The 144,179-nt window shown below is 33.0% G+C and overlaps 9 protein-coding genes across 14 annotated transcripts; 4 read left to right on the top strand and 5 right to left on the bottom strand.

Moving 5' to 3' along the window:
- Positions 1-18,317: 18,317 nt before the first annotated feature.
- Positions 18,318-20,432, top strand: LOC108194498 (protein ASYMMETRIC LEAVES 2). Of its 2 annotated transcripts, XM_017361463.2 has the most exons (3): positions 18,318-18,508; positions 19,002-19,108; positions 19,444-20,432. In XM_017361463.2, the coding sequence occupies exon 3, from the start codon at positions 19,517-19,519 to the stop codon at positions 20,156-20,158; it is 642 nt and encodes a 213-aa protein (XP_017216952.1). In that variant the 5' UTR covers positions 18,318-18,508; positions 19,002-19,108; positions 19,444-19,516; the 3' UTR covers positions 20,159-20,432. The 2 variants fall into 2 exon arrangements, with proteins under 2 accessions (XP_017216952.1, XP_063936947.1); XM_064080877.1 differs by lacking the exon at positions 18,318-18,508 and having other exon boundaries at positions 18,515-19,108.
- Positions 20,433-22,229: 1,797 nt separating this feature from the next.
- LOC108194480 (beta-hexosaminidase 3) lies at positions 22,230-32,468 on the bottom strand. Of its 2 annotated transcripts, none has more exons than XM_017361427.2 (15): positions 32,328-32,468; positions 30,998-31,330; positions 30,542-30,616; positions 28,903-28,938; positions 28,702-28,813; positions 28,331-28,401; positions 27,096-27,226; positions 26,956-27,021; positions 25,983-26,083; positions 25,837-25,896; positions 24,879-24,912; positions 24,324-24,422; positions 24,192-24,251; positions 23,543-23,793; positions 22,230-22,781 (listed from the first exon to the last, which is right to left on the bottom strand). In XM_017361427.2, exons 2-15 carry the CDS (start codon positions 31,319-31,321, stop codon positions 22,615-22,617), a joined length of 1,587 nt encoding a protein of 528 aa, XP_017216916.1. In that variant the 5' UTR covers positions 31,322-31,330; positions 32,328-32,468; the 3' UTR covers positions 22,230-22,614. The 2 variants fall into 2 exon arrangements, with proteins under 2 accessions (XP_017216916.1, XP_063937614.1); XM_064081544.1 differs by lacking the exon at positions 32,328-32,468 and adding an exon at positions 32,020-32,042.
- A 5,799-nt stretch (positions 32,469-38,267) lies between these two features.
- LOC108194504 (protein VERNALIZATION 3) lies at positions 38,268-41,166 on the bottom strand. Its single transcript, XM_017361470.2, has 4 exons — positions 40,878-41,166; positions 40,663-40,724; positions 40,182-40,222; positions 38,268-38,752 (listed from the first exon to the last, which is right to left on the bottom strand). The coding sequence occupies exons 1-4, from the start codon at positions 41,076-41,078 to the stop codon at positions 38,529-38,531; spliced, it is 528 nt and encodes a 175-aa protein (XP_017216959.1). The 5' UTR covers positions 41,079-41,166; the 3' UTR covers positions 38,268-38,528.
- Positions 41,167-55,958: 14,792 nt separating this feature from the next.
- LOC108194495 (uncharacterized) lies at positions 55,959-62,136 on the bottom strand. Of its 2 annotated transcripts, XM_064081732.1 has the most exons (4): positions 61,517-62,136; positions 59,944-60,391; positions 57,377-57,447; positions 55,959-56,315 (listed from the first exon to the last, which is right to left on the bottom strand). In XM_064081732.1, the coding sequence occupies exons 1-2, from the start codon at positions 62,080-62,082 to the stop codon at positions 60,103-60,105; spliced, it is 855 nt and encodes a 284-aa protein (XP_063937802.1). In that variant the 5' UTR covers positions 62,083-62,136; the 3' UTR covers positions 55,959-56,315; positions 57,377-57,447; positions 59,944-60,102. The 2 variants fall into 2 exon arrangements, with proteins under 2 accessions (XP_063937802.1, XP_017216945.1); XM_017361456.2 differs by lacking the exon at positions 55,959-56,315 and having other exon boundaries at positions 56,836-57,447.
- A 7,336-nt stretch (positions 62,137-69,472) lies between these two features.
- LOC108194475 (probable E3 ubiquitin-protein ligase ARI8) lies at positions 69,473-87,535 on the top strand. Its single transcript, XM_017361421.2, has 15 exons — positions 69,473-69,891; positions 71,955-72,079; positions 72,366-72,468; positions 72,580-72,670; positions 73,419-73,591; positions 74,074-74,178; positions 75,831-75,919; positions 81,026-81,133; positions 81,724-81,814; positions 81,909-81,998; positions 85,065-85,112; positions 85,634-85,705; positions 85,952-86,051; positions 86,125-86,251; positions 86,811-87,535. Exons 1-15 carry the CDS (start codon positions 69,733-69,735, stop codon positions 87,079-87,081), a joined length of 1,752 nt encoding a protein of 583 aa, XP_017216910.1. The 5' UTR covers positions 69,473-69,732; the 3' UTR covers positions 87,082-87,535.
- A 4,265-nt stretch (positions 87,536-91,800) lies between these two features.
- On the top strand, positions 91,801-92,620 carry LOC108194556 (uncharacterized). The gene is made up of 2 exons (XM_017361516.1): positions 91,801-92,213; positions 92,323-92,620. The coding sequence occupies exons 1-2, from the start codon at positions 91,801-91,803 to the stop codon at positions 92,618-92,620; spliced, it is 711 nt and encodes a 236-aa protein (XP_017217005.1).
- Positions 92,621-94,207: 1,587 nt separating this feature from the next.
- LOC108194472 (AP2-like ethylene-responsive transcription factor AIL7) lies at positions 94,208-98,365 on the bottom strand. Its single transcript, XM_017361419.2, has 9 exons — positions 97,930-98,365; positions 97,228-97,801; positions 97,068-97,150; positions 96,919-96,927; positions 96,674-96,762; positions 96,459-96,532; positions 96,297-96,347; positions 95,830-95,906; positions 94,208-95,414 (listed from the first exon to the last, which is right to left on the bottom strand). Exons 1-9 carry the CDS (start codon positions 98,144-98,146, stop codon positions 94,570-94,572), a joined length of 2,019 nt encoding a protein of 672 aa, XP_017216908.1. The 5' UTR covers positions 98,147-98,365; the 3' UTR covers positions 94,208-94,569.
- A 15,608-nt stretch (positions 98,366-113,973) lies between these two features.
- LOC108194483 (phospholipase A(1) LCAT3) lies at positions 113,974-127,185 on the bottom strand. Its single transcript, XM_017361434.2, has 11 exons — positions 126,839-127,185; positions 123,781-123,872; positions 122,468-122,595; positions 122,173-122,308; positions 122,032-122,083; positions 120,425-120,525; positions 119,289-119,465; positions 117,968-118,125; positions 116,483-116,537; positions 116,131-116,184; positions 113,974-114,317 (listed from the first exon to the last, which is right to left on the bottom strand). The coding sequence occupies exons 1-11, from the start codon at positions 127,050-127,052 to the stop codon at positions 114,156-114,158; spliced, it is 1,329 nt and encodes a 442-aa protein (XP_017216923.1). The 5' UTR covers positions 127,053-127,185; the 3' UTR covers positions 113,974-114,155.
- A 12,467-nt stretch (positions 127,186-139,652) lies between these two features.
- LOC108194496 (uncharacterized) lies at positions 139,653-142,791 on the top strand. Of its 3 annotated transcripts, XM_017361458.2 has the most exons (7): positions 139,653-139,777; positions 139,858-139,932; positions 140,370-140,459; positions 141,393-141,491; positions 141,945-142,017; positions 142,091-142,331; positions 142,428-142,791. In XM_017361458.2, exons 1-7 carry the CDS (start codon positions 139,746-139,748, stop codon positions 142,571-142,573), a joined length of 756 nt encoding a protein of 251 aa, XP_017216947.1. In that variant the 5' UTR covers positions 139,653-139,745; the 3' UTR covers positions 142,574-142,791. The 3 variants fall into 3 exon arrangements, with proteins under 3 accessions (XP_017216947.1, XP_017216948.1, XP_063936942.1); XM_017361459.2 differs by lacking the exon at positions 140,370-140,459; XM_064080872.1 differs by lacking the exons at positions 139,653-139,777; positions 139,858-139,932; positions 140,370-140,459 and adding an exon at positions 140,466-141,116.
- The last annotated feature ends 1,388 nt before the right edge of the window (positions 142,792-144,179 follow it).

The following is a 144,179-nucleotide window of genomic DNA, read 5'->3' as shown; positions in this document are numbered from 1 at the left end:
GGAAAGAGATTGGGGAAGAGACACACACAAGAAGAGAGAAACAAATTATATTTTCAGTTCAGATCAAATAGACCGAATAGTCCAAATTATATATAATATAAATTATATATATATATATATATATATATATATATATATGAGATATATATATCTCATATATATGTTAATATTATAATATTTAATTTATAAATTTAATTAGGTGAAGTGGTGATGATTAATTACTATTAATTTTTTAAAAATATTTCATGAATTTTAGTTTTATTTATAATATAATTTGTAATTTTTAGAGAATTTTTGATTATTTTGGTCCGGACCGAACCGTTCGGTTTGGTTCGGTCCATATTAAAATTTCAGTTTCGTTCCGGGAAGAAATGAAATTTCGATTTTTGGTCTATTCGATTGGGACCGGTTTTGGATCGAACGGACCAAAAGCTCATCCCTAGTCGCAATAATATTAGAAAAGTAATCGACTATAGCCATATTCAACCAAAATCATTCAAAATTATAAATGAGACCATTGACACGAGTCAAATTTAATTATAAATTGGGTTGAATCTCAAAATGCTCACTCAACTGAAGGCCTGATATCAATTGCCTCACTCTAGTTATCGGCATCTTAAGTGTACCACTCTAGTAACCAGTAATGACATTGACGTTAAATATTTATGTTGATCTAGCGGGACCGTCTTGACTTTAACGTTTAGGCTACGTGGAGACACGTGTATGCCACTTGGAAGATGATATTGCAGACATGTAAGCGGATCGATTTTGTTAAAAGCCCCAAACAAAAATAAAGCCGTTGTTTTAATTTTAGGGGAAGTATAGACAGGAGAGAAGTTGAATTTGGGGGGAGAAGGTGGGCGAAATTTTAGGGCACGACTGAATTCGATTAAAAGCTTTTAATTGTCGTGGAGATTATGCATTCCGTACATCGTCTTCGACTTCTATTTCCAGATATGAACCCTAATTCGACTGCATAAATGTTGTTAATTGTAGATTCATGTGTTGGTTGTGTTTATGATGTAGATGGTATGTGTATAATTGTATATGTTTTTTGAATTGACAGTATGTCTACTACTTTATATCTCTACCACCACGGTGATTTCAGTCCTCCTCCAAATGTGAAGTATATGGGTGGTAAAGTTGAAGTGATCCATGATTTCGATAGTGATACTTTAAGTTTTCGTGATTTAGAAGAATTTGCTAAGAAGTATGACTATGATGAGAATGCACTAGTATGTTTTTAGTGTGATGGTCATAGCTTTAAGCAGGGCACAAGGGTAGTTTATGATGCCATATCAGTTAGGGACTTGGTTGCATCGTGTAAGCCATATGGAAAAATTGAATTGTATGTTGATCATTTTGATTTGGATGAACTTGTTGATGTTCCACCCTCACCAAAGGAAAAAAAATGATACCACAATGCACAGAACACAAAAGCTAGGGGCTGAGATAGAAATAGAGGAACGGGGGCATAGTAGTGAGGGGGAGTATAGTGAAGACACGGATGATACTGAGTATAAAAAGGATACAGAGAGTGAGGATTCTGATGACCCAGATATTTCTGATGATAATGTGAGTGATGAAGAATATCATGTTATAAAGAAGAATGCAAATAAATTCAAAGGAAACATGTGCAATTCTATGATTGACTCTAATAGGACTGTTAGACTGCAGATGAAGGACAGATTCACCTTCGAAAATACCCCAGATGATCCCATAGAGCTTTAAATTAGTCAGCACTATTATTCTACTTATGTTGCTTTTGCTAAAGACTGCTTATGTTGCTACTTATTTTGCTGTTATTATGGTACTTAGTAATGGTACTCTGTCGAAGACATTAAAATCTGTTTAAGCAATGACATCTTTTGTTTTACATTAACTGTGTTATTTATAGTTATTTCTATGTATTCTTGTTGCAATTTCAGGAAAATAAGCATCTAATTTCATTTAAAAAAACATACATATATAGGCCACATCAGTGTTGCACATTCACTCCATCTAACAACCATATTTCTACCACATTTACTACCATGCAACTACTTAGAAACAATCAACACTGCAATCAATACAACAACTACAAACACACACAATTTCATCTGCCTTTTCATCCTATTTTTCTCAGCTTCCAATTTCATCCTTACTTCGATCAACAAATTCCTCTCAACCTTCAAAAGCTTCTTCTTCTCCATACTTTCAGCAAGATATTCTTCCACAACTTTAAGCTTCTCTTCAAGATAAATTCTCCTATGATTTAAGTGAGTAATGACATCCAAAGATCTGGGGCAAAATTCTTCTCCAAACCACTCGAAATAATGGCATCCATTGTCCTCCTACATCGAAATCCATAATTACTAACATCTTATATTTAACTCTATTTCTAAATTAAATTTTACAACCATACCTTTGGAGTGGCACAAGTGTAGAACCGTGTTCCCGGATTTTTCAATGTCCAGAAGGTAAAAAGTCGAGCTCTTCTTCCACAAAAGCAACTCTTACGCTCTTCCTTCTTTACTGAGTCAATCGATGAAAAGCTACCAGTTTTACCTATGGGCTTTGATTTGTTGCCATGTATAGAAGATATAGATGAGAGGAATTAGAGATGAAGAACCCTAACTCTAGTTATATATCAATTACATATGTAACCGTTGTATCAGACACGTCAGTGTCTTTTCCACCATGTCAAAGTCAATACAGCCACGTAATATCTTCCGTTAGGTCAACATAAATATTTAACGTCGCTGTCATTACTAGTTACTAGAGTGGTACACTTGAGACGCCGATAACTAGAGTGAGGCAATTGATACCAGGCCTTCAGTTGAGTGAGCATTTTGAGATTTAACCCATTATAAATTTAACTATTAGAAAAACAATCAAATTTTTATACATATATATGACTTTTGACATAACATTCAAATTTTTAATTATGACTGGTTAGCTAGTCAAATTTAAATATAAAAGCGAAAATTTTGAGTTTTAGTGAAAATTTAGCGAGAAATTTGAATTTGACAAAAAAATTAAAGACGGAAAGTTAAGGGTAAATATAACCGATTGAAGTCAAATGAGACAACAAGATTTAAAGAATCATATTTAAGTATTTAACAGGTCATATTTCGATTTGTTTTTGACAAACATGGCTTATAACCATAAAGAAATGTATCTATTCTAAGAAATTCTTCGGGATGAGTCAGGGTTGAAACCAAGACATTGGACGACGGATGATAAGTTCTTAACCTACTTAAGCTATCCAACGGTGCTCATTTAAGAAGTCATATTTAAGCGGTCACATTTAATCAATTAAACGTACATGATCAAAAATACTAAATTCCACTAAATGACAATTTCTTGTTAAATTTAGCTAAATTGAATCGAATTTTTCTCGTCAAATTCACTTGTTTCTCTAGCAGTGAACAAGCGATCATAATTCGTTAAAATATTAGCTAAACATATAATATTATTATATTTATCGGACTTTTAAAGAAATGTATTAGATATCATATTAAAATAATATAATGTATTTATAATAATTTTTGTTAACAATATTATATTCACTGAAATTATTATAAAGAAAACATATTAATTATATATGATGACAAATAATATAACATTATAATAAATATTTGTGAAAGTTGGACTAATATAATTAATATCTAACAATTTTGATTTATAATATATGTTATTTACTTTTATGGAGAGTTTTAGAGAGCATAATATATACACTTACATTTTGATTAAGGAAAAAACATACTCCCTCCGTCCTAGCAGGTTCTATATGTTTATTTTCTACACGTATTTCGAAACTTCTATAACACATAGTTTCACATATAATAATTTTTAAATATTTTTTAAAGTAAAACTTTAAATATCAAAATTTAATTCAGAACAAAATTTTCAAAAAAATATTATAAATTATACTTTAAATTAACAAGTCTAGAAAAATGTTTCAAATAAAGACAGTGCATAAAATTTTTTGAGAGAAATATAATAAATTATAATTTATACAAGTTTTAAAAAACCTATGAAAAAATAATTTATAGAATATAATGATACAACACGTCAAGATAAAACTTGAACCAACGTTGGATCGAACTGCTGAGCAGAAAAGGATAAAAACCAGAGACAATAATGACTTGAAGTTTTAAAGAAGCCATCAGAATGGACTATCCTATGACATCACTTAATTCGATAACGGTTGTTTCTACTATTTGAGGGGGAAAATAGGTTCCAGCTTACGCTGCCAATTATAGTTGCAACTAATTATTATTACTATTATCATTAAAAATCTTTGTGACAAGAAGAGGCCAAGATCAGATATAAAAGAAAAAAATTGTTTAAAAAAATATTTTGGTGAAACAGACGTTATAACACTCATATTTTAAAACAATTACTCCCTCCGTCCATTATGTCCTACTCAATTCTATACATTTCAAAACTTTTCCACAATAGTCAAGTTTTATAATATAAAAACTCCACCCACCCACTACTTTCAACTACTTTTCCAAATCTATCAATTATATATCGATGGGTCCAACTAATTTACCCACTTTTCTTTCTCTTTCTTCCAACATTACATTACTTTATACATTTTTCTTAATCTCCGTGCCCAATCTATATGTATACAATTCCAAGGGACGGAGGGAGTATTTGGTAAACACCAATTTATGATTCAAATTTAATGCACTGTGTGTGGCTAATAAATCTGAATCTGGTTGCAACTGAGTTATTGCGGAGGCGGCTAAGGTAAGGGACCAAAACAAAGCGAAGGAGTGTACATATATATTTGGACTTAATGCAAAGCCAGAGTATACGGAGCAAGCCACCTTCTTGGCCTAATTCTATCTTTTTCTTTTTTCTATCTTCTCTAAAATCTGTACCATATAATCAAAATCGTTTTAAATTGCAAAATATTTCAAGATTGCAAAGTTGTACAAAGTGTAAGTATATATATGTAACAACCATCTACCTTTACCTACTCTGTCGTGTTTGTCTGCCTTTTGTTTCTTTATTATATTCTGTCAAATCTCATATGCATGAGCAATCTTTTGATTCTTCAATGTTTAGCTTGTGTCTTTTACTTTAGGTTTTTACTTTTCTCTTTTTCTTTGTGTCATGATTTTAATTTAAGGGGGTAGAATTTGTATAGAAACGTCCAAATACACGTAATTTGCAGTTGTTATCATAATGATGCAGTTTTTCAAACTTTTTCTTGCATGTGCATTATATTTACATATTTTATATGACAAACCATGGGCGGAGGAATTCATCCCAAATTTTCATTGAAGTCTTAAAATTCACATATATTCGGCGAATAAAAACTAATTTAAATTATTAAACATATTATCGTTCAAATGATGTTCCACAAATATCATTATCATATTGAAAATTATCTCATGTATTATATAAGAAGAATAGTGTAAAATATATTATTTATAAAATATGTTTAGTTTGTAGAACATACATTCATGTTGAATAACGTAAATAGTACTCGTAAATCTATGAGATATAGTTTTATTGAACTGATGATATTTGTGAAACATGTTTTGCTAAATAATATGTTTTATAAGATAATTTATTTTTTAAAATATAAATAGACTCTGAGGACTCCAACAAAATTGGGACTCCATTAGAACTTGACTCTCTACTTGTATATGGTTCCATAAATATCCCAGCGTGAAAAGTTTTACGAGGAAAATACTATAATATTTTAAAAAAATGTAAAAATGCAACATTCCAAATAAAAATCACAAAAGATTATATTTTTAAATTTTTTCCGCAAAAATACAGTGGTTGCATTTGCAACCATATATGCAACTCGCTCTGTCCCATTTAATTCTATACGTTTTTTTAACTGCTCGACACGCATTTCAATGCTCTTAAGAAATATAGTTCTGTAACTTATTTTTGAAATTTTCTTTTTCTGCATAAAAATATAACATCCAAACTTAGATTCAGAAAAAAAAAATTAAAAATTAAGTGCACAACTACACTTTGCAGGAGCATTAAAGTCCGTGCTGCATCTCCGTCTCCCAATGTATACTACTCAGGGGGACGGAGGGAGTAGCAACTTTGAAAATTTATTTGTGATTAATATGTGACTTTCATTCTTTTTATATATTTTAAATCAAATAAAAGGAGTTTTTTGTAAATACAGCATGATTGTTATTATAAATTTTGAAACTAATTTTATACATCCTAATCTATGTTATAAATAGCATAAAATCATTAAATCACCAGTATATTTTTTTTTATCTTCACCTAAATTAGATTTAAAGTTTTGATGATAATAGTGTACAATAAGCTCCTCTAACCTTTCTTTCACTTGTGTTGAACAACTGCAATGTATATCATCTAAATTTGTGAAGGCATCATAACAACTTTTCAATTATTGAAAGGATGTAAAATTCATCACTCAAAATTATTAATAGAAAAATCGACTAATATGAAAGTCAAACTCACGTACAAAACAGTTTGGTACTGTTTGGTCTAAAAGTCTAATATATATATCGACCATCTAATTAATTAGGTATGATATATTTTGGACAAATTTTTAGATTTGTTGCTATGGATATTTTATTTATATAGACTAGTAATAGTTTTAAGGCCCATTATTAACATTTTTGTTCTAACTCTCAAACAGAAGAATCTATTATGAAAACCATTATTAATAGAAGTAGAACATGTCAATTGTCAAATTTGTCACGAGTATATTTATTGCGTTACATTTTCGCATCACACTGCATTTACCATGACTAGCTTATAGACTGAGGTGATGTGGAAAGCCGAATATCCAGAAGGCAAGTAAATGATCCGCGTATTATACCGTGAATTAATCGACAAATAGACTGGGAGGTGGATCCCTCATTCCCATCGTGGAGTACTCCCTCCGTTTCTTATTACTTTTCTCATTTGCCTTGGACACGTTTGCCAATGCACACTTTCTATCGTTAATATCTTTAGTTTTATATTAATATTAAATATAAAAAAATTATCGTATTAAAATACTCATAGATACGAATCCAACAAGATCACTCATGACTATATTTGATCTTATAGATTTGGCGCAAATTAATCATTTGTATCATGTTATGAACAATCCCGACATCTCAAATGAGCAACGTAAAAAGAAACGGAGGGAGTATGATATTAAGCATGCACGAGCAGTTCATGTTAATTATTGCGAATTAGTTCCCACCGATAAGTACATATATATTTTTTGTTTTATAAGAGTTTAAACGAGTTCGATTATTTATAATTCGTACACTGATTCCAGTTATTTCAGAAATCGAAATAAATGAAATGTATTTTCAATGTTCAGATTTGGACTCGATGGAACACGAATAGCAAGAAAATGCACGTTAATCATGTGTTGTAATGACTCCACGCTGTATATATATTACATGGAAGTATTTCATTCGGCCGCGTAGGGCTAAAATTAAACAAATTATTTATATTTTTTACTTTGGAAAAAAAAAAAAAATGTTTGATAAATGATAAATATGTTATGCGACTGTCTAGTTTCATTTAAAATGAGTATTTATTATTTGTTATTTATCGGTGAGAAGTAATTACTTTATAAATAAAAATAATTTTCAATTTTGGTTTTGAATAGCTTTAGATATTTATAATTTCTTATGTATAATAATTTTCTTGAGAGTGGTATAAAAGTAATTGATATAATAATAATTTGTTTTAAAATATCTTTTAGATTTTTGTAAAGTCAACTTTTTTAAAATAAGTAAATCATTAAAAAAGGTTTGGATTTCCAAATTATCACACTAAAAAGCCGAAACTTGATTTGAGTATATAAAAAATATTAAATTTTGAAACTCATCTCTTATCTATTATAATATAAATTTTCAGATATTCAAACTATAAAAAGATAATGAATATGTTTTTGGACAGTTTGTGTTAATCATATTTTATATAATCACATAAAGCAACTCAATCGTCTGAATTCACATGACAAAATTAAAATTTTATCACACTGCTCCTCAGCATGACAGCATGCAATATTCGAGCCGCCAGTTTATTAAGTACTACTCACTCCCTAATAGTTTATGTGTATTTGGGCAGGTTAAGAAATATCAATTAATTTTTAATGTATAAAAGTGGTTTGGGCAGGTAGGTTAAGAAATATCTATTAATTTTTAATGTATAAAAAGGACAGGGAAAAGTTGGATACTAATGAGACTCATTTTGGTAAGTTTTTTTTTTTTTTTTGCCACACATTTTGATAAGTTTTAAAATATAAAAAAAATTTGATAATACATAGAGTAATAATCTGAGGGGAGGGGCCAGCGGAGAGTATTTAACAGATTTGGAAGACGTACAATCTGTTGTTCTACTAAACTGAGATTCAGACAGCTGAGCTGCGAAGACTGGCTAAAAGTCTGGTTCATCTGGTTTATAAGCAGATAAGGTTACCATATAAAATAATTAAATAATGACTTATTATTTTAATCACCGTCTTATTACATTATTGCACATTTTATAATCGTCTGCACAACGAATTGCTTACAAAAATTTGGGAGAACTGTTATAACGAGAAAATCATCGAAATCAATTGAATTATATATATAAGATTGTGTTTGATAACACATATTTTATCTTAAAATCTGTCTTTCAAATGATATGATTTGAGTTTGTCATTTCATATTCTCTATTTTATATTAACATTTAAAATTTTATAATTTCAAATGAAATTCAAGTCAGACAATTCTTTATATATCTAATAATATAATTTGATCAAATCCATGAATTTAAATAAAATCTAAATATTTAAACAGATCATAATGAAAATTACAATGAGTGACTATGAAGGAAGCTTCTGTCTCTGTAAAAGAATTTCGAGCTGTTATCCTGAGAATTATTTCTTGAGTAATTTTTTCCGAGATTTTTCTTTAGAAAAGTTTATTGAAATATATTTTTGTTATTTTTCTCAAAATTTATTTTTTCCAAAGAAATTGTATCCCCGGAAAATTTTCCTCTTGAGAATTTTTTTCTAAGATTCTACTTAAGAATTTTGTTACTGAAAAAATTTTCCAAGATATTTTTCCTCAAGAATCAAAAATACTATATAAAAAATTCTTTTTCCTGTTTTTGCGGAAAACTGTCATGAATTTCAATATCAAATCCTATCAAAAAAAAATATTTTATGCTATAGCACAAAATATATAAATATCAAAAATATTAAACAGTGTTAATTATCAATACTATTCTTCGAGCACCTTCTTTTTTTTTTAAAAGAAACACCAATTTTCTAGAAACACTCTAACATACCCTAAAACTATTTGTTTACTATTTTATAGAGGCTTATCAACAACGGCATATAATTCAGGGGAAACCGAAAACTATGACAAGTTTATTACAAGTTTATTAGTCGTACAAAGTTAGGTATCACCCTTCGTTTACTTTCTATAAATTAAAGGGGGCTTATTTTAGTAACGGAACCCCTTAGAAACTAGTTTTTTAATCACTTATAATAATTTTCACCTACTTATGTTTCTAAAATTGCCGAGAAATTAATTAAATAGGTCCAGTGAAGTAAGAACCGAGCACGGCAATGATCTTGATTGATAAATACATATTGATAAATTAAAGTATTTGTTATACAATCATGACTATACTCCATCTACTTCTATGATGTTCTATATAAATATAAACATCTGACCTAAATAATATGAATTTGTTGAAAATAATCCGATTCGTTCAATATTAAATTTATATAAATTGTTATGATTATTTCCTAATATATTTTAAAGCTGTTCCATCAATTCCAAATTAAACTCGTTCACCAGTATTTAGATTTTTGTATATTTAAACTGCCGATGTTTTTTTTTTTTGACAAAATGCAAATTCATTCCATTAAATTAAAACAACTGACAATGCAATCAGGTTGATAAACAATAAAACGAGCTAAACAAATAGCCGCATTGTTTTCAGACTGTTTAACACATGAATCTAAGGATTCTTGAAACTGAAAATGAATACAAAGGTTTCTCGAGTAATCCAGCATACATCAATCCCGAAAATGGTAGCTTCACAATTGACCTTCACAATAGTTCTATGACTCAGTTGTAATAACTAAGCAATAAGGAAAAGAGTCCTCGAATAATGAACAACTATAATTTGTGAAAGGTAAGCACATGCGACCGCCACCGTTCCAAGCATACCCCAGCTACCTACATACCGATAGCCAGCTATAGACATGCCGAAAGTATTAATCATTCTCATTGATAACACAGAAAGACATAACAACGCAGAATCACGTACTAAATCAACACACGCCAAAAGGCGAGAAGAGAAAACACAATCGGACTTTTGATTTCAAAAGATCTGATTTATTTAGAAAACAATCAAGCCCAAGGTCAAATCCGAAACAGATCCGAGAATAAAACTCGATTGGAATATTCGAGATTTAAGCAATACTCGATTTTATTGAAAAACAAAAAATTGGTAAATAGTGAAAAAGATGAGAGAGCCAAAAAAAATTGGTAGATGAAGAGGATGAAGGTGAAGAATGGAGAAGTCACGATTAGTTTTGAGAGTAGATTCTCAAAACCCTAATTTAAAAGGAGGTGAAGATAAACGGCCGATGTTAATATATTGGAACTCGCAATTTCTAACATTTCTAAATCGAATACAAATGAAGAAGAAACAATTACTACCTAACAACTTGTGAAGAACCAGAGGAGAGAATATAAACATCAAGGATATATAAAAAAAAGATACATGTTTCGGGTAAACTTATTGTATTAAAATAAATATTTGTGTGAGAGTGAAAAATTTTGGGTACGGTCATGGTTACTACCATTTTCCCACTCATTTGTTTATGATTTTTTTTAAACGGCTTGACACGTATTTTAAAATTCATGTAAAGTTTCACAATTTTTTTCCAAATTATTTTGTTATATATAAAAATTTAACATTTAATTTTTATTCAAAAAACAATCCAAATAATATATCAAACTACAATTTATCAAAATATTAAAATACGTGCAGAGCTCCCGTCCCCCAATTGAGGGGGACGGAAGGAGTATTTAAGTATCTAGAGGGAGTTTAACGTATTTTATTTATAATTATATTTTCTTATTTTGTAAAAAAAAAACAATGCACTATGAGTTTTTGTAATTTTAGAGATTTTAACTAAAATTTATATATAGGTTTATTTCTTTATCTATCTTCATATTTAATTATGATATCGATGTTGACCGAGATTTAACAACATTTATGTTTATTCTATAATCGTAAGTGAAGTCTATCTTAAGATGATAATTGATATACGAAACTCGGTACTCTTCTAGCCCAACAGCAAACTGCTCGTGAAGACAAAATTTAGGCAGGCCTCGGAGAAGCCTGCTAGTATTGATCAGATTTTTTATACACCTTACGCGGATACAGGGAGCAAGTTGTAAATGTAAACTTTCAGTTTTCGGAAATTATACACAAACTATTTTATTAGCTTATAAATATATAAAGAAAGACATTTTGAATTCCTCTGCTCTTTGTTTTTGGAGTATTTCATCGGAAACGATGCTGAGTGTTTTTTATTTATATTAGACACTGAGGCTGTTTGGCTGAACTTAATATAAGCCCAAGAAGTGAAATAGAAGTGAGAAGCAAGTTAAGTCTTATAATTGATTAAAGTGTTTGGGAAATAAGTAGAAGTCGTGAGACAAAAGTTAACATTCTTAACTTTTTATAAATGTTTCTTGACTTTTCACAAACGGTACAAATAAGTAAATTTAACTTATAGATCCAGAAACTGGGCTTAAAAGTCCAACCAAACACCCCCATTATATTTAGCTATCTCCAGCCAAGTTCAAAATCAAAAGTATTATAGGCCCAGAGTAATCATCAGAGGAATAATAGCATTATGGATCCGAGATTTTTGTCATTTATTCGCAACGGTCAAGTGATAATAATATATACCAGGCCTTTTGACTTTTAAATTAAATAATTAGCATTGTAGCCCATGCGAGGCACGGGCATGTTCTCATAAGCGTGGATGAATGTTGCTATTCTTGTTATTGTCCGACAATGCCAATAACAGAGAATTAAGATTTTGGATCTTTGTTGTTGTAGTGCGGTATAAACATCTTTTATTTTTTGAGCATGCATTAACCGTGAGTTAGGAATAGTTGTCCTTAAAATAATGTAAACGAAGTATCACAATGATAATCCTCTAGCTAGCAGTGGATTATAACCTTGAAATTTAACTGGTTGTGCCGTATTTATTTGATTCACCTTTGATAGTGAAGTATGTTGTGGGTAATTTAGAGCCCCTTTTTATTGAATATTTATATCTTGATTAATTGTTGTTGAATATTGGCTATTTCGGTCGGGAATTCGCCTAAGAATTTAATTTACTTATAAATATGGTGTTCCACTTCCAGTGGAGTATCATACTGATACTCCTCTACCTATGGAGTATCACCCTGATACGTAACCGGTTGTGACGTATCACCATGATAATCCTCTTATAATAAAAATTTTGTGGATAATTAGGGTCCTTTTAGGTAGAGGTGTAAATGAGCCGAGCCGAGCCGAACTCTAGAGTGCTCGTGTATCGTTTGTTAAAAAATTAGCGAACTTGGATCGAGCCAAAAATATTGTTTGAGGTACGACTCATTAAGGAAAAACTCTATTCACGAACGGCTCGCGAATGGCTCACGAACATGTCTCACAAGCTATCTCACAAGCTTTTATTCACGAACCGCTCATTAACTTACGCTCACGAACATGTCTCACGAATTTTTGCTCACCAACCGCTCATTAATTTTGTTCATGAGTTTGTTTAATAAACTTTGCTAACGAGCTAGCTTATGCTTATAAATTTATTTACAAGCTTGTTTTGTTCACGGGCCGAGTTCACGAGCTAGTTCACGAACTAAGCTCACGAGCCAAGTTCACAAACTCATAATTCGAACTTGTTTGCGAACTATCGAATCGAACTCTACTGTGCTCAAGTTCAGCTCGTTTATAAAATGAACCTTAAAATTATGCTCAAGATCGACTCGTTTATGAATCGAACCGAGCTCGCACCGAGCATTTTTCAAACCGAACACCGAGCGGTTATCGAGCTTATCAACTCATTTACAGCCCTACTTTTAGGGCAAAGTATCACAATGATATTCCTCTATCAGTGAGGTATTATCTTGATATTCAACCGGTTGTGACGTATCATCCTGATACTTCTCCGATATTGGAGTATCTTGTGGGTAGTTAAGGCGCTTTCTAATTGAATATATTTTAATTACATATTGTTGAAAATTGACAATTCGGTGGGGAATTCGCCCAAAAGTTTAATTAAGTTTATAAATATATTGCTCTACTCCCGGTGGAAATTATACTGATATCCTTTATCCGTGGAGTATCATCCCGATACTCGACTGGTTATGACATATCATCATGTTAATCCTCTTATAATCAAAAATTTTGTGGGTATTTAGAGCCATCCTTACTGAATATACGTATTTTGATTAAATGTTGTTTGGACACGGGCATGCTAGGTTTTGAAGGCCCCATCTTACTAAATATAAATATTTTGGTCAAATATTGTTGAAAACTGAGTATTTTGGTCAGGCATTCACCCAAAAATTTAATTAAGTTTTTGCAAATATATAAGCTGCTCCATTTCGAGTGGAATGTCACACTGAGGGCATCTCCAACCGTGATCCAAAAATCCAAATTTAGGGCAGTTCTTCCCCAAACCACTCCAACCGTGGACTAAAAAGTGATCCAAATTTGGATCAGTGAATAGTACTGGTCCAAATTTGGATCACTAATATTCACTGATCCAAATCTTTTTAACATTAAAATATTATTACTTTTATTATTTGTTGATTTTTTTTTAAGTTATTAAAGATAGATTAATTAAGATTAGAAAATAATTAAAACAACGATTAATTATAAATTAAAATTTCAAAAGATATATTATTTGAAGATACATAAAATTTCAACAATTTATCAATCGTTACAGAAAAATCAAAGATAAATATTGCCCATCTTAAATTTTGAAATGCACTAATTGAGCATTTGTGGGAAAATTATACTAATTCTGAGAATTAGTATTTTAATGCTTTTAATTTATTTTTATGTACCGTTTTAACGTTTTCAAATTATTTTGTAATATTTTATTTTTGTCTAGTCGTTAATTGTATTATTATAATTAATAATGAAATTAGTTAATCATTTTTTAAAATATTTAAAATCAAGGTGTATGAATATTATAAGGATGAATGAATTTGGATCACATGGTTGGAATAGGATTTGGATCCCGCCCTAAATTTGGATCATTTGGTGATCCAAATTTGGATCCATAGTTGGAGTTGGCCTGATACCCCTCTACCATTAGACTACCATCTTGATATTCAAGTAGTTGGACGTATCACCATGATAATCCTCTTACAGGCAAATATTTTGTGAATATTTAGGATTCTCCTACTAAATATTTTGTGAATATTTAGAATTCTCCTACTATATATTATAGTTTGTTAAAATAGAATATATCAGTTCAATATGGTAATAAATAATGTGTAATCTTCCTACAGATTTTTTACAGACCTGTAGAGGTTCGACAAATGTAGCCAACCATTAAAGGTTGGCTAAAATTATAGACAACAAATTCATGTGGTTGGAGTTGTGATTTTTTCAACAGGTTGACTAAATTTTTTTATATTTGGAATGACGACTCACCTTTTCGCTAAAAATTTTGTATGGTTGGAGATGCTCTTACATGTCCAATTTAGCCAATAATTATAACCAACTACATTGGAGATGCTCTTACACCATATTTATAGTTGCTAATCCAACAGAAACTCGTTAAATCCGAATCTTCCAAAGATACGCTCCGTCCCCATTTACATGTTTCTTTTATTTTTCGAGAAGTCAAATTGATTATTTTTTGACCAATTATTAAAATATATTTATTTAATTATTTTAGGAAATACAAAATTACATATTAAAATCGATTAGATTTATTTTTCGATAATATTTTGTTTAATTTTTTGTGAATTATATAATATATATAAATATCAGTCCAGTCAATTTGACTAGTCAAAAATAAAAAAGGAACATATATATTGGCATGGAGGCGTATATAACAACACCATCTAGATACGTCTGCTGTTCGTAAAGAAACAGTATTGTCTAAGGGATTTATATTAAAATTATCGTCACCTAGAATTTGTGTAAAAGTCCGATGCTTCTCAAACCTAGCTAGATCAGGCAAGAAGTGCTGGAAGTCCAAATATTTACTCAAAGCTCATTTTTAAGTCGGATTAAATACTGCATTTTTTTTTTTTTGAAATATGGTTTTTAACTTTTTAAATAGAAGGTATATTTTTTAATTTTGAAACCAAAGATGACCTTTTCTTAACCGCTATGCAGTTCCTCTTTAGATAAATTATCCATTCACTCGATTAATCCAAATTTTAATATTTTAAAATAGTATTGCATATGGGAGATTTAGAAACAAGTGAAAGTAGGTCAAAGATATCTGGAAGCAAATAGTTTTTGAAAATTGAAAGGCGTATAATAAATAACATGCAACTACTTTTGTTTTGAAGCATTTAAGTGCATGTAGGCATATGTACTATTGTATCCATACATGGTGGTAGGGTGCAAGAGGGTATTAGCTAGAGACAGTGTTAAACGGATGAAAGGACTCACAAAAAGCAAACAATTGGGATTACCTGATCATACTTACTACTAGAGGAGAAACACTTAGGATATGTCATGTCAATATTACTAGACATCTCCTTTTACAATTTATAATTATTTTAAGACACTCTCGCATGCATGTATAGAGAACTAAGAAGTACCCTCACACAAAGGTCTTTCTTTCTCAGCGTCTCCCCAGCCTCCGCTCTTGCCCTGGGCGATTTCCCCCCGCCCATCCCCTATAAAACAATAATATTTGAATCTCTCTCTCCCTCTCTCTCTCTCTCCCCCTCTCCCTCTCCCTCTCTCTCTCTCTCCCCCCCTCTCCCCCTCTCCCCCTCTCCCTCTCTCTCTCTCTCTCTCTCTCTCTCTCTCTCTCTCCCCCTCTCCCTCTCCCTCTCCCTCTCCCTCTCTCTCTCTCTCTCTCCCCCCCTCTCCCCCTCTCCCTCTCTCTCTCTCTCTCCCTCTCTCTCTCTCTCTCATTATATATATATGGGGCATGTATATATGCCTGTGTAATGAATATGCATGCCAGAAAGTTGCAGTACTTAGGCAGGGGCTTGGGGTCACCATCTTTTTATGCTTATTCCTTCTGTGTGTTAAATTATTCTTATATATCAGCATTAAGTAATCTTCCCTTGTGAGGTGGAAAATGTAAAGATTGCCCAACCCCATTTGCATGATACCCCTGTTTATGACACCAGAGATATTCTCGGTTTTATACACCGAGCAATATAAATGCTAAGTTTCACTGATTTGCATAGCAAACAAGCTTCTCATTTTGTACGGTGAAATTACTTTTACCTTAAATTTCATTTTTATTATGTCCTCAACCGATTTACTTAAAAATGCACAACAAAATAATTTAATTAAATATATCTATAAGACTATATATCTGCAAGATATACAATGCAAAGTTGGTAAAAAGAATCATACCAGTTCGATTAACGGAGCTAATTATTAATTTATAGTTTGTACGAGGAATCAACCGGAGCTAATTATTAATTTGCTTAATTACATGTAATTATGTAAAAAAAAAAGTGTTAGGACGTGGTAAAGTGCTAGTAAGGGCTCATTGGCTCACACATTCTTTTGTCATTTTTCTTGGTGTGTTGGATGCATGTAATAAGTTCTAATTTTTATAAAACAGATGAAAATTAAGTTACTCAAATTTTTTGAATACCAAAAATATACAATATTAATCTTCATGAAATCTAAATATATCATTTATTGTATTCAACTTCAATTAGTCTCTGCACCTTTATTTCCTCCGAGATTCAGCAGTGTTGCTTGTCCGAGAACTAGAGGTAAAGGCTGGAGAATACCTTTTGCAGATTATCAGGAATCTTAGTTGCTTCACATAATTTATCCATGGATTCTTGTTCGTAAGTTTGGGAGTTACTATGAAACATAGTCTTAAAGCGTTGAGCTGAAATTCACATCATTAAAATAAATTATATTTCCTCGATCCCATTCTGTACGGTTTGTCATTACCCTCTTATAAAGTATATTTTTATAATTCATTTTAAAAAAATTTCTGAATAAAAATTTAAATATTACATCTCTAATTAAAAGAAAAAAGTTCTAAAATAATTTATAAAAGTTTTAAATGTTTTCATCCTGTTTCGAGTGGCATCGATGACACAGTTAGCTAGTTCTACTTGTACATAGCAAATAGATTTCGAACATGATAATAAAGGATCAAATCTTTTTGTACAAACAAATGGAAATGTTGTGTAATAACGTAGCCTCATGTCATGTATGTAACTAACATACACTCAAAAGTATGTATGTACGTATCGTTGAAATGAAGTAAAAAGGAAAAGGATGGAACAGATCAGAACATACAGACAGAATTGACAGTACATACAGAGGGGTAGGGTTTGCAAGCTTAATTCCTTCTGTCTCTCTCTTTCTTGGTAGGTGAATATCAATTAATTCCCAAACAAAGAAGATATATTCATTAATAAGCTTGATACTATTTTTCCATCTCATCAATCGTTTATATTCACTATTTGCACATATTTTGATATTTTTATAAAATTTAATTTCATAATATTTTTATAATAAATATTTAGACGTCAAACTTTTATATAAAGGAAAAAATTAAAAAAATATTACTCCTTCCGTCCCTCTCATTTCTTATCAAATGGGTTGGGCACGGAGGTTAAGAAATATGTATAAAGTAGTGAAAAAGAGAAATAAAAGTGGGTGAAGTGGTGGGACCCATTGATTTTTAATGTATAAAAAAAGATAGTTGAGTAAAAGTAGTGTGAAAAGGAAAGAAAAGTGGAGAAGTAGTGGGACCCATTGACTATTTTTGGTAAGTTTTGAAATGTAAAAAATTGGATGAGACACCCAAAAAGGAAAGTGTAAAGAAATGGAAGGGACGGAGGGAGTATGAAACTATAAGAGTCTCAAAATACGTGTCAAAAAATAACGTAACACCAGACTGAGGGAATATAAATTTATTTTAATTTACAAATAGAAATGAATAATTTTAGCTAAAATCAAGACAGTGATCAGTCCATATCATTGCATGTGCATTCAAGGCATACACAAAAAGAATAAAAAGAAAATAAATAAAAAATGAGGGTTTGACTGAAAAGATCGAGGAAGCCTAGCTAGCCTCTCCCAAACTCCCAAGAAAGAATCGAAGAATTTGAGACTTCTATTCCTATTCTATTCTTATTCTATTCTCTTCTCTCTTATTCAGCCACCTCCTGTTAAATATATTACTACTATTATCTTTCTTTAACATTTTATTACATGTGTGAGTATATAGATATGAGTTCATCCCAAGAACTCCCAGCCTTTTCTTAAAAGTCTCACTCGATCCTAACAGGTAAACCAAGTTATCTATCTCTCTTTCTCTCCTTTTTCTTCAGAGACTCTTATTGGAAATAGCGAAACAAGGACCTCTTTTCTTCCTTTCACGAGATCCGATCTTCAAACTCCATCTTTTTCTTCTCTCTTTTTGCCCCCATCATATGGCTATTCTATGAAACCCTACTACATCTACAGCTAGACAGATCTCTCATATAAATCTTTCCACAGAGGGAGAGAGATACGAGAGAGAGGGAGAGAGAGAGACATAGGGAGAGAGAGAGGGACGAGAGAGAAGGAGAGAGATACGAGAGAGATAGGGAGAGAGAGACGAGAGAGAGGGAGAGAGATACAAGAGAGAGGGAGAGAGAGAGACAAGAGAGAGGGAGAGAGAGATGTGGAGAGGGAGAGAGCTGCAGTTTAATGAACTTTTGCTTTGTCTAAACTTTTGTTCTTCATAGTTGTTTGATATGTTTCTACTTACATCACCTCTCTCTTTTCTTTTTTCACAGATCTTTTAAGTTAAGGCTACAAAGACGAAATATTGCCTTGTATCTCATTCCTTCTGTTTTCTGGGTGCAATAAAGCCGGATCTTCCTAGGTACTGCAATTATAAAAGGTGAAATCTTTTTTCCCTTCCTGTCGCTTTAAATACATTTACACAAAATTTTTGAAGCTTTGAATTTAGAGCCATTTTGCTGAATCTCATTAAGCTATGCTTGTTATCACTCGGTAAATATATGTATTTTTGCAAAACGAGAAGTTTAAACAAAAATTAAAATAACATGAATAGTAAGCAGATGAAACATTATACTTCGATTGTACTCCTTCAACTACTACAAATCACAATCGTTAAAAGACCTTGTCTATATGATATTGACAGATGTGACAGATGTAGTGATTTTTATACCTGTATTAATTCCTCCGAATTTTCTTGTTAATCTTTTAATGCAGGAGCCCTTTCATAACCAACCAAAGGAATAATATTCTAAAAACAAGCTAGCTGGTTATTAAGGTACCGGAAAAGATGGCCTCTGCCTCGAATTCCCCTTGTGCAGCATGCAAATTTCTTCGTCGGAAATGTCAACCCGAGTGCGTTTTTGCACCGTACTTCCCACCAGACCAGCCTCAAAAATTTGCAAGTGTGCACAAAGTATTCGGAGCCAGCAATGTCACAAAGCTTCTCAACGAACTGCACCCCCATCAACGCGAAGATGCTGTGAACTCCCTGGCTTATCAGGCAGACATGCGGATCCGTGACCCGGTCTACGGCTGCGTTGGCGTCATCTCCCTCCTCCAGCACCAACTCCGTCAGCTCCAGATGGACCTCAGCTGTGCCAAGTCCGAGCTCTCCAAGTACCAGAACCATCACATTGGAGGCGTCGGGGTCGGGGTCGGTGGGGGGAGTATTACTAGTCATAGCCTCATAGCTGCCGCGGCTGCTGCAGCCGCGGCAACTAGTCATCAGAATCTGGGGATCAATCTGATAGGGAACGGGGGAACAGGTTCCCCCGTCCCCTACCATCACCACCAGTTCTTTCCTCACCAGCAACAGGTGATCAGGACATTCGACGGAACCACCATGAGCTATGATGCTAGTAATCTCCTCGGAATGGGACCCATGAGTCAGTTTCCTCAACCTAGGGTTGCTGGTGGAGATGAGAGGTGAAACTTTGATTAATTAATTAATTAATTAATTATCATATCATGCATCATGCATGCCTAGCTCCAAAATTACTTATATACAGATCTGTATTAATTAATTAGTTATCTATCTAATTAGGTTTATATATCAGAATTCTGTTCTTACTCATGATCGAACATAGTGAAATTAATTAATGAGTCCTTAATTTTATTATTAATATTTGTATTGCCTTCTACAGTTTGCGATGAGTTAAAGTATCACTGTTGGCATTTCTTGCTACAGTTAATTTGTTGGTTCACTGTTCTATTGCGGCATAGTATATATATGTGCACGTTAATCGTCTTTTAATTCCTAAGTATTTAATAAATAAATAGTAGAAGTTAACAATGCAATGACTTGACAGAGCTAGGCTCACAGCTTTTGTGTGTCTTCTTAATGGCTTTCCATTTTAAAGCGTGGATATACAATTAATTAGCTTGTTGGAAAAGACGCATAGCTAGGCTAGCCAAGTAAACGGGTTCGTATATGATTGTCGCAACTGTTGTTTCTGCTGCAAGGTTACCTTTCTGTTTAGCTTAGTGAATAACTGTTAAATGTAGTAATTATTTTCAAAAAAAAACAACTGTTAAATGTAATAATAAATGCCGTATTTTATATATTATTATCATTTTAATGGCAAGAGAAAAATTTGAATTGTTGGTGATATTTATTCGGACGATTAATACTATGTTTGAGTTGTTCCATGCTTCTCTTCCGAATGTTATAAAAGTTTTATGTTTTTTTTAAAGTTCTCATCATTCTCTTGTAAAAATAGAAATTTTCACAAAGAAATATATAAGATATATCTTTGGAAAGTAGCATTTTGTGTGTGTACACATCTGTGTGTTGGGTTTGTGAGTGTACATAATAATAGTCATTTAGCCTACCTACGGATTTTGGATACGTTTTATCAACAAAAAGATCTACCTTGAAAATATCATGTGTTGGATTAATATTTTCTATATCCTTAGAAATTTGACTAGATAAATATATGGAACACGAAACTCATTTTAAGGTTATAATTTATTTATCCACAAGATTTGAAATAATTTTGAATTATAGTGAGTATCGTATTCAACTCCTTATTATATGATTCTTCGGGATCTCACAAAAATAAAAGCAAAAAAAAAAAAATCAGTATAATTTAGTGATTTGTGTTGCAAAAATTGATGAAAGCATCTAGATTTGTTCTTGTTGTCGATTCTGGTGCTGCTTGTTGTGGAGGGATAATGGAGATAGAGATGGAAGTGGTGGACAGGAGGTAGAGGTGGTGGTTGAGATGATGAGGGTGGAGGTGGGGATGAAGTACGCCAAGGCTATTAGGTTTCGAGGATTAGAAATGCATGATGCATAAAAAAAATAATTTGAGTACGAGTTTAATCGGATACTAAAATATATTCCTTCCTGCCCCTGGAGTATATAATGAGGGGTAAGAGATGGAGATTTAAAAAAAGTATAATTTATTGAGAGAATGTAAGAAATAATTAAATTAGTGGACCAATTAATATATAATGTGTAGAGTGAGTGTTGTGATAAAAAATAATGAATGTAGTTAAATTTTTATAATATAAAGCAACAATGAAAATCGTAATAACTACAGAAGTTGCAGTCAATAGAGTAGGGATTATCAACGACTACCAAAACTTTACTATTTTAAAAATGTATATAATTTAGTGGAATATCCCAAAAAAAAAATTATATAAAAATGAATGGGATAGAGAATATTATAGAATTTTAGTAAAAATGTGGTTTCGATATGGATTTTAAATATTCATTCCGGATGTTGATTATAACCTGACCAAGTCTGATCGAATTCTAAAAAATAATTGTGCTAATTTGGACTCTTATTAAATTAATGTTTTAATCTTTCAGGTAATTTGCATTTCTTTTTAACTAATTAATTAATTACATGTCTATTTAATGTAATCTAATCTAATCATGTCAAACAAATATACATACTTACATTAAATTGTTTACTTTTAATCATTTGAGTCGTTGATATGTAAAGATTTTGTGTGTATAAATTAGTTTTTCTTTACAATATCAAAAACATATATAAATAAATAAACTTATTATATTAATAAAATCTTATAAGAACTTTAATCGGACGGACCAGCTTTTAAAAAATCTGTATAAGACAGGAGTTTTGCCGAGCCTGGCACGTTGAAGGTCCCGGTCGAGGCCGGACTTTTTCCGGTTATCTCAGGCCGTCCAGGCTTTTTTGCATCTCTGTTTTGGATATGTGAGTATGCTCTAATGGCTACAGAAAGATAAAAATGTTTAAGCAACTGGACATGCAAAGAAAACATGTTGTCCAACATCTAACTTTTACTCTGTAAAAACCAAGAAAAATGAGCTGCTGCATTACGGTACCACTGGATTTCATCAACATTTCCATTTCTATTATTATTAGTAAACTCGGTCGTCATCAATTCATCGGACTATTGTTGGTAACAGGAGCCTGGACCTGATGGGACATTCCGTCCATACCCATTTACTGGTGAAGCTGCAACACCTCTTTGATTTAAAAGACACCTAAAGTGCGATAATCTTGGATATACATCTTGCGAATCTTTAGCCAGCTGATTGGACGATGTCCACAACCTCTCTTCAATGGACAAAAATGAACAAAAAATGTCAAATGATTGTAGTATATAATCCTCCTGCATTTCATTGTAAAAATTCCTAAACTACAGCAATTAACAAATTAAGAATGTAAGAATACGGACCACATAATCTTATAAATATGATTTTCTATTCTTTAAGGAAGCCTACTGGTCTTATTAATATGATCAGTTTATGCTTACTATGTGCTAAACACCAAGGAAGCCGACTGGATTTGAAAAATTACTTCAAAGGCAAACAGGATCGTTCGGTTACTGAAGTACTTGCGTTTGATACTTGGACACTTGTATGGATGTCTTTGGATACCGGAATACTTGAACAGTCCTATTTTTAAATGTTTCTTTTCGAAAATCAGACTCAAAATGGTGGTACGTTATTTGACCAAAGGGGTGTTAAGTAACTTATTTCACAATAACCATGGGACATTATGAGACAGTAATCAGTATCTATGCAAGAGATTACATACTTAGCTTACTTGCACCAAGTGACATACTAAGTCTGTTGCCTTTGGTAGTTCATTTAGTACAAATACACAATAAACTTTTGCACTACATGATTTATCAAGATTTAAGGGCAACAGAAAACTATAGTCAATATCTGACATCTCTGTTTCCTGACAAATATGTACATCACTTGATTGTTTCTTTATCCAAGATCATTGTTTTACGAAATACATTACGAAGACAGGATATATATTTTTAGTTTTCAATGTTGTAGATTCATCAGAGGAATGCGAAAGAGTACCTGCAGCTGCTGCGGCACGTGGCCATATTGTTTGTTCAATATCCGAGGCATCAATGTGCTCACCCCACATACATACTTCACCACCAATAACCAATTTCTGTTTTGCAGGGCTGGTAATGTTTGTGAGTGGTTCATACATGTAGAAATCTTGCCATGTGCTATCCAAATGGTCCAAATACCACTTGCCTTGATTACTTACAATGCACCTCAACCCAGCTGCAACCACTCGCTCAGCAACACCTCCCCCTAGCCTGACATTAAAGTGAAAATTAGTGAAATAATGGGGCTTTGTAAGAAGCAAATTGGCATAACAGTGGTCATCCACACTCTAGGATTTGTTAAGGTTCTTATTTGCTTTCATTTCATTTAATTGCAGAACAACCATTTTTAGTCTACTAATAAAATATACAGGAGATAATCAATTTGATCAAAGTAAAACTCAATTGAGATGATAACAGAGATATTGACCGCTGTAAGTTTCTCCATTAAATATTTTATGCAAGATTTTTACGAAAAAAGCAAACAAATAACTCATTTATCTTAAATATGCAGCACCAGAATACATGTTTTTGATTGAAGAAAAAGAATTGGCAACTAATTGATTGATTTCTATTGGCATATACAGAAGTAGGAAATTTGCAGAAAATACCAGTTATGGACTACAGTTTTGCGGTCCAATTTATTGCCGAAGTGATTAAAGGTCTCCTCCCTGCAATAGGTAGTAATTTAATCAAGATTCATATCCATACAATAGGGAAATTTAGTTTAGCATGATATATACCAGTTGACAACTTCATATCCAAGCGACATGGCAATTTTCTGTGCTCGCAAGACAAAATACTCATAAGCGTCAGTGCCATTCATATTTTTTTTCTTTAACCTGTAAAACAGAGCATATATTTCATTAAATATTACATAGTTATCGTATTAGGCACTAATATAAACATAAATGACTGACATGACTTGATCATAGAGATCATCAGGCGGGAATTAGTGTTTACTCTAAGGACTTCGCCTTGAATAGCAAGAAAATGCTGTTTCAGATTTGTTGACTGCAAGATTCCTGGTAACTTAACAAAATATTTCTAGCAGTACTGGTTACTGAGATGTGCGGAGAGGCAGAATCAGGATTGTCATGGTGAATGATACAACATAATGCAGTTCTAAATCTACATAGGAAACATACTGTTTGCATCTTGATTGTATTCTTGAAAGGAAAACTAAAATGAGGTATACAAAATTTATATATCTGATCTATGCATTCCATCAGAACTACTATGTCAATCTACGTTTTACTTGCTATGAACAGAGAAAGCTGGGGTTTCAAGATAATTACCATTCGCTTACATGAGGTGTTTTTTCCCAGCAAGCTGAAAATTTAAACCCAATGAATCTATTGGTTATTCATCATTATAAAGAATAAAATATATACTATGCAAATCTGTAAAAATTGTGCAGATATGGTTAAAAATGCTTATTGATGATGACTATAAAGATGTTGACAGAGTCTATCACAACATTTTGCCATGGAATATGAAAGTGCACCAAGTCCAACGGTATATGATTTGGATACAAATTTTCAATTTCTTTTCTTCCAATACATGTTTAAATGCGAGATAGAAGATTACATCATGAATTTGTCTAGAGTATTACTTCCAATTACTCGATCATATGTAGCTAGAAGACTTAATATGAAGATGTGAATTTGATGAGAGTGTAAAGCTAAAACAAAAGGCTTATTCAGTTATGTAATGTTGTATAGAAGTATACATGCAGTTTACAGTATTTTCAGAAATAAACTTTTCTAGCTTTTTCTCTTCCTTAGCAAAATGTAGCAAGCTTTGGCAATTAAATATAGAGGGACGAAGGTGTGACTAGATAGACTTGGTTGCAGTGAAACTTATGCTTGATTTATGTGTTTAGTTATGTCATCCTATTATTGTCACTGCAATGAAAAATATTTGGTTGCTGAACAATGCAGGACATTAAAGAGCCCAATCAAAATTCAGAGTCTGTATAATATCAGATATAAGAAACATAGAAGACGGAAACTAGTGTTACTTTGAGACATCATACTAAAGACAATATATAATGCTACTATTCCAGTTCACTGATACTAAGCAATAGGATTTTGAATTCAAGATTCTATAAAGCATTATTAGTTTATCACACACCAAAGAGAGAAAAAGAATTTAATACTGCACATATTCTATGATGAATATCGGTAAAAAGCTTAAAAGCAAGGTATATGCATCAACTGTCAAATCCATTAAATGAACAGAAGGAGAACTCACTCGTATCGACTTCATCGCCTCCCAAGTGAACGAATTTATATTTGAAGATTTTACTGAAATCTGAAATTTGTGTAAATATTAAACGCTCTTACATTGACATTACAAAGTCAAAGGCAACAGTTTCGAGATGAAAGCTACCAACTTACCAGAGAGAACCCCCTCTATTAACTTAAAGGTAAATTCATTGCTGACATCAAGTGGCTCCATACATTTGTCTGATGGCCATAATGAAGGATAACCAACCCCCCTAAATACACCATTAGACAGTAGTCATCATAACAAGCAATTAGAAAAATCTGTAGTAAGTAAATTTTCATTGGTGGAAATTGAGAGATACAATGACATTTTACCAAACACTATGTTCTACTTCATTCAGTAGTGGTGCACGAAGTTGATTCACACATTTTGGTTATAAATAAGAAAATTACATTAAATATAGCAGTCGGCAGAACATACTCGGGAAATAACAACAAATAGCTAAATCAGTATCATATATACCAGTCTCAACTGAAAGATCAAAACTTATATATATAAAATTATTCAAAAATTTATAGGCAACTCCAGAGAGAAGAGACTAAGATGTAGTTTATTGGTTAGTCCTACCAATAAACTACATCTTTAGATACTACCCGAAAAGCCATCGAAAGATCAGAATTGGAATAAAATTTTAGGTATATAACCAAACATTTCTCTTTCAAAAATATAGAATGATTCAAGATTGCAACTAATAATCTCTATAAGCTTATGAAACCTATATTCACAATAAAATAATATTTTAACCGACATATACTAATTTTGACAGTCGCACAACCACAGTATACGTTTTGTCAGATATAAGCACATTTCATCTAGTTTAGCTAACTTTATGAGTGTTTTTCCGTTAAATGTTAATTCCAAATACTATATTTCAGGGTCAAGGCAAACATACCTAAAACAAATACAGACATGAAATTACTACAAGTAGCAGTTTCGGAGGTGTAACAATACAAGTGAGATGACGTAATGCAGGTATACATAATGCACTTCACTACAGAATAAAATGTTGTTTTCAATCAAAAATTCCTGAAAACAGATAATAGCGGAGTCAAGTATAATGTGAAATGTGTTCAGACTGCCTACCAGGATTGTGCGTGCCCTGGAATATCAAGCTCAGACAGTACGTTAATTCCTTGTCTTTGAGCATATCTGCAAATATTGACAAATATTTAGACATGCGTTGTAGAATCCAATTGCACTCTGAAGATGTAATACTGACTTGCCTCACAATCTCAGCAGCGTCAGCCATTGTATATCGTTCTTCAAGAGAATAAGCACCATTCCATAATTTTGGGTATGAAGGTATCTCTAAAGGGAATGACTGTGTATCTACAATGTGCCAATGTAACACATTCTGCATAATTACAAAATGATTTTTGTTCAGCATATAAATTCTTATATCAAAATTAAAATATTCACACACACACACACACATAAGAACATAGCAAGGACATCATGGGACATTTCAAAGAACCCAAGTGTACGATTAAAGAATTCTAATCCATGCATTCACGTCTGCTTGAAACACCTATCACTAGAATTTTTGGTGACCTCATATCAACTTGCCCACAGCGGAAGAACAATTTGATAAATTTGGGTAAGAATACGGCCCAGACATAGTGGTGGCATTTCCTTCATTTCCACTTGCCCATTTTTTCTCTTAAGGAATGTGATAAGACTTGTAAGATAGAGTGTACATGTTAGTCCTCTAGGATATTTATGTATGAAGTTCAGAAGAACTGAGATACAGGCTACAGCAAAAAATTAGACTGAAAATCAAACTGTCGTATGACAGCCCAGCTACAGCACAAATTTAGACTGCAAAACCTACATATCTGGTGTTATTATACAGAGTATGACTAATTTATCTTAGTTCTGGCCATAGCTGAAGGAAGAACACATTGGATACGGAACGAATAGTGAACAGAGAGAACATATTGGAGACATCCTAACCAGAACGGATAATACTGAGCTGATTCATGGTTTTTGTTTTTAATGATTAGCAATCAAGATGGCTGGTGGCATGTGTTTTGTCATTAGTAGCACTGTGGCACACAAATGTACTTCGTTTTATCTATAAAAAAGATCTAATTTTTGATTAACCTATGTAGCATGAGCTGTTATTATAGGAGGAAAGCCTAATTGGATCGTACATAATCTTAAGAGTTACAGCATTCGTATGAAAGTATTGTTTCTCACTGCAGAGTTTAGTGAAATAATTCAAAGGAAATGTTTAATGCTACATTACGCCATCTGAGGCTCCACTCCTTAATCCATGTTGGAAGAATTTTTGTGTTGAGTTTTGTTGCAAAAATGTACCATAACAGAGTTTCGAAATTATTCAGACAAGGACAGGAGACAGATTCCTATGCTTATGTAATAAATTATATTTGAGTAGATGTTTGCCCTTGCCATAAAAAATATGTTAGAAATGTAAGGCAATGTTTAAGTTACTCACCAGCTTTGCATAAGCCATTGAATCAATAACCTTCTTTATCACTGGCAATGACAAATAGTGGCGAGATGTATCTGCAGCATTTTGCCAGCAGTTGGGACAAACTTATTAGTTTCTCAACTCAACAGGACAACTTCCAATTAAAAAACAATTGCATATCTTAACATATTAATGAAGCATTACTTATTCACGAGTGTTGTCCAGGATGTTGGCTAGAGGCTAATTTACAAATGAACTACAATGCATGCAATAATATCAAAGTATGACGGTTCATTTAGCAAAAATAAAAGACTTGTGGCGGGTCACACCAATATTGCACAACCCAAAACACATTCAAATCTTTTGTAGTGAGGATAATTAAAGAATCAGCTCACCAATTAGCAAGCCTCTATAAGAGAACCTAGGTTGATCAGATATAGTCCAGGGAACCTGACGAACTTCGATTGCTCTTGTGCTAATGTTAAAATTGCACAATTGGCTGAATGTCTGAAACAAAATTTTACAATGTCCGAGCTTTATAAAATTGAACAAATAGAAAATAAAGTAATAGGGTTTCATCAGGAAGAACTGATAACCTGCAAGCCATGCAGTGCCCCATAAATTGTCTGTGCCTACATAAAATGTCAAAGCTTATCGATAAGCATAACAAAATAGTAAACATATCAGAATAGAAGTTAACACTTATGTCTGGAAGCATTTCTTTTAACTATATTCAATTCTAGTAAATTTATTTGCAGCATGCTTGATTTGACCTTTAAAGACATATGAATAATTAACTCTACTAAAAGAAAGATTGAGCATTTACATCCATGATACGGAGCAACTATTTAACTACAAAGCTACTGATAAAGAAATTGGAAGTCACTTCAGACATGTTAGATTACAAACAAAAAGAAATATTATTAGTTTAGCATCTATATCGCTCCATAAGATTACACATGGCATATAACTTGTTTGCAGAGTTGTAGTAACACTTTCTTTTTCCATGGTCCTTTACATTAAACAAAGGATTACACCTAATGAAATTTGCAAGGTAATGCTAGGGTCTTTAAGTAGCACATGGAATTAGTTTGGCTAGGTAGAAAACAAAGTAGGCCATGTTTAAGCATGACCACGTTAATGCCATTCATATATGACACTCCTTATCAGCGGCCCCTATAATTATTTCTTTTCAAATCATCAAATTTCAAATTTCTGTCCTGGCAATCTTTGTCACATTCACAAACATCTTTAAGAAATAAAAATATTGGTAACTCATCATTGATCGGGTAAAAAGATTACAAAGGTACAAAATAAATAGAACATACGTAAATGATTGTGTATTAAGTTACAAACACTACTTTGTTTACATTTTTCTTTTGATATAAATAAAAGCAATTAAACTTTTAGTTACTCCTCTTAATCCCTTTGATAGTACTATGAACTGTTATAATCCTCCTGAATACACAAACTTGCTCAAGTACTATATAACTTTTAATGAAATACAATTGTACATGGAAGACTCTTAGGCAGACATGAATTGTTTTGAAATCAGAATCATGGTGATGATTTATGACAAAAAAAAAAAAAAAAAGGAATCATGGTCATGATATCAAATCTGACACGTGAAGAAAGTATATGTTAAGAATTACATAGCCTCCAACTAAAAAACAATACAGAAGTCAGCAAACAAGTTCTCTCCCAAATTTATTTATCCTTGTACTCTGAATCCCCTAAAGGATCCCTAAGCCAGATAGAGGAAGAGCAAATAATAGTTTATATTGATAATCAGAACAATGACTATATGTAATATAAAACTCTAAGATGACTCTCTAAGCTCTTATATCAGTATAATGTAATAACATATTGGTGAATGGCCATCTACTTTGGAACAGATAAATATAACTATTATTGTTAATACTTACATTGCGGAACATACTTAAAGTTATTTTGGCAGGGATGTGCATTAGATTGCTGTCACAAAAAACATTTCTCTCCGGAGAAAATAGATTTTACAATTATAAAATATCTTATATACATATATATAAGTATATACAAGTCATGGTGGTAAAGCTAGAATCTCACTCTTTTCCTAGTCATTCAGTCGAATTGACTGCATGGACCAACAAAGACAGGACAAGTATGCAACAAAGAATGTGCTGCATACTGGGAAACAATATATACAACACCTGCACAGAGTAGACTTTTACTCGCAAATATAGAAGTTCAACCAACCTTAAGAAGTGCATATGCTGCCTTTCCTTGCATAGGGACATCTAAGTTGTAAGATTCGTCAACACCATATTGTAACTGCATCACAAGGAATTCAATAACAATGGAGAAAGATACAATATATTATTTAAAAAATAATACACAAGCAGTCGAGCAGTGAAGCACATAAACATGAATATGATTCTCTTGTAGAAAGCAAAAAAATTGTATTACTGATAGTAATACAAATATACTTACTTGGTATATTTTTCTGGACTCATGTATACTTAAAACAGATAAGAAAAAGATCTATCACATATGATATCAGGAACAACAGAAAAGAAAAAATATATATGTAAAAGAGTATGTAATACTCATATACATTGACCAAATGAGTGTTTACAAGCATAATATAGAAGCTGGGGATATAATATATAATAATAGTTTATAAGAAGTCGGACAAGTGATATAAAGAAATACCTCATCACTTGGCGAAGCAACAATAACATGAATTCCTTGTAAAATTGCGGATGAACTAGATCCAGGATAATTATAATCTATAACATGGGCTCCTTTGATGATGTCAACTAACTTTGTAAATCCATCCTTCAGAATTCCTGAGGCATCAGCATATTTACTTTGATATGTCCTTAGCTTAAAATCTTTCGCAATATAAAGAGTGTTGTATCCATGGGACACCGAACTTGGCATGGGCCATATGTTCAAGTTCTTTACATCAGCATATACCACAATTACATGAATGAGTATTCCAAGTAGCAAACTGGTCACTGTTATCTTCCCCATCAAAACAATCTACAAAATTTTGAAACAGGGAGCTACAAGTTAGACAGCTAAGACTAAGAAACTCTTGGTAATTTATCTGATGGAGAATGCCCCTTTTATGTGCAGGGTAGTAAATAAGGTTTTCGATCAGATTAAAGTAATAATGTGACATCAATCAGATTCTCACAGTAGAATCCTGTAATCAACAAGGTCACATTTATATATAATTTTTCCTAAAGATTTCCTCAATAAATGTGCAGATATGTTTCCTCCAAAGTTATCTTACTGTGGAATTAATGAAAAGATATTCTTGCATTTCTAAGGTAATCAAGGCATTACTTCCCCAATGCAGATAAGTTTTCTCTAAAGTTCTCATTACTAATTGCAATTGAAGCTGAGATTCTATTTATTTCGCAAAAACAAAAAAGTTAGAATTTTTTTGCATATCCAGGAATTACTTCGGAAATCGTGATTCTCGAATATCAAGTAATTTTAGCCATTCTCAGCAAGTAGTTGCAAAATCATAAAGTAAGTAGCATAACAAGAACAGCAAACTTGACCATTTGCAAACAACCATTACCAAACAGAACCACCAAGAGAAAAGTAGACAAGGACACAGAGCATTGCAGTCATAAAAATCAATCCAAAATCACATGCATTACAGTAAGTACTAATCAATGAATGAAATTTAAGCATTTTCTTTAAACTAAAGGTAACACCTTTAATCAAAAATTAAATCCATTCCTTCCCCTTTTTTTTTTTGCTAAATATTCCTTCCCTTTCCATTGCAAAAGGACAAATATCCTATCTTTACAAAGATTACCACTTCATCTTTATATACTCTTCTTCAATTTCACATTGAAACTTCAAAGGATCACTATACCAATTAAAATCTTTATCTGCAATTCCAAATGGACAAAGCTTTGTTTCTGCTAAGCCCATGTGAAAATGTGTGCACATGTATGTGTGAACATAAAAACCAACAGAAAAGAAGAAAAATAAAAACATGGGAAGTCCAGGTTGATACCTTGAGGTATGAAGAAACTGGAATGTGAATAAGCCCCTGCAGAATATCTGAAAACAAGGCACCTTTTTAAGTGAAGTAGGTAGAACCACCTACAAAAAGTAGAACATTTATGGCGAAGAAAAAGATGGGGTGTATCTCATATGCAGATTTGTTTGTTTGCCAAATAAAAAATTATTAAATTTTATCATGATAAAGTATGGTGATATTACTTGTAAATTGTATGCATTTCAACTATGGTTGTTTGTTTATGCTTTGTTGCAAAACGTGGGATAAAATAAAACCTCCCAATTTAACTATAGGAATGATGGCCATAGATAGTCCCGCCATTATTGATGCACCACAAAAAGACACTCTCTTCAAGTGGAGGAGGAGCAACTTGTTCATTTTAAGCCAGTTACAATTATATTACAGATTCACATTTATACTTATTCTCCTTCTCTTATTATCTCTCCTAGATTTTTTCTCCCATTAGTTCGGCATTAAAACTTTTTATTATTATATTCCCTCGCTCCATGCTTTATACTCCTCCGGCCCAATGAATTATATACATTGGGATCGGACACGGAGACCAAGAAAAAAAAGTAAGAAATGATTAAAGTTAGGTGGAAAGTGGGTAAAGTGGTGGGACCTACATATTTTTTAATAATAGATACCGTATGAGATAGTGGAGTAAAGTAGTGGGTGTAATAGCGTTTCTATTATTATATAATGGAGATAGTGGGAGAATGTAGTGGGTGTAGTAGTATTTTATATTATAAAAAGTTGCTATTTTGGAAATTATAGAAATGATGAGACATCCCAAAAAGAAAACGGTATAGAATTGATTGGGACGGAGGGAGTATCTGTTAATCATCACTTGCAGTTTTATCCGACCAGGTAGATACCCGACAACCAATTGGATCTGCTTGAATTCGATGTTTTGGATCTAGATCTTAATTTTATATCCAAAAAAGTTTGGATCTCGATATAAATCTGGATCTCAGATATTCTGAATCGAGACCCACCCCGAAATCCAAAACCCGATAAAAATCCGATACAAAATATTATATATAAATCTATGATAAATGTAATATATATATATATATATATATATATATATATATATATATATATGCGAATTTTCTATGGTGTGCCCATGGGCACACATTAGTCCCTAACTCCCATAAAAATACTAGCTTTTGATTGGTGGATAGATAATAAATGTTGATGGCCCCCCTGCATTTACACCAATTTCACCAATCAAATGAAGCCATTTTCATGAGAGTTGGTGCTTATTGTGTGCCCTTGGGCACACATTAGAAAGACCGATATATATATATATATATATATAGTCATACTCTAGTACAAACACTATATACAAACTTAAATCCGAACCAATGCTTTTTAAAAGTATGAGGGGTTATGGGCCCCGAATATGGACCCTGAGGTTTGCCTTGGCAAGGCCTAAATGGGGCCTAGTAAACGTGGGTGGACCCTAGTGGGAAGGGGTAAATTATTGGCTCTTGAGCTTGTCTGGAGCTCTCTAAGTCCTGTCCGGAGCCTTAGTGATGTTTTAGTGGGCCTGAGATGGATTGAGTGGGGTCGGGAGTGGGGGTCGGGTTGGTGATGACGTCTAGGGATGGGTGATGACATATATGATATATGCCTAGTTTCTCTTGGTTCGTATTTAAGATTCGCATTTAGTGGTTTGTATTTGATCAGTAGCCTATATATATAGGGATAAGATCAAATAAAAAAAATTTAAGTTACAAACTTCTTTTTTTGAATTTTTTTATTCTCCCATCGTGTTAATCCTTAGTTATAGGAAGTATCCATGTTGAAAATTCTTGAAAAAAACATCACAATTTTTAAAAATAACGCATAAATAAATCGTGCATTCAACACATTTATAACTGGGGTTCAATATCGGGTGAAAAACACTAATTATCGTTGTGTTGAATATATCTATAAAGATGCTTAAACTATACCTCTGGGGTGTGGGTAGGGTCTGGAAACATAAATATTAGTTATATAATACGTTTAACTTAGTTCTTAAATTGAAAAATTAGTTTATGTACTTTTACAACACAATTTTAATCGATGTTCAACTAAATATTTTAAAAAAACGTAACTCAAATTATATATGTGTTGAACGCATAAAATTTATAAGTTTGTACCATATATATATATATATATATATATATATATATATATATATAATATTATGAATTATTAGGTATGTATATTAACATTTTACTTAATTTTATATGTGTCATACAACTTTACATCCATTTCATCATTATTGTATTTTTCTTAATTATTGTGCATTTAATAATCAAAATATAATAAATATATAAACGATATATTGAATGTTTATAAATAATTAAATTAGCATATTTAACATGTTTCTTATACGAAATGTAACATGTGAAGTCCTTTTATATTCTTAAATTTTAACAAAATTAATCATCACATTTTTTAGAAATATATAATTTTTAATTTTTATTTTTTTAAGTATTCGAATTAAACTCGAGTCAGATCCGAAATTCGAAAATACTCGACGGATTTGATTTGGATCTTCATTTTAGATACCCGGACCCGAACCGAACCGAAATATAGTGAATTGGGTCTGAATCTCAAAAACCAACCCGATCCGACCCATTATCATCACTAATGATCAATTGATTACTCAAATTTATATATATAATATATGTAAAAATATATTAACAAATTATATCATTATAAGATATGTATTATCTTTTTTAAAGTATAATTTTTTAGTTTTACAAAATAATAAATATATTATTTTAATCTTTGATCAAAAATTAGGTTAATTATTGAAAATCAAAAATGGAAAACAAAAAAGAAATAGAAGAAATATTACCTAAAGCAGTATTGGGCGACAGGATTTGAACCGTATAATCTATATATTCACACTTGCAAGTTTCTCAAATTATTCTAAAAATAAATATAACACACACACACACACATAGGCTCATGATCTTTTAAAATAAAAACTAGAAACCAATACAAGTTAGTGATATTCTCAGTACAATTTAGTGATATTCCCTTTAGGATTTAGTGATCTGTGTTGTAGGAATTAGTAAAAACTTGCAGAAACTGCCCATAATCTCTAGATATGTTCCAGAAACTGCTCAGAATCTCCAGATCCGTTCACGTTTTCGATTCAGATGGTGGTGATGGTGGTGGAGGTGAAGGTGGAGATGGCGGAAGGATGATTGTAGCGGAGGTCTGGGCGGCTTGAATTAGGGGGTTGGAGTGTTACCGGAATAGTGGCGGCTTCGCCGAGTTTTGAAGTTGAGCCGAGGTGGAGAAAGAAGCATGAACGGGACGGAAGGAGGTTGAAGCAGCGACCAAGATGGGGCTGGTGAAGATGGAGGTGGAGATTGTGTTGTTAGAGAAATAATGGAGGTGGTGGATGTTATGGAGGGGGCGGGCGGCATAGGTGGTGGTGGTGGTTGGTGAAGATGGAGGTGGGGGTTGGTGAAGATGGAGGTGGAGATGTGGTTGTTTAAGAATTTAGTGGTATTTGCTTAAGGATTTAGTGATATTCTAGCTTGGTTTTTAGTTTCTAGAATAAGGAGGTTTCTATTGGAGTAAGACTCTCTCTCTCTCTCTCTCTCTCTATATATATATATATATATATATATATATATATATTATATAGACACACACACACACACACACACACTCCTTCCGTCCCATTTTATGTGACCTCATTTCCTTTTTGGGACATCCCAAAAAGTATGAACCTATCATACTTACTATTTTTGAACACTACTTTTCACTATTACACCCACTACCTCTCTATTTTATACTCTTTTTTATTAAACAAACACTATTACACCCACTATTTTCTTCCACTATCTATTAAAATACTGATAGGTCCCACCACTTTACCCACTTTTCAACTAAACTTACTCTCTTTCACTACTTTTTTCTTAATCTCCGTGAAAGTCAAACAAGGTCACTTAATATGGGACGGAGGGAGTATATAATATATATATGGTCGCGCTCAAGAGAGAAACCATCCTTAAAATAGATTCCTCCACTCACCTTATGCATCATTTTGTGTGAAACCTATTTCCCCATTAGGCATCTCCATAATCAGGGCCAAGTCTACTTTGGTTATGCTCAACCTTTCAGGCTATAACTCCCTTCTCATGTTCTCATTAGTTACATTTCTTTCACCTCCATGATCTGTCATTTCTTCCCAGACAAGGGTTTCATTACCAGCAAGATGCTCCTTTGATGTCTGACTATTATCGTGGAGCTCCACAATATGGGTATGATCGAAATGTTCCATCTCTGCAGTGTAAACTTTCTAAAACGACCATCTATACGCCTTCATTGATTCCTTCTAGTATGGGCACTTCTTGATGTGAGATAATCATTCTCATCCATCCTTGACTCTATGGTGAACAGCCTAACCCTAATTCCCTGCAAATATAACGAAGTGTATCCTACAACTCAGAGTTACTAACAATGACTAGAGGGCAACTTCCAGAAGCAAGGTAGGGGCCAAGGACATAGTCCTTCATGGAATCCTCCTTCCGAGAGTATCTTCCGTCTTCGTACAAACTATCATCGCAATGATTCGTCTTCTTTCCCTCCCAAGAATCAGATCTTGTTAAACCCTCTTTCTAGCGCCAATTTGTTGATGAAAAAATTTTGTAATCAACAAAGATAAGGTTCGTTGTCAGAATAAAGATCTATCGCGTTGGTTAATTGACGAAAAATCTGCCGAAATATGGTGGTTGCATGTTTATGGGTGGTTGAGATTAAAGGGATCGTGGGTTGCTTTCTTACTTTCAACTTTCGATCCCTTCAATGTGCCTACATACCTTGTTTTTATAGGGATCAACAGTACTACGTAGTTCTTGGAGACCAAAAAATCTAAATCTATTAAAATTAGGTCTCCAATCCTAGTACGTCATTGATATGGCATGATCTCTGACTGTCGGAGGTAACACTAATCGATACTGAGTGTATCTCGTAAGGAGGCTCGTGGTATAATGGCGGTCATCCCCTAATATGCATAGACGAGTCCTAACCCCCGGCCCCGTCCTCAACCCCTCCCCTACTCCGGCTCTGGTTCCGGTGAGGTAACGTACCAGATTACACGATAAGGTCTCCTTCTCAGACTACCAGGGTACATGAGCATCCTAATCTTTCAATGACGATAACCAACCAGAATGCGTGATCAAAATATCCGATTATTTTTAAATTACCCCGAGAGATCTTCAATGAATGATATGATTACCTCAAACCCAAACTCCGCACAAGGATAACCCGTCAAAATCAGGATTGATAATTGTATATCATAACTGGGTGGACTTCAAAAGCCATGATCTTTGGATAACCTCAAAGAGACCTTAATTTCGTCCTTAAACTTTATTTCAAGACCACAGTTCCATACATCACCTACGTTACATTCTTCAGGGGCCGCGCCTTTCATACATCTCATTTACATATACGTAATAGGAAGGCTCTTCCTTTTCCTATTTACTCTCTTCACTTATGTAAAGTCAAGCCCATTTGCCAAAGATCCGACCCACTAGTCTACGTACATTTATGCCTATAGCAAATAGTTAAAATTAAAATTCATACGACCATGACATGGAATTACGTTCCAATGTTCAATGAAAGATGAAAGCTTTTCACTCAGTTGGCAAACCGGCCCCAACATCTCCATCACTTCCGCACTTTTCTGCTTGAATATTTTTTTTATATATTAAAAATCAATGAGTCAGACCACTTTACCCACTTTTCCTTCACTTTCCTACTACTTTATATATACTTTTTAACCTCCGTGCGCAAATCATATGTAAACAAAGAATGGAATAATATTTGTATGCATACATTCTAATTTGTGACAACAATAACAAAATATGAAGGGCAGAGCTCTTCAATCTTAAAATTATCCCACAAATACTAAACTTAGTGTAACCATATTGATTAAAAGGCTGCATGTTTATTCATTACATATTCATCCACAACAATACCCTAAATACTGTGGATAAAGACCTTTAGAAGAAAGATGACTAGCTTGTAGTACTTGTTTAGCTAGCTGGTCATCTATGTACACACACACACACAACATACCTACTTGGCTTGTTTCCAACTCTTCAACATGCTTTCACATCGAAAGCAAACCAAACAGAAACATACAATCATACACACGCAAGCATATATTTAAATTTATCTTCTTCGGCCACCTGAACCAGACTCCCGCTGACAGTTGTAGTAGACAGCAGAAACTGGAGAACCAAGATTATAGAGTTCGGCAAAGTCTCTGGTGTTGAAATTCTGGCGCCACCCGGGTGCGTACACAGTCTGTCTTCCCAGTTGCCTGAACAGGACGAACACGAACCTGTGGATTCCCATTGATGGCCTCGGACTTTCGTAACAAACAATCTCTTGGCCTAATTATAGTTTGTTTGCAAAATTCATCAACCATCAAAAGTATCATATTAGAAGATCAAATATTGGCCAAAGAGAAACCATATACTCCATCCATGCCAACAGGTTTTTTACGTTACTTTTTGACACTCATTTTGAGACTTCTACAAAGTAAAGTTCCATAATATTTTTTTTAATTTTTTTTTCTAAAAGTTTGACGTTATGGAACTATATTTCATAGGAACCTCAAAATGCGTGCAAACAGTGAAGGTAAACAATCTGCTGGAACGGATTTGCATGCAAACAGTGAATTAAGGTAAACAATCTGCTAGGACGGATTTGCGTGCAAACAGTGAAGGTAGACAATCTGCTAGGACAGATTTGAAATTAATCTGCTAGGACGGTGGGAGTACATGTAAACCAATTAGGTAAACGATCTGCTGGGACAGCACCAATCACTAGAGATTAAATGGATTTGTTCCACCAGATAAAATTTACCAACCTAACCTTCAATCTTAGCGTTATTGTTACCCGGAAAGGGAAGCGTACTTTGGTCCCTGATGGAACATTAATTTCGTGGCGCTAAGAATGAAAATGGGTTTGGACTGCAGTGGAGAGTGTTTTCTAAAAAGTTGAATTTGCGGGAAACACTGAGCATAAAAATCTGGTGAATGGGTCATTTCGTACAAGATACTTATGATGTCTGAGAGTATAGATGATTCTTCTTCAACCTTAAAGAGCATATACAGAACGGAATTAGTATACATCAAATCGTTTTTTTCTGATTCAAGTTTGACGTTGTAAAAGCTGGGAATTGGGAATAATGACACGTGGAGCATGCAGAGAAATGATACCTAGTTGGCCAATCAGAAGATGAGATCAACTTTGTGGTCAAAAAGTTTTAGAGATAATGTTCGTACCAGAATGACACGGCAGTTTTTGTTGCTACATGATATTTTTCACCTCTAATAACATCTGCCTTGTGTATTCATCAAATTTCATGAAAAACAACTAAACCTTGATAATTTCATTAATCTTCTTAAAGTTGGCTTAATATTTATGAACAAACAACAAGGCAACCAAGGCTAATGTGCGTGTTTGTGTGCGGGAAAATGCTTGGTGCACATAATTGTGTACAAAAACATGTACATAATGACATGTGGTGGATTTTAATTGGATGGCCCCCCTGCATTTACACCAACCACCCCAATTAAAATTCACCACATCACTTGCCACATCATTATGTACAAAAATTCTGTACACAATTATGTGCACCTAGCACTACTCTTGTGTGCGCGTCTGTCTGTGTGTGCGCGCGCAGAACTGAAGGATAACATGAAAAGTAAAGGTATCAACAAAAGAAAAGAATTGGAACAAAGAACCTAGGAGAAATGGAGAAGATCGAAGAGAATAATTAAAGAAGTGTCAACAACAGCTGAGATTAAGACTCACCAAAGTTTGCTCCAGTTGTCTCTGGAATGTCAGTCACCAACCTAAAGTTTCAAAAACAGCACTAAGGTTACATACTTCAACAAAGAAAAATATAAAAAAAAAATTTGGCTTTTCCTTTGCAGCTTTCGACACCAAAAACAAAACCCTAGTTTGTGAAGTACTAATTAAGTTTATTACCAACAAGAATACACATAAAAAACAGCAGATTTGTGGCAATTATATTTAGGTAAATTTGTAAGAGATTGTAGGCTCTACCTCCCATTTATGTTGTCCACGAACAAAAATTACTCGTTTTACTCAATCATTTTGCCCGAACTGAGAACTACTAAGATTAGATATTGGTTTGGAAATATGATACAAAATATGACAAAAATGGATTCTAGTTTACGGTACTCACTGAATGTGGACAAACTTTTAGGGAGGAATAAATAGGAAATATGGCTAAAAAAACCGGAGACAGGGGTACTAGATGGTTACTAACCAATGCAAGTATTCCCTGAGGCTGGGATCACTTGGAGTAGGAGCATCGGGGTCTATCATAACCTGCAAAACAAAAATAATCACTAGAAGAAAAACCGCCAAAACTCAGTAGGTGCAACCAAAAAAAACCCTAAGTACAGTTGTGAGTTCTCTATTACATATACAGGGGCAAAGAAGAAGAAGAAGAGGGGTAGAGTAGCAGGGTTAGCAACTTACTAGAGTGTAGAAAGTCCTGAGATCATCACCACCAATTTCAACCCTTGGTTGGCTAACAACATGAGAAGGCCTAAACTCACAACCATTATTAACTTCCCTGTTGTTATATGTCACCCTTAGGGATATTGATCTTGTAAAAGGATCCAATACATCCCCAATCACTCTCCCTACTACCAGTGGATCTCTGTTCCTGCTCGACATATTATAATTATATATATGATATCTTTGTATTATTTTCTCCCTTTCGAACTTGTTGATATCTTAGACATGCAGTACAGACTCTTCTAGTCCTACATATATATAGTGCGAGGACAACGGGCATGCTAGAAGGCCAATGGCTCCTCTTGATTCTTTTATCACATATCACTTCACTTTGACATAACATCAAGGGAACTAACCACCAGTTTCCTTAAAACAAGAATATTTGCGTTTCTTATATATGTTTGTGATATCTAGCTTTTTAATCCCACTCAAGAGGTACCCTACATATAATGGTCATTTTACATCTTGCATGACATATTATTTGTTTAAATTATATCTTATATATAATCAATGTAAAAACTTATATGATTCCAATTTCACATAAAATTGTCTAAACAATTATATTAGATAATTAAGTACCAGTTTCCCACAACAAAAGAGTAACTATATTGTTGTTAAAAAAAATGACTAACATTACGGTACAAACTTATAATAATAGAATAAATTAATTAATATAAATGTCAATAGAATATAGATAAAACCCAGGGTGATGCTAATCCCGTTTACCCGCTAATATAATTATATTTATTCGTATTGCAAATGAATAAAATCTAAAATTCAACACATCAAAATAATTATATACTTGATTAATACAACCCACACATATATATAATAATTTTATGATCACGGTAGAATGTTAAAGTAATATATATCACCTTTGTTTTGTTAAAGTAATAATTGTTTTGATAAACTTCATTTCCCATTAATAATTTTGCACAATAGTAATTCTACAAATTATGAAGAAATGAGAAAATAAAACGACAAACACTTTGTTTTGTTAAATTATAATTGTTTACGATTTAAGATAACAAATTTTTAAATATATAATATCATATTAAACTTACAAAACAATAATTTTATTAATAATTATGAGGTAATAAGAAAATAAGACGACGAAAATGATTTAAGGTATTAATTAAGGATAAAATATAAAAAATTCAATAAATGATAAGTAAATAAATAAAGGCCATGTATGTGATGCAAGAACAAGAAAGTTAAAAAAAGATAAAAGAATAAAGCGCAAACATTTGATTAAGACCAAAATAATTTGCAAAAGTTTACCAAACTTAAATAATCACTAGTAGGTAAAAAAAGATTTGGAAGTAATAAAAACCATATTGTGACCAGTTAGAGCATCTCCAAGGGAGATAGCTATAATTGTTAGCTAAAAATGTAAATATAGATGATTAGTTAAAAATTTGCTGAACCTGTAAGCTTTTTGCTCCAGTGATGTTAGCTATAATGATTAGCTATATTTTAAAATTCTGTTATTTAATTATTTTCAAAGTCTAATAATTATTTTTCAAATAATAATTACTTATTGTGAATGAATTTCTTGAATAACTTTCTTATAAATTCAGTTAAATAAATATTTTATATAAATATAAAAATAAATTATTTTCTGAATTATAAACGTAAATTTTAGGCTAATTTTTTATACAAATATATATGTTATTATAATAATTTAAAATAACATTATTATTTAAAAATATGTCATTTTACTATTTTCACATGTGATTATATGACCAACTTATATATTTTTCACCTTTTATTCTTGTTTTGAAATAAACTTCCCTATTTTTTAGATTGATTAACATATAAAATTATTTTCATATAAAAAATATATTTTCATATAGCTCTAAATTGATGTAAATTTTAAAAGTAAGAAACATACATTATATCTAAAAATTATTATATATATATATATATATATATAATATTTTTATTGTAAATAATAAAGTATGTCTTTTTACAGTTTAGTTCAACTTTTAAGAAGTTATAATTATATTTACTTTATGAACTTAATAACTAAATTTATTAAAATATACGTTTAAAATTAAAATAAAATTTAAATATAAAACTAAACTAGTAATAGACTTAATATAATTATTGAATATGTGAATATATGTATAAGTTTGGAAGAATCTGACGTGGATGTAATATAGATGACGGCCCTTCGATCAACAGATGTAGCGTACTTGTTTTGCGGTAGGTAAAAATATACCTAAGAGATGTACCTAAGAGATGAGCCCGTTGGAGTGACCCATTTTTAAAGCTATTAGCAACATGCCAGCTAGATATTATAGCTAACAGATGCGCTAGATATTATAGCTAACAGATGCGCTAGATATTATAGCTAACAGATGCACAGGGTTGGAGATGCTCTTACATTTAAAGTTCAGAATTAATATATCAGCAGTATTGAAATATTATTATTATTATTATTATTATTATGTTATTTAGTGGTTCCCATCTAATTAAATTTAGGTTAAAATGGCTCTTTTATCGTCCGAACCTTGTGTCTATTTATGTGCGCTTGTTCCCTGTTGTTTCATTAGAACTGAAATCTCATTATTACCCAAGTAAAATTTCAATATATATAGACCATGACTCTCAGGCAGGGCCGTTCCATACTTATTGAGGGCCCAAGGGTGAAATTTAAAAATAGGCCCTATTTTTAAAAAAATTGGGAATATATTAAGAATATATATTATACTAGTGTGGTTATATATTTAATTAACGTGTGCTTTATACGCATATGATTAGTGAGTTAGTGTGTGTATTGGAGGTAAAAAACAAAAAGACTAAACAGATACTTGATAATACGAATTTTCTATGGTGTGCTCATGGGCACACAATACACTACAAAAAAACAGGGCAAAACCGACCGGCTAAAACTGACCGGCGGAAAAAAGTGTCGATTTAAAACCGACCGAGGTATATCGGTCGGTTATAACCCAACACGACGTCGTTTTGTCTTGCTGGCAAGACCCAAACATATTTTAACCGACCACAGCGAATACGGTCGGTTTTAATGCTGACGTGTACGCATCTTAACCGACCGGCTCCTCGGTCGGTTAAGACATTTTGGAATTTTAGTTAATTTTTAAATAAATAATGAGTCTGAACGACGGGGGTTTATTACAAAACGCCTTCGTGTTATAATAAAACTCATAACCGACCGTCTTCGGTCGGTTATATGGTTTATATTTAATTATTTTTAAAATAAATTATAAGCCAAAACGACGCGTTTTAACTCGAAACACAAAACCGACCGCCGACGGTCGGTTTTGACCTGTTATTTTCGCTAAAACTGATTTTCTTCCTCTTTTTTCCCCATCTCATTTTTTCACAAGATCTCTCTCTCTCTCTCTCTCTCTCCCTCCCTCCCTCCCTCCACCAACAAATCTCTCCCTCAATTTAGGGTTCGGTCTCGATTGGATTTCAATCTCAAATTAGGGTTCTTAATTTCTCAAATTAAAGGTATATCGATTTCTCCCTTAATTTCTCTTTATATGTTTGTGTGTGTATGTATATATATGTTTGTGTATGTGTGTATATGATTTTGAGTGTGATTTTGATTTTGTTTTTTGAATTTGATTTTTTGGTGAATTTTGTCAGCATGATCGTCGAATTAGTGGTGGATTTTGTTTATGTATATGTTTGGTGGATTTTGTAAGCATGATTCGTCGATTTTTGATAAATTTTGTTTATGTATATGTTTGGTGGATTTTTGAGTTTAGAACAAGCATAATTATAAACATAAATCTTGAAAGCAAACCACATGATAATTTCATTACAAATACTTATATAAAATTCATAAAAACAATAAAAAACATTCATAAAAAACCATTTTTAAACAACTTTAAAAACATCTTCAAACCCCCGAAGGGCCCGCCTTTCCCATGCCCTTACCCGCCTCCTCCTCCTTTTGTTTCTTTAACTTCCCGGCCATCATCCCCGCGAAGCGCACTAACCACTCTTGCCTTCGTATCGCTGCTATCCTTTCCGCCTCGAGCCTCTCCTCCTCGAGAATAAAATCAAGTTGCATGAACATGATGTTGGCCATGTCTTCGTGCCATATACGAAGTTCGGCCCAAATTTCATCCGGGATATCGAATAGCCCGTACGTGTTTCCTTTAATGGTAACGGTTTTGTTTTGGTGATTGAGGGTGACTTCCATTGTTGTGTATATGTGTGAGATTGATTGAAGGTTTTGTGTTAAAAAGATTAATTTTAGTGTGGTATTTATAGTGGATTAGTAAATCAAGTGAAAAGTCACCTATTAATGACATTCATGAATCTATTCATGAATTCAATCCCAAGAGTCCATTAACCAATAGTCACACCCTTCCAAGTGACTATTCCCAATAGTCATCCATTTTATTTGAAATTTGAAATTTTAATTTGGTTTGAATATTGATATTACTCAACTATTTTAATTGATTTTGAGTTCGATTTGATTTTGACATTAGCATATTTTTTGATTTTAAATATTTTGAGTTGAATTTATCATTAGCATATTTTTTGATTTGAAATATGTTGAAGAAAGGTACCGTTGACGGGGCTGATTTTTTATCAGACGACTTGCAAATAAAATGGTTGCATTTGTTTCTAGTTTTCTGATATAAAACCAGTTCCGTCATTGTAGTGTATTTTTTTAAAAAAATTTAAGCGACAAAACCGACCGCCTTTACTCATAACCGACCACCTTGACCATTAGCACATTCCCAGAAAACCGACCGGAACATACATAACTGACCGGGTTTTACCATTACCCATACAATAAAACCGACCGACCAGTCGGTCGGTTACTGCGGTCGGTTATATCGGTGTACAGGCCTTCTGCTAGAAACCCGACCAACAATCACGAGAAATCGATGCGTTGAATGGGAACGATGTCGTTTCGTGTTCGCTACTTAAAACCGATCGCCGCGCGGTCGGTTTTAACCAATTTTTTAATATTTAAAAAACGGCGGGTAGGTGCGTTGGAGATGGAAGACGACGCCGTTTTCTTAAAAACGCTATAACCGACCGCAGTGATATGACAGGCGGTCGGTTTTGTTCGAGCTAAAATCTTAAAACCATTGTTTTCTTTCATTTTACAAAAAAGCTTTTAAAAAAAGGGGAAGAAGAAGAGAAAAGAGAAGAAAAGAAGGAGAATCAATTATCAAAAAAGTAAGCTACTCTTCTTATAATCACATTGTAAATATGCATATTGTTTTATTTATTTTGTTGAGAATAATTTGTATGCATGGTGTTTATATAATATTTTGGGATAATTTGTAATATGTATATGTGTGTATATTTTAATGTAGATGACAAATATTGATCGGAGTTGGATTAGTTACCGGTTGCAACGAGATAAAATTACTCTAAATGTAGCATATAGAGAAGGTGTAGAAGAATTTTTAAAATTTGCAAGTTTGAAAATGGAGGGATGTATGATAAAATGTCCTTGTAAGCTTTGCAAAAATTTGAATTGGTTAGGGGTAGATGATGTTCGATTTCATTTGATTTCCGAGGGTATGATGGAGAGTTATACGGTGTGGACATCGCATGGGGAGGTTTTGCATAAAAAAAAAGCGAAAATCATGTGAAACGCGAGAATCTCGGAGGGTAGTAGATGATACAGTTGATATCAACTCCATGTTACATGATTTTGCTGGTTCGAATCATGAATTTTATGATACCACGGGTACTACTAATGTTGAAGAAGCTCCTAATGATAGTGCTAAGGAATTCTATGAGGCGATTGTTGAAAATGGTGCTCCTATTTATCCCGGTTGCACAAAATATACAATATTAAGTTTTACCCGAGGCTCGTGCAAGTCAACTTATTCTAACTCTAGCCTCACGATACAGGGATTCAACAAGGGGCGAAGCCGGTGGATCTTCCGGTCGCAGACAAGAAGCCATCATTCCCGACAATGTATACCTCTCTGTTGTGCGAAATGTGCTAGATGAGGTCCGTGCGAACCCCCTTCAGTTTCAGCGACAAATGACCGATGAAGAGATCGCCACTTTTGCACGGACCGCACTAGAGGCCTCCGATCCAGCTGCCGACCCAGCTACAAGGGTTCAATGGAATACTCTTATTGGTGGTGAGATGGTGCACATTGTGGGGTCGATGGTGGAGGATATTGTCAACAAAATGCAAAGAAAACTTGAAGAGGTACAAATTTTTGTTTGTTATCTACTTGTATTGCTCTATAGTTTGTCATTGTCTACTGCCTTATTTATTGTTTGCCATTGTCTATTATATGTGCAATTAGGAAAAACAACGGAGGCTTGAAGCAGAGAAGGACTATACTGATCCAGAGGAGTTGTCGGAGGAGGATGGCGGTGACGGTGAGGGTGCTGATGCAGATGCCGGTGCTTATTTATTTTGACACGTTGCACCTGCGCCCACGTGGCGCCAGATGGCAATGTGGGGCCCAAATCCACGAGTTTCTGGTAAGAATAAAACCGACCGTCCATGTGGTCGGTTTTAAGACTTAAACCCGACCAAATCGGCTAAACCGACCAAGTTAAAACCGACCACCCTCTGTGGTCGGTTTTAGGCGTTAAACCGACCGCCTATCTGCTTAACCGACCGTTTTTGTCGGTCGGTTTTGCCCTGTTTTTTTGTAGTGATAGTCACTAACTCCCATGAAAATACTAGATTTTGATTGGTGGATAGATAATAAATGTTAATGACCCCCCTGCATTTACATCAAGTCCACCAATCAAATGAAGCCATTTTCACGAGAGTTTGTGCTAATTGTGTGCCCTTGGGCACACATTAGAAAGACCGTTGATAATATTTACGTGTGAGTGCATTTACATTAGTCAGGAGGGTGCAGTCATGACATGGGGTTAAAGATAGAAAAGTTTGATAAAAAGTTGAAGTTACCAATATATACTACTAACAAATACAAAGATTATATAATTTTTGGGCCCCTAAAATTTTGGGGCCCTGGGCGGTCGATCTGGATGCCCTCCCTCTGGGCCGGGCCTGCTCTTAGGTACGGCTTGAATCATTTGGCCTTGTCATCGAGAATCAATGTAAAAGGTATCACTACACATTAAGACAAGAAAGCACCCAATCCTCCACAAGATTGAAAATGCTAAAAATCAAAGAAAATGATATGATGTAGTATAGTCATCCTGGGCGAATAAAAACCATTCTCATCCGATAACAACATAAGTTGTTACTTGTTTTAACTTCCTATGTTTATGTCAGGAAATTAAAGATCCCATTTGTAAAGCTCAAAAACAAAGTATTCCAAAACACACAATAATGTGTAAAAACCATTTTAGTCCCTCTTTTATAAAAATAGATAATTAATACAACATTAGAATATGAATTGTGTTGGATGTAACAAAAAACTTATTAAAAAACTTTCAAACGACATGCGTGACAGTAATGATTTGTTGGCGCATGTGATATACATGGATCCTAACTTATAAAGAAAAAAATCTGAATAATTATAATTTTTATATTTTAGTTCATTCTTTTTTCTTCTCGCCCAATATTGCAGTGAGCTTTTGACTCACCATTCTTCTTAATTCCGCGAATTTTGCTTTTTTTTTCCAAGTGTTTTTTCGAACATCAAAATTCTTATCTAATTTTTTGTGAGACATTTTGATATATCTTTTGATTAGATGAAAGTTTTTCATGTATCAAAAAAGCTCTTCCGATCCTTTCGGTATTGTATTTCACTACAATTCATGTGAAAGTCTTATGACAAAAAAAAAAATTATAATTGGGTGAGCACAGCAAACTTTCGGTTTGAGATAGTATAAGGTTGAAATAGTACAAATTTGCATATATGGTATCCAGGACAGGTGGTAGCAAATCAGTCTCCGGAGGCAGCCCCCTCTCCCAAAAAGAAACACTTTTAAAGAAACATAGCGCTTGCCAATGCACCAATAACAAAACCTTACTGCATATACATCCACAAAAGAATTCAACCATCTAAAGCTGCATGGATGATATTAGTAAGCCATCATATGTGTGTGTGAACTACATATATAATAGTGCAGCTAAATATGTTGATGCATATTGAAAACTTTTATCTACCTTTGTTTCAAGAAGAGGGTCAAGGGTGGATGAGGTTTTTACAAGTACGTGATATATCATATGTTGAATTTGGCGTTCAATAACATGTATATATTACAAAATTATTCTGAAAACATTGCCATTTTTCGAGTTTTAACGAGCCGAGCTCGAGCCGAACACACTAAAAGCTCGGCTCGATCTTGTTTTCTTAACAAACACATTTATGTGTTCGAGCTCGAATTCGAGTTCTTAACGAGCCAAGCTTTTATCCAGCCGAGCTCGAGCTTGTTCGCGAACAACCCTGTGTGAACTACATATATAATAATGCAGCTAAATTTGTTGATGCATGAAAACTTTAATCTACCTTTGTTTCAAGAAGAGGGTGGATGAGGTTTTTACAAGTATGTACTACTCCCTCCGTCCCTCTCATTTCTTTACAGTTACTATTTTGGGATGTCCCTCTCATTTCTTTACGTTACCATAAATAGTAAGTTTTTTCCATCATTACACCCACTATCTTCCCCCACTATCTCATATTTAATAATAAAAACTACTATTACACCCACTACTTTCCTCCACTATCTCAAATCTATTATTAAATATTGATGGGTCCCACCACTTTACCCACTTTTCATCGGTCTCCGTGTCCCCTCCAATGTAAACAATTGAGGGGGACGGAGGGAGTAATATGTTTGTACTACCATGCAAACCTAACAGCCCCTACTGTAAATCAAAAGACAGAAAAAACAAAAGTATATATCGAACCACTACGTTGTTTGTACAAGCTTGGGTTCCATCCCCATCATGTATGAGAATATAGCACGCTTTTTACATTGATTTGACCTGGCCCTCCTTTGGGTGGCTTCATTACTTTGCATGCATATTGTACACTGTCTAATAATCATCACGAAGCATACGCGTTCTAATGTCCACATATCCAAAGGCAATCATCTCCCTGCAGCTAAATGCATAACCAAATGTTGCTATCCTTGATAGAGAATACATATATTCTTCTCGATTAATCTGTTGCTGTATTTTAAAAGGAAAAAACCGGGAAAAGCCAACAAATATCTTTTTAATACAGAAGTAATAATATTTTATTTTTTTATAATTAATATTAACAAATAAAGATAAAAAAATTATCGAGATTGTTGCTTCATTAATTGGAAAGACCGAGAGACGATACAAAATTTTCAATTAAGATTGAGGAATGTATTTCTTATTAATACAAAAATCATTATTTTATTGAAAATCATAAAAATCGTGTATTGTTTATGAGCTGAAAATGTTTTGTGGCTTGTAAAATATGTTTTGCAGAACAATATATTTGGAAATATTTTTACGATATTTTACTCACAAAATTTACATAATTTTCAAGATATTTAATAAAATATTTATCATCCTATCACATAATTTATAAGATGGTGGTTTTTATAATAATTTTTACCCAACTCATACATCATCTCCCCGAATTTCATGAATTAGTCGTACGTGTAGAACTTTAACTCATGCCTAGATGCCATAACTCCCCACGTACCCCACTAAATGGTCTCCTAAAACACCAATAACCTTGTACGATGAGCAGCACTATCTCTAGCAAAAAAACATACTGTAGCTAGTTGATACTCCCTCGGTCTCAATTTATAGGTCCATTTTGGAATAAACACGCATATTAAGAAAAAAGTAGATTAGATAGAATCTTATCCCATGTATCATTAATTAGTGCATTGATAAGTGAGAATATAGTTGAGTTTAAAAAAAATCACAATAAATATAGGGATTTAGTGTATTGAGAAATGAGAATAATGTTGAGTTTCAAAAAAATCACAATTAATATGTAGATAAATTTGTATTGAAAGAAGAAAGAGACAAGTATTTTGGGACAAATTTTTTTTCCCAAAATGGACCTATAAATTGAGACGGAGGCGTCTCGTTCACTCCTAGGTGGCAGAATCGCAGCTCATGAAGGAGCACGATTTTTTTATTGTGGCATCACTGTATAATGATTTTACTTGTGTAATTAGTGATTTTTGTTAAACAGAATTTGTGATTTATTTTTGGTTTTATTGAAGTTGATATTGAAGTCCGAATCCAAGTTAATGAGGATGAAATTTGAAATTTTCGATGAACTTAAATATAATATTTATTTAAGTGAGGTTGAAATGTTAATTCTGAATTTATATCTTGATGGAAATATATATAATATAATTACATTTCATGAGTTATCACAATTTAGCAGGGTCAATTACATATGTCTGGTCGTGGAAAAAGAAAATCATTTGAGTATCCATAATCTTAATCAAGTTTATAATTTTTGCATGTTATTAGACTGACTCTGATCATAAAAATCTCCTAACTAAAAATAGTTGACATACTAAAAATAAAAAAATAAAAAACATAATAAATATCACAACACTCCAACCATTCTCTCTTGTCTATAATTCTATTCAAACTCTTATGAATAAATTATATTTGTCAAACCTCTACGGGACCTGTAAAAAATCTGTAAAAATATTACGCATCATTAATTATCATATTGAAGTTATATAATTTATTTATAAAAATTTTAAATATTAATAACATATTATTTTTAAATTATAATCAATCAATATATTTAATACTATCGAAACACAATATCTGTCCAACAAATTTTGTATAATATCTTATATATAATTTAGCAAATTTTTATAGTCAATGCCATTAGAAATACTCTTTATCTTCTGAATATTACAGCCGACTATACTCAAGAGAGCCAAACAACACTTGAAACTCAAAAGAATTTGGAATCAGTCTGATGGAGATTAAATTGAGTTAGGACAAGTCCGGATTCAGCACTATGAAATTCTCCTCAACTCAAGTAGCTGGATTAGATCTACATGTACTCAACTGGCAATGATATGCCAAGCACTAGAAAGTTGTTCTGGACTCAACTAGATTAATCACATGAATGCATCAGAGTTCGAGCAGGTGATTCTTTGGACACAAATCACTAAGTGGGACCCCCGTCATTTCCCTATCGTTTAAGATATTTTGAAAATTAAGAGGTAAAAGAACGAAGCCTCTTGTCGTTTTCATTCTTTATCTTTGAGGCCCGTGGCTGCTCAGCACCTTCTATTTTTACAGAATCTTACTCTCTCCGTCCCAATGAATAATATACATTGGGATTGGACACGGAGACCAAGAAAAAGCGTAAGAAATGAGTAAAGTTAGGTGAAAAGTAGATAAAATGGTGGGACCATTTATTTTTAATAATAGATTTGAGATAGTGGAGGAAAGTAGTGGGTGTAATAGTGTTTTTATTATTATAGAATGGAGATAGTGGAAGAAAGTAGTGGATGTAACAGTATTTTATATTGTAAAAAGTTGCTATTTTGGGAATGTATAGAAATGATGGGACGTCCCAAAAAGGAAACTGTATAGAATTGATTGGGACGGAGAGAGTAGCTTGGTGGTTAAGCCACGCGAGTGAGACTGTGAGAGTGATCTTCCAACATTTCAGCAACTTATAAGTAACGCCTGCGCGACATGCGTCAATAGATCAGAAAAAAAATTGTTGCGCCGGCCTTGCCATGAAATTTATGGACATTTTCTCGGCTTGGTATATATCATATGCCGGTTTTATATCAAAGTATCCACCACTTTCTCCGGGTGATAATTGGTGATTTTCGATCTACACTAAAATTCTTTTCAACCACTAAAATCACAATATATATTACTATGTAAAATTTTTAGAAAAAATTAACAAAAAATTTAGTAAAATCTAATCGAGAGAAAACTAGTCACTAAGAGCATCTCCAACCCCAAAAACCCTTAGCAAAAATTGTATATGTGGCATCTAGGTGGCATCTAGATGGCACTTATAGAGATTGTGTAAAAATTGTACCATTCCAACCCTCCACCCCTTAGCAAAAAATTATAGCCAACCATATTTGGTTGGCTATATTTGTCGAACCAAGTAAGCCTTTAGGTATAATTTTACATAAGCAAAATTATAGATAATCCCGTTGGAGCATATACATGTCCCCTTAGCAAAAAATTTACATAATCCATATAGCCAATCAATATAGCCAACCATTATACATTTTGCCCTTGGAGATGCTCTAAAATCATTATATATAACACTATATTAAATCTTGAAAAATAACTAACAGAAAACTTAATGGCCTAATCAGCAAATGATTTGTGAGCCAAATTGATTAAAAAACAAGAAACATTAATGAAAATCACAAAGAAATATAAAAAAAGTAGTAGCAAACACGCCATTACTTTGTTAAGATTTTTATCAATTATTTTTCAAGATTTAATATAGTCATATATATATACTGATTATAATAATCTAAATAAGTCTCGTGAAAATCGGATAGTCACTTGATTAAAATAATGGACACTTCAATTTACTGTTGCATGAGGTCAACAGTATACGTTCCTTAAAATTGTTTTACAATTACAGAAAACCATAATATTAAGTAAATTATATCATCCTGGTTCGAGCCAGGACCACAGCATTAATTTTACCATGACCTTTGGAAAGCACCTAAGGGCAACTCCAACCCAACACCAAAACATTATTTTGGTGTCAAATTTGGTGTCAAATTCATTTCAACCCAACATCAAATTGGTGTAAAGTTGACACCAAATGAATTGGTTGACACCAAATTTGGTGTCAAGTATTGATTTGGTGCAACTTTTACACCAAATTTGGAGTTTTCCAAAATACCTACTATACCCTCGCATATGTTAATGAAAACAAAATTATTCCATCTATGTCCCATTAAAGTTGTTTTATGTTATATTATTCATTCTTTAATCATAATTGTTTTAAATTTTCTTTCTTTACTATTTTACTCAAGTTTTTTATTTATTTCCAAATATCAATAAATTTATATTCTTATATAGAAGATATGTTTTTTAAATAGATTTGATTAAAAATAAAATACACAATGATTAAAATTACCTCACATATGTATACCCTCACATATGTATTATCATGCACAACTTGATAGTTGAGGATGAACGAGACTTGAATTTGCATGTACATGATTACGTGGAAACATCTTCTGCTGCTGTCGAAATGGAAAGAAATGGAGATGACGAATTTCAAGATTTTCTTAGTAGATATCGACAAATTAAAGATAAAGAAGCTCATTTTGAATTTCGCAACGCCTTGATCGAGCACATATGGGAAGAGCATGGGAATTCATATAATTAAGTTGTCCTCTTGAATTTATTAATGAATTTATAATTATTTTAGGTCCTTGTTTATTGAACATGTTAAAATTTAAGTACAAATTCAATAATGATATAAATAACTTAAAAAGAGAGAATATTCCATTTAATGTGTAAAAGATTCTTTTTGGTGTAGGATATGGTGTTGATGGGTTGGAGTGAAATTTTGATTTGGTGTAGTTTTCACACCAAATTGGTGTATTTTTCACACCAAAATGGTGTTATGGATTGGAGATGGTCTAAACCTTCCATGTTACGGTAACATTGTTACTGCAAGACAAATAGGTTTCAAGAAATGTCCCTGTTCCCATAGGACAAAAACGAAAATTTTTAAAAATCAGTTTTGTAATTGTGTATTAAATTCATCTTAAAATATGTACACGAGTAATAAAAAAATTGTAAAAAAATGAAGGGACTTAAAGAGTAGTAGTATATAGAGCACAGTGTACCAATTATATTGATTCTAGAATGGGAGGATAAAGTAGCTGGGAGAATTTGCATTTATAGTCGAATGTTAAAAAGGTCAAATGTTTGGAAAGTAGAACTGGAGTGCAGCTGAATATAGTAGCTGTATGACATTTTACGTATTAAAAGTCACAGTAGCAGAGGCAGAAAACACAAGAACCGCATATTATACATAGCCTGGTTCCCATTGCTTTCTCACTCAAATTCCAATTAATTCCGAACATGATAATATATTACCACTCCATGCATGATCTCGTCCAAGCCAGTGACTCCCAATAACATAGTGCTTCGAAAAAGAAGAACAAAACTAGCTCCGATTATAAGTTGTCACAAGTATCTAGCCTAGGTATTTGCTAAACCGCCGTTTAGACCACCTCAAACCTCTCTCATTTGCTCAAGGAAGGTTCTGCGCCCGTTCTTTTCTTCCCGACATGTACAATGTGTGCTATATCTATAGGGTTTGTCTAGTGTGTGCTCACATGCTAAGCATCAAAATCTATAATTTTGGTGGATTTTGATTGATGTGGTTGGTGAATTTGCAGGGGGATCCACCATTATAAAGAAGCATGAGTCAATCAAAATCCACCAAACTTATTAAATTTGATGCTTAGTGTGTGCCCATGGGCACACACTAGAAAAACCGATATCTATATTACTCACTCCGACCCAATTTATTTGTCTTATTTGACTTTTTAGGATCAAATTGATTAAATTTTGACTGAAATTTACATATAAAAAATAATTAGTGAAAATTATGAAAAATATATTACTAAAATCTACATCTATTCTATTTTAAAATGTATTTTTACCATTTTTAAAAACATGTAAGAATAACTACAAATTACCGGTCAAAGTTTGGTCAATTTGACCGTAAAAAGTTAAACAAGATGGATAAATTGGGACGAAGGAAGATAAAACTAGAACCTTCTTTCTTAGAAAAATTGATCTATGTAATAAACATATAATTGGAATTGCAATTCTTTTCTAAAAATATTTTGTTATTTGGAAAAATAATTTTGACATTACTCAAGAGCATTTAAATAATTGTGATGAAATAAATGAACCTTGTTGCTATAATGTAACTCTAAAGAATAATTTTTGATTTAAAATAGAATCATATCTTTCGTGATTGTTCTATATTTTATATTTTATGCCAAATTTCACCAACTCTCGGAGTTTTCACTATTTTAAAACCAAAATTAATTTTTCTAACTATACTTGATGAGATGATGTGTCAATTATAATCTCATCTATCTTTTCTTCTGTGATTAAGAACAAGATATATAGTATTGTAATATTCTAAATAAACAATCAAATCAGTAATAAAATTTTAGTCATCCACGCATCCATGAAAATACATAATTAAAAATGTGAACAAGTACACTTAACCCGGGAGAAGCAACGTGCGTTGTACAAGAATCAGCGTAAAAAGTGAAAGACATGAAGAAACAAGCTCTCAACACCAAAAGAACATCTGGATAACAGTTATCTCATCTAGCAGAATATAATTCTATCTCATCGTCTTACCAGAATATTTACTGTGTGGTTATTATTGGGATGCATATTGTATGGTCAACATGGCAATCCCAAACCTTCACGCATTTCTGTTTCCATGCAACCAACTTGTAACCGACATTCGACAATTATTCAATCTTCAACTTCTGCAAAAAAGCAAGCACAGAAGGGACATGTTAAGGATCTTGACTCTATAATGGATCCATATTGCAAACAGGAAGAGAAACGTGCACGAATTATCAAGTTTTCATGGTGTCTGCATTTACACATGCTCATAATACAAGTGATGTAAGTTTGCCAAAGAATCCAAGCATGACTTGACAGACTCCATACAAACATAATTGACATTTGACACACAGTGCATTGATTCACATACAAACTCATTCGGCCACAAAACTGCCAAGTATAACTGAATTTTTGTCACTGTCATTGACATCTTGTGCAACATTGGCCAATAATTTGTATTTGATTTCAAGTCTGGGATGCTAAAAGGATTTTGGTATACAAGGATGGCCTTATACTTTCATATACAGAAAATATACAGACTTGATCTACAACATGACTAGTCTGGTTTCTCCAGGATCGATCCGAGCATTGTGAATGCAAGATCACAAACTTTGCTTATGAATTATCCAACACAAGATATATTTGCCAAACTGCATGCACTTTGCTAAACTAGAGATTTATATCATACACATCCATTGAGATTCATGTAACATGTTAACCACTACAACATCAAGAATTCTTTCATGCGAAAATTAAAAATCTCTATAAAGCGGGTTTAACATGCAATGATACTCTGGGTCTCCTTGCATATTCAACAATATACAGTTCCATTGCTGCAGCCAATACTGATATCAGTCTACAGGTCCAAAACCATCTCCAGTATTGACAACCAGTCTTTTCGCACCCAAGAGATTCTTTTATGTTGATAACACGTAATAAGCAACACCCAGTTGTCCAACACCTATCACAATTTATTACGACTATCCAGAGACATGGTAAACAAAGGGATAAGTATACTTTTTCTAGTAACTGTAAATTAAAAATACTGGGCTTGAAAATTTCCAGTCATCCTTGGGGTATCCCAAGTCCAAAAGATAATATCCCAAAAACCAATCATGAAAGGTTAACAGAAGCAACCCCGATCTGAAAGTTTCGCAACATAATTTTGCAATTATACATTACATAGCATCAGCAGGAGCACCTTCTGATTGCCCCCTCAAATTGCAAAAACAGCAGCTACAGTTTCAAAAGTCGCATTGCTCCCACTCCAACCTGTAAATAACAAGTCATTAGTTTTCACTCAAATATATGCACCCTAACTTCTGCACATATCTATATGTATAACAAATATAATTTTAGGCATTGCAAAAGATGGAGAAATAACTACGGATTCAATCCAACTAACATAAAAAGTTAAATTGCTGACAAATATTCAATTTTACAAACACAACTATGTACAGTCCATTCGACAAGTTAAATGATCCAAATTCACTTTTTTATGTAATACCAAATCTATACAGCTGCAAAAATTATATTGTCCAGAAAAGGATGTTTATTAGTAGAAATATGAAAGAATCAAACTTGGTTTAACATTTCGAAAGTAGCATATGGGGATGTTGAGATGTACGTAAGGATTACACTAGGAGGAGAGGCTATTTCCATGAAAGCCCTGAAAATTCTTGAATCAAATTACAAGTATTGAGAAACGGCAAAAGACCATCCAATAGGAAAAAGATCGTTTAAATGGTAGATTAAAATCTGTTGTGACAATAAAGCCATGTCAACTTTATATAGTAAGAAAACATAGAACAGGAAAAACAATATGTGTGATAAACATGATTTTCAAGCCCCTTCTCTGAAAAAATAATTGATATATGATTATATTTGATCCATGAGTAAAGAGCAAAGGCCTAAATCGAAAATTAAACAATTTGATCTTTAAAGATCAATGGAAGATAGATCATCCAATCAAATATAACTATATAACAAGAGATATGTATTTACAGCTACAAAAATGTAATCACAAACGAAATGCAAACAACAATAGGCTAGGTACCCTACAATGTATCATGTTATTCTCAGCTTAAGCCCTTAAATAAAAGAATTAGCATTCCATATTAAACTTAAACTAACATCCAACCATAACTCTATATTTCATTTATTAACCACACACTTCAACCTCTTCCTCTCTCTTCTTTCCGCAACTTTTCTTCCTCCACAAACACATACAGCCATGTCCACCAAAGTTCAAAAAAATCTATGGTCTTGTCTTTTATTCTTCCTTTCTTCCCGCCACTTAAATCCTGCTTCTTCTAATCAACACTTCAATCATCAATGTTTTCTTTGCTCCCATATAGCACCGTCTTTCCACCATAAAACTTAATTCTTCTTACAACTCAATGATGATCGGTCAATTTTCAAGATAGATATACCTATTTAATATTGAATACTATTCCCTCCTTCCAAATGTTTTTTTACTTTGTATGGAAGTCTCTAATATGAGTTTTTATACAAAATTGAATATTTAAGATAATATGGACAAGTACCTTCAATTTTATTTTCTATTGACGCGCAGAGTACAAAGTCAAATGCTCTATAAAATCAAGTAGTAATAACTAATCATTATTTACAAAGATAGCTAATTTACATCAGATACAGGATATGCATCGGGACATTTTAAGTAATTTAATAAATAATAATATAGGTACCAAAACCACTAAGATACAGGTAAGTTCCAGTCGGGAATGAAAACAAAATTAATTTGATCAACTATCCATTTGTCCCTCTCTTTTTTTACTTCAAGACCTTTCTCCTGTATCCTCAAAACAATTGGGGAATTGGCAGCCCAGCAATTGAATAAATGTAATCAACTTACAACAAAACAGTATAAGGCTCTTAAAAAATCCGATCAATATTATATGTGAAGATCAAATTCACAGCTGACTGACTAACAAGATCTAGACCATCTTAGCCAATTGAATATTCAAGTGTATCCATATTTCCAGACTACTTACTAGGCGCTCACTAGCTAGATGTTGACAATCAATCACTTGAGTCTCGATGACTATGTTTTCTGCAATAAAAAGAATTACCATCCGATTTTGGGACCTTACCAACCATTTGAAGATTATAGTATGTGAGCCAGAAGCACCATCTCCATCTCGACAAGTGGCATATATGATGCACTAGTCATAGACTCGTAGATCACACTAGAGATCAACATAAGGAACTACAGCTTTATCAATCCATGACATTAAATAATGTCCAAAAGGGAGTATCCAATGATAAGACTCATCCATTTCATCGGCCGTGCAAACGGCTTTGCAATAAGATATTCTAGTCCAACTAAAATACAAATATCACAAACTTCACTCATTAATTATAGATTTGATTTAGTGAGGTTGTGTTCACTAATCAAAAGGAATTGGGGTCTCTGGTTTATTCTTATAGACTATTGTAGATTCTTTATTTGATTTTTAACTATACTTTCTATTGTTAAAACGCTACTGGAGATAGTTTTATCACCCTTAACCATCTCTTCTTAGGTTTGTAATATATTATAGTACCTCAATAACTAAAGACTTATTCAGATGCAAAACGTCTGACAAACTCACAATATACATCTATCAGCAGTGTATAACTTTAAGCATACATCTTGCAATAATTATTTAAAACTTATCAAATCACTTGACTAAAACCTTATGAAACAAAGGTATTTAGCCACTACACACATCTAGACAGAATGAGAGAAAAAGAGGTACGATGTACCTGCAAATTGAACCTTTCAGAAAATATGAACCATGTGTTGCATTCAAAGCTGGTTTCTCCCATAATCATAATTCACAAATCTCTTCCAGATACTAACTTTTCTTCTATAGCAAAATCCTCAGGTTTATGAAAATAAATCATTACAAAGAATTTAGAACCCTAAAGACTGATATCGTCGTCCTCATTCACTTCACAAGGCTCCTTCACTTCACCAGGCTCCTTCTTTACATCCCGAGCTGCTCTTCTTTTTGCTTGAATCTGATTAACAAATTCTGCAACTATGACATGAAACTGGGGGGCAAGCTTGCTGGTAGAATGGCCACTAAGGCCAGCCTTCTTCAGGGCCCTGGCAACATGCTTCTCAGCTTTCTGCATGTGAGGAGTGCACAGAGATGGAACAGAAGTTCTTAGTATCGGCTTACCACAAAGTATGGGTCCTGCCTGTGAACTGCTAAGTAATTATCACAGAACAAAAATGTGTTAGCATTTTCAGCTGAAAAGTTGCCAATCCTGTAAATAAAAATTAATTGCTGCAAGTATTCTGACGTTATGTCCAAGATATGTTGTCATATTATCATATACCTACAATCTTTGCACAAAGAAGTCCATCAAAGCTACCTTACAGTAGTAAGATATCTTGGAGAATTCAAAAACTAGACAGAAAGACATGACAAGCGTAGATCCAGTCACTTAAAATTTTGTACCAAGTAAACCATCTGCCAGTAACTAAATTAATAATAAAAAAAAATTAATGTTTTAATGACTAAATTGATACAAATTCTCAAATTTTTAACCAGATCGCGTCAATTTTGAAATAGATGACTAATTTGATATATGCGAATGAAACGAGTGATGACGTTGATATTTGTCCCAAAAGAACCAGCAGAAACTGACAAAATATATCTAGAAACACCATATTTCTCGTTCAAAATTATCTCAATTTAATTATAAAGACAGATATCATATATGTTTATAGCAAAGAAGCATGGGTGCGGAGATGAGCAGTACAGGGATACGAGAATTCAGTAAATTCAAAAATATATGGATTTCGGGGTGCGGGAGAGATACGACATATATAATAATAATTATTACTAATATATATTCGATGTTATGAATGATGAAACCTGGTAACAAAACCTATAACCTAAGTACAAAATTGAATCAAATACATGATATAAGCATCCAAAACACAAGTGACGTCAAATCATTTATTTCTGTTGTACAAATAGCGCGAAAAAAAATTATTAGTTGATATTTTATGAAAAACCGAGGACCCCCAAGAATCTAAAGATCCAATACGAACGAATCCCTAATTGCTAAGCATACAGAGATCATACAATTTTACAGCTAAACTAATAAAATATACCAACTTGCATAAGAATAAAAAACCAGCGAAATGCATGAAAATATCATACTCCCTTCCCTCCAATTTTTTTTGCCCGCACAAAAAATCAATTATTTAACAACAATGCATACAAGGTATAAGAATCAGGCATGAGTCAATAGTTGTTTAGACACAAACAATCAATCCAACACGAGAAGTCATAAAACAGAAATGAAGCGAAATTCGAACCTCTTGATGACATAAGTGCACCCCTTATACAAAACCTGCTTCTCATCCCTCAGAATATGCATATGACAATACTGAGTAAGCGGCATCGCCTTCATCTTACATCCCTGCACCGCACACCGATTATTCGACAGCACCCCACTCCCACTCCCACTCCCTTTCCCCGCCCCCTTGTCGCCATCCTCCTCACCCTCCCCAATCTCCAGATTATTATTATTATTATTCTCCCCTTCCGCATTAACATTAGCATTACCATTGTTCTCCACACCATCCTCGTCTTCGACGAACGGACTCTTCCCGTACTCCCAGTAATACTCGCCGAACTGATTCTTGAGCTCCTCCATCATGGCCCAGTACTGGTCTTTGTAGATGTTGGTGAGTTCGTGGAGTTTGCGAGATCGGCGACTCAGTACCTCGCGCCGAGTCAGGTACTCGGATTGGGATAGAGCAGCGTCGGGATCGATGATATGTGGAGGTGAATTGTTGATTGGATCGGACGCCATTTGTGAATCGTTGAGCTTAGGGTTAGGGTTTGCTGAATTGGGGAAATTGTTGCTCGATGATGCCATTGTGTACTCTCAAATCCCTCGGGACGCCTAATTCACTTGCCGCAGCCTTTTCTTATAGTAGTAGCTTGCACCGTGGGCTTGGACATGATTTAAAATATTTGTTATTTTATAATGTTAAAATATTCAATTTTATTATAAGGATGAAAATAAATTAAGATAATATTATTTTTTCTAAATATATTTTTATATGATTAAGAGATGTGTTTGGAGTAATATATTTTTATTTACTGTATTAAATAATTTTTTGTTTGAAATATTAAATAATTTTTTGTTTAGAAATATAAAATAAGTTCTGCACTTGAAATAAATATGAAAAAATCTTATATTTTATAAAAATTAATCAAACGGAACCCCTTTCATTAACCGGCTTATAAAATATAATAGTGTTATAAATCGATCTCGATATTGATTTTCGATAAGGTTGAAAGTAATATACTTATACATCTATCTAGATATATTATTGCACAACATGTACATGTCAAGTCTACTTCTTAGAGCAAAATAATTAATCCGAACCTATCTCTTGAGATTGCAAATGTTTCCTCCATTCAAGCTTGTTGGTATTCTCTCCATCATTATAGCCTCCTCCTCTGTGCTCTGATCCGTCTGTGGAGTGTACCTTATGTGCGAAGCTAACAACCTCCAAAATTCGAATTTAGATATTCATGATTTGTAATTCGGAATATTTTGACGATTCTCAAGGTAATGTTACTAATTGGGTACCCATCGAATGATTTTTATTAGCTTTCAATTTAAAATGATCAAATTTTTTATTTTCAATGTATCTCTGAGTTCAAAATTTGTAGACTATACGCGGTATATTCTAGTGCTTGCATTATCATCTACAATATCAATCTCGAACCGGATTCAATTCTCCTGAAAATCCCAATAGTGGCCACTGGCTCTAGCTTTGCAATTGGTGTAGATGTAAACTTTGACGAGAAATTGAAGATTGTTAGATGTTTGAATTTTTTTTATTATTTCTGATTCAGGTTTGCAAGTTTCCACTTCACCTTATCCATGATTTATATTAGTATTATGTCAAGTTCAGTTCTCTTGAAATCAAGGTCAATGGATAATATGTTTAATTTCGGTGGCTTCATTTAAAGTTTCTTGAGACAATATAATGTCACACAAACGTTGATATATTAATAAAGTAATTTTATTAGTTTATAGTTAAAACAATTAAATTCATTGAGTCATAATTCTAGATGGATTGTGAGCTACTAAATGAGATGGTACAATAGGAAAGAGTATCATGTGAAATTAGTATACATTTATAGTTTTGGCCTTTTGCGAATCATAGTAATGGACGCCTACAATAAGATGCTCCATTTCGTGCCAATAGACTATTGTAAATATAATTTAAGTCTATGTTTAATGTTTGAGAATGAGATAATGGATGCTATGATAATATGGCGGGAATTATAGTCCCTATAAATTAAAGTTTGAGAAATTAGTATTTGAATATAACGATCGTGAACAAGATATGCAATAGGGGCAAGTGGAAACAAAATCATATAATCTATGTATAAGTTGGAAGCACTTTAAAAGCCATATAATCTTAACAAGTTCATGTAACACTGCTTGTTGTGATTTATCATATTGTAATAGTCACTGGACATTGCTATATATTATAGATTCAGTATAAAGTATAAACACGTCTCAAGAAATAGCGCACACAAGTTTTTCATGTTATGCCTTAATTGACACCAAATTTGTTTAGCAACGAATTTTCAAACTGTAGCAGTGGAACATGAATGTATACATACCTAAAATTTTAATATTTTTCTTTTTTATAAAAAATACAGGATTTCGATATTGTCTTGCTTGATCTGAAGTGATCTCATTTCAGGTAAATCATGATCATAGTGTGAGACGATAGAGAGGAACTGTAAAATCATAACTGCATCTATAATTGAATAATTCCATTTGTATCACACGGATTAATGAATGTCTATTTTAAAATTTAGGTCTTTATCACATAATCCATGACAATTTGGGATTATGATTTGGCTTAATATTTTCTCTGTGATTTGCATAGTGTAGACAAGTGATTGTTAATCGTTTTCATATTAAAAGCAATGCATTATAGTTAGTCAAAACTTTATAAGATACTAAGTATTACTAATAAGCAAACATCGTGTCTTACTATGCAATATTTTTTTTACTTAAATTCCATCTGTGTGCAATTTAGTGGGAAGGTTTTTGCACTATATTTTATTAGATAAGTTAATCATGCTCTAATTGGAATGAGTAGACCCTTATTTTGTTTTCTTGACTTGCTTTTAGCCCCTAGACAATTAAGTATTCAACTTAAAGACAATTATATTTAATTAGATAAGTTAATCATGCTCTATGTATTTAATGTATATTACTCAAGTTTTCTTAAGAACAATTATAAAGTATGTTACACATTAGAGCAAACATCTTTGTTCCGAAAATTACCTTTGTAGTTTCTTTTTTGCATAACATTTAGGATTCGTATATTTCTTTGTAGAGATGAATCATGCATACTTAATAAATGAATAAACAGGACTTGCGATATATATATTAGACATTTTTATTTTTATGCTAGATCACCAAGATCATTTCTCCAACATTATCCCATGGTTTAGTAAGTTTTTTTTGTACTATATACGTTGCCTCACCATTATGATATTTTAATATCTCACCCTTCATTTGTTATAATAAATGCTCAAACTAATTGTACCATATGTATAGGCAGTGATCCGGACATCTCTGAAAAATAATATTGCTATATAAATTGTATTTGTGTTTCAATATAACTTATTTTGCAAATGATATAATAAATGCGATTGTTGATATTTTATTATCAGTTAATATGGATCAAGGACTCATCGACCTTGTATAAAATAAAAAGAAGACATGTGGTGATAAATCGAGTGAGCCAGTTCTTTAAATTCCACTTCACATGGTAAGATCTAAAGTATTATATCATATCATAACATGTCATATTACATTAAGGCATTGTTTCCGATGATTCATAAGCAATGGATATAAACATCTGATTTTTGGTTCACACATGCAATTGCAAGATCTAGAACTTCGAGCGTCTTCCTCAATCTTGGAGCGCAATGGGAAACAAACTGCCCTTGTCATTTCGTTATTTTAAGATTATACACGATGTTCACAATGGGAACCATAATTTACTGACCAATTAGATCACTTTGTGATCTTTAAAAATCATTCATGGTAGACTGACAACCAATTGGAAGCTCTGGCGCCAAACGAATTCTGTGAAAACCCGACTAGAACTACCATATTTAATCTTATCTTTACAAAGTGCAATAATAATACAATGGAAATTTAGTCTTCTTATTGGTATGGTAAACTTGCGGCAAACAATTGTTTCTAGAAATAAATTTTTTTCTCAAAAATATTTTCCGCCTAAATGATCATCATATAATTAGGTTTTCCATGTACAAAAGCTTTCTAATTAATGTTGAGTTTGACCAAGAGGGAATCACGACAAGATGAAATAATGAAAAAAAAGATTAATGACTTATCACCAATATTAGAGTACAAGAAAGAATATCTATAAATCTTATGAAGCCTTAATCCCACTTGAAATCTATGATTCTTACCTAGTTAGAGTTAACGCATACTTAACTTGCACATATATGTAGTATATGATTTCAAGTTCTCTAAATCTTTAAAGTAAAGAAGGTGGCGCCAGGTGATACTTTGTACACCTTAGTAGCACCACATAGAGAGTATATATAGTAGGTTTAGGCGCGAGCTAGTCAGGGACTCGAATTTTCTCTAAGTAAAGGAGTTGACACCTCCACTAACAAAAGTAGGTGCCAAATGATGCATAATAGCACATAAAAGCTGCAAGGAACCAACTGCCTTAACCAACCCTGTTTAAAATAGGAGCCTATAAATAGTCAAGTAGTTTTCATTTAGAAACTAACAACACACAAATAATTTGTGCACGCTACTGTTCACAAACACTTAGCAAATATAGAGAGATAGATATGTAGAAAACCCAAAAACTTGCGATCGGTAAAATATTGTTGTCTTTGTAGCTAACCGGTTTGTTAGATCTATAGCACCCTCGTGATTTAGATAAAATATATTCCTTGAACTTGTTGGAGTTGGATTTTGATTTACAAACTTGAACTTAATAATCCACAAACCAAATGAACTTAATAATTTGGTTACGTCACTTCGGGACTAACAATGTGTGGCCTCATCTCCAACTTTAAGATTTCAAGATAGAGACGGTTTGCTATATTTATGAAGCGCATCATCTTTTTGTTTAACATAGCATAGTTAGCCTTATCAAATAGAGAGATCTTTATACTACCAAGCTTTTATGAACCCGTCTTCCAAGATATTTACTATTATTGCTCAGATTTTGCTCTGATACCACATATTATGTATGAGTTACACACATAAGGGGTTGAATATGTTATAGATTTTAAATATGCATCTATAACAACACAAGACACATGTGAACTTATATGAAGCACAAGATATATGGAGCTGAAAATGAACTTGCATGCAAGATACAAACATAATGGCTACACAAATTTAAACTCAAACTTAATATTTTATTAAGTCTAAGATTGCTACAATTTGGGTCCCTTTTAAGTGAAGAACTCAACTGCTGTTCTTGAAAATTTGTAAGGTGAAAAGCTTTTAGATTGCAAGAAAACTCGCAAAACAAAATCTTCAAAAGTTATTAAATGGAAGACTAAGGTAAGAATAGGATGATGACTGTGTATAATATACATATACACATGTTACAAGTATTTCAAGTTATCCTAATTAAGTTTGCATAACCATTTTATTTTTTACTTGACTTGAAAAACTACAATTGGGAACACACCACCTTTCTATAACTTTGTCTCATCCATCTATCATCTTCTTCGCTCATCTTAAAGTAAGTTTTAAGTTTAAATTATAGGCTTGCCACTTGTCAAGAATTGACTTCACTATCAGTATTTACATATAGACTTCTTTCTTTGCGGTATAGAGAATACTTGTCGTGAACTCAATTTAAGATAAAACAGTTGACTTGAACTCAAGTTGGCGTTAGCATTTGACTTATCGAATGTATAGTTTTCGATACACTTAAATGATCTGTGGACACATACACTTTTCTACAAGTCAAATGAGTTTACTACCGAAGTTCTAGATTTAGCATAATAGACTTTGCTACAGGAGAGATCTTGACAATGATACAAAATTTATGATAGACTTGAGAATGCGGTATATTAAGAGATCAAGGTACAAAACTCTTATCGACACCTCCAATTTATGATATAATACTTGAATATGCGGTAAATTTGCCAAACTTGATGATATGTGGTAAAGTGACTTCTTTTTGCTTAAAATATTTTGAACTCCAGAATTATTTCACTTCCAACTTTTTTCTTTTAGAGCATGCTTTTGATAATCTTCTTTAGTAAAAAATTTATTATGGTTTAAACTCTGATATAGAGAGAAAAATACTCCAATGGTATCTTAATCTATTTTAAAACAAATTCTACCACGTAATTTCTAAGTACAAATTATAAAACAAACAATAATTCTTAAGGTTGTCAATTTGAATTAGAGCATGTTTGGCTGAACTTATGGCTTATGACTTAACATGACTTAATGTATAAGATGGGAGTTTAAAATATCTGTTTAAGTAATATTGACTTATCAATGACTTATGAGTTATTAAAATATAATAATAATAATAAAAATAATTTATGCCTTACGGGTAATTTTTAGCAAAAAAAAGTTTAAAAAACCGAGTTACTGAAAAAAACACCTCAAACTAACTTCTGATATTAAGTTAGTTTCAGACTTATAACATAAATAGACATTTTTCAGTTTAAAGTCAAAAAAACCTTAAAGTCTGGACTTTAAACCAGACAAACAGGCTCTTAGTCTCGTTAATGTTCAGAAATGACTTGTTCAACAATTCTTTTGAGCCAAATTAAGATTATATTTTTTGGTAAGCTGTTTAATATTATATAATTTTCAGAAACCCTTACAGGTAGCAGACTATACATGTCTGGTAGAATACACAAAAACTTGAAAACTATATCCTAGTTCAAATCTTAATCGCTAGCATTAGTGCAAGACTGTCCAAGACTGCGCATGCTTACCGACCAACCTTACCAACCTAACACAAAAGAGTACTGCTACATATAAAGTTGTAGAAACTAGTCTACATACTGTCATTTGTTCCCAGAACAGACCTACGTTTAACACTGGCACTGAACTAGAACACCAAACCCATTGCCGTTAGCACTTCCTCCACATCTATTAGAACAAATTTCTTTGGAAGAAGGTCCTCCCCCAGAACCTTGGACTTATTCATGAAAGCATCTAGAGTACCATTAACGACCTGGTGTAGTACATCTCGAGCAAACATTTCCAAATCAGCTTGAGCATCTAAGTTCACTTTATTTTGCTTAAAAACATCAGAGATTTTCGACACTAGACCTTCATCGAGTACCTTTACAGCATCCTTGCTGAGAAGGCCGTTGCAGTTAAATGAGTAACCCTGGTACAGATTCTCTTTTGCTTTGCTGGACCTTGCAGGGCCTTCAGTAGTCAAATCTCTCTTAGGATCAGCGAAGAAGCTAGGAAAAAGATCGTCAGGTTTGAGGAAAGGCAGGAGCGTTGGCTCATCAATACCATATGAATTTCTCTTTCGCTTGAGCGGAGTATATTGGGGGAGGCCCATCTATGACCTCCCCCTCTCCTAGATTAGCCACAATTTCTCTGATTGGTGATGGAAGCTAATCTGGGAGAGGGAGAGGTGATAGATGGGCCTTCTCTTGTTACTTTGCTCGAGCGAAAGAGAAATCCATATGGTATTGATGAGCCAACCCTGCTGCCCTTCCTCAAACGTGACGAGCTTCGCTATTGTATTTGCCATTTTTATAACCACATTGATTTGTGTTATTTTATCATGTAAATCATGTTACTACTGCCGATCACAATAGTGAGGAAACAATCTCTTTCCAAAATAGTCAAGTCTTATCCAAAATTTGATGATTTCAGCATTCTTCAAATCTTGTTAAAGCATTTTTCTTCTTTTCTCGTTTTTACAACTTCTCATTGTTCCATCCTTTTACAGTTTTCATGTTTTGTTTCGTTAATCGATAATATGCATGTTCTTATTAATCTACATGATTGCGTTATTATCGTTGTGTTGTTTAAATAAATTCATACAAAATTTAAAATATTTATTTATACATTGTGTATAGAGCATTTATTATAAAAATGAACTTAACATAAAATTATGACAATATATTTTTCTATTTTCATATTCTCACACTACATATTTAAAATATAAATATTAATTTAATCGTATTTTTCGTTCCTATATAAAATTGCCGGTTGGAATCGCCAATTGCAGTGAATTATACAATTGTATTAAAAAAAAAACAGAGAAAAGAATTTCTCATTGTGCACTCCATCCACCTTAAAAAGTTATTGCACATATACATACATGATACATACATCATTTCATTTCTGTATCTCTTCATTTCGTTGATTACCGATCAAATTGTAACCTCCCTCCTCTCTCATCTACCAAAACAATCTCTCTCTCTAAATAAGATCAATTTCATTTCAATTCAACACTTTTTGAACTCAGTTTCTAGGGTTTAGAAGATGGATTCAGATGAAGATATGCACGACGCCGGCTCAATCGACGATGACTTTTACAGCGGCGAGACGGCGATGGACTCCGATGACGACGCCGATGCTGCTTATGAATTCATCGACCACGATTCTGATGATTCTGAAGACTTTTTGGCTTTTCGTAATCAGGTCTTGCCTTCTTCTCCTTCCTTTTTTTGTGTTTCTGGTGATTTAACTTGATTTTGTTGAGATTGTTTATTTATAATGGTTGTGTTGTTCTGGTTGGTTGTCGTAATTTGTAGATGCGTTTGGTATGGGAAAATGAACTTTGATAATGATATGTTTGATTCGGTTCAACTGTTTTAGATCATTTTACCGATAACATACAGGTTTCTGTTATAGAATTTATGTTAGTTGTGCTTTCTGGTAGTGAAATGTTGAATTTGGAATTGAGAGTTATCTCCGGGGTTGCGTATTTCGTTATATATATAAAAAAGACACATATTTTTATAATTGGATGCGTGGTTACAATATTAGTTGGGGTTAGGAGTTTTTGCTGAGTAAAGAATAAGCCTTTACAGAGGATTAAGTTTTTGATAATTGCTTGATATCTCTTATCATCCTAGTGTATAAATTGTTGTAGTTGCGGAGTGGATTTAAATGGCTCATCAGCAATTTACACGAGTATTTAAATTGTTGCAATCCTTATAAATTATACCCTGTTGTGATAACAAAAACCCCAGTTGGAGAGAATGGCTAGTTGGAAACTGAGAGTAATAACAGCTGCTGTGTTATTTAGACCCTTTATCTCCTAAGCCCTACAAGTTCCTTCTTTTCACTTATCTCAAATCGTTAAATCTCATATCTACTAACTCATCTTTTAGTAGTAATAATTTAAACCAATTATTCAGGACTTCCAGAGAATTAAAAGTCCTTTATGCACAATGCTGGCCTTCTATATGATTCTTAGAGCCCTATTGCATTGATTATAACTTGGCCTTGAAGTTTTGGACTGTTTTAAAATAACCCCTGTTAAAACCCATGCTTATTAAGTCGACAAGTCGAGCCTCGGTGCCCGGATGCCTTGGAATCGACTAGTCGCAATAAGTCAACAAGTCGTGATATACATAAATAAATATATATATATGTGTGTGTGTGTGTGTGTGTAGTAAAGATTATATAATATAGATAAAAACACATCATTCAATATTTCAAATAGGAAAGAGACAATAAGTTCAAATACCAAAAGTTAAGCATCCATAAACAAATAAAAACATAATAAATGAGTGAAATAAACTAATCAATCATGAAATCTTCATCTCCCTCTTGAGTATTCTTCAAGGATGGATCGGGAGGTACACCATAGTCATCTTCCACATCCTCATCATCATTAGGAGTATGTTGTACTACTTGTACGACACTACGACTTCCCAAACCCAGAATATATACACACGCAACCGTGTGTATATACATACGAGCGGGGTGATTAAAAATGAAAAAAATCAGAGAGAAAAGAGAGGAGAAGAGAGACAGAGAGAGGAGTGGAGAGGGAGAGGAGAGGAGAAGAGAGAAAGAGGAGAGGGGAGAGAGAGAGAGGAGAGACGAAGGAGGAGAGAAGCTTACCGGAGAGAGATTCGCGCTGATGAGCTGCTTGTATTTCCAGATGTTTGCAGCAGGAAATGTTTTTCACGGTAAGTGTAGGTTAAAAAATTGTAATCGGGTTGGGTTTAAATTTGTTTGGACCGGGTCGGGTCGGATTTTACCCATGGGGCGACTTTTCTTTCAAGTCGTTCAACGACTAAAATTTTCTACCGACTAGTCGGCGACTAGTTGTCGACTAGTCGGCGACTCAATAACAATGGTGAAACCTTTTTGGTTTAGTTTGTTCTCAGAATAAAATAAAATAATTATTATAGCAATCCAACTATACTTTGCTGCATCACCACTCAGCAGCCTTAATTTAAACCAATAAATTAAGCCCCTGAGTATGAGAAGTCTGTTAGACTCAACCTGACTTTATGAATTTTTTATGAAGCCCTTTCATGAATGTTGTGATAGATTAACTATGAAGTTTAGAAGAAACTTCTAGAGTTTCTCCACGTTTTTTCATTTGGTCCGTGCAACTAAATAATATTCATTGCATACCAAGTATTATACTAAATATTTTTTTGCATGTTTAATTTACTTATTTTAAAGTTTACGTTTAAATATTACATGTCATACCAAGTGTTTGTTTTTGTTTTTTGTTTCAGCCAAACTATAAAATTTTGAGCGAAGCTGATATTAAACAGCACCAGGAGGATAGTATTACAAAGATTTCCAATGTACTTTCAATATCAAGGGTTGCTGCTGGAATTCTACTTCGTCATTATAATTGGTAAAGATATGTATTGGTCTACTTTCCTAATCTTTCAGTAAAAGCTTTTATGCAGATTTTATAGGTTTAATGCTATTGCTGGCTTTATTCAAATTTAGTATTTGTGCTCATGTTTGAGTAAGATACTTGGTGTGCTCTTTGATTGTACCATTTTGATATAAGATTGCTTTGTGCGTGTTAAAGAGTGTAGGGAAAAATGCAATGTTTGGTTGCAGTTCTATTGATTGATGGGAATATTTAATTCAAATGATTTCTTGTGTTAATGGTACTGTGTTTGGAACTACAGGAGTGTCAGTAAAGTTAATGATGAATGGTTTGCTGACGAGGAGAAGGTTCGCAAGGCAGTTGGCTTGCTGGAGGAACCTATGCCACTCCCAGATGGCCGAGAGGTCCGTAAATCAATTTCATGATCAATAAACACCTCTTGTAGTTGCTTATGACTCTCACAGTTGGCTTTACCATCCTCATCTCTGTTTTCTTCATGGTACCTGGATTTGCAGCTTACTTGTGGAATCTGCTTTGAAAATTATCCCCGTGATAATATGGCTGCTGCTGCTTGTGGTCATCCTTTTTGTGTCACCTGTTGGCAAGGTTTGTTTTAGTAGAATTTTTACTATGGTTTAAATTTATATCCCACATCCTTTTTCTTACACTGTACAAAATTAATTAAAAATTTCATTGAGAAAATCTTTCCTTGATTTTTGATAGTGCTCGAACAGTCACACCTGTATGTAATTTTGTAAAATTATCAAGTGATTTGCATATAAATCTACATGTTTCCATTATGTATATATCTCTATCAGTTTGTTATCTAAATGTGTTGTACATGTTTTTAAAGATCTAGACAGGGAAATAAATGAATATACTTGTTTCGAATCAGTACTTGATGATTTATGATAATTTTGGCTCCTGATGGTACAAGTCTTTAATATAATATGTCATGGACAAGGTCATTATATTACTACTATCTGTGTAGTAATGCATGGACATTGTTGTTTCATTTTATCTTATTTTTGCTTTAGGCTCATGTATATCTGCACTTACTTTCACTCCTCCCTTCCTCCTGTTCCAAATTCCTCTTGTCTTGTTACAATTTATTATTAGCCAAAAGAAACAAAAAGAAAAGGGTTAATCTTATCTCCCTTTATTTTAAACTTTCTCACTTCTGAGTAGACAGTGATCACTTCTGAGTAGTTATGCTGGAGAAAAAGTATAGGGATTTCCACCGTCTCTTTGGGGCATGATATAGGACTATTATTTACATCATATCTCTCTTTTCTCTAATCAATTTGCATACTCTTTAACTATCAATACACAACGTATTTTTATGGTTTTGCAGGATATATTAGCTCTGCTGTTAATGATGGTCCCGGATGTTTGATGTTGCGATGTCCTGATCCATCATGTTGTGCTGCTGTTGGCCAAGACATGATAAACGAACTGGCCACTGCTGACGAGAAAGAGAAGTATAATCGTTATTTTCTTAGATCATTTATTGAGGACAATAGAAAGGTATATAATTCTAAAGCTTATGAATTAACAAATTTGTCATTTTCACCTGGGTGAATGATCTGTTAAAGACTCCTTAGCTTTTCTGAACCTGTCAAGAGTTTTGTTGAAGTTCTTTGACATTTTCCAGGATAGGAGTATTTTGGTTGTCTATAACTTTTTAAGTGTTTGTATGTTCCCCAAATTTTATTGTTTCTCCCTGTACTTCTTTTACAGTATTTACCCAATCTTGGTGCTTGTATAGTGTGTACAACTCATGATATGTGCATGAGGATAGAAAGGCGTTGTGTATGGGTTACATTGTGTGGTTTGGTCATTGTCACAGTTTAACCTCTGGTCAAGTGTGCATCATAAATCATGATCATATTTCCTTGCTACTTCTTCTAAGGTTTTTTTGTCTTTTAAATATGTCGTAACATCTGTTTTGATTTTGTTTTGTAATTATATATCTCTATATGGTAACCTTGGTGTTTTTAACTTTACAGACAAAGTGGTGTCCTGCACCCGGATGCGATTATGCAGTTGATTTTATTGTTGGTTGTGAAAGTTATGATGTCAGTTGTCGCTGTTCATATAGCTTTTGCTGGAATGTGAGTTTTATCTGGTCTTTCTCTCAGTAGAATAGTAAATATTATCCAATAGAAATTATGGACAATATACTAGTACCAAAAATGTATGTGAAGAACAAATCCATCCATGATATTTGTAAAAACTAAAAGATGAGGCACGATTTTTATATATGTTTGGAATAATCCAAATATATGCTCTGCTTATAGAGATCCTATGTTTTGCAAGCTTATTAGAGATTTTAATAATGAGAAGACTAATTTCCTATATATTTCTAAAGATAGTTGACTAAAATGAAACATTAAGGCAAGGTTTCTACTTGTGTTGTCTTGGCATCGGGGGTGGGGGGGATCGACAGCATTTGATTTTTCATTTCTCTAAAGACGTTGCATCACTGGGCTGCTGTTTGAGTTATTAACTTTATTTGAGGTCCTTTCAAGGCTCAAAGATGACATTAAGCTCAATAAGACTGTTCTGGCCAAATAAGAAATGTAGTAAATTTTATGTTTCATAAATAGTGCCCCACTCTAGGCGGGAATGGGTGAGGGAAGCACACAACTTTGCGAGCCTTTATGCTACCATCATCCTGTGTTATTGAAAGCGCGCATATGCGCACGCATATGCGATATGCGATGCGATGCCCACCTGAAGCGCATCGCTTCGGTGATGCGATGCGCCTTCAATGATGCGCTCGCTTTTATGCGCATCCAGCGCTTATGTGCTGTTCAAAAGCGCAAAATAAGTGCGCTTCTTTTAAAATGAATCATTCTTAAAGGAAATGGGTTCAGAAAAAACCCCCTGGACCTTATAGTAACTAACACAAATAGATACAGACCAGATTTACATGCAAGAACAAGACATATCGAACCGGAGACAAAAATTGAACTCATCTTCTTTTATGATTATTGCATATAGATACCCACATATATAAGATACACATATTTTGTATACACGAATATATAATTATATTTATACATACAAGTGTTGTATATACACATATGACTTGAGTATAATGAAGAAGACATTGTTAAGGATCCAAATTATATTAGTAAAGATGATGATTTCTTGAATATTGATGACGAAGAAGTGGAAGAATGGACTAAGTTTGGAATTCTTTGCTACTTTGACTTTAGAAGAATTCGGTTGCTTTATCAATTAATGTCATCTTTTTTTTTTTTTCTAAATAATTAAATGTCATCTTATCTGTAAATTAACAATTTTCTGCTTATATATTATATATATATGTATATTTATTTGTCTTCGATGAATTCGCGCATTTTGCGTTGCGCGTTGCGCTTATGCTCTAGGGGGCCTTTGCGCTTCTGTGCGCATATCACGTTTAATAACACTCGCATCATCATCATCATCATCATCATCATCATCATCATCATCATCATCATCATCATCATCTTCATCTTGTCCTTCTCGTTTTGTATTTCTTTTTGCTTATAATTTATTATCCTTTAGGCATCTTAGAGTTCTGTAGCGCCATAAAGTTGAAGCTAAAGAACTTATTATGTCTTGTACTCTTGTTATCCATATGCATAGTATAGTATATATATATTTTTATCTAGAATGTGTCTCTAGTTAAAGGAAGCAATTATTGAAATAGTCTTTTGGGTTTTGCCTTGCATCTCTTCTCACTGTATCATGATGTCGCAACTTTGTCATGCAGTGCACCGAAGAAGCTCATCGACCAGTTGATTGTAGCACTGTAGCCAAATGGGTAATGAAGAATAGTGCAGAATCTGAAAACATGAATTGGTATGTAAATGATAGTTTATAAATTAATTTAAGTAATTATTGTATGTCTTTTAGTTCGGAATGCATGCTGACAAGAAGCATAGAATCATACATAACAGAGATGGCTAACAGAAAATTTGTGCTTCAACAGAATTTGTTCACAACTAAAAAAATAGTTGTTAAATCATAGTATTAGGTGATTTTATCTTCTTAAAATATCTATCAGTTGGATAATAGATAAGAGTAATGTAATCTAGAACGAAGTACTAGCTTTTACGAGGAGTAGATTTTATTAATTAGATTATGCGTCTAGACTTGGTCAACCCCTTCATTCTCCTTTGGAAACATCCTTGGCCACGGGTTATCTAAAAGGAAATATATATTACTTAAATGAACTCTACATTAGGTGAAAAGGGAATTTGGAAACCAATGAGATGTATGATTTGCATATTTGACTTGCAGAAAGATTTAAAAACAATAAAGTCAATGTGGACTGTTTGGGGAGTTCCTTGTGACATCTTTATTGAGAGACCTAAACTATCTAAGTGTAAACACAATCTTTTATGAACTCTCTAAAAGTGTTCTCACTTGTAATAATATTATATTGATTTATGTTTAATCTTCCAAAGTATAAGGACATACACGGCTTGAAATGATATATAATTGTTTTTTTAATCTTGATGCATAATTTATAAAATAGCTTTGCCCTACTCAATTACTCGTACTGAATTTTTTGTGCTCTACTGCTCTATTTTACAACTTCCCATGTTATTTCTGCGACTCTTCTCATCTGACAATGACTACCCAAAGTAATTCATTAATTTGAACCCTGAGCAATGTTTGATCTACATAAGAAGACATGTATTATATATTTTAGACTAGACTACAATGATTTCTTCTGCATATTATGATTCATTCAGAACGAGTGTCAAATTTAATGTTACATAGGGACGGGTTCTTCAGGAGCGGTAGGGTAACATATACCATCAAGAATTTTACAAAACATTGCATTATGTATATATAGTACAATTGGATGTATGGTATGATAAGTTTTTTTTTTTTTTTTGGTATATCTTCCAAGTGTAATATGTATATCTTCAGTTTTGAACTTATAATACATTCTTTTGAAGCAACATATTGTAACTTGTGTATTTATATTAGAATAAATAATTATATTGTGATTTGCTTGGGCCTGTACATAAATGTTGTTTAAAATATTAAAGTTTTGCTTTTATATTAATATTTTTGGGGGCCAGATTTGGGGTTAAAATGCAAGCAAGCATGCTTTGTGAGGCCAATGCAACTAATCTGGAGCTGCGTTTATCTTATGTTTTGCGTTTTTCTTATGTGTTCTGAGGGATTGAGTGATGGAAATGTATGTAGATAGATAAATACAAATAAAGATCAGAAGGGGACAGGAGAAAAATGTGATTATGGGAATGTATTTTTCCTAGAACCCCGATTAATTCTTCCCCACTTTAGACTTCTAGCAATCTGGAAGTAATTTTTCCACAATCTGAAATAAATGAACTTGATCCGTAACACATTCCTTGTAACATTGGTCAATTCTATAATGAGCTTTGCCTAACGAAATTGGTTATTTTCTTGGAGAACTTAATGAATGATGGATGAGAGAGGGTAGGAAATTGGGTTGAAAGAAATAGGTAAATTAAGAGGTAAAAAGAATCTTGGCTCTTTTGATGCATGAAAATATTAATAAATGGTTGAAACAAAAAGGTGAATATCTCTTAGTAGAGTATCAATAGAGACCAATTAAATTTAAACATTTATAAAAAATTCATGTGTTCATTGTATTTATCTCTTATGTTACTCAAACTTGAGTTTGTAGTGTACGACACGACACATATCCGAGTGTCAGATTTGGCATTCTCGAAAATTCTGGACACGGGGACACATTCTGAACTTTGGACATGGGTACCGGGACACGGCGAATTTTAAAATAATTATTTAATTTTATTTGATAAGTAAATAATTTTTTTTCCATAAATTTTTTGGTATATTGGCAAAATATAGATTTAATTGATTTATAAAAGTAAAAAATTAACAATTCTAACAAATGCATTGAATTTTTTTTGTCAATATCCATGTAAAGTACTCTCTCCGTCCCTCTCACTTTTTTACGAGTAATATACATGCTTATTAAGTCGACAAGTCGAGCCTCAGCGCCCGGATGCCTTGGAATCGATTAGTCGACAAGTCGCGCGACTAGTCGCAATCGCAATAAGTCGACAAGTCGTGTGATATACATAAATAAATATATATATATGTGTGTGTGTGTGTGTGTGTATAGTAAAGATAATATAATATAGATAAAAACACATCATTCAATATTTCAAATAGGAAAGAGACAATAAGTTCAAATGCCAAAAGTTAAGCATCCATAAACAAATAAAAACATAATAAATGAGTGAAATAAACTAATCAAGCATGAAATCTTCATCTCCCTCATGAGTATTCTTCAAGGATGGATCGGGAGGTACACCATAGTCATCTTCCACATCCTCATCATCATTAGGAGTATGTTGTACTACTTGTACGACACTACGACTTCCCCAACCCAGAATATATACACACGCGACCGTGTGTATATACATACGAGCGGGGTGATTAAAAATGAAAAAAATCAGAGAGAAAAGAGAGGAGAAGAGAGACAGAGAGAGGAGTGGAGAGGGAGAGGAGAGGAGAAGAGAGAAAGAGGAGAGGGGAGAGGAAGAGGAGAGAAGCTTACCGGAGAGAGATTCACGCTGATGAGCTGCTTGTATTTCCAGATGTTTGCAGCAGGAAATGTTTTTCACGGTAAGTGTAGGTTAAAAAATTGTAATCGGGTCGGGTTTAAATTTGTTTGGACCGGGTCGGGTCGGATTTTACCCATGGGGCGACTTTTCTTTCAAGTCGTTCAACGACTAAAATTTTCTACCGACTAGTCGGCGACTAGTCATCGACTCAATAACAATGGTAATATATGTTACATCTATATACACAATATATACGTCGGTTTTGTCATCCTTTAACTATCGTCTTTTTCATTTCTCTTCACCTTTTACCCACTTTCGATCTCCTTGTTCCCCCCATCTTTCATGACATCTCTTCTTATATCTTTTCTTCTGTAGTTCCCCGTGACCTTTGATTTTGATATCTCCTATTACCTACTTTCTGATTATGATGGAGCGGTGTCAGGCTTTCAATGGACGAGTCCGCCCTGTATCTTGTGTCGTGTCCATTGTTCGATGACCGGAATAGGCAAGTCGGAGTTCCATAGTTCTTCTCCCCCAAATAATGAACGAAAGATATTACAAATGTTCAAAACGAGATTCTAAAATTGCACGACGAGTGAAATACTAAATAGACTTTGTAATTATTACCTATATTAATTTACTACTGTATACAGTAAATTACAAATACACTTATATCTATATAGTAGTAATATAAAATAGTTAGATTCATGCTTTGGTGAAAATCTCTGTAAATAATGCCAGGCAAATAATTCAGTTGTTGAAGATTATAAGTCAAGTAATGACATTAAAAGCATATAATCATCATACTATAAATATGACAAAACGCAGATATAAATAAATATAGAGTTATAGTGGAATATCAAAGAATATCGAGAAGTCATAGAAAAAAAGTATATCTATTTACGAGTCGGGTTTATATTTGATACTGTGTTTTGACAAGTCTAGTGGGCTACTAAATTTTGGAATCCAACTTTTATGTTAAAGACTTGATAACCTTTCCATATGCAGTAAAATCGTGTTTGGTAGTTTATTTGAATCATTAAACTACAAGGTGCGGCCACTTCTGTGGTGCATTTAGACATCAAAGTCAACTAACCTAATTAAGGGCAAAGTGGAGTTTCTAATCACTTTCTTGAATTAAAGAAATACACCATGCATCATTAAAGCTTTGCAACTATGTACGAGGTTACGGCTGCACTAGCAACAATTGTTTACTTATGCTACAAACATCAGTGTGATGGCATATTCTAGGCATAGATAGTGTCCTCAATCTATTATAGTAATATGATGTGTGAGGGCTTGAAAGCTTGAACAATGGGAACAATAGTCATCTTCTTAGGTGTCGACTTCAAGTTGCACATGTTAGTGGGGAGGCAGTGGGGGTGGATAGAAAGTAAACCTTACTATGAAGTTGTGGTTCTTCTAACGGATTGATAATCCCTTTGAGTTTCCTATTATTATATGATTGCCATTTTCCATTATATGCAAGTAATAATTGTAGAAATTAGTCCCAGGGATAACTGAAGGTTAATGTTCATTACAAAATTATAGCAAATATTGCTTTTCCATGTGGATTATGAACCATTGATAAGTGTAGCCAAATGAATAATTAGTTTAATTTCATGTCAAGAAAGAACTGTGTCAGAGATGTATTTGACAGTTGAAAGAGAGACAGACCACAATACTGCAACAACTGTTTCATTCTTGTTCTACACGCAGACTTGTAATCAAGTATGCACATACTGGCTGATTTTTCTTGTTCGACATCTTAAACTTGTGCTAAGTTGACCTATCTTTTTGTAATTGTTTTTCATCTTGTTGATTTACCATGTGCAAACAAAATTTACAACTTTATGGGGGCAAGTCGGAGACAGCTGTGATATTTGCTATGTACATGATCAACTCCCCGAGTTGTAATTTAATTTTACTCTAATCAGTCAGAAAATTGAAAGTGCTGACAGTCTGAAGGCTCTAGAACAACTCCCTTAGAGTATTTATTGGTATACGTAACCCGACAATTTGTGGACTAACCCTGCCAGCCAGGCCCAGCTCACCAAGCTGTTAAGAGTAGTATATGTTGATAGTATATATAAGTGTATGTATTACGATATATTGTATACATATAGACATGTGGAATACCTTGCATGCACATACATGCATGCATTATTCACAGTCATGAAGAATAATAGTATATGTATCTGATGGCTCACATTGTTTCCACATACTATCGCTGAATATGTTGCTATATGATTTAGACCATTGAATTTATTAGCTTAGGCTGTAGGTTTACATACAGTTTGGTATTTTCTTGTTTACTTGACTGTTTGATTAAAAGTTTATATATCTGATTGACATAAGTATGATCTTTCAGGATATTAGCTAATTCCAAGCCTTGTCCCAAGTGCAAGCGCCCAATTGAGAAGAATCAAGGTTGTATGCACATCACATGCACACCACCTTGTAAATTTGAGTTTTGCTGGTAAGCTATTTCTATTTTCTACAGACAGCTAGGGGGTTCTTAAAAGATTATGATCCTCTGGATAAATAGAGAAGTAGAATATTGTTAGAATCCTTTTTAATTTTATTTGAATGATTTTATGTAAGAAAAACAATTATGGAAAATAGGATATATATAATCTTACGTCCTTTGTTCATGATTCCTCTGGCAATCTGCCAGTTACCATACTTTGACCTCATACATGTGGGAAAATATTGGATTTAGAGCTCCTATTCAGTCCTTTTGTGTCTCTGGATATCTGATTTGTATACATCTTTTCTTTGATCCCCAAATATTTTTTCTGAAATGACATCAGAATTCTAACGTTTTCGAGTAGTAGTTCAGCAAATTTTTTGTTATTTGTTACTGTGATGTTCTTTCAGGCTTTCAGTTATTTGATATAAATGACTGATATTAATGCTTTTGAAGTCCTCACTACATGTTAATATATTCCGAATCACTCTGTAGTCTGTATACATGGTGTTGGCAGTTCTATATATTAAGTATAAGTCGTGGAATATTTACGCTTCTCCTTCAATATATGTTTTGGTACTAATATACATTCTTTGTAGGTTGTGTTTGGGGGCATGGTCAGAACATGGTGAGAGAACAGGTGGTTTCTATGCATGCAACCGTTATGAGGCGGCAAAGCAAGAAGGCGTGGTAAAGTTAATTTCGTTTATTAAGATATTGTTGTTTCCTGTTGTTGCTGTTATTATGTAAGCTCATTGGATGAATATGTTCCGCTTGGCTGCAGTATGATGATACTGAGAAACGTAGAGAGATGGCAAAAAATTCTCTTGAAAGATATACTCATTATTACGAAAGATGGGCTACAAACCAATCGGTAGGTTCTGTTCCTTAATTCTGGGGCTATTCGTAGTGCTAATGTACTGACAGTTACTAAGAACATTTAGATGATGATTTTATTTCTTTTACACATAAAAAATATTAAGCAGTTTATGGTAGTCCTAGATTGCCATTTTGTTCCTAAACTGAAGTGCTGTGAGAGTCTAACTTCTCTAGAGATGTTGGCATGATCAGTCTTAGGGTTTCATATTCATACAATTTGGGATTACTCAAAAACAGAAGCGTACTACAATGTTTTGGAGGATTAATTTTTTTTTTGAAGTTCATGCTGATATTCTCTGTTTCTCTGTTTATTTTGTTATACTATTACTAGCTTAGAGCAATTCCAAGAGTGTCCTAAACTAGAATTTAAGGCATTTTATATAAATTAGTGCTCCAACAATGTCCTAGTGGTGCCTGAAAACACTAGGACATAGGACATCCACCAAGTGCCTCATTTTTAAGGCATCACTAGGCATGCCCTATTTTAATTCATAAAAGATTTCTTTTCCTCCCTGTTAAGATATCTCTTCTCTCTCATCTTTTCCCTTCCCTCCAATTATAATTCGAATATAATATTATATTAGAACAAAGTTCCATGTAGTCCACATATTTACTATAGTACCGTAGACCACGTATGTTCTGCAACTATAGAATGGCATAAAAACATTGCAAAATGTGTTATTTTGCAAATCATGTTCTATAAACATCATTATTTTGTTAAAAATTTTGACAATCCTAAACATTCTACGAGTTAAATAGTGAAAAACACATTATTCTGCAAAACATGTTAAGTTTGCAGAACATATTTACATATTACAGAACATTTGTAATCTACTTGTCGAACATAAATGATTTTCAATATTTTTTCATGAAATAGTGATATTTATAGAATGTATTTCACAAAATAACAAGTTTCATACATTTTGCAATGTTTTTATGCCATTTTATAGTTGCAGAACATACGTGGTCTATGGTACTACAGTAAATATGTGGACTACATAGAACTTAACTCTATTATATTAATCATAAGGCACAACTATAAGGCATATTGTTGGAGTTAATATACAAAAATAATGCTTTAAATCACTAGGACACTATATTTTATTATATTTATAAAGCATCTAGTAGGACATTGTTGGACTTGCTCTTATAACCCGTAGCGCACGGGTGACCTATATTGTTTTTATTATATATATTAAATATTTAATTTGTATTAAAATTTGTTTATTTAATATGCATTTTTTAAATCATTAATTGGCGAGTTTGGGTTAATATATCTTTATTGGGTATATTTTAATAATTAATCTTGTTAAAAAGGTTTATAAATAAATAGTGTTTCATTGAGGATGTTTAAATGTTTTTTAGTTATAATAAAAAAGGCCCGCTAAAATATGTTATAAAATAAAGAGGCCCATGAGCAGGCCCAAATACCGATCGACCAAAACTTTTAATATTTTGGTTTTAATCGTATATTATAGATTCGGGCTTGCATAATAGCAGTGAAGGTCCCATTTTTGCGACCTTGTTAGAAAGTAACTTTTAGTGGAGTAAGATGATATCCAATTTTCAGACGGGTAATCAGATATTTTACTCATTTGAAAACTCTGGTTAAATTTAGAGTAGTTTAGTTGATTTAACTGCTAAAAGATACTGTAAATGAGAGCTACCAAATACTATTGAAAGAATATGAAAGTAGAGGAAATTCATTAGTCATCACATACCTAGACTTTCAGAACCTTGACCTTAGGAATGGAGGTGTATCCTATCTCTATAAACTAGGGGATTGTTGGCTAGGGGATTGTTGGATAGTCTTTTTGCCTCTTATGTTGTTACTGATACTTCATGCATCATACTCTTGTTTGAAGCTTTAATCCCAGAACTTTTATTTTCACCGACTAATTTGCGCAGTTATATTATAATTTACAAAACATGATTTTTGCAAAAATAATTTCCAAGATTACAGCTGAATATAATAAGACATTTGAATTTTGATCCCAAATTAATTCATAGCTATGTACATTCTTTAAACCCCATCAGCATATATTCTATAGATATAATAGTTTAACTATATATGGCTCCCTGTCCTTGTAATTTTTTAAACTGAGGAAGATCTGCTAGCACTGAAAAAATTGGTAATATAAGCTGCCTTGACATGTTTGTTATAACACTTCCAGGTATCTAAAATTATTAATTGGCAGTCACAATTTGCACCTCTTACACTCTATATCAGTATGCAACATGGTCATATCTAAACACCTCATGCACCTCACTCCATATTAAGGATGCAGAGTAAGAGTGAATAAGATTAGTCCATTCCAAACTCACTATTGTTTTACAATCTTGCCTCTTTTGAATTCTCTCCCGCATTCGCCAAGTACAAATCTAAATTTTATTACTAAAAACTTGGCAAGAAATCAAAGTTTTCTGTCTGAAATTTAGTGCATTTTTTGGTCAGTGTTAGACTGTTAGTACAATGAAATATGTCTAGGACTCTGTTTGCCATAAAATGAATGTTTTTTAGGAAAATATTTCCTCATTTTCCAGCATTTGTTTACCTTCCGGGAAATGTTTTCCAGAAGTCAAACAAACGCACGCAAGAAAACCATAAAATTCTGGAAAACATTTTCCTGTGCTTGTTTGGTTCCTGGAAAATAAAATGTTCTCTGGAGGAGGAATATCTCTTTAAAAATGACGTGATTTCATGAGAATGATTCTCAAAAGAGGAAAACATTTTTCAAATTGATCATTTTCACCATTTTTCATAATTTTTTTCTCAGTAGTCAAATGACGGAAAATGATTTCCTGGAAAAGTTTCTGGGAAATATTTTCCCGAAAATTTGTTTCCGGAAAAATATTTTCCGTCAAATGAACGAACCCTTAGTATGAGCTGAGTTGATCCCTCTTTCCTCTCTCAGGCGCACACTCACAAGCACACTGTGTGTGTGGTGCACGCACTTGAAGTTTATATGGTTGATGGTTCATAGTGGAAACTTGTCACACAACTTGTGTTTTGAATAGATTTGAACTGGGTTGATCTCATTTTTTTGCTTTCTCTCTGCAGTCCAGGCAAAAAGCAATTGCAGACCTGCAGCAAATGCAAACTGTGCATGTAAGTGACACTCATGATAAAGTTTCCATCTTTTTTCTCTTTGTTACAGGATTCCCTGTCTTGCAAGTTGAACAGATAAACCTGTTCCTTTTACTGTACTATTTATGCCAAAATCTTATTTTTCAATGTTGTTTATTTCGGAGCATGGTGATTGTAATTTTAATTGTTGTACACCTATATTTATTTGGAACGTAGTTGTATTGACAAGTCAAAAATTGTTTTAGATTTACTTTTAGTGAACAGAACCTTTTGTGAAGTCTCAAATGGCCTAATGAATTACATTTAATATTATTATTCTTTTTGTTAAATGAATCACATCTATTTTATGTTGTTGAAACTTAGTTGAATTGGCTGTGAGAATATAATATAAGTTAAGAGGCGCCGAGGGGTTTAATAAGAGCATTTAAGTGCGTGTCAAGCTGTGGAAAAAAAAACTTATAGAATTGAATGGGACAGAGGGAGTATATGTTAGTCTTATGTTCTTCATCATTATTAATCAATGGCTAACTGTGCTTGTACAGCTTGAGAAGTTGAGTGATAAACAGTGCCAACCAGAGTCACAGCTCAAGTTCATCATAGAAGCCTGGCTGCAGGTAATATTGTATCTTCCGCTCTCTTGCTAAAGATATGCAAATATGCTTATGGTTACACATGTCATTAGTGATCCATTGAATGACAGACAAGTCACACGACATCGGCACATGAAATTGTAGATATTAGTGTCAGTTGTAACTCATAACTCGTAAATATTAAAATGCTGGTGCATTTGCACATGATGTACATTTTCTATGACCCATGGTTTTGTTTGCTCACTGCTGTTGATTTTACTGTGATTTCAGATAGTCGAATGTAGGAGAGTGCTAAAATGGACATACGCCTATGGATATTACTTAGCAGAGCAGGAACATGCCAAGAGGCAATTCTTTGAATACTTACAAGGTATGCCTTCTACTCGTCCCCAAGGAATACAACTTTAAACATTTATTTTTCTGAGATGCAGTATGTCTTTAAGGTGAGGCTGAATCTGGTTTGGAGCGACTTCATCAATGTGCGGAGAAGGAGCTGCAGCTTTATCTAAATGCTGAGGGTCCATCAAAGGAGTTTAATGAGTTCCGTACTAAGCTCGCTGGTCTGACCAGGTAATTCTTAAGCATGCTTCCTTTTTTTTTTTTTAAATTTTTTTTTAAAGCAATGGAGTTTTGGTTGATTATACATGTTGATTGCTTTTAGCAATATCTTTCCAGTTTCTTTCTGAGGGAGAAAAAAGTTGATGAAGATCCTAATGGAACACTTTTATCTGTTTTCCTGGATTTCCTATTTTGGTTGATACATCAATAAGTAGCAAGTCATCCTGTGTCGTTTTTCTTGGATTATAAATTTTATTATGTAATCTTCATTACGGCCTATAACCATAAAAATGCAACGCTTTTCTAGTTTGAACTCATAGCCACTCATTATTTGCATACATATTCAATTGACTAGACTCAAACCAAAAAATTGAAATTCAAACTGCAGTTACTGCTTCACTCGTTGACAGTACAGCTCTTCTTTTTATCACATTTTGAGTGTTCATACTAGTTTGTAAGGGCAAATTGTTAGTACGGAAGTTTGTATCGCAATTTGTTTGTTATAGTTCAATCTAGATCACATGAAGTGGATGCCTATCTAATTAATTAATTTTGCTGTCTATGCTTACAGTGTTACCCGTAATTACTTTGAGAATCTTGTTCGCGCTTTAGAGAACGGACTATCAGATGTAAATTCCCACCCGGCTTGCAGCAGAGCGAGTAGCTCAAAGAGTTTGGGTGGTGGGTCTAGTAAGGGGAAAAACAACAGAGGCAAGGGAAGTGCATCTAAATCAAGCAGTTCGAGGAACTTAGATGACTCTGGCCACTGGTCATGTGAGTATTGTACGTTTGCAAATGTCAAGGCCGCTACTGTTTGCCAGATGTGCCAACAACGACGATGAACTCCATCTCATAGAACTACATCTTGGACACAAAATATAACCCCATCTGGTACACGTGTACCGTTAATCATTTGGAATTTGCTGCCTCGACTATTTGATGGTGGTTGAGGGTTTACAAATTTTTCTGTATGATATATGTATGGAGGTCTGGAAAAAGGATATCTAGATGGAAAGAGGCTGTATTTCTGTGATATGATTGTTGTACATAAGAATATGTTGCCTCTTTAATAGCCTTGTCGCTCCATGCAAAAAATTCAAGCAGTGTTACAAGTCAAATCCCGTTAAAATCAAATGTATTTTCTGTACTTTGCAGTGTAATAGGTGGGGGATAGACTATTTACAGGTAAAATTTTAATTCAAGCTGTTATTTTTTTTATGTGACAGGAATTTCGATTGTAACCCCCAAATAAGACATCTACTTACTTTTGAATGCTTCATTGCGCTTTTTGTTTGATCTTATCTTGTTAACTTTTTTGACCCATTGCTTCACCTTGCAAATTTAACTATGATCAAGTTAAATTTCACTTGGTGCTCAAATTTTGGGGTTGGTCCTTTGTATCCTAATTTGAAGCAATGAGGTCTTGAATACCACATACGAGAAATATAGTCTTTATAACATTACAATTTGTATGTTACATCATTTAACATTTATGATGTTACTGTACATCATTTAATATTTATAATTCTTTAAAAAGGACACACCAATGACGCATAGATTAAAAAGAACACACAAATGACAGATCGAGGCGATATGCTAAGATACGGAGGTAACAAGAAAGCCAATATGCTACTCCCAGTCCCATAGGAGAGGTAACAAGAAAGCCAATATGCTACTCCCAGTCCCATAGGATTGTTAACGTTCACTGTTTGCAAGCATATTGAGATTCTTGTAAAGTATTATTCTATAATGTTTTTTTATTTATTTTTTTCTGAAGAAAATTTTAAACATCAAACTATTATTCAGATTTTAAAAAAAAAAAAACATCATGGAATAATATTTTAAAGAGTTCTTAAAAAACGTGTCAAAAAGTGATGTTAACAATCCAACGGGACGGAGTGAGTAGATAATAGGGATAAATATCAAGTAGGTCACTCGTTTTGTTCAGATGTATCAATTGAGTCACTGATTCCCAAATTGTCTCAAATGAGACACTATAACTCAGAATCTTTCATTTAGATGTAATACCATTTATAAAAAATGTGCGAAACTCAATATATAATATTTTCAAAATTTCGACAACGATAAAATGATATTTTTGATACAAAATTTTCTAATGAGTGTCTCATTTGAGTCAATTTGGAAAGGGAAAATAGATTTTTTTGCCACCCAACTTATTATTTGTTTAGAAACCTACCACTGAACTATAATTTTTTTCTTTTTTGTCACTAATGTTAGGTTCGGACTTTTTTTTTGTCACTAACGTTAGGTTCGGATTTGATTATTAACACTATGCAATTTTTTTAGCATTATTTAAATATAGTGTTAGTCTGCAATATAATGACGATCTGATATGTGTCTATATCTTTATATGTAGTGTTCTAGGTAGTTTACCTTGGAGAACGAGAGTTGCATACGCATTTTGAGACTCCAGAAAATTTCAAAAATTATTTTATTTTATTTTTTCTGAATAAAATATATTGTTGGCTTTTTTTTCCTTAAAAAAACGTTGGATTTTTTTTTCACTAACGTTATGATTTGAATATGTAATTTTTTTAGCATTATAAAAACATAGTGGTAGTCTGCAATATTATGGTGATATGATATGTGTCTATAACATTATATACAGTCGTCTATATGTCCCCTAGCTAGTTTACCTTGAAATACGAGAGTTTAACAGGCATTTTAAAAACCTAAAAAATTTAGTTTTATAAATTATTTTAAGACTCCACAAAAAATATAGTATCACTTGACTTTATAGTTCTTTACCACTACTTGTCACGTATTTTAAGGTTCCCACTTTTTATAAATATAGTTCCATAAATTAATTTTGAGATTTCTTTTCTGAGTAAAAAAATCCGCACTCTCGTCCTCCAAGATAAACTACCTAAGACACATATGGAGTACTACATATAAAGATATAGACACAGATCACCATTATATTGCAGACTACCGAAAAATAGATTTACGAAAAATATCGTTTAGATGGTCGGAAAATTTAAATAAAGGTCTGATTTTAATTAAATATAATAAAATTTCCCAAAATGCCCCTGCAAAGTTAACGGTAACGGCAGAATATAACAGAAAGGGTGCAAAGTGTCTACGGGTTAAAAGTAAGAGGCTGCATAGTGTTTATTCCAAAACTATTAGGTGCAATGTGCAACATGCTGAAATCAAAGGGGTGCCAAATGCAATTAACTCTAAAAAGAATAACATAGTGTTAATAATCAAATCCGAACCTAACGTTAGTGACAAAAAATAAATCCGAACCTAACATTAGTGGCAAAAAAGAAAAAAGTTATAGTTCAGTGGTAGGTTTCTAAACAAATAATAAGTTGGGTGGCAAAAAAATCTATTTTCCCATTTGGAAATCAGTGACTCAATTGATACATTTGGACGAAGCGAGTGACCTACTTGATATTTATCCCGTAGATAATATGGGTTTTGAACTAAAGTTGATTTATCTTCTTTTTCTTAATCTTCTATAAGTCTGAAAAGGCAAGTCAATATGAAAGCATTCTCTAAAAGTTATATATTTTATTAAGGTTAAGGATATATGATATAACATTTGAATGTAATATTCATGACTATTTTTGGAAATGTGATATTAAGGGGCTGTTTGGCTGGGTTTAAAAGAAGTGTCTTTTTGCTTAAAGTAAAGAATTTGATTAGAAATGAGAAGTTGGTTTGGACTTATAAGCTATTATAAGTGTTTGGATACCGTGACTTATAAGTTTTTTAAATGTTTGGATAACATAACATATAAGCTGTTATAGTTTCATAATTTTGTAAAATAATAATTTGTTTATTTAAAAAAATAAATTATAATAATTTAAGACCTTTTATTATTATTACATGAAATATTTTACAAATACAAAATTTTAAACTCTACATTATAGCTTAAAGGAAAAAATCTATAACTGCAGATAATAGAAGTAAAAATGTACATCATTTATTTAATACCAGTTGAATTTCATCATGTTTTGCATTCCAAATTTCATCGTTATCGCCTTCTCTGCTAGATTCTCCACGGTTAATATTGGTGCTTGAAGTTGAATTTTCCGGTATATAAGTTTCTTGTTTAGCAGTTTAAAAAGCGTTATCTGCAACATTTGATTTCCTCATATAATTATGAACCGTCATTGTAGTCAGAACGATAATTGTTTGCGTATTGTATACATTGGCATATTTGCAACAATAGCAAATCTAAGTTTCCACACTCCAAATATCCGCTCGATAACCATTCTACATGATGAATGTAAATGATTATGAGTTTGGCTAGTGTGTGTCCATGAGCACATGCTAAGCGCTAAATTTTATGTATTTAGCTTGTTTTGATTGGTGGAGCTTTTGTATATGCAGGAGGGTCCACCATTATTAATAAGTAGTAGTCAAAATTAAATAAATACATGGAATTTGATGCTTAGCATCTGCCCATGGACACATCATAGAATAACCGAATGATGAATTATATCTCTTTTTTTCATTTCGCAGTTCACGTGCAGTAACATTAGCACGATGAAAATCTTGTAAATGGTATCTTATTTTCGAACTCTTGTACGGAGCCATATATCTTTTTTTATGTGCATAACTTGCATCAACAAGATAATATTGATTTCCGATTGGATGTGAAAAATCAAGTTCAGGATTAGTTCTGGCCTCGTTCAAAATACGATTATCATGTACTCCGCTTTCCCAACCTGCGTGCAAAAGTAAAACACAAGTTAAAATCGCATACGGTTTGAGTGGCATATCCTTTGCGACCAAAATATACTCTGCGTTCTGATTCCGGTATGCGACATTTAATATGTGTTCCATCAATAGCTCCGATGGCATCCTGTAGTTAGTACAAAAATATTAAAAATAGCATAAATTAATGGGTTAATTTTTAACTAAATTAAAATATCACTATAATTATTACCTTGAAATGTGGATAATATTTACTTTATTGAGGTTTATGAAACTTCGTTTCATCGTTATAGTTTGAAGCCGGTGTTATGTAATCCCTTGCCATTCAACACGGTGCTTCCAGAATATAATGAAAATGGCGGCTAATTGTCTCTCCAGAATGATTGAACATCTCTTGCATTACTCGATTACTTGTCACGTGAGCAACGGTCATTAGGAACATACTGACTGCCTCATATTGATGTGACATCCCACGTGTGGATACCAACCCATACCTTTCAACTAAACTGTTGCATAAAGAAATAAATAGAACTTTATTCATTCGAAAAGCTTGATAACGCCGGTTATCATTTCCTCGGATAATTTCCTAAATTAATATTGATCCGATACGAGTTGAAGTATGACATGGATTTTTCGTTAAGAACGTGTCATAGTAATACACCAAAGTGTAGACAGCAGCTGTATTTACAGCTTGCCATACCTACATTGTTTTGCTCACCAACTGCAGTTGGTTGTTGTGGCGCTTGCAAAAAATACTTTGCTGTTGGTGACTTTTTTGATATGATATAGCGGTCTTGATGAATGTGGTTGCTGGTTCTTGCAAAAGGACTGATATGCTTTGAGGTAGTCAAAGAGAGAGGTTGTTAAAAAAGATGGATTGTGGTGAACTTGAAACAGGAAGTGGATTGAATCAAGATCTTTCTCTTATAAGAGCCGGAGATACACATTGGAGTTCACATTATAAAACACTTCTACGTTTGGTTGATTTGTATCCAAGTGTAATCGAGGTGCTTAAATATGTAGAAAAAGAAGGAGAAAAAGATGTGCAACAACGTCAAGCAAGTGGTCTTCAAATATATTTCACATCATTTGAGTTTGTATTCTACTTGCACTTGATGTTGTATATTTTGGGACTCACAGATGTGTTATCACAGGCATTTCAAAGAAAAGATCAAGATATATTGAATGCTACCTCATTAGTGGAGTCAACAAAGCGACAATTACAAAATTTTAGAGTTGATGGGTGGGATTCTCTTTTGAAGAAGGTATTTTCTATTTGTGACAAGTATGACATTGAAAAGTTTGATATGAGCGAGGCTTATGTTAATCCCAAAAATCGACGGAAAAAAAACTGGAATAACCAATGAGCATTATTATTCTTTTGATTGTTTCAGTATTGTGGTGGATATGCAAATTGTAGAGTTTAATGATCGCTTTAATGAGGTAAACTCTGAATTGCTCGTTTGTATGGCTTATTTAAATCCACGTGATTACTTTGGTGATTTGGATTTGTTGAAGTTGATGAAGTTAACAGAGTTTTATCCAAATGATTTTTGCCCTGCTGACAGGATTGCTCTTGAGCATGAATTGATGATTTATATTGATAATGTGAAAGCAGATGGGAGATTTTCCAACTTGAATGGTATTAGTGATCTTGCTAAAGTATTGGTTGAAACGACAAAAAATCATTAATATTCTTTGATGTATCGACTAGTGAAGCTATCATTGGTTTTGCCCGTTGCAACCGCGACGGTTGAGAGGTGTTTTCTGCAATGAAACTTGTGAAGTCAGATCTGTGGAATCGAATTGGTGATGTCTTTCTAAGTGATTGTCTTATTTCAGCTATAGAAAAGGAAGCCCTTGCTAGAGTAACAAATGAAGATGTAATAGCCCGATTTCAGAAAATGAAAACTCGAAGGGAGCAAATTTAAGTTGTAAGCCATTTATCTTTTCTTCTATGATATTACACATCTTTTATTATTTGTCTTACTATTTATATGTTGTGCCCCCTCTAAATTTTAGTCCTGGGTCCGCCACTAGAGAATGGTGTTTGCTTTTTTAATTCTAGTGTTTTCTTTGGTTAAATTTTTTAAAGAAACATGCAGATGATACAGTTCAGTAGACATTTCATCCATGGTAGCACTGCATTCGTCTTTAAATAATTCAATTGAGTTTATAGTGAATACTTGACTACTTGCAGTGCTATCTTCTTGTTCATCAGTTTTGGCCACGAAGGCAAGATTGACATATTCACCTTCATCATCTGAATCATATTTTGAATCCCATTACTTTTTGGTAATGAATTCCTTTTCCTTTGTTTGAGAAGTTCAAAATATTTATTTTTGTAGTCCACAGCTTTAAACTGCTTCTTCTTAGTTTGAAGTATTCAACACTCACTAGCAAAGTAACCAGCCATTCCACGATTATAACACTTGAATTTTGACCTATCTACCATTTTTTTGTCATAATTAAAGTTACTTTTGAATGACTTGACTACATTTGGATTTCTCTTAATTTTCAGCTTTGAGAACCTCCTTGAGAAGAATACTAAGTGCCTATCAATTTCAGCCATGTGATCATCATTAGACACAGTTTCTTTAATCATCTTACCCGTGCACTTGCTTTAATCATCTTACCCTTGCACTTGCTTGATTTAGAAATCCCTTCATTTGTTTCTTTAATAGAAAACCTTAGTTGAAGCGATGTTCTTTTCATCCACATTAACCTCATTTGATGCAACAAGAGCCACAAATGAGCTTTCCTTTTCTATCCCTTTTCAATTTCCTCATCTTTCTTTATTTTAAGCTCATTATAAAATATCCCTTTTCAATTTCCTCATCTTTCTTTATTTTAAGCTCATTATAAATTTTTCAGAGTACTATACAATCTCTCTAAAGTATAGTCTTTGTATTCTTTAGTATTTCTGAGAGAGACTATTATGGGCTATAAGTAAATATATAGTATATTTGTAATTATTAATGGTGATTGAAAAATATTAGGAGAGATTTTTAATTTATTCATTTCATTTTGAGCAAGTTCCTCTACGCACGAAACTATGAGTATTGTTTATTACCCTAATCAATCAAATTAATGTTCATCATTAGCCCATCATTTAGTTATTTCTCTTCCAAACATGTCAATTATATATCTCCCGATTAAAATATGCTCTTTGAAAGATCTCAGTCCTCAAATGGTCTTAACGTTTTTGAAAGGCATTATTAGTAATATTCGAGAATGTAGCCATGTAAAGTGACTGACAATATATCCACATGCAAGATCTTGACCAATAAGAATTGTCATAAACTTAAAATCCTCCGCACTTTGTACGATATATATTGTTCAAAATACAAAGGATGGTGTGCTGCTGGCCGAAGACTAATATTCTAAAGTTCCCAAAATTTATAGCAACAGAGAGTGTAAAGTCACTCCCACCTGCTATATACTGAACTTTGAGTTAGATTCTTACCAAATCTTCATGCACTGTGCTGGCATGAAGTTAATTAATCAGCGAAAAACTAAGCTACCCCGGGAAAATTAATGATCAGAATTAGGAAATTAGTTCTGTATACCATGTTGTCATATTAGTGCCATGCAGTGAAGGAAGGTTCTGAAAAACTAGGCTACCGCCATGGCTGGGGATCTCATGTATCATTCCATGCAGTGAAGGATCCAGCTCCGTGACAATTCCCCAGGCTATTCGTCTTCTGAACAAGTGCGGTTGGTACTGCAGTGGGAATCCAGTTGTTACAAGCTGAGCCTTGGTCGTAAACACTTGTTTCTTTCACACTACCTCCATTTTCTGAGTGTTGAGAAAGATAATACAAACTTCTTGAACTATAAGGATCCGTTGCCCCATAGGGGTTATCGTAGGTTCCTTCACTGCTTTCTCCCAATCCCAAATGAGGATGATGTGCCTCTTGAGGAATAATTGTGCCCATTGGTATCCCATAACCAGTTCCATTGCCGTACATGACAGCATTATTGGAACCTGAACTATGTTCCATGGAAGAAGAATCCAAGTTCATGAGATTATGCAACACGGATGGTTGAAAAAAGTTGTGGTTACTGCTCCCTAGCTGAAGTTGGTGAAATCCTTGATAGCTTTGGGAGGAAGAATCGACATCAGGTACTTCTTGTTTACACCAAAGCCTTTGGTGATCACCATAAGGGTAGTGCATAGCTATTGGAGATTTTGCTTGTTGGAAAGCTATAGTTGGCCAGTTATTATGGTGTGAACCATAAGTTTGCATTCCGTTTGTTAGGTGTGAAGTGAGGCTACTACTATCTTCGGTCCTTAGAGCTTCTAGTGTCATTTGAGCTTGTTCAGCCTCCTTTAGACGCTTCGCTGCACCACCAATGGGCAATGTGCTACTCTCAAGAATGTTCTTGACATCGTATCTGTTTATTTCAAAGTTTGTCACTGCATTGAGGCCACGGAACTTGATAGCAGCAATGTCATAGGCTTCTGCTGCTTCTTCCTGGGTGCCTGTATATAGTTGTGGTAAATATTAAATCGGAAACAATGATATGCATTCATATATTCAAATTAATACTTATATCATGTCCTTTTCTGTTTAAGCAATCAATTTAATATAATTACACCGTTTGCTCCTTCCCTTTAATCAACTAACTGATACTAATTTGTATTATAGTAATAGGCCGATCATTTCCTGGCCAGTACTAATGAGAAACAAGAATATATGAACATGATTTAATCAGTTGATAACCTGAATTTAACATTAATTCGATTCCTATTATACACTTTACATCAAATATAAGCATGTATCCTAGATGAAAAACTAAAGCACAACTTTCAAGTTTGTGCCTTGGTTGTGTAAGCATCACCACAGTATTAGTTTTAATTACCAGTCAAGTACCGAGAACTAAAAAGAGATGCTTACTAAAGGTTCCCAAGTAAAGATCCTTGTTTCCAGCAACCCTTCCGATCCTTGCTTGCCACCTTCCATGTTGGTGGTGCCTGTAAATTAACGAATACATCATTAGTAATATATTTAGTAGTAATACATTAGACCTTAAGAAATGTAATTTACAAAAAGCAAGTCTGAATGAGACGACACAATCCCTGAATTATACCAAATAACTAACTAATTAAAATTCATAAATAAACACAAATGAACTACATTCCTCCAATTCATGAGCATTTCCAGTACATGTTTTTCATTTTACATAGCAAATAAAGAGTTGAGCCTCTATTATGTAAAGAACTTGCTCCGACACAGGAATAGAATATTTTAGTCACCAATCTGAATCCAGCGCAGAATTTTTGGAAAGCAAGATGTATAAAAAGAAGAGGATGAAAAGAGGATATTATTTTCTGAAAAAATTTAATGTATATACTCCAGTTTACCTGGTCACTCCACGGTAAATGGATGCACCACGAGAAAACCCACTGCTTTTTCTGAATTAAGAAAAATAAATCAGAAATTATTGCTTCTATAAATAACTGATATTGGTAACACCATTATAATGCAGAATAGTAAACCAATATACACTTGCATTTAAACTGTACCTTCTCAGGGATGCAATAAACTCCTGCCTGGTCATGTGCTTCATATCATCCACCTCTTTCTCATATGTGGTAATCTAAGTATTTCCAAACATATATATGGAGAAATATGACACAATGCCAATTATAAAACATTCTGCTATAGTTTAATTATTATAGAAACATGTTTTCTGGTTTTGGTTAGAGAAATTAAAGCATAAATTTGAGCAGAAACTTACAGGGAAATTTGTAGTGGTGGTGGTACCCCAGTACTTGAGTGCAGCTAAATCATAAGCCCTAGCAGCTTTATCTTCCTTGTCATAACCTCCTACAGTGGTATATAATAGATACAAATCAGTTGAGGAATAAATCTGTGGAACATATAGTACATACAGTTGAAACAAAAAAAGAGCAGTTTTAATGTACAACCACTGAATATAAAGAATTAATTAAAAAAGTAATGAAAAAAGTTTAATTCTCTTACCCAAATAAACTGCAGGGAATTGAAGTGAAGCCATTGCAAGATTGACAGAATCCACAAAAAGAAACATTACAAGTTAAAGAATCATCTATCAAGTTTATCAGCAAGTATTTAATTTTTTTTAAAAAAAAAATATATTCTAAAACATATACCTTGTCTCCCTTTACGAGTTTGTCCTTCTCTTCTACAGCTATTGTCCCACAAATGCGCCTCATATCTTCCTGTCCATCTATGTCTGCACCAACATTAATTCTGAATATCAGCACTGGCATTGATAACTCAACAAAAATATCGAAATGTAACAAATTAAACCTTGTTACACCACGGTAGATAGAAGTTCTTTGTCCAAATGTATCGATAGATTTCCTTGGCACCACTGCCTCTACTACACCATTCTGACTATTACTTCCTTCCATTTGTCTTTTATTATCCGACGACAAAATTTCACCACCACCACCACTACTAGCACCAGCCATCGAGCCGGTGCTCATCGAAAGTGACAGTGTCTGAGCCCCGGTGGTTAGGGTTCCATTACCACTTGCCATAACCAAATCCCCATTACTCTGACTGACATTGATGTTGTCCGATGGATTCGAGTTGCTCCTCAGCCAGTTCTTGATCATAGAGAGCCCAATGGTCTTATCATTGTCAGTGCTTAATGGTGCAGCCACTGCCTCAGCCTGAAGCTGAGTAGAGCAGTTCTGAAACATGTAGTGGTGAGCGTGATCATTATGCTGTTGGTGATCATTTTGATGATCTTGGTAAGAGTGACCAAAAAAGTTTTCAAGTTTTGGGCCGGAATGATGACTATGACATGAACTACTGCCCATTATCATTGAGAGCTCTGAGCTACTGCTTTGTTTGTAGTTTGTGCCTGAGTTCCACTCTTTTTTACCAAAATAAAAAAAAATAAAACAAAACAAAAAATCGATTAATTATCGTTACAAAATATTAAGAAGAGTATAAATTAAATGTATTTAGGATTAATTTTAGATGGTTTAGAAATGAACTAACCTTGGAGAGCATTGTTGGTGTTGAACGATTCAAGCAAGCCAAAAGGGGGTGCAGGGAGGTTGAGAGAGGGAAGAGTAGAGCCACCGTCGAAACAGTCGGTAGTGGAGATGTTGGTGCCAGAAATTTGATCGGAGTTGAAATCTTGACAAGGGTGCTGCTGAAAGTGTTCATCTGAGGAGAGAGAGAAGCCCAGACAATTATTCATGGAATTAGCCATTTGTAAATATTTATGTTGGATTTGGAGTGAGTATTAATTTGAAAGATCTAGGAGTTCATGCATGAAGTAGAGAGAAGAGGGCCGAGAGAGAAGAGATGGGGGAGAGAGAGAGAGAGAGAGGGGCTTGGGAGAAGCAAAGCAAGGGGGGTAGTTTGAAGGGGGTGAAAGCAAAAAGAAGTGAATGGGAAACATGCACTAGTAGTAGTTTCATTTCATACGAGGCAAATCAGGATTTATATCAACTCTCTCTCATAAATAAATAGGGTATCCTTTAATTCAAAGACCAGTCTAACTCCAATCCCAATATTTTCATTTCAACTCTCTACCCTACGATGATTTGACACCAGTGACTCCCAGACTCCTCCCGAAATGCTACGCACGCTAAAATTACTCCTTTTAAATTTCACCGTACTACTATTTTATAGAAGAAACCTCTGCACACATCTCCGTTTCATGTTCATTTTGAAAAAAAAAAATTATATTTTAAATTATTTGTCCATTTCAATTTTCAATACAAAATTATATTTCCAAAATCAATTTTACTCCACACATATCTCTTATTTATATTTCCTAAATCAATCTCACTCCACATGTTATGGTCATTTAATGCAATAAATTTGTGAAAAACTACTTTTTTTTAAACTGTGTGAATTTTTGAAAGTGGACATCTATTTAAAAACGGAGGGAATCACCCTCCACAATAATGAATTTTAAAAAATATCATTATATATAAGAGATCACTATTGATTAGTGACCTAAAAAATATTAAGTTTTTTTTTCAAGCATTGTTTTTTCATATCCCAACGCAAAACTCTTTTTAGGAGAGATAATAATGAAGCATTGTTTTTTCATATCCCGCTCCAAAACTTTTTCTAGGAAAGATAATAACGAAGTTTTAAGGTTTTGTACATTTGCATAAAATATATCAACAAGAAAATTTAACATTAAAATATGTAGAAGTTATAGAGGAAAAATTATATGAGAGTATATTGTGAATAGACATGAAAGTGTATAATTTTTTTATGACAACGGTAAAGAAAATAGTTCGAAAATTATCTAAAACATCAAGTTTAAAGTATTTAAGTTAAATTTTTAATTCAAATGATTTGAAAAATGAAGTTAAAAGTTTATATATATAATATTTCAATTTTTTCCATATATAAATATTAATTTTATATCGTTTCGGACTTCAGCCGATTTTATGTAGGTATGTAATCTTAAAGATGTATTGAAATCTTGACTAATTAATAATTAATTTATTAATAATTTCCGACAAATTAATATTTGAACCGATATTTGATCTCAATTTGCTCTGGATAAAATAATAATCTTCATAAAGTAATAAAATTTAACATTATATTTCATTAATATGAGTTTTAATGTAATAAAGCTTATTGTTTTGTTGTTATCTCAAATCAAACACAAAGCTCATTGTTGTTATCTCAAACTAAGCAGCAAGTGGTCAAGTGGAGCTTATCTTCAAAGGTTGATGCCAATGTGGAAGATCATTTTGGTTTTACACAAAGTACATTTGTACAGATTGTTTAGGAGTTAAAATATTATATGCTACAGCACATGGTTCTTAAACTAACCTTTCAACATGTTCTTTCGTAATCCAACTACAATGGTAATTACATTTGCATCTTGCACCCATCTTATATATTAATTCTGTGGTTGAGATGAGACTTGAGAGTCATCCATCTCCGTAGAAATGATATATTTATGGAGGTAATTGCATATAGAACTTTATTAATTTTTACAAAAATAATGCTATACTATAATTATGAATAATGCAAATGGTACCTTATTACTTCACTCCACTAGATCTTGCACCTCTTCCGTCAATTCCGTCAATTATGCATAAATCTGTATTATTAAAGTTAAAAAATAAGGACCGGCTCAATAATAAAATAAAATATGTGGCCGTTTCGAGTCCCAACACATACAATAATCCTGAAATTTATAAATCATATATATATATATATATATATATTCACCATTTTTTATATAATCTAACAAAAAAATATATAAAAAATGTTGAAAAATATATATATATATATATATATATTGTTAATTAAACTTATACGTGTATATATATAAAGGGGTTTCAAATTTTAGGACTCTTGTATGTCTTGGAGACTTAATCGACCGCTTATTTTGCTTTATTGTTTAGCCGGCTCTCGATTTATAATATTAATGATACAGATTTATGCAGATTTAACAGAAGGGGAGCAAACTGATTTAACGGGTTAAAGTAATATGGTGCGATTTCAATTATTGATCATTACGATATAAAATTATTTTGAATGTACAAAATGGTGAGATGCCTATATATATATATGGGGATAGGATCAAATAATTTTTTTTTTAAGTTACAAACTTACAAACTTTTTTTTATTCTCCCATCGTGTTAATGCTTAGTTATAGAAAATATCCATGTAATAAAATTTTGAAAAAACATCACAATTTTTAAAATAACGCATAAATAAATTGTGCATTCAACACATTCGTAACTGGGGTTCAACATCAGGTGTAGAACACAAATTATCATTGTGTTGAATATATCTATATAAAGATGTTTAAACTATACATCTGGGGTTGGGGTATGGTCTAGAAACATAAATATTAGTTATATAATACGTTTAACTTAGTTCTTACATTAAAAAATTAGTTTATGTACTTCTCCAACATAATTTTAAATCGATATTCAACAAAAAAATGTTAAAAAATATTGAACTCAAATTATATACATGTTGAACCTATAGAGTTTGTAAATTTGTACCAGAACCCACCCTATGTACTAAATATGTATATATATGGTGCCTATATATATATGTACTAAATATGTATATATGGGCCCAGAGACAAATTTGCATGAGATTTACACACATTACATCGGCGGAAGCACAAGTATTTCGTGCTCTCCGAAAATCCACAGCCATGTATATAAATACTCCATAAATATTTGTCAAACTATAGTGCTGGAACCCTGTTACTACGCATCTTTGTCAAACTGTCCATAACAAAAGTAAGAACAAGAGGAGCATATTATATACGGTCTTTCTAATGTGTGCCCAAGGGCACACAATAATCACTAACTTTCATGAAAATAGCTTGTTTTGATTGGTGGAATTGATGTGAATGCAGGGGGACCATTTACATTTATTATCCATCCACCAATCAAAAGCTAGAATTCTCATGGGAGTTAGTGACTATTGTGTGCTCTTGGGCACACCATAGAAAATTCGTATTATATATATACACACACACCAGAAACATATGAAAAACGTTTATGTCCTATTGCAGACTTGCGAATTCTGAACATTAATTCAACGAAAGAACTATTATGCGGGATTCGTGTGACAAATGTTACCGGTAACAGTACTATCATGCACTAATATTCACAGCGACAGAATCTGAGCTTGCCTAAACGAACTGACTTTTTCTAAAATAAAAGATAAAGTACTGACAATCAATTTGTAGCCCCGAAATCGGTTAAAAAACGGATTTGATATGGAGTAAAAGTGAGAGGAGTCTGAGAAAAATGAAGAGGCAGAGGGAGCCACACCTATTTGATTCCCACTTGGACACCAAGTCATATCAATGTCAGAAATAAGGCCCCTGTCTACATCCCTTACCAGCTCTGCCTCTTTTCATTTCAGAACCCATAACTTTCTCACATTCCTTAATTTTCTATTATTATCTTCTTCCTTAAGATCCTAATCATCAAACTGCTCCCCCGCTACAAACGGGGGCCTCTGCAAACACCAAAATCAATCTACCTCTCTCCTCTCTCTCCCTATCTCCACATTGCAATTATTAATTCATGCATTACTTGCTCTTTCCATCGATCTTTTTGATTTCTGTTTGTTTAAGTTGAGCGAGGATCATTTGTTTCATGTGGTAAAGGGCCTGAGTTTTGAAATGTATGTATGGGTTACCGTACATATATGTAGGCAATTGCTCAAATAGAAACTATTAAATTAAAAACTAAAATGGAAATCAAGAGAAACAATACCTAAATAAACTCACCCACCGCTAGGCATCACCCACTCCTTATATGTCATCACCCACTTAGGGCTCATCCTCGTCCTCCTCAATCCACCCCGGGTCCGCTAAAGCCTCACCAAGGCTCCTCACAGGCCCTGGACGGGCTCCAGACAGTCTTAAAGAGCCAAACATTGGCCTCACCATGGTCCAGCTAGGCCTCGACCCAGCCCTATTAGGCCCCACTTAGACCCCGTCTAGGCACATCTCGGGGTCCATTCCCGGTCCCAAAATCCGCATCATTCAACTTAATCGCATTGGTTTCTATTTAGTTTCTATTCTAGTAGTTTGTATTGAGTAAGACCCTATATATGTATACCACCCGACTGATCGAGGACCTTGTCTTCTGTGTCTTGAGGCTATATTTCATTAATTAATTTATTCTGTTTAATATTAATATGTGGTTGACTCGAATTAATATTTAGCCAAATCAATTATAATTATCCGTATTAAAAATGAATTAATTATTTAAGAGCCCAAGCCCATTGGAGTTGTAGAAATGCTCTACTTGTGTATGCATATAGTAACTGGAGATTGCGTTACATATATTGTATAAGCAATGCGAGTATAAAGATGGTGAAACTGAACATCAATGTTAAGAGAAGAACAAACTATGACTCTTGTATCTTGATATGGAGTATTCAGCTTGTTTATTGCAAAGGAGATTAGCTACTTAAATAGATAAAACTATTTGAAGATCAAGGTTGCTACATTACTGCTATAGTGATGCTATAGTGACGAACTTGTAGGCCAAGGTTGCTGAATGGGTCATGAATGTGATGTCATGGCTATAAAGTCATATGCTTTAACAGGAGTAAAATAGGAAAACTAGTCTGTAATTTTTAATTTGATGACTCAGTTTTGTGCTACATTCGTGTCTGCAAGTCGCACATGCGGTCTTCACAAGTTTCAGATTTGTCCCGAAATCCCATGATTTGCACACCCTCAGTTGCGGACTTAAGAGATAGAGTAATAGCTTATTAACAAATTTAAACACTACTAAGGTATTATGGTATATATAAAGAAATGGAAACTCAACTTTCCTATTAATATGGGACTAAATCTTATTTAGCAAAAATATCACTTTCAAGGAACCAATTATGAATGATCACATTTCATTCATCTCTTAATCGTTTTAAGTAATTCAACGTGTCGGAAATCTCTCTCGACGGAGAACACACTCAAAGTACCACTTATTGCTCATGCTAACTTCCACAGTCCACTACTCAAATTTTCAACTCAAAATGATTTGATAATGTGGGGGCAAAAACTCATATTTTCCGACTACTTGTTCTTTTCTATGACTTCAAGTTTCATTTGTGGTCGTAAAATATTTTCTCAATGAAATTCACATTTATATTGAAGTGAAGTTGCTTATTCGAAATGGGCTATGTGGATTTTGTCCTACATTGATATTGTAAAAGAAAGATTATTGAGTTTATGTAACATCTTCCGTTAGTGTTGTTTACATCTACTAGTATAAGTAGAATGTTTGTATGGTCTGGTGCTAATGAAAATTCTATGTATTTTTCTATTACAAGTTTATTATTTCTATTGATTATTTAATTCTTAATATTAAATATATTGAGTAAGGATTATTTTTATAATCAGACTCGGAATATATTTTGTAATATTAATATCATTTAATCAAGATAATTAATACATAAAAGATGTTCTGTTTAATTTTTTGTTCTGTACTCTAAATCTACTACGCCTGTGAACTTGGAGAGCCTTTCGGCATTCCTTGAATCTACCCTGAAAGAGGCACTTTCTTTTCTTATGAGATGGAATCTGTGTTAGCAAAGGATTTCCTACAAGGACTAGAAATTGCTGAATCAACTGCTACTCCAGAATGGCTGGTAATACTACTTAAGGGCGGATAGTATATCAACTATTTTTTTCAACTATCTCAAATCTATTATTAAATTTTGATAGATTCCGACACTTTACCCATTTTTCAATTAAGTTATTTTTCTTTACTATCTTTTTCTTAATTCACCGTAAAAGTCAAATCAGCTCACATAAAATGGGACTGATAGAAGTATTTTTCTTTTAATAATCAAACATATATATGTTTAAATATTTTCTATTTAATCAAATTGCCGGTCCCAAATCTTGGCGTCCCCCAAATTTTGGCGCTTCTCCCCTTGCGCACCCAGTGAGCCATTTGCCACAACAACTTTTCTTACATTTCTCAAAATTCTGTATGCCATTTTGGTTGATATATCAACACAGTTTTCTGTTCTCCCACTTGTTCCTCCAGCCTAGCTACAAAAGTCTAATGAGATTCTCAGAAATGAATTTTTTCATTCAGAATGCCTGCTCAGTGCTCACTATACTTCTTTAAACAACCAAAGCCCCGAGACTTTTTACCCAAGAACTTAGGCACATAAATGGTGACATATCATTGTTGTTGATATAATTGTGAGACAACAGTAAGTGTGCACGTGAGAAAACTGGACACAACTTAAACCCTGCGTGACAGATAATGCACCATACCGAGCCCATGGGAATGCTTGAGCAGTATGGTCTTTACTCAGTTTCATGCAACCCCATGCAGGCGCTGCAGCTGCCACACGAGCGATTGGCATCTGGCTTCTCTACTTTCCGCATAAATTATCTCTCCACTTTTGTAGGGTCCGCGGATTTAGCTGCATTATTGTGATTGGCGGCACACGAGTGATACAGGATGTACTGAATAATATTTCATCTGATGTTTTTTATATATTGACGCAAAAAATATTTTTTATATAGTTTTTTTTATCACATATGTAATATATATTGTAAACTTAGCTACATCCAAAGTAGAACAAATTGAGTTCGGCATAATCAAAAAATTATGGTGGAAAGTGGAATACAATTTATTATAAGTATAGAATTTGTTGCATAGTTGTATAGAGTATAATATAATATTAATTATCAAGAGTACGATGGTTTCCACTGTGATTGATACTCCCTCCGTCCCCGAGCAGTATAGGCAGGAGAGTGGCACATGCTTTTAACCTTTTTTTAATATAATTCTATAATTTATTTTTAAATTTTATTTTTGAATAAAAATTTGACATTTGGATTTTTATTTAGGAAATTAAATATGTGACAGATAGTGAACATAAACAATTAAATGGGACAGAGGGAGTAATTAAGGGTCAGCAGATCTGCATATAAGTTTACCGAATTCGATCATATTTTGTTAGAGTTGAAACTTTTATTATAACATCAGAGTTTACGATTTTCAGTAACCGATAATTATTTACTTAAAGATCAAGCAAAACATATCTCTAAGATATAGACCAATCAATTATAACAATTATAAAATTGTTTAACTAAAATTAAATCATGCTAGGATTAAAAACCTAAGTCTACTAATGTCTCGAGTTAATGAATGAGAATATTTAATTTATTTTAGGATCAGTAAAGATAATCTCTTAACATTTAGACCAATCAAATTATAATAATATTAAAATTATTTAACTAATTATAAGATTAAATTTAATCCAGGCTAAGTTTTGACTAACTGGTTATAATCTATTGCTTCTTCTTATATTTGTGAGAACGATTTTAAAATTGTTTAACTAAAAGTAAATCATACTATGATTAAATTTAACCCGCTCTAAGTTTGGACTAGCTATAATCAATTTATTGCTTCTTCTGATTGTGAGAATCAAATATCGGCAACCTCTCACCCTAATAATAATGTGACATGAATATACATTTCATCTAATTAAAATTAGTCATATGTCTTTCATATTATTTTAAAAAATATTTTGAAACAGATTTTGAGATACGTAGCATTATCTTTTGAGGTTAGGGATTTCATTGCATGTTGTATAATTATAACTTTGACAGAATATTTTAGTTAAGGATTTATTTGCATGTTGTATTCTAGTTCTGACATGAATATTTTAGTGAGGGACTGGCTGTTGGTAATACTTGATTCAACTGATACGCTATATATCGGCTTTCTTGCAGTAACAATACAAGAGTACAATTATCCTTTTGTCACATTTGTGAACCTTGTGTATAATAGTACTCCCTCAGTATACATTAGAGGACGGGGACGCGGCACGGACTTTAATGCTCCTGCAAAGTGTAGTTGTACAATTTATTTTTAAAATTTTTCTTTTCTGAATTAAAGTTTGGATGTTATATTTTTATACAGAAAAAGAAAATCTCAAAAATAAGTTAAAGAACTATAATTTATAAGAGTATTGAAATACGTGTATAGAATTAAATGGGACAAAGGGAGTATAAGGAAATGATAAAGGTGAAAAGTGTTGGGTCTAGAACTAATCCTAAGCTTCGTGTTCATTTTTACTGCATAGTGTTATACTATAATCTGATGGTTGGACTTTTGAGATATATTCATCTCGAAGTAATTACAAGATCACGCATGTTTGACTGGTTCATGCATGAGGAAACACCTAATTAACAACCGGGTTTTAACTTTTACCATACTTTTACTTTACACACACATGATGATAATTGATGTGTATATATTAACGTTGGTAATTAATATATACTAGCGATTAGGGTTTGTGAAGAGACAGAGGGTGGCGCAAGCTTATATTGGACAAGAAAGCGGATAACAAGCGAGAGTAAATGGTGGAGATGCACTGAGAGAGATTGGTAAGAGAAGATGTATGATACATGGGGTGGTGTGGTGTCCGATCCAAGACCGGCAGGGAAGGTGGCACGGCGTGGTTCGGGGGCTTGGTTTAGACTCCAAAAAGAGCTCATAAAATATTCAATAAAATATGATAAAGAGACCAAGTAGCTAGGCGAGGGACGGTTGATAGTGGCCAACCCTTATGCATTGGACTCAACAACCTTGCTTCTATCAATACGCATATAAAAATTACCCTAGCTATGCACTGGAACATTGTCTTAACTTTGGTTCTACTTGTCTTAACTAGCTATAGCTAGTTATGTATATATAAGTTTAATTTTTCGATGTTAGTTATGTTCCACCGCAACAAACTGAAATATTTATGACGCAAATTAAAACTTCAGTCCGTCGTAAATTTCCGATTTACAATGGAAATTATCCGTTGTTTTTTTCGAATAGTAAGTTTAAAAAATTGTCACAATTTTCCACGCGTGTCGTAAGTTTGATTTGCAAAGTATAAACAAGCGCGTCAATTGATCTAGTAGGGCCCACAATTCCAACATATTCATAGTTAAACTTATGACGTACAGTCGGTCGTAAGTTTAGACGTCCAACAAATTCGTCGTAAGTTATTTATCGTAAATACCTCATCCGATTTAGTGTTCTTCGATATTATTGCATGTCTGCACGTATATATCAAGACTTTTAGAACTGGATATTTAAGTAAGAGTCTTTTGGGAATCATCCCTAGTACTATATCAGTATACACTCATTTTAATAGAACTGAAGTACTGAACAAATCTTAATTATATGACTCATCTTGTACATGGCACACGAATGGCATGTATTTTTAAAAACCGAGCTGAGATGATTAGTTCAGGGAATTTTGTAGTAAATGCAGTTTTTGTTTCTAGGCAATTAGCAAATCAATACTACTATTTTTTACGAGTAATTAAGTGCAAGAAGACACTAATAGAGTCGGAGTAGAGGACGAAGTTATGCAGTGCACTAAAAGACATATGCTGCACCTTAATCGAGGTGGTTGCATGAACTACATATTTAGGTTTACATTGAAAAATAAAGCTGTTCGCCAGGAATCGATTTATTGGATTAAATTCAAACCTTCTATTGGTGTCAAAACTAAATCTGAATTATTTTCTGAAATTCGTTTTTTTATTAAGAAATTGTTAACTTCAGTGTTGTGGTCAACCCTTTCTCATGACATAGGAGTATTAATCTTCGACCCAGTTTCTTCAAGGGAATTTAGATCAATTCTTGAATGCATGTATACGGCTAGAATGCACTAAATATATTTATATTGATGTTAATTGAATTTCTCTTCCCAGATGTCTTGACAATGAGTAGTAGACTTATTAGTGACTAAAATTCGTGCTCGATCTGGCTTGAAACACAACTCGTCTTGTTAAATAGGTCAAGAGGAATATGTTTTGAGTTATATTTAACATTATTTATTCCATAATTTTCAAATAATAAATCATTTATTTGAAAAAATGTAAATATATAATCTCTTTTAATAGTAATATTTTAATTCTGCGAATAAGAAATGGTAAACACCATACTTAATTCTAGAAATAATATATACATAATATGTAATTAGGGAACGATAAAGAGCTTCATTATAAGGTAATTAAACACGGTCGATTATCCGCTTTGATTGTTTCGGATGCGATTCAATGCATCGCGCGGATGGATGGTCATTCATAATTCTAAATTCTATATTTATATTTGTAGAATTTAAAATTATCGGATGGATGGATGGGTCATCCATAATTTTGAATCTACATTTATATTTGTGGGATTCTCATAAGAGAATTCTCATCCCCAGCTATGGATGGTTGAAACCTATTATGTAAAAATTAATTTCTTGATTGTTGGATGTAGCGACAATAATCATGATTAATAAAATTTCAGTTTCTAGCTTTTAAAACGCGACAGACATTACACATTCAGCGTTTTTTTCCGCTAGATGCATACTAATTTTTCAAAACGCGATGTTTAGAAATCACAAGAAGCACACAAACTAATCATGATCGCATATAAAAATCCAAATTCATATGTTTGTTTCATTTTAATAATGTGATTTATTATTAAAATGAATAATTTTAATTAAGTGATTTATGTGCATACAGGGGTTCCATTATTATTAGTGGGAATGGAACAAATCACACATTGGTACCCAAAAAATCGTTCCCAAACTTTTTTCAATCTTAGTTGATAATGTATTGATTCCACTCACACTAACAATAATTAAGCTCCTGTATACATGTAAATCATCCGATTATAATCAGACATCTTAGTGTTGGTTTCCATTAAATGAATTCCACTATGAACTAGGGTTTTCATATGTGCTTATAGTAGTTTCGTGCTTTTAACGGTTTTTAAACGTTAAACATTTTAAAAAAAAATTCTTATGTCTAGCGGAAAAAAGCGCATGATGTGTAGTGTTTAACGATTTTTAAGCTCGGGAAGTTCGAATTTTTTTTAATTGTGATCGTTGATCGCGACATCCAATGATTGTACGTGAAATTGACTGTTATATAACATGTCCCCGACAATCGATATTTGAGGACCATATGTAACTGTCAAATAACAAAATTATACTTGTCATTTTTGAAAAGAATCACTATACATATTTCATATTTATCTTAAATATAATTTTGATAATTATTCTTCATTCGTTCCGTATTGAACCCATAAGTAAGAGCCGTTTTTCACATAATGTGTGTGTGTATATGTATGTATGACAATTTAGACTTATATGTTTTACAAATGAACATCTGTTCTAATACTTCTCGGATGAGACAGAGTCGGATCCGAGTGTCTAGGACAAGAGAGGATAAACCTTTTTGGTTATCCGATCGTGCTCTTCACGTGTTTTATATATATATATATATATATTAATTATATATGTGCCATATTTTACATTAGAATCACATATGTACGCATCAAATTAGGATAAGTGAAGGTAAACATTAAACTACATGTTAGAAATTGCCTATGACATGTTTTAACTTTATGATTATAACTAAAACATTTGAACTTGAAATATATCTCTATCTTATAACATGCTAGTCTTTTAGAAACTTACTTAACATATTAGATAGAAAATATATTAATACAAACTCGTTTAGTGATAATATTCTATAAATACATTTCAATATAAAATAATATACTAAATTATACATAATGAAAAACAAATACCGTACATCAATTGTTTACGTTGGTTTGGGCATAAAGGTTAAGAAATATGGATGAAATAGTGAAAAAGAAAAAGAAAAGTGGATGAAGTGGTGGGATACATTGATTTTTAATGTACTCCCTCTATTTTTTGTATAGGTCGATTGACTTTTTGGCAAATACTTCTAAGTGCTTTGACTACATAGTAAAAATTATTTTTTTTGAAATTTTCTTTTTATGAATTAATATATTTATTATATATTTTTATTCAAAAAATAAAATTTTAAAAATGATATTTTTTTACTATGCAGTCAAAGCACTTAGAAAAGTGTGTTAAAAAATCAAGCGACTTATAAAACAAAACAGACGGAGTATAAAAGAGAGACAATGAATTAAAAATGAAGAAGTGGGAGGACGTATTGGTTATGTTTGATAAGTTTTGAAATATAAAGAATTTGATGGGAAAACTTTAAAAAATGGTTGAGAGAGAAAGGAGTAATCCAGTACTCCTTCTGTCCCACGATACAAGTATTTTTTGAAAGAAATATTTGTCACATAATACTTGTTCAATTTTAATTTCTAATGCAAATATATTGACATTATTTTAAAATAATCTTCTTAAAAGTTGTATAACAATTAATAAGAATTGAATAATAGTTTACATTCATGTATTTATTCTTTATTAGGAAATATAAGTAAGAAAATTTTATCTAATTAGACGTAGACGGAGGGAGTATATATAAAATTATGGGTATCGAGAGGAGGGAGAGAGAGGAGGGGATGCATGGTGGTGGGAAGTGAGATATGTGTTGGAGAAATCAGCGGAGCACCCGTGCCTTCTTGGGAACACATCAAAATTTCCTCAATTTTTATTATTCCTACTTTGATTTGCCACTCCCTCTCTGCACTGCACGGTCTACAACACACATTATTCCATTCAACTATACCAAAAAAATAGATTAAAACAAAAACCTTTGATTATTTACTATTTTTATACCATAATTTATTAGATATATGGGCCCCGAGGAGAAGAGGATCCAAGACGTGCCCATCCATCAGATAGTTATAAAAATAAGTCTTCGTATGTTAGTTTTGTCATGCCTCCAAGAATTTTTCCTGCAGCTTTATGATTTTTAATCGATTAGATCAGCTCTCAATACTTTTCATCAGATAATATATAAATAAAGAAGATTAATTAAAGACTTGGTAAAGACAAAGAAAGCTGCTTATTTAGAATAGGTGTGGATTTTCTTGACACTAAAAAAAAGGACAAAACCGACCGTCTAAAACCGACCGACGTGAAAAAAATGTAGGGTTAAAACCGACCGGCTGAATTCGGTCGGTTTTGACGAGAATGACGTCATTTTGCCTTGCTGGTAAGACCCGGACATATTTTAATCGACCACAGCGATCACATTCGATTTTATAGCTGACGTGTCCGTTTTTAACCGACCAGAGAGTCGGTCGGTTATGTTATAACCGGTGTGTATATACTAATGAAGGCTCCCTTGAATAAAGAAGATTAATGTTAAATACTTTGCTGCACACCGCTCGTTTGATTTTACATCACATTTGCTCAAACGAGGGTTTTTGTTTCAAGTATTTAGTCTTATTAATCTTGATTTCTAGCGTATTTACGTAATATTTCTTAATATTTTTATAACTCTTGCTGTGATGTACTATATTTTATTTTTTGAAACCATACTATATTTTATTATATGCATATGTAGATAAAAACATGCATGAGTATTGTATTATAAAGAGTGATTTGGGGACATCTAATTGGGTCTTCACCAACCGTTATGGGTTAGCTCATGTCTATCTATAATTGGCTCACAAATCATTCCGTGGTAAGGGTGATACTCAAGATTAAGGATTAAGATCAATCATAACCTTGATCCAACCTAAAATTTACCCCGTCCTCCTGAATTGCAAACAACAGAGAAGTGAAAGACAAAGTGGGTGTTTGGGTGGGGTTTTTAAGCCCCGCTTCTAGAGTTTTAAGTTAGAATCACTTATTCGTACTGTTTGTGTAAAAATGTCGAGAATCACTTATAAAAAGTTAGGATCCCTGGCTTTTGTTTCATGATTTCTACTTTTTTTCCAAACATTTAAGTTTTAACTGACTTCTAACTTCGACTTCACTTTTTTTACTTTAAGGAAAAAGCACTTGTTTTAAGTGCACCTAAACGACCTCAGCTGACTCTAGAAGTTTTAGTTTTTTTGAAAACAAGTAACTATCAATCCTCAATATATATGCTTTAGTCAATAATCCGATCAGAAGAATAACTAATTTGAGTTAAAATTTAGAATTGGATTGTGGCGCAAGTCAAGTATAATATTAATTTGATATCACTATATATAATATCAATTATTCGTTAGATACCGGTGATTAATTTTGATTAATAATACAAGTTGGAGAATGTGTTTTTTATGTTATACTATGTTATATATTTTTATATATGCACTTTGTATTAGCAGACCGGGTTCATGATGTATAAGGTTGGCAAAGATTGAATTATTTGATGGAAAAAACAATTCTACTTTATGATAAAAGACGATGAAAGATTTATTAATTCAACGAGGGTTAAATGCAACTCTCGAAAATAAGAAACATGTTGATTAGGCTGACATACATAATACAAAGTGGGATGATATGAAGTTACACGTTGCGATGTTGGCTCTTCCACTCGAAATACTCGAAATCAATTATGATGATAGTCTTGAGCAGAATAATTTTAAAATTTTCTGTGAGAAATTGATACATATCCCTTAAAAATTTTGGCTAATAAGTTCTTTCTCAAGAAAGAAGAAAACGAGAATGTGAGAGTCTTCTAAATCATTTTGATATCGTGATTGATCAACTAAATAAGAATGAAAAAAAAATGAAGATGAGTATATTTAGTTCTAGTTAATAATAATAATCAAATTTATACATAAAATTTTTGATTCTAATATAAAATAATAATATACATAACATCAACTCACGCAAGAATTTTAATTTTTTATATTTGATTTTACAGCAGAATCACTTTGGAGAAATATAATTCCATTATAGAACTATTTGGATATTATGATTAACATTAAAATATATTTTGGGAAAAAATGATAAAAGTTTATTTATTGGTTCATTAACTGAAAGTTTGATGAATAATGATATTAATCCATATATTTTGTACGTAAATTAATAAGATGTTTTTCCATCGAGTGTTACTTACGTACACACATACATCTACATATATATCTCTATAGGATTAAGTTCAATGAAGTCCACAAAAATATTAAAGTATTGGTGTACAAAGTTAGATAAAACATTGGAGTATTTAATATGATCATATTTCGAGTTTTTATCAATATTTGATGACTCGATTCGAGCCGAACTCGAGCTTATCAAACTGTATACGAACGGAGCTTCAAACTTGAAATTTAAAATTTGGTCGAACTCGAACCCCAAACTTTTTAATCCAGGTACGGTGTCTGACTCGGCTGGCTCAATTACACCCAACATTCTCAAAATCTCTTGGATAAAATATTCATTTCTCTTTTTTACACTCTTGATCTCCATTTTTTTACGTTTCGAACAAATATACAATAAAAAAAATTCCAAAGCTTAAAAAAAAAATCTTTGTTTCTCAAAATATCGCTAAAGAACATACTAGAGAAATTAATATCTCTTTCTTTTCTTTTCTATGATAAAAAAAAACTATGTAACCTGATGTTAAGCTTTCAACAATTTTTTGTCCCCACTATTTTCCGACAATAGTTCAAGTATAATAATATTATAATACTAATGAGGAATGAATATAGCAATTTTTGTTAGAGTGGCATTAAATCATAAATACATTAGGACCCTGTTGGACTTGGCATAAAATGCCAACCCAATAATATGTTTCAGCTATTCCTTCCTAGAGAGTGACAACTCCCTCAACTAAACTATTTTGGACATCTTTCTTATCTTGTTCTTGTCTCTTCCATAGGTAGGAAAAGTGGCATAGTACCACATTTTATTTTAGGTGGGCCGTTCCATACAAAGTACCTACATATTCTTAACTTGATACACCCATCAACATTTTATTATTTTATGATGGGTCCTTTCCAAATACAAGGATTTAACATAATTCACTAACAGTTTACTGTATAAATCATTATATATACAGATTAATGCATGAATGCATCCATTACTTTGGCTGTGGTCGAACAGGAGCTGACCTCACGTACTCCCAGCCATTTCTTCAAAAGTTCAAATACATTTTCATCTTTTAAGAGTTCCCTGTGTGTACCAACAACCCCTGCTCTTTCTGTGGCTGGAAATCCATCAGCCTGTCCGATGCATAAGAAAGCAAGGTAATATTAATCATCAAATGCAAGTGAAATTAGGTGTTACAAGTACCAACCGGGTCCACACATGCTCGCTCATTGATAAAGTATCAAACATTCTTTCTGCTACTCAAGATATTGGACTAATATGAAGTTGTATGATTCTAAAAAAGAGAGGGCAATTTACAAGATTGGTTGTACTAGCTTTTTGAAAAATGATGGTTAGGTATAAGAAAATATTCACAATGTTACATGTCCAATATTCAGAGGACTAAATAATTACAACTGATGTTATACATCAGTCCTCGGGGGCTAATTAACAACAATATAGATTTTCACCTTGGAGAAGCTTAACTCTGCCTTGCCGTTTGTATAATCATATAGTGGAATCTTTATACCAGATATAATTTAGCTTCGTAAAATCAATGTTGTCAATTAGGTTATTAATAAAATCACCAAAACCATCTTCTTCACACAACACTCTTTACTTACAAAAGCAAAACATGTTCATGATTGTTTAAACATAAGAAAATTCTTTGTAGAATTTCTATGAGTATTTTAAAATAAATTACATTAGTAAGTTGTAAGGCCGAATGTATCTACAGTCCTTGACGATCATACCCCTGTCCTTAAAAGGCTGAATGTAGCTAGAGGCCCTGAACTCTTACCGTCATACCCTGTCCTTTAAAAAGGACCTATCATGTCAAGAACTCGACCATTTTGTTATTCTTTTTCAGTTGCTATCTTTATAAATAACTGAAAAGTGATTACAGCTCAATTTAAATACATATTTTACATATTTTTATTAATAACTGATTTTTTTTGTTATGTGTTCAACACATATATAACTTGAGTTCAACATTTTTTATTGAATTATAATTATATTTGTTTTCAATCAAGTATTTAACTAAGTAAAATAAACTAAGTAATCACTGTTTGATATTTCTATACCCTAGTTGGCTTTTAGTCAACTAGAATGATATTTTAAACATATATAAGATGTGAACTTGAGTTATAAGCGTGTTGAACACATGTTATACCAAAAAATATATTTATCTATTTTTTAAATAAGGTGATGTTTTTTCATTTACTTTTACTTTTGACATGGACACCTAATATAACTAATATATGGGATGGTGATTGACATATCCAACATTTATTGGCATCAGGTCCATAAAATATCGGACTTTTTTAGAGTGATTCTTATTTGGACATTAGCACTCAGATAGGATCGGATCTCCGAACTGGTGACAGGCCTACCCCGAATACACAAGTATTTGACTGGAATTTCTGATAAGTCTTTACTTGTTGTAAGCAGCTCTAGTATTGTCAAAGCAGGACTATTACACAAACAGATGTTAGGGTGAATTTCAAAGGTAAGTCTATCCTTAAAGTAATAACTTGAGAACTTAATCTCCCATTTTGAACAGAGGGTTTACCTGTCCACTGATAATAAGGAATTCAAACTGAAGACTTTCTTATTCATCTACTTCTACTGGAAGCTGGTGAGGGTAAGAATTGGGAAGTCTATTCGACTATCTGTTGACATACTCATCAATGATGATTTCCTTAGGGCCTATACACCTATAACTTTACTATCATCACTGTGCCCATATTTGAGCAAAAATTAACTGATTTATAATACTACGCAGTATAGTATATGTAGTTACTACGTACTACCAGAACAAGTTCACAACAGATATAGTCGGTTAGCCAATGCAAGTTTTCCTTCAATAATTTCCTGTCTATATATTGAAAGGAGAGATTGTAGGGGGCGTATATGGCTAACAGCAAGTTCAAGAGTCGAATTTAGCACCTTTGCAGATTCTGCAGGAACTGTTCCGTCTCCATCCACATACGAGTACACCGGCTGGAGCGTTGCAAAAAAAAAAAATGAAGCATATTAATCTAGCAAGACATTTGATGTTGGAGATGTATATATCATGCATGCAAATTTTCTTATATTTACCAATCAATTCGACAACGTTAAGTTTTGCATCTTATTAATATAAAGAATAAAGAGAACATTTGGTGGTTATGTGAGAGTTCATATATTAGACTCAATATGTAGAACTGTTTAAACCTCAAAGATGCGTATCAAGTTTCCTGATATGGCACATCAAATGACCAGACTTATTAAGTATAAATATGACACTTTAACCACTTACCAATGTGTGGCATACTTCAGACAATTCCTGAATTGGAGAAGTTTCTGAACCATAGCTGAAAATAACATAGAAATAAATGCACATGTTATATATAACAGTTTATATAAAACAACAGTGCAACTTTGATAAGATATCATACAAGTAAATTTTACCAAATTAGATAATTTCATCATACCATAAACTTACAAGGAGAACATATGTAGCGTATTTTGATATAGTATTAAGAATTCAAAGGGTAATATCATTTGAAAGCTAAATAAGGACTATAATGTCAGTTTCATATAATTCTTCAGGAGTATTGAAACTAAATGTCTAAATCTAGATCGGACAGGATGTTAGTTGTAGGAGACAAACTTGAAGATCTTGTATATAACATAGCCTTGAAAGCTACACATGTAATAGGTCATATAACAGTATACCTGGACTTTCATTTGTATTTTGTTCCGATCTAACACAAAGATCCATTAGACTATTGGCACAATGTGTGATCTATCCACACAAGTAAGGTCTATGCTTTATACACCTCCTAGGAGAAATAGTTAATTCATAGGTGGAAGATTAGCAAGTGGAATTGAACAAGAATAAAGAGATACTCCCTCCGTCCCTCCCATTTCTTATCGAATGGGTTGGGCACGGAGGTTAAGAAATATGTATAAATTAGTTGAAAAGAGGAAAAAAAGTGGGTAGAGTGGTGGGACCCATTGATTTTTAATTTATAAAAATAAGATAGTGGAGTAAAAGTAGTGTGAAAAGGAAAGAAAAGTGGAGAAGTGGTGGGACCCATTGACTATTTTTGGTAAGTTTTGAAATGTAAAGAATTGGATGGGACATCCCAAAAAGGAAAGTGTAAAGAAATGGAAGGGACGGAGGGAGTATCATTTTATTTTAAGAGATCATGACCCAAGTTGAAAGATATGTATAATGTTTTCTGATATTTTAATAGAAACAGTACAAAGGCAGTTTTGATAGGCAAGTTAAAGAAAGTTTATTTGCTAGAGTAGAAAAGACAACCAAATATGAGATATACTCCCTCTGTCCAAAAATGTGTGCCTCGATACAAAACATCAAGCAATTTACCCGAAACTATCAATTCAAAGTTAACCAATGGAGTCAAGTAATCATGAAAATATGGTATCAGAAAAAATTACCAAAAAATTTAGTATAAAATGAATCCTTAAACATTTTTCACTGTGAAAGATTTCCAAAAACTTTGGTATAAAATAAATCCTCGACCACTTTTTACTTGTACGATTTTAGAGCACAATGACATGTCTTGATGACAAAGAACCCCATCTGATCATATCTTTTAATGGAGAGTATGTCTCGAGTGGAGTGGATAATCTTAATTCACTTTAAAGCAACTGAACTCCACATATTCTTTTGCACAAAACATGACATAATGTAAAAATATGAAGCGTATGGCTCAATAGCCGGGAAAAAAAAAATCTATTTACAAGTATATATAATGTCATTTTGCATACATACCAGACGTCAAAAGGTGTGTCAAAAGATGTTCCATATATGTTGTAGAACAAGATCCCTTCTGGTAATTCTACTTTATTAAGAATTTTCCTAGTATCAGAAGCCCAGTTGAATATAGAGAAGTTAAAAGGTAACGCAACTGTTTTCCCATCATAATTGAGCTGAAAAAGATTACATATTGAGACAAAAAGCCAAAGGCGTTAGCTTCACAATACAGTGTACACAGTAAGTGGGAAGTAATAGAAGGTGTGTAATGTATGACAAAAGAATAAGAACCTGATAGATGCACAAAAAGCAAAAATCATAAGTAATCGTGTTTAAAGAAAAACATGATTCCAGAAGGAAGCATCGAGTAACAAATATTATGGACAAAAAACCTGTTTGGAAACAAAACTTTTATAAGCCTTGTTTCCACTAACTGTAGGGTTACATCACTTAGTCGTCCTACCACTGAATGATACTCAACTTTCTGTAGTGATATACATGTATTTATAGTTTTGCATGTCTTTAAATGACAATTAGTAGCATAGTTCTCCAAAATACCTAAAACGTAATCCATGGGGTGGCTGTTCGTCAGCTCTGACAGGCTAGAAATCAGATTGAAATTAACCTTTAACAAACATATATTTATAATGCAATGTTATAAATGCATATTTGTTTGTATCATAAAATATAAGATTTCCATCTGCAGTTCTTTAGTTTTCTTCTTTCGTAGTTATTTATAGACCTCAGCAGATTAGTACAGGTTGTTCAGATGCTCATGGTCCAATTACGGCGACACAAATTATTAAAGTTACTAGTTTATGTTGTTTGAATCTATTCTTATATTTCAAAGAAGGGAAGAGTTCTGAATTCTAACAATCAGTTGGTTTCATTGTCCATCAATCAGTAGTAGATTATGATCATATTACATAAAGCTCAGAATCTTCATGCAAATATGCTAAGGTAATACTATGGAATACTTAATTTTAGTACGGTAATAGATTAAGGTAATAATAAAAACTTGCACCGTTGTAGTTATGAACAAATTTTGCTATGGTATGTGCTAAAATTTATGTAACTATACGACCTTTTTAGTTTCTATCACCTAATGAAGGTAAATGTTTCTGAAAAAGGAGATATAGAATTGTCCATGCTCGCTAACAGCTGGTACCGAATAAATCATTCTAAGGTCAACTTGCTTAAAATTGAAACATCAGTTTTATCTCAGAAAATAAAAAAGCTCCTTATCTGTAAAAAGGCATCTCTGAGGTTTTTACATTTTATGAAGCAACAATGTTATTGCAATATGTACATCAGAACACTTGAGATATATTTGTAGTACCTCATTATTTCTCAGTGCTTCTTCAAACAGAAAAACACTTTCCTTTGTGTCAAATGACTCCAGTTCAGCAGCTTCACCATCAGTTGATTGTCCCCGCCATACTAATATTTCAGGTTGCTTCTTCCACTTGAATTCAGGATTTGGCAGCATCTCATAAATCGAGGGGCACTCCACTAGCTACATATCCATATTTATAGGTATGTTTATGTATATTTCAAACAAAACATTAACCTGAAGTCCACAGATTATTTCAACAAAAGAAAATCAAGTCAAGTTTGAGTTGAGCTTCTCAAGAATTGTGTTTTACTCTCTTGGACATGCCTTGTATATGAGGAGTGCATACGTGGATTGGATTTCTGTCACGCTAATATTGTACAGGTCAATATATAAATTTTGAATAATAACTCATGGTTCAAAAGCAACAAAGTTGAGTTCAGGGTCCACTGGATATCTCCTGCAACTGACAACCAAGGCCTGCATGTATTGTAATTTTATGCATCCTAAACCATTTCTCAAAATGCCCAGCAATTGTTGTATGCCCAGCTTATTGACAAACAAAAGCAATGTAGCCAAACTAGTTCAATACCAGATTATTCTGGTCAAAAGTTCGAATCAGTTTGGCTCCAGAATCTTAATTAAGTTAAACTGAAATGTGTAATGATAGAGTTATATTATTATTATGTGTCTCATAAAATTGGGAATATGACAACTTTCCGGAGTGGGGAATATGGTAATGGATTGTTGTAGCAGTGTATCTAATTAATCTTCCTGACCGATAACTTTTGCTAAGTAACCAACTCTCCTGAGATATCAAGTGTTAAGAGGAAGCCTTAATTGGAACACACATAATCTTTTCTCCAGGGAGAACTTTTGCTACCTTAACAAGGTTTTTTTTGCAGTCTAATAAACATAAAACAGCCAGAACAGTCCTAGATATTCAGATACTCATCCGATTTAGAGAACAGATGATATTAAATCTTTTCAAACCCTCGAAAATGTAATTCTTTAGCCTCAAATCTATGAAAGAAGAAAAGGTCGTATTTTGTAAATTTCCAAAACTGAATGTAGCATCAGAACTTGAGAGTATCTCATACAACAGCATAGCTATATAAGAATTATACTTATAGAAAAATTACCAATTGATGCATCGACCACCTTGACACAAAAAAGTAGCTTTCAAAGCCTTCAACAAACTGCAATCCAGTTAAGAGTGAGTCATTGATGCATCCAGGTGCACCTGTCAAGCATGCAACAGAGCCGGTGATAAGGGAAGGTCTTCATAACATATAAGCACACTGTAAGTATATAGGTTAAAACATATAATGATTGCATGATGTCTTGTGTTCTCCAGAGGCAAGAAAATACTCTTGAAAACAATTTTTAACGTATAAGGGTCAATCAAGAGCCCAGAAATACGAAAATGTTCTTGACATTACATTGGTAAGTGTTCTTAAAATAATTTCTAACAATCAAGAGCCTGATTCTTCTGTTTTCTCCTCCTTGCCATTGTGACTCAACACAAGCAATATATGTAGTCTGTCCGTTCAGATATATATAGAAATTGCAAATTAAGGTTGCAAGAAAACAGATTTCTCAGTTAGTTAGAGTGTGTGTGTGTGTGTGTGTTAGTTAGTTAGTCAGTTAGTGTGTATTAGTGTGTTTGTGTGTGAGAGAAAATTCTATCAGCAACTAAACTTAGTTTGGGCTTCAAATCATCTGAAGTACAAATCATCTGAAGTAGGAGAATATATAAAAACTCCACAGGCAAGATTTTTGATATAAAGATGTCACATTAAAACTGATTTAAGTTCCTGACAAAAAAAAAAAAAAACTGATTTAAGTTTGCTATGATGTCTCATAACATATTCAAAACAACTCGGAGGATGAACTCCCAGAATCAGATTCTTAATGTGATTTTTTCCAGGCACAAGTAAAGGAATCAATTAATAAAATGTGTTTGCTAAACATGAATATAGAAAGGGTCTCCACATGCTGAACAAAAAATCGTAACTGAACATGATAAAGAGAGTAACAGAGTTGATGATCAATGGTGGGTGTATACTGTATAGTCCATCATGTTGCCTAACTAAGATCTTCACTAGCACAACTAAATGACCCTTATCCCAGTTGAGTACCTAAACATGCTAGGTTTATAACAAAAGGGCTGCCAGTTTAATAAGATCATTCTACTTTAGCATGTTCCTCGAGGTGAACAATATCTTTTTTTTGTTGATAAGCAAATATCGGTTTAACATAGAGAATAAATCATGTGACTGCAGTCCTGATGTTCAATCTGGTGTGCAAAGTGGTGAAATGACGTTACCAACTTACTTGATACATTGGTTCAGTCGCAGAAGAAGATATATAATACAAATATTCCACACCATATCATTCAAATGGTTCACAGTGTCAAAAGGGCTAGTATGGCTGATTTATTACTAGAATCCTAAAGGTGACAGCCTGAATTCGTTGGCCCTCGAAAAAGATAGCAGCACAACTCTTGACAAGCATACAAGTAATGGCATCATATACAACGACTGGAGGATCTTTTTTCTGATATACAGATATATAGTCATAGCAATGGGAACTTTTGAGATGATGTTTATGTGTTGCACACCCCAGCTGTGTATACTACAAGGTAACCATGGATTTGTTTTGTCACCGTTAAGTTCTTTGGTTTTTTGTCCAAAATAATCACTAATATAAGATATCTGTGTAGGAAAACTCTAAACAGTAAAATTACCTTGAAAAGGACATGCAATAGCGATCCACTTGTTAACATACTTGGAAAATATCTGCACAGATATAAAATGTTATGCCTCACAAAATTATAGTGTGAAATATATTTAAGATATGCTTTTCCGGCAAGTATAGAAAAAGGTACCTCGTTATGAAGTGAAATAAAGCACATTACTAGCAATCCACCCATAGAGTGTGTAATTAAGTTGACTTTTCTTCCTCCAGAAGCTTTATATGCAGTTTCCAACTTTTCTACAAGATCATCCATAGATTTGTCAATTCTGCAAGAGATACAAGAGCAAAATTGCATGCACGTTAGCTTATCAACAAGAATTCTGAACTTTGAGTTATTCAGCACTACTTAGTTAGGTTTGAGTCATTATCTTAAAATGTAAGATTACATTTGAAGGAACTTCTACACAGAGAAACAAGATAATTACCTGTTGCTTTGCCGAAAGTCATAACCAAATCCAAACAATGTTGTTCCTTTCTTATAACCACATCCAATTAGCATATCAATCATATCATGAAAATGGTATACATCTGTCAGATGCATACATTTTACCAACTGTCATCACAAGATAAGTGACAGTAAGAGGAATTCTATTTCTAATATGCAAAGATATAAATTTCCTCCATTTCAGAAGGAAACCTAATTTGATAAGTGATAATATAACATACTTAATCTCTTAAATTTGATGTGGATTTCAAAAAAATAGAAAAGAAATAAAATTTATGATCAAAAGTGCTGTAAACGAACCATACAATTGTATACCAAAATCACTGGAATCAACTATAGCCAATTATATTCACATTCAAATATGCCGCTTGACAGCAAGAAGTAGAATTTGATAATCTTACTCTGGAACTTAAATTGAGAACAAACCGCAGCTAAATGAACAGTGTGAAAATGAAAAACATTCAACCTAGGAAAAGAAAAAATCTACAAGAGGACTTGGCAACGTGCCAACAAATTTGATAACCGATACATTTAGAAGGTGATAACAAATGTGTCCCTACATTGTGTAACCCACAACTCTTGCCACCAACATTATTCCACTTGAATTTCTCTTTCAAAAACTGTCCCAATTTCAATGTAATTAAGCCATTGAATTTTCATAACTTCTGAAATTATCCCTCTGATCAATTTACACAGGCCAGTAGCATAAAGAGTGGAAGACAGCAGGGACAGTTTTGACGTGATACAACTTTACCACATGTCACACACCTGCTTCGATTTTATTCGTTTTACCGATTTGAACAGATGACATAATTCACCTTACTCCAGTATTGTCAATTGTGACTGATTTATTTTCACTTCTAAAACAATTTATCTGATTTATTTCATCATCTTTAAGTAATATACACATAAACTTTCAACGGCTCGCACAGTTGATAATATTTTTGTAATACTTCAATTGCTTTTTCCAGAGAACTAAAGCATTCAATATATATTAAATCTTCATGCTTAAGGTCCAAATTCTGGCAATATCACTTATTATATTGTTTCTGATCCTGAGATTTTACAAATATTGCACTCTCAGACCCCCACATACAAGTTACAAAAAGGCATAATAAATAATCCGGATCCGACTTGCCTATGAAGAATAACATGATGAGTATTATACTAAACTGACAGTACATTTCCAATAGATGATACAGAAAAGGGAGCTTTTAAGTGAAAGATGTGATATACCATATAGAGCATTTGATCCTAAAATTGTAGAATACTTTCGGTTACTGCCAAACTTACATAAGAAGGATCTAAAATATCAATTGCATATAGTCCATAATCATCTTGAGGGACTACAACTTCAATGCTATCATCCATCGATTCCGTATAACCTGAAAATCCAGCCCAGAGACCAAAAGAAAAGATAGCAATTAAGATATTAACAAAATTACCAAATGTTTTGTTACCAAACGAACACAATACAAAGCAACCAAATAACGAACTTCAATGATGACCTACACTATTGGAACTAAAAATTTTGTGATAAGAACAAATTTAAGTGCAGATTTTTTAAAATTTGACAAGTCACACAAAATAACAAAGATTTAAAGTAGTTCTGTCTAGCCAAACTCCACAAGACGTACTATTATATTATGATTTGATACTCAGTTTCTTACAGAATGTACAGGATGAATGTTGCCTTCTAAAGAAAAGACAACTTCAGTAATCTGATTCAAGAATTAAATTCCAATCAGTGACACACACGAGTCACAAACTTAGGAATAGTGGCAGAAGGTACAGCATGGATGTGCTGAACTCTTCAAAAGCGAGCGCCTTCACCAGTCCCCCATTAATTTATTTATTTTTCCCTCAAGTATAAATTCGAACTGTTGTTCATCAATTTACTTACTGTGACATACTTGAATACAAACAGACATTATCTGGTTAGAGATAAGGGAGATGCAGGAAATTAAAATAGCCAAATGAAAATACAAACCATACAGGACCCTGCACTAAAGGGGCTAATGGTGGGCATTGATTTTATGGGATTAAATGAAAATCAGGGTAAAATGACATCATCGAAGAAATTATGCCAACTGGACTGCATTGCAGGCTAGTTCTCACCAACACATCCATCTACATCTAATGGTGCTTTTGATCAGCCTTCAAGTATCCATAACATTAGCATTTCATTTTCCGCCCAAAGAACGTCTTGATTCAGGAGGTTACTATTGATCGGCAATGTATTTATAATTGTTGCACTTACTATTACAACCTTTATTAATGTAACTTTATATAAAGGCCTCGATTCATTGACACTGTTTCTTCGTCATCCGATTGGTCATCATCATCTGTACCATAATTTCCTTTAAGTATATTATCTGTGATCAGCTTACTTAAGAACATAGTTGTACTATCATATCTTCTCTCGGATCTTGAACTTTTTTTAAAGAGATGGAAGGAAAAGAATTTGTCGACGACTACTTGGAGCCCGTTTGGCCGAGCTTATGACTTATGACTTAAGGTGACTTATGACTTAAGGTGACTTATCTCATAAGCTTAGAGCTTAAAATGTCTGTTTGGGTAATTTTGACTTATTAATGACTTATGAGTTATTAAAAATATAATTATAATAATAAAAATAAAAGTGATTTATGAGTAACTTATGACTTGGGAGTAATTTTTATCAAAAAAAAAAAAAGTTCAAAAAAAATTAAGTCACCGGAAAAAGTACCTCAAACTAACTTCTGGCTTTAAGTCAGTTTCCGGGTTATTTCTGATTTTAAGCCGACTTCTGACTTATTACACAAACAGACATTTTACAGCTTAAAGCCAGAGATGACTTAAAGGCCGGGCTTTAAGGCCACGCTTTAAGGCCAGGCAAACAGGCTCTTGGTCACTACCTTAATGCCACTTCACTGCAACAGTAATAGTATTTGCTTCTCCATTTCTGTTTACAACTTAGTCATCCATGGCAGAATTACAGTTTACTGTGTTTTATAAAATCAAGATGTTACAAGGCACTAAAGAACAGTCCTTCACTCTGCATATTACATTAGACTATACAATGCTTTCAAACTTTCACTCTGGCTTATCTCATGACAAGTAATGTGATGGCTAGGATTTTGCAACCATGAACAATTTTTTTCATACACCTCCCTTCTTAAGCAAGGGTTTCACATTAAACGAAATTGTATGAATAACTATAATAGATCAAAGGATACAGGAAGAACTGAATTCACACCCAGAAAACACCTTCTTTAGAATTAAGAATTCATTTAATATTTTATTTTTTGGAAAAATCATTTAAGTTAATAAGAATTCACTTAACTTAGTCTTGGATCTTAAAACCCATTTGACTTAAGTTATTAGCCAAAAAATTCTTTTATTAAATCGAACATAGTACAACAGATTCAAAAGAGATTGAACCAAAAAATTACACCAAACCATTTGACTAAAAGAATAAAAGTTTATAATTTTCAAAATTTATAGCTTTCATTCCCAAATCCCAAATAAGTCAACTACAAAATTGATCACTACATAAGTTTATTCATAAAAATCCAAGCTTAAAGTATTAAACTTAAAAGTCTTAACACTTTGTTTAGTAGCTCAAACCTCATTAAATTCCATCAACTAACTTCTCTTACTCATTAACCAACAAATTTATCAGATTATACGTCAGCTGACAAATTATCTCTTACACCTCCCTTCTTAAGCTAAGGGTTCATTTTTTTAAACGAAAATTGTACTTATCACTGGAATAGATCGAAGGATGCGTGCAGAACTGCATTCACACCCCCAAAAAACTCCCTCCCTAGAATCAAAGATACATTTGATTTAATATTGCATCTTAGAACCTATTCATCTTCACTTATTTCAAAATGATAAGACAAAATTCGTATTACTAAATCGAACATAGTACAGCAGATTAAAATAAAAATCAAACGAATTACACCAAAGCAGTTGGTGTAATAAGTTTTATAAAGCCCCAAATTCTGGTCTTTCATTCCCATATCACACATGCAAATCTATGACTAAAATAAGTATGTATAGTACTATAATATAACTAAGTTTAAAATAATAAACTTGCAAAAAGCAACACTTTGTTTAGTAGCTCAAACCTCATTAAATTCCATCAACTAACTGCTGTTACTAATCAACAACCCTACTTTACTTTGAATCTCATCTACCAAAAGTCAACATAAACATATAATACTACTATGGTAATAAACAGATAAAAAACAACAGTTTAATAATATAAACAATACAAGTGATCAAAATCATAATATTCCATGACAAACATAAACATACTATGTATACACTGTATGTAATGTAATGAAATGAAGTAGAAAAGTACCTGTTTCTGGGTTATAAAGAGACCAAGCTTTCTTCTTGAACTCCAATTCAGCCAAGAAGATCCGGACCCAGACCCGGGTCTCAAAAAACCCGAACTTCTTCTTCTTTGAATTCAGAATAGACCCACCAATACCCGAGATAAGAACAACCGGGTCAAGTGGCTCGTCGGGCTCGGAGCTCCGGCCCGGAAAACAACACCAACTACCACCCGGCATTTAGTATAGTCGGTTGGGTGTTTTTAAATGGATCATAAAAAGCCAGAAAGATAGTTGGCTTCTAGTGTCCAGTGTTTATTGACTGAGAGCCTTCTTAACTTTATCCCAAGGTGGCAGAGTGCGACACGTTTTTTTCTTGAGATCCTTTATTGTTGTATGATTTGTATTTTGACCACTGAACTTTCACTTTCTTTCTTATTCTCGTTTAAGAGTTTTTTTTTTTTTTTTTTTAAAAAGAAAATGATTCAATAATGAAAAGCCATACGGCATCTATAGATATAATCCAAATTGAACAAACGCAGAATCATATCGTCGTTGAATCCTTCCTTCTTCGGTAGGCAACCAAGCGATTTTTTGAAGAGATATGTACATGTTGTAATACTCTCAATGTTGTTTTGAGCAATCGACCATAAATGCATCACCATACAAACCTTTATCACTGAATCAGCATCATGAAAATCCCGTAGATCTGTAATCCCGGACATGATGAACACACAAAATCCAAACAAAAACCAAACTCTCAGAGAAGGAGAGACCAAACAAAACCCAAATAAATTGGGAACTTATTGAAGAAAACAAGAGATTAACTAATAGTAAGAAAAGAAGACAATATTGGGGCTTTCCACCGGTGAAATCCGATGGAAGCCCCTCAGATAAAAGAGACGGCGGCTATTTCAAGGTGAGAGAAATTTAGAGTTTTGTGAGAAGAGAGTGTTTAAGAGTTATTCTCCCCGTCCCACAATACAATCATATGCATAAATATTAATTAAATAATATTTTTTCACTTGTATTCCTAATAAATGCATGAATGTTTTTATTCAACCCTCATTAATTGTTATACAACTTTCAAGAAAAGATAATTTTGGAATAATGTCAATATATTTGCATTGGAAACTAAAAGTTGACCAGTATTATGGGGAATTTTTTTTTTTCCAAAAGAGACTTGTATTGTGGGACGAAGGAAGTACATAAAATCCATGTTTATGTTGAGATTTTAGAGTCATCATTTTTCAAAATTATATGAATTATAATAAAATAGTTTTAATTTTAAAGTTTTTTGTTGTATTATACATTTTTTTTTGCCAATGTTTTATTATATTTTTAAACACATGGCAACTTAAAAATAAATTTACTACTCAATTACAATATATAAAATATACCTATAACTATGTGATAAATATATATATATATATATATATATATATATATAGAGTTAAGTTCTATGGAGTACATAAAAACATTGGAGTATTGGAGTACAAATCATAATTTTTTAGTTTGATCATAAATAATATCTCTGATTATCCAAATTTATATATAACTTATCATATATAAGTAGCATTAAACATAATTTTCAATTAATCATTAATATCTTTCAACTTTAACAAGCATTAAGATTGTTGTTCTGCTTATAAGTTATATTGCAGAACATAATCTCCTACAATTTATAAAAGTAACTGTTTTATATTTTGATTACAATGTTTATGTTGTAGAACATAATCTGCAGGTTGTCGGATGTTTACAAATATTGTAGAACAAAAAAATTAAGATTTAAATGACTAGATTATATTGTATTGATCTTGTACTCCAATACTCCAATATTTTTTGTACTCCATAGAACTTGACTCTATATATATATATATATATATTATTTCTACTACTCAATTACAATATATAAATTAATGTGTAGAAGTAAATTTATAAAAGAACACATAATAAATTTGTCAATAATATTTAATTAAATTTTAATACATTATAATTTTTTAGATAAAATATATTATAAAAGATATAGAGTAAATTTTATAACTACCTAACTGAATTATCGGACTTTTAAATATACAACCTAGTTTGCTCATATTAAATATATACAGTCTTTAGTTTCGCTTTTCTTAAATCTACGTTCTTTCATCAAAAACACAACACAGGCCGTTTGGGAGAGTTCAAAATAAGTGTTTCTTATTCAAAGTAAAGAAGAGAAGTAGAAGTTAGAAGCAAGTTAAGACTTATAAGTGATTAAAGTGTTTGGAGAAAAAATAGAAGTCATGAAACAAAGACTATTATTCTCAACTTCTTATAAGTACTTTTTGACTTTTTACACAAACGGTACGAGTAAGTGCTTCTAACTTCTAAATCCACCTTTAAACCGGCCTAACACCCCCACAATCATTCTTTTTCACTCTCAATTCCTCTTCTCTCAACTTTCAGGCACTCATCACTCTCCTTCACGCAACTTCTCAATTGCCTTCTTCTTCGTTCAATTGGCCTCGCAGGGGAAGTTTGACAGTGAATTTTAGTTGAATTGGATTGGTGGCAATATTTCACGGCAGTGATTGAGATTTTTAACTGAATTTATGTGTTTAATGTATGTATATATGAAGAATTGACATTGATGTAGAGATAACAAATTGAGATGATATGTTTTGTTATAGAAGAACAGCATGTATGCTTATTTGTTTATTTGTGTGTTTTATGTATGTGTATATTCACGATTGTAGTATATATTGATTATTGTGAGTTGTGCTTGAATTGAATACGAAGTCACTGACAAAGCAGAGGATCAGGATCAAATACATATAAACATTAACAAATATTGCAAATAAAGTAGCAAAAATTGCAGCTGATAAAAGCAAGTGAATAAATACATATAAAAGTCAGTTGCGTATCGATCTTATGTAGTCACGAGTATTTGTTGAGTGTAGCTTTGTATTTTGATTTTTGACAATTAAATGCGTATTTATGATATGATGTTTATAATTAAATGAAACTCTATTAATTTTATAATGTTTGTAATGCTTTATTAGATTAAGTGTCAGTATCTTGTGATATTTTGTAGAGGAGGCCCTGGAGGGGCTCATATTTTTGAATAGTTTTTGTGTTTATGAGTGGTACGTTTTATAAGTACCCTTGTCTGAGATATGCTCCTGGTCGCACATATATTCCTGCACCAATTTATTCTAAAATATGTTTCAAACAGTATAGGTACTTGCACACATGAGACCATTGTGAAATATTTGAATGACATGCTGAGGATCATTAGTCAATTGCTATATAAAAGTGTTATACATTGTAGGGCACTTTGAAACAATTGATGAAAGAACCATGGAAGAATTGACTCTCTCCAAGTGTATTAGTGATATATATTCAATTGGGATATTGCAAACCCTATATATTTCACGGTAGTAAGACATCTACAAAGGCCATTTAACATGAATTCAGATATTACAGAAATCCAGATTCGTTTTAACAAAAATCTCCAAATTAGAGCTCCAAGAATCCACAAATGCTGGATAAATTTCACATTTTTGACGACTTTGACACCTTTGGTTGAGGGTATAGATCTAGATTTAGGTTTGATGTAATGGATTTTCTACATCAATCAGTAGTGATTTCAATTACCAATTTAATTAGGGCAGCTCAATATTTTTATGCAAGATATAAAATACATAGTATACAAGTTGAGCAAAAAGAATCAATACAGTTTATGCTTTATTAAATCTCAATAGTGAATTTGTTGATTTTGTTCATTTACTAAATCATTATAAATAGATACAATATGGTATTGATTGGTTTTTTCATTCAATTATTTTACGTGAAACTAGCCCCGTAGGGTCACCTATATCAATAGTCGAATTCGAGCATATCTATCAGTTACATTTGCAACCTTTGAAATAATTGTTATAGAAGTTATAACCATGGTTACAGAATTTGTAAACATGATTGCAGAAGTTGCAACTACTATTTATACATCAATATTAGCTTCAATTGACAACCGTCAAATTTTAAAGTTATATTTGGTTGTAGAGAAATGGAAAACATTATTATTATACCCCAACACATCGAGGAATGGGATGAAAATAGAAACTACATCAGCTCTGAGGTATACGGATTGTTGATTCTCAATGATTGTACCTACAACAACTTGGTCGCAGCGATATACAATGAATTGAAGTTGGAACCTGGGTTAGTTGGGATTAAAATAGAGTATCAAGCAAGAGGTGGATACTCTCCTCTATTTTTGTTTGACGAAAGCGAAGAATTCATTAAAATACTGAAACACAGTCGGAACAAACCCTCGAACTGTCAATTACAATCTGACTGTGAAACAAAAAACGAGCTAAACAAATAATCGTATTGTTTTCAAATTGCTTAACACATAGAATATATAAATTCTTTAATCTTTAAAGTATTACAATCATATCTCGAGTAATCCAACCTACGTCAGTTGTGAACATAGTAGCATCGCAATTGACCTTCACATAAGCATCATGTGTAGCCCAATGTTCAGAAGTATCAGTTTCATAAACTGATATTAGAGCAAAACCTGCCATCAAAATATGAACATTTTCTGTCCTGAAAGGTGAGCTCTTGCATATTTACCACCGTGCCATATTTGATACCAGCCTTAAGGATCACCCAAATACAATATAAGTCCTCCTTAGAGGAAGTAACGAAACCCATAACAAAGCACACAAAAACATCAAAACACAAAACAACAACATTTCAAAAAAAAAATGGGCACGACCTTGATAACAAGTATACTCAACAAGAACTCACCCAAAAAGGATTAGATCTTGATTTTATTGAAAAAAAGTAGTAAATACGAGAGAGGATGGAAGAGCGATGAGACTTAATCAAGGAAGGGGATGAAGATTGAAGAGTGGAGAAGTGGCGGCAGCTAGAACCCTAATTTTGGGCGTCGACTCTCAAAACTGCAAACCCTATTTTGATTTTTACACCTACCATTTTTTTATTATCCAATGGATACCCTCCTTTTAGTATAATAGATGATGGTCAAGTCATGTTCTATATAAAGCTGGGAAGAAAAGGAATCTGATTTCACAAAGCTCCCTTTACGCCTAATCAATGAAATGAACAACATCCGGTCGTTTTCTACATCAAGTGATCAGTTGTGTTTTGAGACTACACAATCAGAAGATGTTGCATCAAATATCATTCATGAGTAGTCTATTGGTACTGTTTCGGACGTGGTTGCGGGCTATGTTGAGTTTATAGAGCTGATTATTGGGCAGATTGCTCTAGTTAACAAGGAGGTGGTCATCAGTAACAAAATCCATAAGCACATAGCAATTGATAAGATATATAGTAATAAAGAGACATTGAAGATTGTTTTGGGCCACTATGCAATTGACAACAACTTTCAATATTATGTGCAAAATTCTTGTAAAAAAGATTATTTTTTTCTTGTGTTGACAAAAGTTGCTAGTGGATGTTACGAGCACTAGGGAATGGAAATACAAGTTGTTTCATCATCCGGAAGTTACATGATATCCATACATGTGATTTGGAGATTAGATTTAAAGACTAGCGACAAACAAGCACATCATTCATAGCGGATATGATTAAAAGCAAGTTTTCAAATATTAAACAAAGTACACAGTTGCGGAAATCATGAGAGACATGAAGGATGATCATAAAGTACAAGTAAACTATGGAAAAGCTTGAAGATCTAAATAAAAAGCTTTAGAACTGATGATAGAAAATGCATCTGAATCATATTATGAACTTTTTCCTTATCTATACATGTTGCATAGTTCAAATCCAGGATCAGCTGTTACAGTAAAACAAGATGATGATGGATGTTTTAGGTATATTTTCGTGGCACTGTATGCTTTGATCAAGGACTAGATAAATTGCATACTTTTCCATTATGTTTTAAGTCCTTAGTGGACTTAGAAAATGATTTGGCAGGGGAATGATTCTTCGACAAGTTCAGGCATTTTATAGTGTTATCTGACTCATTCTCATAGCCATATATTTGCTTTGCCATTCCATACGAATAAAATAATAGGGAAAACCTGCTTCTATGAGTACCAATATCTAGTACACTTTAAGGAAAATCCGACATAATAACATAATACTCGGCGTATGATAACATATATATCCAATTATCAGAACATATCAAACTTAACCATAGTATATAATATGATTATGCATTACATAAACTTAATAAACTTGAATAGTTTTGTAACTTACATAGGTTCAGTCCTTTGGTTAGCATTTCCTCTTTGTTGCAATATTAATCTAAAATTGATGATTAAATGGAGGAAAACGTGTTGATAATTTTAAAACGAGAAATGCTACGTGTCACTAGTATGACCCATACTGTGCTTGTAACTGGATGGGAAAAGTAGGAGGTAGACGATGGATTCGGGGGCTACTGGGAGTATCTTGATAGTTACGACTTGGGTGAGTAATGAAATGGATTTAGAAGGATATCATTTGATGTAGTAGAAAGTGTTGAGTTTATCACTCCCTTGTAACTTGCTGTTTTGTCTCTCATTTTAAATTTTTTTAGAAATAACTTGGTATTTTCTTATTTGAACACTAGATAGTACCGGTGCATTTGAACGGTTACTTTAAAAAAAATATATATTAAGTTGCATTTAGTTGTGATATATTGTTAGATTTTCACATAAAAATGAATAAAGTTAATAGATTAGGTGTGGATAATATGGTTAAATAGACAATTTATTCTTATAATATGTAATTTTATTCAATAATTAGTTGCATTATCTTAATATAGGTATATATTCAACATTGTCTCTCTCTATATATATGTTTTGTACTTGTGTTCATATTTCATATCTCTTTATTTCTATTTTAAAACCATACATTGGAGCATTAAAATTATTTTAACATTAAAATGTACTTTTTAATTTCATATTATAGCAATAGCCACATCTATTTAACTTTAGCATTGAACTTGCTATGATACAATGTTGTCATTTGTGTATTTTGAGCGTACATACTGTCATGTTTACTTTCGTTTTCTAGTTTCATATAAACAGAAAAAGCTTGTCTCGGTTGTTCAGTTTGTTTAGAGTCTAAATTTTAACATTTTGCTTGCGTGTCTTCTGTTGTTTTGTGTACAGTTTTTGATTGTTTTTTTTATTTTCTTGTAATAATCAGGCGTTGATCACTGACTTCATCATTCTCTGATTAACTGCTTGGAGTCGAGACTTAAGATTGCTCGGTGAAAATTGGATCCCCGCTGGGATACTCCGAGGTTGAGCATTCAGCAAGCCATTGACGCTACGGCTCACTTGGATGATCCTGATTATGATTATGTGTACATCTTTTTTAGGGATTCACAGTTACTTTGGAAATGATTTTTTTAATCACTGGAGATGGCTTTGGCGTCACTACTGCTTCAATTGGTCATACATAGGTCCGGTAGATCTAAATCCGGCGACTCTACCTATTCCCAATGAAATGAAGGTAATTTTTAATGTATCAATATTTTGTTTGTATGATAGTTTTATACTTGATATTTTGTTGTACCTATCTCGTCTCCCTCTCCACCCATAATATACATAAATGCTGAATAGACTAGTTTAATTATTGATAGTTTGTTTTCCAACACTAAAATATTTGTTCATCTCTGGCGATAGATTGGTGTGTGGTAGACATGTAGTTATTTTTTAAGGTCCTTGTATGGAAAGTCCAATATTTTTTTCAAGGGAGTTGTTATTTGCAAATTTTTGTTAAAAAATCATTTTGTTTGCTACATATCTCATTATTTGAATGTGTTTGTGCTGTTTTTGCATGTCTTTTGATCATAGTGCCAATTTTCTCTCAAAATTACTAATTAGGACTTTTAATTATATATTACGGGATTGAGAGCATTTTAAGTTGGCTAGGGTTAATAATTATGATGAAAGATATGATCCTTTACAACTTTATTTTGAAGATGTAATCGACTCCCTAATTGGGTGTCTGAAGTCTTATGGTCCATTCATTGCTATAGCTTGCTGCTATGCCTCTCATTTTGGAATATTTTATAAATAAATTGGTATTTGTCTATTTGAACCCTAGATAATACCGGTGCATTGGCACGGTAGGGGAGCAAATTACACAAGTTGCAAGATCAAGTCTTTTTAGCTGCCCAACACAGAATATTTATAGTATAATGTAAAGCAATGATTAAACGAAAAAGAACAGAGAGATTATATAATACTGAATGTAAATTTTTCTTTTCATAATAAAGACTGTAAACATAATGAGAACAAAAATTATCCACCATGAGGAGAGTCAGTTCTTCTCCACGATCTATCTTTCGTCTCACAAAAGCTTTCATGTTCTTACACTCCTCGGCCATCTCTCTTCTCTCTCCGTCTCTCTCTATAATATTGATTGAGCAATAATTATTGTTTTTCCGTCTTTTCTTCAATTATGCCCGACTTAGCTTTGTTACCCGTGCCTCTAATATAATGATTTTGTGTTTTTGTTAATCGTCTTTGGTGTAATATCTAGTCTCATGTATATTATTATGGGTTTTAGTCAATAACAAACGTTTGTTATGTTATCCAACACACAACTTCAGAGCGGTTAGATCTGTATTTTAATGGTCGGGATGAAAACTTTTATTTTTACTGATCCGCTATAATTTTCCGTGGATTGGAGCTTTTCGAAAAGCTCTTTGATCCGCGGAAAATTATAAACGGATCGGTGAAAAAAATAATTCAATCCGGACCCTTCAAATTTAGATCTAACGCCCCTGGTAGTGTATGTTATATAAACGGTCCCTGAGAAACGGTTGTCAAGAACCAAAACCATATATATATATATAGGCTAATGATCAAATAGAAACCAATTTTAAAATAAAAACTAGAAACTAATACAAGTTAGTGATATTCTCAGTACAATTTAGTGATATTCTCTTTAGGATTTAGTGATATGTGTTGCAGAAATTAGTGAAAACTTAATCTCCAGATATGTTCCAGCTTAAAATCTCCAGATCTGTTCATGTTTTCAATTCAGATGGTGGTGATAGTGGTGGAGATGGTGGAGGTGAAGATGAAGATGGAGGAAGGATGATTGTAGCGGAGGTTTGAGCGGCTTGAAGTGGGGGGTTGGAGCGTTGTCGGCTCCGCGTTTGAAGTTGAGTCGAGTGGAGAAAGAAGTATGAACATGGTTGAAGGAGGTTGAAGCAGCGATTAAGATGGGGATGGTGAAGATGGAGGTGTGGAGGTTGTGTTGTTAGAGAAATAATGGAGGTGGAGGTGGAGGTGGAGATGGAGGTGGTTGTTATGGAGGGGGCGGGCGGCATAGAGGTGGTAGTGGTTATGAAGGAGGCGACGACGGAGGTGGTGGTAGTGGAGGTGGGTTGGTGAAGATGGAGGTGGAGATGGGGTTGTTTAAGAATTTAGTGGTATCTGCTTTAGGATTTAGTGATATTTCAGATTGGTTTTTAGTTTTTAGGATAAGTAGGTTTCTATTGGAGTAAAACTCTCTCTATATATATATATATATATATATATATATATATATGCATGTGTGTGTGTAGGGTTGCACTCCACACTACACTTTAAAAAAAGAACAACAAAGAACACTATCATAACATTTTTTTTCATAAAAAATGATTTGTTAAGATTATAATTTCATAATTAAACACCAATTAAACAAAATTCCAAACTCATCCAAATTATTAATATGAAATATTATAGAATCCAAAATAGAATCCAGAACAAAATTCAAGATAGAATCATGTATATATATTTTGCACATTAATATCACATCGAATCATGTTATTTTAATTCATATTTACATAGCTTCAAAATTTGCTAGCCACAGGATCTGATATCCATCTAACGGTTATAAAGTTGGTCTCTAAAGACTCCAAATAAATTAGACTCCACTGAATTTGACCCTACGATTTTAATATGTATTAAATATGTATATCTATTTCAAAATAATTAATATTTAATAATAATAAATCTCCAGTGGATAAAATTATCCCGAGGTGGTAGTAAAAAAAAGAAAAAGGTTAGGTTATAGGGTTCTTGTTTTCCCGAAAAATGGCCTTATATCTCATAAATTTTGAATGTAATGCCCAGAATAACACAATTGGAAAAATGACCCCTGATATCAATTAGTAACGCCTGATAATCTAGCGTTTTATATTTTGGAAGAAAACGCTAGATCGTGTAACGTTTTGGTGTTTTAACCCCATCAAAACATAAACTAGAACGCTACATGATAAACAAGCCATATGTTCTTCTAACTCTAACTGAACATTAGACGATGTAGCGTTAATAAATGTTATTTGAAGTTATTTTTTCTGAATCCTCATATTTAGGGCATTATTTAAGAGCAAGTCTCAAATCTCAAAAAAAGCAATACCTAAACTCATTTTAGGTAATGCCTCAAAAAGAGGCACTCCAACACTATCCTAGTGATTACCTAAATCACCAGCACAACCTCAAATTTTCTAGCCATTACTTATTTATAAGTAACCCCTAGCCATTGACTATATAATATTTATGAATAAAATAATCACCTCTCTCCTTCTTTCTTTGTCTTTTCCTTCCTTTTCCCATTCTTTCTCTCAAATTTATTATTAAAATAATCTTAGGAGAACAAATATAAAGATTGCTATTGGAGTCGACACTAAAAATAGATTACCTTAATCACTAAGACTAACTAAGAATAATTATTATATATTATTAATAAGTAATGAGATAACCTATTGGACTTGCTCTAGGAGCATCTCCAAGGGGCTCTCTAAACAAGCTCCTAAGTCTAAATTTAAAGAGCAAATCAAAATTTAGTACTACAATGGCTCCTAAATGCTCTTTAAAAATTTAGAAGGGTACTCTCTCTCCTTTTTTTAAAAAAGCATCTAGTAGCTCTTAATTTTATATTTATAAATATAATATTATTTCCCTCCAACCTTTCCCTCTACTTTAATTCTCCCTATCTTTTATATTTATTTTCCCTCCCTTCCTTTTAAGAACACAACTAAATACCAGATGATCCATTTTCTTTCATTCAAAATGAATTTCCTTATCAAGAGAGTCCTCATAATGAAACAATTGAGACGGCCCTAGTAAATATACATGTCTCACTGACCACACAGAGATATAATCAAAAGTTCCTCACAAAAAATAATAACTAAAATTTATTTAAACAAATAATTTTAAATTATTTATCATACTAACCGGCACCTTGTATGTATATATAGGCATTAGCTCAAATACAAACCAATAAAATAAAAACAAAAACACAAACTAAAAGAAACCATACCTAAATGACATCACCCACCCCTTATATGTCATCATCCACCTCCTATATGTCATCACCCACCAAGGGCCCACCCTCGCCCCCACTGAATCCACCCTGGGCACGCCACGGCCTTGCCAAAACTCCTCACAGGCCCTGGACAGATTCCAGACAGCCTTAAGAGCCAAAACTTGGCCTCACCATGGTCCCACTTAGGGCTGAGCATTTGGTCGGTTCGGTTTACAACCGAACCGAAATAACCGAAAACCGAATTATGCTTTTTTCAAAACCGAACCGGACCGAATTATTATATGAAACCGAACCAAACCAACCGAATTATTTCGATTTGGTTTCGGTTTCGGTTTGAAAAAACCGAAATTTTTAGAAATTTGTATTTTTAAGTTTTAACCATGAATCTTAATCAACAAAGCAGACTATCAAACTCTCAAAACTATCAAACAATCAAACTTTATTACAACTCAATTGAAAATAACAAATTGAAATTAGAAAGCAGCAAGGTGCAAGATTAAACAGATAGGCAAATAGCACCAAGGTGCTAAACCTGCTGACCAGACTAGCAAACAACACAATGGTAGCTATTTGTTAATGTTCGTATGAGGTGTTCGTGTTACAGACTTACTGATTGGGAGAGGAGAGGCGGGCCGCTCTTCAAAAGAAATTACTCAATTAGGTTTGGACATCTGCTTCAGGTATCTACGGGATGTTATATACGTATATAAAAAATATATATTTTATATGTAATAAAAATTTCCGTTTTTTCGATTTGAACCGAAATATCATATCCAAAACCGAACCGAACCGATATTAATTTCGGTTCAATCCGAAAAGCCAAAATTTTGGAAAAAATAAAACCGAACCGAAATTGTTCGGTTCGGTTTTTCGGTTTCGGTTCGGTTTTGCTCACCCCTAGTCCCACTAGGCCCTACCCCGACCCTATTAGGCCCCACTTAGATCCCGTCTATGCCCATCTCGGGGTCCATCCCCGTTCCCAAAACCCTTACCGTTCTACTAAATCGCGTTGGTTTGTATTTTGTTTGTATTTTAGTATGTTATATTGGAATACGACCCTATATATATAATATACAAGGGCCGGCACAAATAATTTTTAGTTGGTCCTTCTCGTTGAGACTTTATCAATTAAAAAAGATTAAATTATAATTGATATTTTGAATATTTAATTAATTCTTTTCAAAATTTGAATTAAATATATGGGCATGGTTGAATTTGATATAAATATAAAGTAAGAATAAGGAGCAATAATAAGAGTAGCATTGGAATTCACACATTATTCAATGTATTAACTCATGGGAGCCACATTTTATATTACTCCCTCCGTTCCCGTCAACAGTATATATTGGGGGACGGGGAAGCGGCACAAATTTTAATGTTTTAATAAAACATAGTTCCGTAATTTATATTTAAGATTTTATATTTCTGTATAAAAATATAACATTTATATTTTTATACAAAAAAGAAAATTTTAAAAATAAGTTGTAAGACTATATTTTATAAAAGTTTTAAAATGCAGGTTGATCTCTGAAAAATAAATGTATACAATTGATCGGGACAAAGGGTGTATTGTTTAAAGAATGATTTAGGAGTATTGACACCTTTGCCTCTCGTTCATCTATAACTTGGCGCCGTAATTGGGGGATGGAGGGAAGTGAATTTGAACAAGTGAAATTGTACGGACGATATGCTTTGCTCTAATTAAATTGATGTGCTTTTCTTTGAATGAACTCACTGTTCTGCTCTGCAATTGAAGGGTGAAAAGAGGAACCGAGGAATCACAAGGAAGACGTAAGAGAGTCGATAAGAAGAAGAAGCATGGTGCCTCTAGGTAAAAATTCAATCTTTTTTCAATTATAAGTCCGTACTTTACATTTTGTTCGTTCTTTCAATTCAAGGTTGCAAACAGTAACTAAAGTTTCAATCTTTTGTGAATTAGACCTTTGTATTTGTTTTTGTGGATTTGATTTTAAAAGCTTTCACATAACATGTTTATCACTAGTCGGGACCAAAGAGAACTGATGCCTCTCAAATAGGCCAAGTCAAGCATAACAGAGTTTTTAATTCTGCTTCACTAATTCCATGGTCTGATTAAAGATGAATGCTTGATTAGTTAATAAACAACGATTGGTAACATTGTGAAAATTACCGTATTGCTTCTACTTCCTCATTACTTGATAATAATACTTGTGTGTGTATGATAACATTGTGAGGAATCAAAAGCTTTCATTACCTCTTATGCTTTCCTTATTACTATTGCAATTTAAGGGTGGAAGGAGGAGTCGATGCATCACAGGGAAGCTCTGAGTGTCGTCTAGTCAAGTGTAAGAGCTTCAAGAAGAAGAAGCATGCCTCTAGGTTAATTTTTAACTTTCTCATCTTTAGTCTTTCAAATCAAATGACACTCTCGCGGTTGACCATATCTAACAGTCGAGCAGTCTGTCTCTTGGTAAATTTTTGAAAAAATGACAGCTTTACACGCCGCTTTTACTAAAATACCGTTCAAGTGCACTGAGAGGAGATACAGAGAGGAGAGTGTATGTTATTATGTATGCACCAGATTGGAGGAAGGTTCATGTGGTCCATCATGAAATCTAGTTGAATGGAAATATGGAATATAGGAGAGATTTGAAATCTAGGGCTTTGTTTATATGAATTTGATTGGTGTGTTATAAGTTATAACGCAATAACTTACTTGAAACCATATTCATGCTTCTTTCTTTCCATTTGTTTGGTGACATTGGGCTTTAAGAATGAAGGCGGTGCTATGCATTTGCAGATTGTGTATCAGCCTATCAGGTGATACCCATCTCTTAAATGCGTGTCATGTGCATATTACTCCTCTCATGAATGCGTATTTTGTCTTTATAAAAAAGGAAAAAAAGTAAAACTATAGCATGATACTCCTATGAATGCGTAATAGGTAATACCCTATTCTCGGATGCGGGACAGGTTGGTATTTATGGCCATAAATTTCAGTTCTGATATTTTTGTCAATGGGTATGTTAAAAACAGGTAACTATTGCCTTGACCCTAAACTTTTTAATTTATAACCTAATTGCTTCTCGTAATTTTTAGATTACAGATGAACTCCTCATTACTAGATAATTGGTCGCGATACCTTAACAAATTCTCCTGCCAAAAAAACCATTTTGGGGTTGAACAATAGGAATATGTATTATGTATTCAAATATGCATCGCAAGTACAAAAATACTAGTGAAATAAACACTGAGACAAACACATGAAGAAAGATCACCTAACATTTTACATTTTGGTTCTTTCAATTGAAGGTTGCAAAAAGGAACTGATGTCTCTGAAGGAGATATGGCTGGAGGCTCCGACCGTCACCAGGTCAAGCGCAAGAGAGTCAAGGAGTGGTCTTCCGCTTGGTAAAGTTTCTAACTTAGAACCAATTGCTTCACCTTATTTTTAGGGGTTTGGATCTTTTGTGAATCAAATGCAACGGAATGAGCTTGTTTGCAGATGTAATCCTGACCTATTTGATAATATTTGTTGATAACATTGTGAATTTTTTACTTGAATTCATGCCAATTAGACCTTGTTTTTGTTTTTTTACTTTGGGCATGACTTGGTTGTAGGGATTGATCTCTTCCTGTTCTGCTTTTAAAAGCTTTAACATAACATGTTAATCACTAGTCTGTGGTTTTTTATTTGCTTTATTCTGAAATTAAAGGGACCAAAGAGAACTGATAAAGCATAAGAGAGTTTTTAATTTCATAATTAATTCTGGTTCACTAATTGTTAGTGTTTTGGTTTCTAAGTTATTGCTAGCTTCTGTCCAGTTAATATTGTGATTTATAACATAATTTTTGTGGAAACAGGATAGATGAATACGGGAAGAAACTGGCTCTTAGACATGCAAAGAGGGCTTTGGAGTTTTATGAAAAGAGCCAGGTTTCCCCTTCGCTCTCTCATATTTATTTTGACCACTTGTGCTGCAACATTTCTAATTTTAACCTTTTTTTAGGATGATGCTGAGTTTGAAATTTTGGAAGTCCTGAATAGAAGTAATTCGAGATTGCAACACCCTGAACACCCTGAATATAAGAGTTCAAACTTATGGTCTCATATCAGCTTCATTGCTAAACTGAAGAAAGCTGACTGCAATGTCTCTCCAACACACTTCTTTTGTGAATTCTTTAGAGATGTCGATGCAAGGGAAACTACTGTCACGTACTGTTCTACATTTCAGCCTAGCGATGATCCTGGTAAGACGCATATTATATCATGTGTCTTGTTAAATTATGATGATGAGTAGTTTGGAATGATCAAGTTTTAAAATATTGACTATGCATTTGATACAGGGTTCAATCATGTCTGTATATTTTGCCCACGTGGTCTGAAATTTCATCCTTCTGATGGATATTGTGTTGGTCGTCCCCCATGGCGTAGACGTAGTAGACATAACGTGGGATATGTTCAACCGCCATGGGTGAATCGGAAAGCTTAACTTATGTTTAATGGACTGGGGCACCCTGTGACTGTGGCTAGTATCTATAGGCCGGGAACAAGATTAGAAGCTTTGGTTTATATTTATTGGTCTTAACTTATTGAGCTCAGTTTAAGACTTGTTGTCTTTTGATCATGTGTAAATTGCATGTGGCAGTCGATAGACTTGACTTGTACATTTATATATTTATTGGTGTTTTAATCTGTCTATTGATTTAAGACTTCTTTTTGCATATATTCTCCAAGTTTTTTTTTTGACTGTATTTTTTGCATATATTTTTTTTGAAGAGGCTGAGGCCATAGTCTCTGTCATCAGCTAATCGCTTGTCTAAGAACATTGATGGAATTGTTGGTCCTATGGTCATAATTTTCCATCTGCTCGACAACCAATCCACAACCTGAAAAAAATGTGTCTTACAGTAATTACAAACATAACGAAATCTCTGTCAAAAAAAAAACATAATGAAATCAAGAAGTTTTGTTTCCATATTAGAAACATAAAAAAACAATCAAATGAATTGATAAGGCCATAATAATTGCAAAGAAGTTTAAAATGTGAAAAAACATAAGACTGGAACTTGGCTAGAGAATTGCATCTGCATCAATTTCTTGGCCTAAATATTGCATTATAAGTTTCCGTACAGTGGTTTTGGACTTCTGGTTCCTAGATGACACAAAAAGAAAGTGCAATGTGAGAGACAGATGATTTTTGAAGGCCTCTTGAACTTCCAAGATATTATACATGATCATCAATAAAGACTGCACTGGAAGCAGCCTGGAATTTCGAGTTGTGATTTTCCTGGGAGCCATAGTAGATTTGCTTTATTATCTCAATATAAAGTGAACTGATGACCCATTATCTGTTGTTCTTTACATTCCGCAAACACACACACAGATAAGTCTCTACTTGTGCTCATCCTCTTTTTCTCTTTGTTCAGTTTACAAAGTTTAGATTTAGGTTTTGCAAAAGATTTTTAAACTAGTCATTCACCCCCCCCCCCCCCCCCCCCCAAAAAAACCACATTTCCAACGAGTGTTATCAGAGCAGACCGTGGACATACATACAGTTGTTTGAAGGCACTGAGGAAACCAGAGAAAACAAGAGACATATCCTAGTGTCACAGTATGAAGCCTTCATGTCACAACCAAATGCAGGTATCACTGAGGTTTTCGAGAGGTTTAACAAACTAATAAATTATCTTAAACTCCATGGAAAAGTTTATGGAACCAAGGAGCTTAACATGAAGTTTTTATTAATTTTACCTGATCATCTAGAACCTAGGATATCATCTCTTGCTTGAATTTTTGAGCCAAAGAACTAGTCATGCACATAATTGTTTAATGCTTTTCCATGTCCTCTAGTGTTAAGAGAAGGTATTAGTCATATTTAACAATTGCAGAAGAGAAATAGTGTTCAAGTTCTGAAACACATTGTAAATGAGCTCGAAATTGTCTTCTTTGTAACCTCTGTAAGTTTCAGATTTGTTAATATAGTCTCGTCACTAGAATTACGAAAAAAATACGAACAATGTTTTAAGAGACAATATGTATATGCATTTCTTCTATTGCACATCATATTAGGTTGTTTTTTTACTCTTTAAAAGATA

This window comes from Daucus carota, chromosome 7 (assembly GCF_001625215.2).
Source record: "Daucus carota subsp. sativus chromosome 7, DH1 v3.0, whole genome shotgun sequence".
Taxonomy (NCBI): Eukaryota; Viridiplantae; Streptophyta; class Magnoliopsida; order Apiales; family Apiaceae; genus Daucus; species Daucus carota.
This window is presented reverse-complemented; position numbering and strand designations above follow the sequence as displayed.

Bases quoted from the DNA above. Each gene is read 5' to 3' on its own strand.
- LOC108194498 (XM_017361463.2), top strand. From the start codon at position 19,517: ATGGCCTCTGCCTCGAATTCCCCTTGTGCAGCATGCAAATTTCTTCGT.
- LOC108194480 (XM_017361427.2), bottom strand. From the start codon at position 31,321: ATGGGGAAGATAACAGTGACCAGTTTGCTACTTGGAATACTCATTCAT. The intron at 28,402-28,701 runs GTGAGCTGATTC...AAAATGCTGCAG, and splicing joins TTATAGAGGCTTGCTAATTG to ATACATCTCGCCACTATTTG. The intron at 23,794-24,191 runs GTATTTTCTGCA...CTTTAATGTCAG, and splicing joins AAAACTGTAGTCCATAACTG to GCTAGGGGGAGGTGTTGCTG.
- LOC108194504 (XM_017361470.2), bottom strand. From the start codon at position 41,078: ATGTCGAGCAGGAACAGAGATCCACTGGTAGTAGGGAGAGTGATTGGG. The intron at 40,223-40,662 runs GTTAGTAACCAT...TTGAAACTTTAG, and splicing joins CTCAGGGAATACTTGCATTG to GTTGGTGACTGACATTCCAG. The intron at 38,753-40,181 runs GTGAGTCTTAAT...AACTATAATTAG, and splicing joins GACAACTGGAGCAAACTTTG to GCCAAGAGATTGTTTGTTAC.
- LOC108194495 (XM_064081732.1), bottom strand. From the start codon at position 62,082: ATGGCATCATCGAGCAACAATTTCCCCAATTCAGCAAACCCTAACCCT. The intron at 60,392-61,516 runs GTTCGAATTTCG...ATTACTTAGCAG, and splicing joins TGCACTTATGTCATCAAGAG to TTCACAGGCAGGACCCATAC.
- LOC108194475 (XM_017361421.2), top strand. From the start codon at position 69,733: ATGGATTCAGATGAAGATATGCACGACGCCGGCTCAATCGACGATGAC. The intron at 75,920-81,025 runs GTATGTAAATGA...ATGATCTTTCAG, and splicing joins GAATCTGAAAACATGAATTG to GATATTAGCTAATTCCAAGC. The intron at 81,999-85,064 runs GTAGGTTCTGTT...TTCTCTCTGCAG, and splicing joins GATGGGCTACAAACCAATCG to TCCAGGCAAAAAGCAATTGC.
- LOC108194556 (XM_017361516.1), top strand. From the start codon at position 91,801: ATGGATTGTGGTGAACTTGAAACAGGAAGTGGATTGAATCAAGATCTT. The intron at 92,214-92,322 runs GTATGACATTGA...TGATTGTTTCAG, and splicing joins GTATTTTCTATTTGTGACAA to TATTGTGGTGGATATGCAAA.
- LOC108194472 (XM_017361419.2), bottom strand. From the start codon at position 98,146: ATGGCTAATTCCATGAATAATTGTCTGGGCTTCTCTCTCTCCTCAGAT. The intron at 97,151-97,227 runs GTTTAATTTGTT...ATGTTGGTGCAG, and splicing joins ATCTACCGTGGTGTAACAAG to ACATAGATGGACAGGAAGAT. The intron at 96,348-96,458 runs GTACAGTTTAAA...TTCTTAATTCAG, and splicing joins TTTATTGCATCCCTGAGAAG to AAAAAGCAGTGGGTTTTCTC.
- LOC108194483 (XM_017361434.2), bottom strand. From the start codon at position 127,052: ATGCCGGGTGGTAGTTGGTGTTGTTTTCCGGGCCGGAGCTCCGAGCCC. The intron at 123,873-126,838 runs GTACTTTTCTAC...CTGGATTTTCAG, and splicing joins TCTTTATAACCCAGAAACAG to GTTATACGGAATCGATGGAT. The intron at 122,309-122,467 runs GTAATTATCTTG...TATCTCTTGCAG, and splicing joins GACTTTCGGCAAAGCAACAG to AATTGACAAATCTATGGATG.
- LOC108194496 (XM_017361458.2), top strand. From the start codon at position 139,746: ATGGAGGGAAGTGAATTTGAACAAGTGAAATT. The intron at 139,933-140,369 runs GTAAAAATTCAA...TTGCAATTTAAG, and splicing joins AAGAAGCATGGTGCCTCTAG to GGTGGAAGGAGGAGTCGATG. The intron at 140,460-141,392 runs GTTAATTTTTAA...TTTCAATTGAAG, and splicing joins AAGAAGAAGCATGCCTCTAG to GTTGCAAAAAGGAACTGATG.